Below are 121,896 nucleotides of genomic sequence, written 5' to 3' on the forward strand. Positions count from 1 at the left end.
GAATATATTTGTTTTGTCAAAACATTTCTTATTGGAACAAGACAGGATCGCTTAATTTCAAAATCAAGCCCACTTAACCTCAGTTCATACGGCAGTAGCATCCTCGTGACGTATTGTGTCGCTTTGATTGGCAAGAATAACATGTGTTGGCGGAGTATTTAACTCGCATCGCTGGTAACTGCTTCCAAACCATGAGCAAATACAGCTGTAATTAAATAAAACATAAGATAAAAACAAATAATACACATTTCTTTTCGGCATTTATAACTCGCCTTAAGTAAAGACATTTTAATGGTATTACTTTCAAATGACACTGTTTGAACCCGAAATAAGATCTTACAAATTATACGACCAATAATTTTTAAATGGCCTTTACGTAAAGAATATGCTGTACATCAAACATCAATGTCAATCCTGAAATCCATGTAATTAAAAAAAAGAAATATCTTCTCTCCAAAGTACAACATAAATCTTATTCATCAAAATTTAAGGCGATAAAACAAATACATTTTGATTACAACATTTGCCAATTTATTGGCGAGTTTCATTACATTTATTTTCTGTTCATATTGAAAGATTTTTTTTTTCCTTCGTTATCTTAAAGATGTATTTTCCCCAAAAAACATGGAAATGAAAATTAATTAAATCAGACTTTGAATATGTTATTTTGTAGTTTTAATATAGTTAATCACTTACGTAGAAAAAAAACAAAAGAAAATGTTTTCACTTATAAAATGACAAAATAAATGGTTAAATTCAACCAAGACCATTTTTTGCTTTAAATTACAGTTTTTTCAGGTAAATACATTTTTTACGATCCAAGTGGATAACTATTATGTTAGGCCTACATTAAAATGGCATATTCTACAAAGATTGTGTTAAGAATTATTTTTTCAGACAATACATCTTTAACTGAACATTAACGTATCTAATGATTGTAAATAATACACCAAACTATCTCTCACCCACTGCCTTCCCTGCTCAAGAATTCCTCTCCATCCTCCATCGTCTGTGGTAGATCTTTTCCGGTGGTCTCGGGTAAAGTACATAGAAACATAGCACCGCAACACAAGGCTGAACTAAACAGTACATAAGGTAACGGCCACCAATATATTTCACCCAATGCAAACAGCATAGGTGTCAGCGCGGCAGATATTCGTCCAAATGCACTGCACAAGCCTACGCCAACTTGCCTGAAAGATAGCATATTTACTTTCATTCATGGATAGTCACCAATAATCAGAGATTACTTGCTCTTCTATGATTTTACAATATAATAGACATTTTTATTTCTATACTACTACGTGAACAAAGTAGACAATTTTGTTATTGGTATGAAATTGATGGATACACAAACAACGTTTTCTACAGTACAATGGCATATTCAACAAAGATTTTTGGAAAACAAAATTATGACAAAATGGCATCATGCATTCATTGCTTCATGAAACAAACACAACGGAACTGCATCCTTAATGTAGTTCACAACTGTATGAGTAAAAGTGGCAGTATAGTTCCTTCGAAAATAGTCCTACAAACTAGAAAAGGAAAAAGTCATGCACAAAATGGTACGTATACAATCGTATCATAGACTATATCTAAAGCTCTGTCTCCACTGTCAAACTAGTGATATGATATGGTATTGACATGACATCATCATGTCCATATATGGACACATATTTTTCGTCACATAAAATTTGAGCTTTGAGAAACATTCTTACTCTCCTCCACAAGTTACACATCTTACAACACTGAATATGCATGGATATAAACGCATAATTTTACCCTTTTTACTGAAGATAACATATAAAAACAATCCTTTAAATAACAGTACCTTACTGGGGTTGGAATAAGCTCGGTTGTGTATAGACAAACAACTGCAAATACAACTGATATGCCGAATTTTCCAGTTACAGCGATGCCAACAACTAAATTATTGTTACCTGATTATTTTACAGAAGAAATAATATTGATAGAAATGTTAAGGAAAGCCTTAAAAAGCAACAGAAACATGCATACATGACACACTTAATGTATAGCAACCAAATCAATAAATATAACAATAATTATATATATAATTTTGAGATACAGTATACAGGATTTTTGCTAGATGCTACTAATAGGTACATATTCCGATCACGTAAAGATTTTTGCATTTTGATTAGAAACGAATTTGCCGATGTTCACCATAGTTTTAATCGCCTTGCTGCGTTAAAGATATATTGTCTCCCTGAAAGTAAAGTAATTTTTTAAAAATTTTTTTGAATATGCCATTTTAATGTTACATAATAGTTATTCACTTTGACCAAAAATCGATTCGAAAAATACTTAGCTGAAATTAAATTTTAAAATAGTCAACCGAAACAACGGGTGTTTTGACCGTATATTTTATCTTTTTATACGTGATATCATTATGTAATTTTCTTTTATGCGGAAGAAGTGAATAACTTTATCAAAACTTTAAAAAAAGGTATATTCAAAGTTTTATTTCATTCATGTTCATGTTTTGAGAGACAATACATCTTTCCATCTACATTTACACCTCTTCCGTGTCATAGATAGATCTTTTTCAGGGAAAAGGATCAGTTCGCTGAACCAATATTGATTATTATCAGTTCTACTTTTAACCAATCGTTAATCCTTCACGTAGTACATTAGGTCAAAGGTCCCAAATTCAAGGCGGAAATTGGCGATAGGTGTGCCGGCCTAACATGATAATTTAATAATTTAACCTTAGGCCTATACACTCTGAATTGATGTGAATGTAGATTGCAAGCTTAAGCACTAGGAATTGGAAATTATAGACATTTTTGCAGACTAAATTGTTAGTTGCAACTTTAAAGATTATTCCAACAATTGAAATAGCATTTTAAATTTCAAAAACTGTATACGTATTGTTATATATATATATAATTATTTCACCTTACTCTAACCTAAACTCTTCCTCATCAGATCTTTATCAATTTATCGCCACACACGAAATCGAAGTCTGACGAACGCTGATTACTCATATCGGCTTCGCCACACACGAAATCGTAAGTCTGACGACTGATCCACATCGGCCTACAGGTAGTAGAATCAATATGCCTTTATACCTTCCGGAATAATTGCCACCAAAGCCAAAGCAATTCCAGCAACGATGTAACCGCATAGAGATGTCGTTTTTCGTCCTATTTTGTCCAGAAACAACACAGTGAGTGTGAGGGCGGGTACTTCGGCTAAACCTGTCAAGAACATGTTTAGCAAATCATGACCAGCCAAAAAATCGGTATTGGTTGACAACCCAATGTAGACAGCATAAGTTACAGACCTAATTATCATGCACAGAATCGGACGAAGAAAAAAAATGATAAATTTTGATGGATGTCGCCAAACTTCGCAGAAGAGCGTAATATGCGTGCAGTTATGGGGTAACCCGTAGTCCTGATGGTTATGGGATAAGGTGAAGATTCAGTATCGGTGGATATGCCTATAACCATCTTAGTGTACAAGAGCCTTCCACTGCCAGGGGACTTACCATTGCAGACACATGTTAAGTACTGTTTTTTTAAGTACAGGTTTCTTGGCTATATCCATAAGCCCGTAAGTTTTTTGACTGTAGTTTTCTGAAGTCTGTGAAAAAAGAGAGGGTTTTTTTTTAATCAAATGCAGAATATACGATCAAATAAGATATCTATATACGCGCGAAGACCTTCCATTTACTCTGTACTGTGTTGGCAACAACTTGGCTCTGTGCGGTCTTCATTTTGCTGATCGTCTATCTACGATACCCAGTAACAAACATGTAAACTTTGGCCCTTCTTTTAATAATGACTTTGCCAGTATCATACCATAAACATTCACTAGGCCTATGATGCTTTGGAATATCAGTATAATGGTTTTAAACTTCATAAAATGAATATAAATATTGGTTTGTAACTTTTTTTGCAAATACCAAGTTTTCCATTTGGAGAAGATTGTGCTACTGGGGAGGCTGTCCATTTGAGGTTTATATAACTAAAGCCATTTGGTCATCAGCATCCAGTAACACAACCTTCTCCAGACAGTGGAAACATGTAACCCTATAAACAAAAAAATTAATGAGACTAGGCTATTGAAGTTAGGAAACTTACAATTGCTGTTTGCAAATACCAAGTTTGCCGTTTGGAGAAGATTGTGCTGCTACTGGGGAGGCTGTCCATTTTATATTACAGGTTTATATAGCTAAAGTAAGCCGTGTGGTCCTCAGCATCCAGTAACACAACCTTCCCCAGACAGTAGCAACCTCTGACCCTATAAACAAAAAGACTGGGCTATTGAAGTTAGGAAACTTACCGTTGCTGTTTGCAGCCTGTTAACTTCAGCTAATTTATCCACGCTCAGTGTTGCTTTGTTAACGACAGCAGCACGCAGTAAAATAGTCTTTGCTTCTTCTCCTCGATTATGAGCTAACAGCCATCTCACCGACTCCGGTATTATCCTGGAAAACACAGAAATTCTATATACAAGATGTTTGTTTTTATCTTTATTCTAGCGATGGGATACTTAACTGTCAAGAAAATAAGGTACATAATGGAATTGTAATTGTGAACCAAATATCTTTTTCCTGTTATTTTGTGGTGAATAATTGAATCAGTTTGATTACCACAAGGACTTCAACGAGTTTAAAGCTCTGTCTACACTATCAAACTAGTTCAAATATGGAAGTGATATAGTACCCAAATGTTTGTTCGTTCGTTTTTATTTCACATTGCATCACACTTGATAAGTTGTTACAGATTAATTCAAAGTATTAAATAAAAGATGCAAAGCCTGGAAAAGACCAAATAAGCTCAACATAGAGGTGGTGGTGATACGACATCATCATGTCCATATATGGGCACATCAGATTTTTTTGTCACATAAAGTTTGATAGTGTAGACAGAGCTTTACGTTTATTCTAGAAGAAAGCATGATGAACTCATATGAATTATCATTATATATTTTAATATTGTCAACATCTTACCACATATACGACAATGCAAAAGAATATATTACACAAAGTATTATGCCAAGCAATCTCCAATCTTTTACGAAGAATGCTACAGACGACAAGAACATGGCGGCTATTGGATATCCAAGATAGTACAGAAGTCCCACTGTGCCTCGCTTTGACGGTCCAACAAGTTCAGTTACTGAAAGAAACAGTAAAAAGTAAAAAGTAGAAATGTAAGATAACTCTCCGTTAAAGGTATTAGGTATCTTATAGTAAAGGTATTCTTGTGTCTTAAGCTCTGTCTACACTATCAAACTTTATATGACAATGTGATGTGCCCATAGACACGATGACGTCATATCACTACCATATTTGAGCACATCACACTTTTTTGTCAAACTAGTTTGATAGTGTATATTGAACTTTTATACTGTATTAAATTTAATAATTTTCTGAACTCTTTCTTTACTTGATGTCTTTTTTGCGTGACAAAAATTTGATTTAAATCGTGGGAAAACAAACATTGTGATAATATGCGAACATTCGGAATAAACAGGAATGCTTTGTATATGGAAGTATCAATCAATGTTCAATTTATACTTTAGAACAGAAATGGTTTGTACGGAAATATCAATCAGTTTGTAATTTAGACTGTACAACAATCAGAAAACAGAATAGTATAGAATGAACAAGCAATTACAGTCGTTTATTAAACCTCGACTTTCAAAAAAGACGAAGAAATTAAACGCGTGAATCAGAGGGAAAATATGGAACGATAGAAATGTCAGTGAATCGGATAGGTATCTTGTTGTGAATACATCTTGCATCAAAAGTGTATACGTGGTTTACAACTTCATTATTATGGGAATTATTATTATTGTTATTATTATGCTTTACTCCAAGTGCTTATAGACATCATTATAAAACGTAGCCCACAACTTATCCAAACATTAGAGATGTGGTATCAGCATTTAACACACCCACCTACCTTCACTGACCATAATTTTAAATTTTACAAATCCTAAGTAGGCCTAAGTCTAGTGCCGTATGGTTTGCTTTATACATGCCTCTGAATAAAGTACAATTGAAAATATATTATAATAACTAGTATTAACTAATCGAAAATGCATGCTTTTGATCGCAAGAGTCAGTGGTCTCAGAAATATTTGGTTTAATAATTAACCTTTGCATGCCGTTTGACGTAAGGTACCGGTATTGTACCAGCATTATTGATATTAAAAGCACCATGGGAGCATCCATTATTTATGTCAAATTTGCATATAAAATAAACAGTTTATTAATTTGTGTTTAATGCAAAATAATCAAAAACAATATTTTATGCAGACGGTTCTGTCGGTATTATAACCTTTTCCAGTAGTGACTTTAGGGACCTAATAAAAGCAATCTAAGGACTGAAGTTCTAACGTATAACGTAATCGTATATCATATTGTAGGCCGAATATGTTTAACGTGTACGTATAACGCATACGTATAAAGTGTACGTATAACGTTTACGTATAACTTATACCGCGTTAAGTAAATAACGTATACCATTATAAAGCTTGGTTTCCACTTGGGGACGCAACGCAATGACTTAAGCGCAACGCAATGACTTAAGCGCAACGCAATGACTTAAGCGCAACGCAAGCAATTTGACCAATGATAACGCGATGGATCAACCGAACTGCCGCTTGTGATTGGTCAACACACTTGCGTTGAGCTTACGTCCTTGCGTTGTTTCTGGGAACCAAGCTTACAGTAAAAGAAATTTACTCTCCCACTGTTACCGGAATATCGGAAGTAAAATGTTTATGGGATTAAAGTTGAGAGAGGAAATTCGGTTTACCTTCTACAATTATGTTTAGATAATGAATTTCACATACAGTATTTCAAATATGAACTATTTGGTATCCATTTATTCCTACCTTTTATATTTCCTACCTAATTATTAGAAAAATCCCATTATATAATTTAGATAAATGAATTGAATAAAATGAAACTCGAAAGTTACAAAACCGTCATAGTAATTTGTATGGTAGTCATTGAAGCCAAACCAAAAATTTGTGTGTATTATCTGCTACCATACAATACGCATTCTGGATTTATTATAATAATTATTGTTAATACTATAGGCCTACACTCCTAAAGGCTTCATCAGATTTACTGTAGTATAAAGCTCTTTGAATATTTTTACTGGTTTTAAATTCCTTACCATAGATTAGTCCAATATTCACTAAAGAACCCGTTGAACCGGTGACAAACTGTGCTGTGGCAAACACTGGAAAACTTTGAACCGTAACTGCCAATAGTCCAGCACAAACAAGTAGCAATACATTTACGAATAAAACAGGTTTACTGCCGTATTTGTTGGCCAATACACCGATGAGAAATGCCCCAATAGGCCGGCCTAGCATGTGAACTGTTTTAGATACTTGACGCTGCCATAGTTTATCGCAGACCAGATTCCACTACAAACATTAAAAAAATATTAACATTCATCATGATTTAATAACCTAAATCTGGTGAGAACACGACGTCATATGTTCATTAAGTTCTCAAATATGGATAATATAAACTGAGAGAGATAATATAAAATATATAATTTATTTGGAAGCTAGGCCTACACTTTTGAAACAGTGGCACATTTCTTGAATGAAGGCGCGTCCAGAGTAAAAAAAAAGGAAAAGTAGTTGTTATCGATTAATGAAATTAAACTTGTAAACAGTTCAAATAGGAACTCTAAAATATCAATATCAACTATATAAATGTGTTTAAATTTTGATTTTAAAGATGTATTGTCCCCCAAAAACATGAAAAATGAAGATTAATTAAATCAGACTTTGAATAGGTTATTTTGTAGTTTTAATATAGTGAATCATTTCCGTAGAAAAAAAAACGAAAAAAAACCAATGTTTTCACTTGTAAAATGACAAAATAAACGACTAAATTCAACCAAAAATCCATTAGCTGGCAGCCAATTTGAAAATATTTTGCTATAAATTCCATTTTTTTTCAGGTAAATACATTTTTTTTCGATCCAATTTTTGGTAGAAGTCAATAACTATTATGTGACATTAAGATGGCATATTCAACAACAAGAATTATTTTTCAGGGGGACAATACATCTTTAATGGTATGTAAATGTATTCAAGCAAAATAATTTGTTTTTATGAATACAGTTTTACTGAATACTGATCATCAGTAGGCTGACGTTCCTTATAATACCAGTGGTGAATATTAAGGCCAAGTCGTGAAACCATCATAAAGCGTGGTTCCCATTAGAACACAAAGCAACGTAACGCAGCGACGTATCGACGCAAAGTGCCGTATTGCGTAATCACAAGTGGGAACCGACGACGTAATAGTGCTGCAAACATTGTAGGTTTGATTTCACGCAGGCGGGGGAAGGGCATTTTTTTACGTCGCGTAGGTTGCGTTACGTTGCGTCGCTAGTGGAACCATGCTTTAAGTAGGCCTATGGGTGTGCACCAACCTCTGTGACTGGTGTTGAATGATATACCGATTGATCGTACACCCATCCGAGATCGCATTCCCCAATTGTTACGTTACCATCGCTGTCAACCAAGCGTTGGCACTGGCCTACTGTCTGACAGGTTTCATTTTCCTCGGTTGGTAGTGATTCACATAGTAAAGTGTTTGTTCTAGGATTGTAGGTCTCATTTTGGTAACTTCGACAATAATGATCAGGCGCTGTACTGGTTATCACAGTGAAAACGACGATAAACCCATCGATAACCGCTAAGAACACCAGTAGCACGAAAAATCTTTTTTGATAGCTTCCAAATTCTCCTATTGATTTCAAGTACCCGTCGATGTCGAATTGAGGCTTATTCCTGTCGTAATCCTTGACTTCACCTTAGAAATAAACGAAACACTTTAACATCCTATTTGAATCTTCTGAAAATGTACAAATATTATGCATTTAGGCCTATACACTAAGACCAATTTACACAGACGAGCGGTAACGTTAAGCGGAAAAATAGTCTGTGTCTATCCGTGAAATTCAAAACAGTTATATTATTTATAGCACATAGCGGGAATCATAGTATTTTATAAGACTAGAAACATTGTTTTGTTTTATGCAAATGTGGGGTTGTATTATTACTATTGGCAACATCCTTGAATAATCTTTCATTTGGACCACACTTCTGGAATGGCCTACGAATTAAAATTCAACAATCGTCAATTCTTTTAAGAAAAAAAACCTTCGTGTTTAAATGCCTGAATGAATCTGTGGAGTGTCAGGGTTGTTTATTGGTTTTTTTCGGTCTTTTTTTTCTGTGATTTTCTGTTTTTGATGTATATAACATTTGGTCAATTAGGCATATGGAGGTTTCCCTCCATGGTACCATTTTGCCAATATCAAAGCTCTATGTAAATTGCGCTTAATAACAGAAAAGCAAGTTTGTTTAAATGATTGATTTTTGTCTGTGATAACTTCCAGGCCGATATACAACGTATTTTTAGATCTACAGTATTCATTCCATTGTGTTTAATATAAAGCGGTAAAATATCACAGCTATTGTCTGAATACAGAGAATTAGAATATGAACAGTAGGTAGAGTTTATATAGCCCACATCGGCTTAGACATATATAAACCTTTATTCATAACAAAAATACAGTCGTAAAATAATAACCAGGTCAAGAGGTCGATATGCATGTTTGGTTATCTTTGTTAAAAGACCATGAGGCCTAGTGAAATAGGTGTAACACTCAGTAATTAACCTGACGAACAGTCTTCTTTTCTATAAATTGAATTTTCTAACACACTTAATATTCATAACATTTGTCACCTAACAGATAGAATACATAAGATACAAGATAATATTGGTAGACAATTAATTAAAAGATTTACCTGTTTTGATGAAAATATCACAAATATGCAACAATGACATGCTTATGTTTAATTCTATATAGGGCCTAATAATGTAATTTATTTAATGCATTTCACCCAGAATAATAGCGACAAATCCCTCACAATTTCCGTGAATACCTAATAAGTAATCGAACATTATATTTGATCAATCGATGGGGCCATATCACTATGAAAATATTCGAACAAGTGTGTAAGCAGTCAAAATAGTTGTAGGTAGGTCTATATATTTAATTCTATTCAAGTACATGTTTGTTATGCTTATATTTAGTAAAGATATTATTTAGAAACAGTGTTACAATCCTACTCGAATCTCTAGTTAAGCCGATTTTCCACTAGGCAAATATGTTCGCGCGAATCGAATCGAAAGCGCCAGCTTACGCATGCGCAGAGAGGGATTTGGAAGGTGTAAACATGAATCCGCGCCTAGTATTGTGCAAAATCGGCTATATACAACACCGTTTGGTTTAAACAGTTAGTATATTTTACGAGGATGCACCGTGGAATCAATCCATCCATGCATTTCACTAGCTAAACTAATATCTTTATGGATATTAATACTGAGGAGGTGAAAATGACTCGTAAAGGTCAACGGATTAATAAGAATATAGTACAGTTAGTTAATATTCCAAACGTAAAAAAGACTGTTAACACTCGTACTATAAGATGCGCCATGGAATCCCTCTGTAAATTTATCAATCTCGTTTTGGTCATTATTATAAATTGGGATGAAAAGATCAGTAAAGGGCAAATAGGGATTATAATATAGTAAAACGAAAAGGCCCTGTTCGAAATGTAAAAGATAGCACCGTAGTAGAAGTTGCGCCATAAGTTGCGCCATAAATATCTAAGCTTTTCTCTATTGTTATTATCACTGAGGGGGTGAAAATGACTACTAAATAGTATAAATATAGTAAAATAAAATGTATAACCAGTACCTATTGATTACTCGCTCACACCATAAGCATTGTGTTCATATCGATTTTATTCTAATTATGAAATAGAAAGTACACAATGCCTTGGGATTGTTTATAACATGAATAACACAATATTGGTCTAAAGACACCATCAATTTTCATAATCATATGTTGTATTTCAAATGGAAAGATAACAGTAGGCCTATTATTAATGATTGCATGTTAATGTTGAATAAAACATACAAATACAATTCTTGATGTATTTTGATACATTTTTTCGTTGAGTGAAAATTGATTTGAATAGTAACCCACACTCTAATAGTAACCCCCCCCCCCCCCCCTCCCCCTTCTAATAGTAACCCACCTTATAAGTCAATCTATAATAATAACCCACTACTCCTACCCCATGGGTTACTATTAGAGTCATAAAAACTATTTGACAAAATGACACTAAAATAAACGTTTTTAACACGATTTATTCCTTAAAATATGCATTTTTCACAATGTGATTATTATTATTATTATGAAGACTGGTCGTTTATGATGCAGCCGTATTTTGAAAATAAAGAGATAATGTATGTTGATCTCGGGAGTTGGGTAGGATTGAGTGTTTTTGAGTTCATAAAATAAATATTGTAAAAATGTATTCGTACACTAAGTTTATTATTTTGTTGCTGACCGGAAAAGTTGGGGGTTGGTTACTATTTTCAGGTGCCAAATTTAAGATTAGTAATAGTAACCCATCGATTACTCTAATAGTAACCCGCCTTCTATAGTAACCCACCCTAAAAAACAATCAAAGAATAATAACGCAGGGTTACAATTAGAAGATGTATGGTATTATACATAATGTACAAGGTTATTTGCCAATAGAAACAGGCCAGTCTTAATTTGCATGGTTTGAAAAAACCTAGCGCTTACGAACAATGTTAGGATAAACCTTGTTTTTTGGCCTAATCTGAGCATTAGGCCAAGAAATGTGAGATACGGTCTATACAGTTTTTTCAGCACAAATCTCCCCATTATTAATATTATTAATTATTATTTATCCGTTAATTAGTATATGGAAAGTAACAATAGCTGAGTACAGTATAAGTGAGTGCAGACACTGGTTGTTTTACACAAGAGAAGTAACATAAGCATATAACTCACCATATAATACTTCACCTAACGGCATTGCAAATGTTCTACTACCTGTATGAATAATATTATACTAGCTTAGATAAAGCTAAAGCATTTTATAGTTGAAATCACAATTATGGAGACAAAATACTTGCGGACAGAGGTAATACGCCAATTAAGTACGATTCTAGCATAGAGTGTGTTGATAATGAATTAGCTCAGCTGGAAAATTATTTTCGTCATGGATTACCTTATGTATCAGTCCAAAGGTACACAACAGAGGGCGTCAGTTATCTATGTATCAGACTTTTTATCCGTGATCAGACCATATTTCAAATATATGGCTCAACTATGTATAACTTTAGATAATTTAGTTATATTATAACAGAAGAGAGGAAAGGGATTATAGGTGGTAGAGTGTGGATTGAGTTCACCTCAGAACCAGTAACTGTACCACTGTGTACCTTTCTCAATGTTTATACTTTTAGGGGCGGATCGAAGGGGTAGTGTTAGATCATATCACTTTATTTTTATTCTTCTATAATGTAATTATGTACATAGATACATTTAATTTCAGTACATCAATTATATAGAAATCGCGGAAGGGTCTATCTACACCACACCACACAAATCTGCAGAAATTCTGCACGCTTCTGGATTAGAACTATCATGATTTGAAAGTATAGTGTGAACACGTGTATAGAGATAATTTGACTCAAACAATGTTTCATTTTAATGTATCCTCAATCCATTTCTAGAATGTAATATACCATATAACTGAATTAATTATTCTTTAAACGGGTTGTTCTATTTTAACACTATTATCCATGTGAGCACACAAATGGTTAGCATCAAACACAGAGGTCTGTTTTACGACATAGTAAAAGAGGTATAGCGTCATGAAAACGATGTCGCCATTAGCATCAAACACAATGAATACACAATAACACATGACAGAAAAAGCTGCACGATGAAAATTATTATGCGTATTTAGATGCATAATTATTTGTTCATAAAAAATTAGTGATCATCATTGCCTGCATAATAATTGAAGTAGGTCTATCATCAGAAGAAAATAATGCGAAGCCATTATAACACAAGCAGAAGATTCGATTCATTACTCGCTAATTTTCTATTGGTTTTTAGACAATATATCTTGCAATGCTAATGTGACAGAAGCCGTTTTAATTGTAGTTTTATATTCAATGTTATTGGCACACTTTCGTTTGCTTCGTCTTCATCATCATTATAACCAAAAACATGTATTATTCTTGCGATTCGCAACAATTACCATTATCCGTCATTTTTCGTATTAGCTTACTTATATTTAATAACACTACCTCTATTACCTTAATACCATCATTTCATCATCAGCCACATCATAACCATCATCACAATCATTTACATAATCATCGTCACCTTCATCATCGTCATTTTCATCGTTATCATCATCATCATCATCAGCATTATCATCATCATAATAATCATAATCTTCATCATCATAATCACCACCATCATCATCATCGCCATCATCATTGTCATCATCATCATCATCAACGCCATCATCATTGTCATCATCATTATCGTCATCATCATCATCATCTTCATCACCGCCATCATCATTGTCATCATCATCGCCATCATCATTGTCATCATCATTGTCATCATCATCATCGTCGTCATCATCATCGCCACCATCATTGTCATCATCATTGTCATCATCATTATCGTCATCATCATCATCATCATCTTCATCATCAGCGGCCATCATCATTGTCATCATCATCATTCTCATCAACAAGTTGTAGAACGTATCTACTATCTAAAGGATAGTTATGACGTCATGCTAGTCCACATGAGCATTCAATATAAATATTTTATTTTGTAAATTGTTTGTATTAGTATAGTGCTATTCAGCATTAATAATAATATTTCTGAGTAAGACAAAAGTAATCAGAGATGAGAAGAGAATTACGTGGAAACATCAAACTATGATATCGATACAAACCATTGATGGCGATGAAAATTGTACAATTGAGAATGATTAACAAATAATAATCAAAGAAGACATTCGAGATAGACAGATCGTACCATATTACGATTGAGATAACATTGCAATCTTCTTGCATAAAGAACAATGTCAAAGTCATGATATTTAAGCCTATGCAAAGTAGGCGATTGTCGAATCTTTATGCCTAAAGTTTCGATAGGCAAATTCCGTAATACAGCATCTCATGTGTATCACATATAGTGCCTGTATCACGTAATGTTAGGGTCTATACTAGGCGATATATGTTAAACACATGTGATGCTTTTAACAAATGAGAAGGGAGTGTGTGACACGCCACATAATCAGTATATCAACATATTCGTGTTTTTTTTTTTTTATTTGGGTGTGTTCAATTAATTGCCATTTTCATGAGCAACGTTTTAATTATTATCAGTAATGCGATATGGCAGTGAGCAAACAACAAAGATAGCAAAAAGCCCAGGCGTCTTCACCATAGTAACGGTGTGACGTTGTACACTGACAATCTAATAATTATGTAATATAATATTTGTGCATTCATTATACGCACTTATGTCCACAATTATTAAAAATGTACGTTGCGTAATGAATAATTATGATTATGCATTCGGGAATTGTAATCATGGAGAAATCAATTAAATAATACAGGATGGAAGAGTAATTGATTAACTACACAATACAGAATAATATTGTCGATTTTTAAAACAAACGGGAGAATATTATATCAAAAAATAATTAAGTTAGCAAATGTTGACATTTTTTAAACCAATCAATACCGATGGGTTTTATTTAAATATAGATTACAAAATTAGGTTTTGAAAGGCCATTTTGTAGTTTTTTCCGCAAAAAGAAAACGGGAAAAGTAATGTTTCCCTTATAAAAAGACAAAACAACCGGTTAAATTCAACCCAAAACCCATTGGCTGGTACACAATTTTTTTGCTTTAAATTACAGTTTTTTAGATAAATAGGCCTATATATATTTTTTTCGATCAAATTTTTGGTCAAATTGAATGACTATGGAACATTAAAATGACCTATTAAAAAAAACATTGAACAAATTATTTTTCAGGATAATATAATCTTTAAAAAACAGAACAAGAACTTTATCATTGTTTCAAAGTTAATACTTAGATTATGTGTTGGTTCTAAATATTCCAAAAAAAAGTATCCAATATCCAAATGTCCCCGCATACGTAAATCTTAAATTGAAAACTCCTCTTTTGAGGATATAACCATCTTTTGACAGTTCGTTAGAATAAAAAAATTTTTTATCGAAAATTAAGAAAATAATTTGAATGTATATGGCATACTGTATCATGTCATCGATTATACAACCATTAGTTCATTTTTGTTCTTAATAATCCATAATATACAATATCAGGGAAGGGTAAAGATTACTCACAACTTCCCTACAAATTGATGCTAACTCCTTATCAGCATTTTAAAATTCGGGGCTAAATTAAATTTGATTGTTCCTGGTACTGACCAGTCTCTTGGCAAAATTCGGGTTCTGACTCATGACTGTGAGAGACTCAATCTTTTAACATGGTAGAACAAATCTTGCATGGATTTTCTCAATGAGGTGTCGAAGAGCGCAAACTCAACTTCGTCAGTATTCCCTCGCACAACCCCCCTCCCGTCGGGGTTTGATGAATGGGTGAAAGTTTATAACTTCACATTTGTTATTAGTTTTTAAAAAACTTGCCCGGGAATTTTAGGAAAGCGAATGTGTGTATTTATTTAAAAAGTAACAATGTTTTAAGCTTACCATGGAGAAATAAGCTTATTTCTCCATGCAGCTTACCAACAAGTGGAACTAATAGTCCTACAAAAAATGTCTATACTTTAATACTTAGGAATTATACTATTCATAAGTGTTGAATAGTATGGTATTGTTGACTATTTATATTCTAATTTTGAGCACAACTAGGAGTGGGATGATCCATGAAAAGACAAAATGCGTGTTGAAACCTCGATATACTGAATAGCCGTTGTCCTATAAACAACAAAACACGCCTCTAGGCCTAAACTATCATCAATAGTTTAATTGTGATGCCTCGGGCTTATTCTGTTGTTTGCATTTCTACTGTAGGCCTACAATGCTTCGATGACTTTATTATTCATTCTTTGCAATGTATCCAATCCGTATTTATTTCATTTACCTTACACTGTCGAAAGAGCCTTATATGGTAGCTAAATTACCTGAATATTATTTTCAGTGGCAACATGAGATCTGTGCATGTGAACGATTACTAGCACCTGCTCTGTATTGATTTCTTTGAAGTAAAAACTCAAATTCGTGATTTTAATGTATCGAATGAATAAAATAAACCATTAGAATTGTCTTGTTGGATTACTTTCCGCGTGAGCATTCGCATATGAAGAACCAAATATTTTTGAGTAGAGATTATGTATATCTTAACTTTTGATCGCCACATCAATTGCAGAGGAGAAACAAGCATAATGCGCATGCTCACATACAATTTGACGTTGCGATCCCTCATCGCTTACGTTACGTTAAGTAATCACAGCATAAGATTGGGTGTATGTAAGTATGGATGTGTAGGTAGCTTTTGATTTCCGACGACCGACGTCCTATGGTCATATCAATGTTTTGTCATCCATCACCTGGATATAGAAAACAAAACTGTGTCGAGGATGGGAGCGCAAAACACGTTCCAGTGTCATTCCCCGCATGCGCAAAGTGGATTAACATGACGTACGGTACTTTAGTCTTCGGTGTCGGTCGTCAGTCATCGCAATCGAAAGCCTCCCTATATTTCGATGTGTCCCACTGTATCGGGCGTTTGGTAAAACTATACCACACGGTACCATGTCTATAGGAAAGCATGTCGCAAATTCTATTGAAAATGATAATATAATGATGAGCATAGCTCACTGTTTTTACTTTGCTTTACAAATTACACTGAAAGACATTTTAACATGATTTGCATTAAAAACAAATTACTGTATTCTTAACGAGACGTAGTTTCGTTATCATTTAATTTTGGTCATCTAAATAGCTCTAGGAAATTATATACGATATCAAAATTTCGTTTCTTGACTATAATTCATTTTCAGAACACTCCAATCTATCACTGTGTATACTGGAAAGTGTATACGTGCTTAGCTTGTTAAATTATATTAGGCTCAGTGCAGGAGTTACCAATCAGGGGATCATTTTTAAAAGGGTAATATTCGGAGGTGTGCAGCTGCCTCCTGCTCATAAGATCGTCTGCATGTGATTAAGCGCCCACCAGACGTTTGGAACGTTACTAATTTGAGAGACATGGCCTATTGTAATAAAGATAACGGTATAGTTAGACAGCCATAATGTGTGGTTCCCACTAGAGACGCAATGCAACGACGTAACGCAACGTAAGGGATTTGTCCAATCACAAGCGATGTCGCTTGTCATTGGTCAACTCGCTTGCGCTGCGTCTACGTCATTGCGTTGCGTCCTAGTGGCAACCAAGCATTACCGAATCGTCTCGTCATTTTCAATACATCATCACATAGTTAAAATCATCATTATCTATAATCATCATCATCATCGATGGTCAGTGACACCCTAAAACACCATAAAAAGACCATTTTACGATTTTATACGCGCTTGTTTAAAAACTGCGCGTTAAAAAATGGTTTGTGTGACGCGCTAGCACTGGTGTCTTTTGTGCGTCACTGACAAACATAACATGTGTGGTTGAAATAAAACGACAGGAGTATAGGAAACCATCCGTTTTAGTACAATTTATTACGTTTAAGTCTCGGTTTAAGCAGGTTATGCCTATCGAAAAACGTATATCACACGACACAAATGCCTTATTCAAATCTTATAATGGACTTGATTGTACCTGTATATCTGTCTTTACGTTTAAATCATTTATGAATACGTACGTGTACGATGTTTCGACTTGTTTCCAACAAGTCTCCATCTGGTAATGACTAGATGTTAGTGGTTGCTTGGAGTACTGTATTCATAAATGGTTTAACGTAAAGAATGTATATACAGATAGCCTAGTTAATATAAAAACTTTTTTTTCCTGACTGTTTGTATTCAAGACAGGACCACAATGCAAAACAGGTTTCCTTGTATCTGATTGTGTAATTCTGTATAAAGATGATGTTAAATAAATATAAAAACCAAAAAAAAAATGTACCTGTATAGTTAACCACAATTAACTTAATTATATATAGATACAACATATTAACAGGGTTCATCATGTGTTATTTTTAGCCAGTTTAACAGTTTCTTCTTTGTTATCATCATACTGTACTCATTTTGCGTTTTTCTTTTACAAATACATTTTTAATGTATATAGGCCTAAACCTTATTTTACGACCTAGCAAATTTAGGTGTGCTGTTTTGAAACGTAATTCTAAATAGGCCTATAGATGGTGGCCTAAATAGTTGAATTTCGTAACTGTGTGAAAATCCTACGCAAATGAGAGGCCCTTCATTACATTATTGGTCCTTACTTCCGTAAGGTTTTGAAAGCTGATAAACCACAGAAACTGACCACAAACTCTGTCTCTTAACCATAAAATATGCAATTTTCATAACGCACAAATGGCTTCAGGAAAGGCTTCTTTCTATTTAATTCTTGTAACACACTTCATTAGTCAAAATTACAAACAATGAATGCTAATTCCGATATCAATTAACAATATCGAAAAGCTTATTTCCTAATATCATTTATTCACGTTAACATATTTCTTTAAATATAATATTATAAGCTATCTGATAAAAATATATTTTTTTAAAACAAGACGTCATGTCGAGCTATTATAGCGCATCGAAAAATCTGTTTTTGTGTGAATACAGTAATAACTACTATAAGTATAAATCCACCTTAAGCTCGTTCACTACTTGAATCCCACTAGAACGCAACGCAAGGACGTAAGCGCAACGTAAATAAATGACCAATCACAAGCGACGGAATCTGAGGCTCAATGTGAACGTAGCTTAAAATAAAGCTTGGTTCCCACTAGGACGTAACGCAAGAACTTAAGTGCAACGTAAGTAATTTGAACAATCAAAAGCGACGGAATCCGAGGCTCAATGTGAACGTACCTTAAAATAAAGCCTGGTTCCCACTAGAACGCAACGCATAAACTAAAGCTTGGTTCCTACTAGCAACGCAACGTAACGCAATTTACGCAACATAAGCAAATGCTCTTCTAATAATTGTGTTTTCCCCCGCCTGCGTAAAATCAAACCGATATTTGCAGCACTATTACGTCGTCGGTTTCCACTTGTCATTAGGCAATACAACACGTTGCGTCGATACGTCGTTGCATTGCGTTCCAGTGGGAACCACGCTTTAAGCACAACGTACGTGATTTGGCCAATAACAAGCAATGGATTATTCGAACTGGCGTTTGACATTAGTCAACACGACTGTGAATGCGTTGCGCGTACTCCCTTGTGTTGCGTTTCTAGTGGGAACCAAGCTTAGCGATCGTAGACGGATAAAGCATATATCTGGTGTGAACAGTCAAAGAGGCTTATACAAAGATAAGACACTTCATGGATATGTTTTACATAGTATGTTCTATGTTTACATGATATGTATTTGTGTCTATAGGTTGCAGTACACACATCACGCACTACCTGAACTGTACTTCCGTATATGCCTATAAATTAAAGAACCGTATAATACTTTCCTTTGTATTGCAATGCTTAGAGGAAATACATTATATAAGATTGTACATATGCCTAAGGTTAAATTGGTCATCATAATTACATCCTTTGACAATAATTTTGTATTAGAATTCGTATAGAAAGCAATCCTTTAAAAACCTCCAGCACATTATATATTACAATTCTACAGTTTAAAATGAACAATCTAGGCCTATACAATTTGCTAAGTTTTCTCCGAACCATCGTTTTCAATTATGGCTCACATTAACATGAAAAATGTTAATAAAACGAAAAACCTTTACCTCAAAATATTCGATGACAGAAAATGCATAATGCATGTTTTCATGTATAGAATACCAAGTAGGCTACCTTAGATCAATAATAATATTATGCGTTATTTTGCAGCTGATCTGCTGTGTTACCTCACACCACTTACCGTTAGTTTCCACGAACTGATCCATTATTTAATGATGCACACGCGCAGTAAGGCCTTACCAACAGAGGCTAAGATATTCCGCCATGAGAAAACACTTCAACTACAATAGCTAGAGACTTGTTCTAATAATCATTTACACATTTTAGAAAAATACACAGTAATGTTTCAGACATACACTTAGCGTTCAGGAGCTTCGTCTCAACTGGAAATTTCTAGATCTACCAACATGGTTATATCCATTGAACTGAATGCTAGATGGCGTACTTTCGCTCGATAACCTTGCAGTAATCTATCGAATGTTTTCACCTGCTCGAGAAGCATTAAGCGCGTTACAATAGCAACGAATCGTTCCATAGATTATAATTATAGATACTATATTACGTTCGGTTGAATGAGGCGATTATTATCTTTGCCTGTTTCTCTATATTTTTGTTAATGAACTTCCACGTAGAAAATCTATAGATGTTGTCACACCAATAAAGTCTTTTTAATCGTTTTTTATATCGTCTCATTTCCCAAGATTATTTAAATGCACAATTCACTATCAAATCATTGAACATTATGGATACTAATGGAATAGGCCTAATCATTTTAATCATTAATGTGCCAATCACAACCAAGTTTGTTGTACGTCTGTATGTTGTAGGCCTCGCTCACATTAAGGCCCTTTGACTTGGTGTTTGCAGGACGCTCGCATGAATCAAACATAGGCCTACGATGATCAATAATACTACCAAAAAAGATTACATAATAATTTCCAATCTCCAAAAAGATCATAATATAAATTGATTTCTATGCTTACTCATTATAAAGATTACACAGGAACTATTTCCAATTTAACTTTCGTTTATATCATTTTGGAAGATCAGGAAATTCTAAATAGTCTGCATGTCCAAAAATAAAATTATTAGCGGTAAACAAAATGAATTTTTATTCTATTGGATCATTAATTTGTACATCTCTCGAGATTTAATTTCACCATGGAATAACCTGTCTGTCTCGTAAATATGTCTTAACGTTTTAATGATTTTCATGAAAAAATTATTTTTCGATTTGCCTGATGCACAAGCTCCAGATAATGGTCTCTTTACAGCCAGCATCATAAACCGACCTGCTTCAGTCTTTTCATCTGTTAAAAAGAAAATACAATTTAGAGTACCACGTGATCAAGTCCAACTTTAGTAGAATTGCGACAATTTGTGTAGAAGCGCTAAAATATAGTGTATACGTCACTACAGAATTAATTTCACAATGTGTGTAATAAATCATAAAAGTATGCCTATCTACGACTCATTTAATTTGTGAGTCTTAGTCAAATCTGCGCATGTCTAGAGTTATGCTGCTACTGCGCATGCCTAGTTATGATGACGATACGAGTTGATGGAAGAACATGGCATGAAATTCCTTGATTAGCTATAACAGAAGTATTCGTATTTATGTGTGTTGAGTTCAACGCTAATTAAATCAAGATAACATGTGCTCTTCTATCTCTATATCACTATTTATAATCTCCATAATAATTATCCAACACATCTCCATTGTTCAGTTTCATTATCAAGTGTACTAGGCCACTGGTTCAGTTAATTTGAACATAGTTGCCTACATCTATCTTATAAATAAAAGAAAATCTATAGAGCTTGCCTTATTTCGTTCATTTTAACCAATTAACTGATATTAATAGTTTTAAGATCAAAACAGATTACGACGATTCATCGAGTCTATTAGTGCATGTTTTAAGTCAGACATTACAACGGGTCTGTATCTAGCGTTGATTCCTGCCTGCAAATCTATGAACGAAAATAACATGTATGACCATATACTTGATTTGTTTATACATTATCTTGTAACTTCTCCAAATGCATTACAAAAATCTAAAGCATACTATTTTTCTATATTAAACAGGTACGGTAGTTTGTTTTATTATTTCTTTATTTTTCTTTATTTATTCATTTTTATTTTGTTTAGGCCCTATTTATTATTATTTTATTTACTTAAAATTTTATTTTATTTATGATTTTTACTTTTTTAATTAATTATCTATCTTCAATCCATTCTTTTATATTTTTTTACTTTCCCAACACAGGTCTGCATTTTGCCATAATTTGCTAAACTATTACTCCATTTATTTTCATTGTTTACGGATCAGAGTTTGAATCAGCGTTACGACGAATGAAAAACTGAAAAACCAAAAGACGAATAACATGTAAAACAATGTAGGCCTATGTGTTTGTTGCATACCGTTGCTAAACAGCTTGAACAAATAATGTACGTTTCCATTACCTGTAAGTATTGTCATTGTTCGTCTGTCTTTAACGTCTTTAACCGTAATATGAGATTGATTGCCATGACGGTTGATAGTGTCAATATTTGTTTAGGAATTGTCGAATAAAAGGAAACTTAGTTGTTTTTTATTAGATACTTTTGTCGGCGATATAATTGGATTTAAATAAGAGTGAACTTTGATATCAATCAATAAAAATATCTCGGTCACTTCGTAGCAAATGTCACTTACAAGAATCATTCTCACGAAACGTAGATACAGAAAGATCGGGAAATAAGAAAGACGAATATTGTACAGACTAATGTTTCTAGAGACTCTTTTCTATATGAGAGAAACACGTCGCAGAGGACAATTATTTATCGCTGTTACTGCATGTTACTTTTGCTTGAAAGAGACGTGACGCGATGAAATTACCAGAGACTATAAAGTATTGTCTCCAGGCTATCAGGTTATGCTTATAACTATGATAACTCATACTAATGGATTTCACTGACAAACAGCTGATTTCATAAGGAAAAAATAATAATTTTGGTGATAGGATTCTACGAAGGATTAACATAGAAAAAACAAACACGTGAGAGAATGTCAATCTTCAAACACTCGTTGGATGTACAGATTGTATATGGAGGTATAGATTGTTGGATGCGAATTGATATCTCTTGAACGAATTCATGGAAATGAGATACAAGTAACACTGGAACAAATGGTTTATATTTGTTATAGAAACATTTAAGCATTGAATCGAGCTATTCTCTAATCATTTTTAATAATTACTTGCTATAAACGTTTCGGTTTTATCCTTTTCTCAAGACCTAGAACAAATTATAGTTATTGGATAAAGGATATTTATTACCTAATAATAGTTGTATCAGAACAAATGTTATACGCATTGCAAAATTGAATACCATTTTTTTAAAATAGAGTTTAGTTCACTTTTTTGCTCTCGGTGTTTGTAATGAGATAGCTCATCCTTTAGAGCGTTTCAGAGCGTTACATTCTTCGTCAGAGCGTTTCAGACCGTTTCATTCGTTTCTGCAGGATATTAATATGTTTTGTGGATGAGCATATTGTAATTAGACCTATTTTATACTAAAACAATATCGATACCAAAATGACTAATATATAAAGTAGGAAATCTATACTTACTGCTAAAAAATGTATTATTGAAGATAAGTTAACAAAATCATACTGATAATACTTGATAATAGTAATAGTACCTGTCAGAAAAAAAAGATGGAAAATATGCCTAATGTTAGCAAAAAGAAGAAATCTCACAATCGAATGGAGAGAGTCCATTTTGAGAATTCCAAGCTTGCAGCAATGTATATTCATAATATTTTAAACATAGAAAAGCAGATGAAAATTAAAATGGCGATTCTTTTGCGGGAAAAACAGAAAGTTGAACTTGAATATAAAGCTCAGAAAAAGGAAAAACTTCGCATTCGAAGTGAACCACGGATAGCATTCGATGATATTAAAGAAAAAAGTCTGCCAAAGTCGGCTAGCAAGGTAAGACCAATTAAACCTGCCTTGCGAAGCCCTGCTGCGACGATAAAGTCCGAACGACGAGTAGCGTTTGCTAGTGTTGGCACAGACGATGACTCAGATGACCTAAGTGACGATGAAGATTCAACACAGGATCAGTCAGTACCAAATTTATTATTCAGTGGGTTAACACCTTCTCGACGAACTCAAATGTCAACAGTAGTAGAGGAACCATCTGACGAAGAAGACGACGATACCGACGCTGTCAAAACAGAGCGTCCTCCTTTATTGAACACATTCAGAAGTGCATTTTCTGGTAAACGTCAAAGTGTTTGTAAAAACGAAGCAGACTCGATTTCTTTAAAGTCCAATTTATTATCATCTTCAGCAGAATCTTACAATCAACTAGCACCGGTACCAATGCCTTCATTCCCGACTCATGATAACGGTATGACATCCCTTAAGGCGCTAGCATTCCAGACAGATATGCGGATGGTTAAACCCGAGGAAATTACTGTAGAACAAACAACAGAATTTTCTGGTCGATTTACGCGACGTCGAAGTAGAAGCGCCATCATGTCTGATGTCGCAAATATGAGGCGAAGGACTGTAATGGGTTATCGTCCGCCAAGCGCTCCGTCTAAGATGCAACCGTTTGCTGGGGTTTTAGGGCAGTCACAATTTGCATCAGCCGTACAAACGTCAAGCGATTGGAACAGGCAGTCGAGAGAAAAAATGAATGACCCATGGAAGGCGTATCGTCTTCCATCGTTAGTAGTTGACGAGTCACAATCACAGTCATTTTTTGTGCAATTAAACGATTTAGGACAAGAGAAAAAGAAAGTTCAAGAAAATGAAACTTTGCTCTTTTTGCGAAAAGTAGACCAAACACGCGAAAATGGAGAATTGAATAGGAGATTGAAATATTACTTTTCGAAAGGAGATCGTTCTGTTTCTCAAGACAATGAGAATGACATAATCGGAGAAGAAGAAGAAAAAATGATGTTTGAACGAATACGTGGACTTCGTAGTTGACCAATGAGAGGTTTAGCTGACGGTTTTTTAGTACTACAACACTAAAGTTTACCGTATCTTAGTAAAACCATCTAATAGTAATATTTTGTTTTAAATTATTATTTAAATATATATTTATGAGTTAGGCTACTCTGGTATCAAAGTCAGATAGAGTACTGTAGTATAATATTCTAGATAAACATAGTACGTTTATTACTTTAATAGTTTTTGCTACTTGACATAGTTGGAGAATTTTTTTTTCTTGATAACATTTTAATTTAAGCTGGTACAAGTTATTAACAGTTAATAAAACGCTTTGCCTTTTTATAATTATTACAGTATAAAATTGTTAATTTGTCTATAAATATTTTGTAAAGAGGTAGACTGGACATTGTAATAATTATTCTCTGATAAAACTTTGGCACAAATGGCGTGTCATGTGTATACTTTTGAGCTGAATATATTTTCAGGAATCAGAAAATGAGTATTCTTACAATACAGAAACTGGTTTGTTTAAAGCATTTCTAAAATGATAACACAGCCCCTTTAATGTTTGTTGGCTCTGGTGGGTTTTCAATATCAACTTTGCTACCAACAATTCGAAGTTCGCATTCAGCAGGTGGCGGCGTTCCTCCAGCACCAGCTGACACTGTAAGATGAAAAAAGAAATAACATTAAGAAAAACTGTCGAAAAATCCTTTAAAATCTAATTTAGCTTCTAAATTTCACTTACACTGCGCCTGACTGTAAGTTCTTTGCAAAATCCCTTGCATTGTTGATAATACCTTTTCACATGCAAGCTGAAAATAAATACAATATTATAAATAGCAAATCAAGAATAAAATAACTACTACTGATAAACATAATTTAAGTTAAGATTTACTTTTTTTTACTCCAATGGAATTTTCCACTGATTTTAGTTTATGAGTTTTCTTCTTTCATTTTGTATTTTATATAATTTCATTAAAAAATGTTTGATTGAAAGAAATTGAAAGGAATAAATGTTTATTTGATTTGAGGAAAATAAAAGAACTGTAAAACATATGTATTTATTCCATAAAAAAATAAAAGGGAAACAGATTGTAAAAAGAAAAATTGACTAACGAAGTTAAAGGTTTAAATCTGAATTATTACAAGGAAACTGAAAATAAGTTAATCAACTAAAATCAAAATAGCTGTAGGTCTATAAATTAATCAACCAATCAAAAGAGCTAGATGATATACACTTGTGAAGAAAGAGAAATAAGATCACGAATAGAATGGTTTGAAAAAATTCGGGGAAAAACAAACAAATATCTTCATCATTTTAAAATAAACAATGAAAAAAAAAACAATTTACAAAGAGAAAATATATAAAGAAGAATTATTATAGGTGCAATTAAGAAACAAACAAATAAATTATAATAAATATTTAATATAAGTCAGAGCATGTACTGTATGTAAAGTTAAACCAACCCGCAGATTGTCTGGATGTCTGTGTGTCCATACGAGTAGAAGAGCAGAGAAGACATCACCAGTTCCTTTAAATCTCATGTTTAACTTTGGATACTCAAATTTAAAACCAGTTTTCTTCCCGTCTGTAGGAAAAAGAACATTAAAATGTGTCTTTCTTTGTCAAGACAGTTTATCAAACCCCATTGCCATTCTTCACCACTCTCCGCTCTCCTTGGTGAAACCTCAACTGAAACAAATGTTTGTAATATAGTTTTTCACATTTATTTCTTAACACCCTATGAATTAATTAAGAAAAGGCGTGTTACCTTTGATCTGTGTGGCAATTAGTGTTAGTGTATCTTGCTTGTCTTCAGTTTCATAACTGGTGAGTACCACGGTCTTTACTCCTTTATCATGTAGAAATTGCATAGCTTTCAGTGCTTCTTCTTCATTGGTAATTTTTATTCCAGTTAAAAGTCTAAAGTCAACCAAACATATTATCTAGAAAGAGAACTAAAACGCCTAGGCTCATGTCAATTGTTTTTCATATAGATTTGCACCCACGACCTTGGGCATGGAAATCACAAACTACAGTTCCAACTATCATGCAAGTTACTTGTGGTTACATTATCAAAAAATATATATCAAGATATCTATCCAGACATAAGTGAAAGATGACAAATTTGGTGTAAATGGTAAATTATGTCTATTGGTTTTATAATTGTTAACATACGGTATTCAACAACGCTCGTTTGTAAATAGATTTTAAATCCCGAATGCTCCCTCTTGTCACTTTAAACTTACTCAGCCTCAAACTGGTTTGGTGTAACAATATCTGCCAGAGGGATAACTTCATCACGATAAATTGGTATCAGTTCTTCTAAAACATAGAAGATACCATGATCTCCTAAGAGTGGATCACACAGATATACCACTTTGGGGTTAGCCTCTTGTATATCTTTCACCAAACGTATAACCTCACAAAGGAAAGATACCGAATTTACACAGACTGTAATGTAATAAACTTTTATTATTATCCAGATCTATTTTGCTTAGACAATTTGATTCCATGATTTTACTAAAAGCAAGATTAATAATTCCTAAAGCAATCATCATCATCATTTTTAATTTTTAACCTCAATTATAATTCCTTAAAGCAATATGCCAGCTTATTAATGAAACAACTTGATAATTATTATACACATGCGCGCAAAACTTATCTGAAAAATTCTAACATTCTTAAACCAGGGCTTGAGTGATCTTCTTTGGGGATACATAATGTTTAGAGAGTATAATGAAGGATTTAGGCATGAGATCTTTTAAAAGAAATAAACAAGGCTCAGTATTTCTGAGGTTAGGATATTTCTTATAGGACATAAGAAGCTAAAACCTAGTTTATGTATGAGGCTATTCAACTACTGTAGGCTTCCTTACCAGTTAAAACGTGAGAATATCTATTTATGCCATTTTCCTTGATACCATCATATAGACATTTTAGATCGTCACCATTTAAAACCTGGCCGTTGCAAACTTTATAATGCTTTGGGTTGCATCGTTAAATTGAATTGATAATATCAACATCAAATCCAAGAAGCTGTTTGAATAATAAAAAAAATATAGGCCTACATTGTTCTCTAACCATATACAGTATCAGTCGTCTTATTCCTAGACTCCAGACAAGGCTATATTCTGATGAGTCTTACATTAAACGAATGCATTCCTTCGGTAGTAGGGAATTGGATTTATTACAGTTCTAACAGTGTCTTTTGAGGTACGTCATACATCATATGATGCGCACAATGAACGAATGGGCGACCACAATGGTAAAATCGCACCTGCACCATTTGTCTGCCTATTTTACCTAAATTAAATGTACTTATTTACCTGCATTGGAAACACGGCTGCCTTGTTTCCAATATATCCGGACACAACATGAATGTGTATTGACAAAACACGGGGTTGATGATGTAGGCCTGCTGACATTTCTTTTATTTAACTCGGCTAGAATCGATGACGTTTACGATCTGTATATAATCTGTATTAATTAAAAAATGAAAAAGGAGAAGGAATAATATGAATTACCCATTGTCAGACTCCAACCAACCGATTAACAAAACCATTCAATTGACCGTATAAAGACCAGTTTACACAGACGAGCGGTAACGGTAATATATATATATATATATACATATATGTTATCCGCGCTCAGTATAGATACCGATTCTACGTGGGACAAGCTACGCGGTTTTCTGCTTATCGTTACCGCTCGTCTGTGTAAATTTGCCTTTACACTCCAAAACAATAAACGCCTACCTCGAATAAATCTGTTCTTGTGTTTTGCTGATGAAAAATAAGTGGGTTAATATCAGTGCTGTTGCAAAGGTTTATATTTTGTAATAAACAATAGAAACTTTATACCCGGACCTACCCTTTAAAATACCAACTAAAATTATATTTAACGGTAATATAATTATAAGTGTTCATGTTGATATAAAGTTTGCGGTACACCACGTGTATTAGTTCTGAAAAGAACTGTTGAGTTTCTCGACGTTTCGATCAATATACTTTGATCGTCCTCAGGAGTGAGAATGCAGAAAGTCCAGGAAACTTGGAATATAAGTGGGAAGGGTGGGACTGGTGTGAAAGCCAGAAACAATGGCAAGTTCATTCATTCATAATAACATTTATTTCTTATCATTTCAAAGTAAACAAAATAACATTTTAAATATAAATAATTAAGAGGCAAAACCCAGAAAGTAATAACATTTGGAGGTTTCCCTCCAAAAAAACTTGTGACGGGTAGCCAGTTAAAAAGTTGTAATCATATTGGAGTTTAAACAAACAGAAACAAAACAAGAAACAAAACAAGACAACGACAAGTTAATAATAATAAAATACTATGGAAGCACAGAAAAACTAGAATAAACATGTTGTTTTATTATTATTAGTTATTTATGGAGTAGAATTTGTTTAAGTTTAAAAGAAAATTTATTTTTTGAAGGTGCCAATTTAATTTCGTCGGGGTTCACGACAGTGGGAGGGATTGAAACCCTTCCCACTTATATTCCAAGTTTCCTGGACTTTCTGCATTCTCACTCCTGAGGACGATCAAAGTATATTGATCGAAACGTCGAGAAACTCAACAGTTCTTTTCAGAACTAATACACGTGGTGTGCCGCAAACTTTATATCAACATTCGATTTCGCCATGCGAACCTTCAAACAATATATAAGTGTTCAGTTACCTATGTACATCTCCTTGTGTCTTTTAGTATTCGCAGTAAAGGGGATTGAAACATTATTAGCAAAAGTAAATATACATTTTAAATTGAAATTGTTTATGGCATGCTGATCTATGTTTATATATATTTATATCTGTATTTTATTGTTAACCGTTTTTGACTTTTTGTTTCAAACCTGTTAGTGGCGGTATTTATCGCTGTTGGTTTTGAATAAAATAAAAATAAATCGTTGTGATCCCAATACCAATAAAATTCAAATTACAATATTTCAATTCTTAAAAATATAGGCCTATTCTCCCAAAATATTTAATTTTTGGTTTTTTTTTTAATATGCCATTTTAATGTCACATAATACTTATTTACTTTGACAAAAAAATTAAATCGAAAAAAAAGTATTTACAGGCAAATTTAAAGTCTTTTTTTCTAAATGTAATCGTTTACTTTATGTTCGTCTTTTTCTACGAAAGTGAATATATTTAATTGCCTATTTAAAGTCTAATTTTATTAATCTTCAATTTCATATTTTTGGGGACAATACATCTTTATAGTAAACATAGCAAATACAAAATATTAACGACGGTATATGTGTTTTATATCTGGGAGTTTTATTCGTTTTTGGAATGATAAAGCAGTGCAAGTGAATTACGTAAATTACGTCAAATACCGTACATAGCACTACAGCAGTACATTAACGTAAATTACGTCAATTATATATAGAAACACCACATATTGTACTATAACCGTACTATACAGTACTGTAATAACAAAAATGTAAATGTGCAAAAATACTGGCCAATCAAATCGGGCAAGCAATGACGAAAATACGCTTAGATCGTCTGATTTCGAACTTAAAACAAAATTAACAGTAAATATTACCGTTAAATATATTTACTATGTGTGTCAATATCTCGTGTTGAAGCATAAGGTAAGCTACGCAAAACATTTATGAGCACCTCAGTATACAGTACGTTTATGAGGTACTTTGGTGTAAGCATTACATACAGTATAGTAGGCATCTTTAGTTTATGTATTTGTGCATTTATACAGAAGTATCTATACTACGATGAAACGCCATGTGTGCCAAAATATTTATCTTTTTGCCAATATAAAGTCGAAATACATTCTTGAACCTAGTAACATATTGTTTTTGTGAGAAATGTTTATTTTTGTTATGCTGGTTTCCTGGGATATTTTCCTCCAATAGTTCATTTATATGGTATATTATACCCGTTTCTGCTGCCACAATAAAACTGTATATAAAATATATCGTATATATACGGCATAGCAAGGCCCTTCTGCGACATTTACCCACTTGTGGGAAAATCCCGGGGTATTATTTTGCTCGAGAAGAGATGGAAACCAGCCTTCTCCCCTTCATTTTATTTTCTTCTCTACTATTAAAGCTAGATCCTTCATTATCTGTAATATACTTATTGCTATCTTAATTTATAACAGTTTTAATATGCCCTACAATTTAATACAGATCACAGTAAACCTTTGTATACATTCTATTCTATAGAAAATGTAACTGTGTTCTTAATTGATATTTAATACAAAATTGTAGTAATTCAATTATTATCCTAAACGAAATTAAAAGTAACTTTCCTATTATTAAAATGTCATCATAAACGACATGTCTAATCCATTATCAGTTCAAATTAGCATAAAAATAATTTATATTAAATATGAAAAATTGTCTTAGATTATGAAAGATCTTTATTCTACAAATTGAGACATCGTTCGCAGGATGCAAATTTAAATAAAAATAACACAAATAGGACAATTTATTTGCAGGATTTATCAAACTTAACATAAATGTCAAGGTATTAATTAGTAACACTTTATTTCATTTGTATATATAAATAGTTTGCAATGAGAGAGGACTAAAAAAAAGAACAATATGAATACTATATTTTGGAATGTTGTAGGATATGAACCAATGACCTTGGTAATGGAAGACAAGCACCACCAAGCAACAGCTCTCCAATTAAAAATAACCCGAACCTAATTAGTACACCTTTAACACCATCAATTGCAGTAATATAAATATTTTATATATTTTATCAGGAAAATAATATTCTTACAGTAGAGAGACTAGGGTAATATTTAAAGCTATATGGAAAAACATTATTGTCAAAAGGATAACGCAACCCCTTTAATGTTTGTTGGCTCTGGTGGCGTTTCAATATCAACTTTGCTATCGATAAGACGAAGCTCAGACTCAGCAGGCGAGGGAGTTCCTCCAGCGCCAGCTAACACTGTAAAATTAAAAAAAAGTTTAATTTTACCATTATATAATACAATTATTGTTTTTTTATCATTTGTATGTTGAAAACATTAAATAACATCTGAATTATATCTAAAGACCAGCTTCCGCTTGTCAAGATGATGTCATCATTGTAACTGATGTCATCATTGTATCTGATGACATCATAGACAACCTGTCTATAAAGGATGAATATAAAAGTAATGTAGTTTTTTTAAAAGTTTGAATATTTTTCAGCTTTCTTATAATCTAGTTTGACAGGGTTGACTGTTGTATATTTAAAAATTGCTTCAAAATTTCACTTACAATGGGCCTGCTTGTAAGTTCTTTGCAAAATCCCTTGCATTGTTGATAACACCTGTTCACACGCAAGCTGAATAAAAATACAAAATTATGAACATGTCACATTTGTAAATACTATATACAGTAAAACACCTCATTTAGGACACCTCCATTCAGTGGACAATCCTATTAAGGAACTTTCCCTAGAACGAGGGGAAATATATATTTAATACTACGGCCAATGTGCCCATATACATGAACATGATGATGTCATATTACTACCACATTTCGGTATATCACTACCATACAGTAATTGGGCGCATCAAACTTTTTTTTGTTAAACTAGTTTTGATAGTGTAGACCGAGCTTTAGATTTACCTTGTTTTATTATATTTTTCAAGTCAATATTAATATTATGTCCTGCTGATATAATGGATATCACAAAATATCCTGTAGGGCAAACAAATCCTTCTATATTTGACAACATAGTTTTATTTTATTTACTTAAGCTTAAGCTAAAAGGTTTTTTTTTTATTTATAAATTATGCATTATGCTTGATCAATGTATTACATCATTTTAATTATTTTTCAATCAAAAAAAAAGAGAGAAAACCATTCCACGAACCTGAAGATTGTCTGGATGTCTGTGTGTCCATACGAGTAGAAGAGCAGAGAAGACATCACCAGTTCCTGTAAATCTCATGTTTAACTTTGGATACTCAACTTTACAACCAGTCTTTTTCCCATCTGTAAGAAAAAACACAAGTCAAAATTAAATGGGCAACTAGTATGCATTAGGTAAAGCTCTGTCTACACTATCAAACTTCATGTGACAAAACAATGTGATGTGACAAAAAAATGTGATGTGCCCATATATGGACATGATGATGTCATATCACTAACATATTTGAGCATATCACTATCATATTTGGACACTTCACACTTTTTTTGTCAAATTAATTTGACAGTGCTCAAGTATTTAATCTTAACTGGTGACCCTTTAATAGGGGTTCTCCTGTATAGGGGTGTCTCAAAGGGCAGGTTATACTGCACTTACCTTTAATCTGTGTTCCAATTAGTGTTAGTGTATTTTCTTTCCCGGTTTCAATGCTACTAAGTACAACGGTCTTTACTCCTTTATCATGTAGAATTTGCATAGCTTTCAGTGCTTCTTCTTCATTGGTTATTTTTATTCCACTTAAAAGTCTAAAGTCAACCAAAAATATCACATGATTAGAATTAGAATTAGATGAATGGAGAAACACACACTATAAATCTCATGAAGATTTATAAGCAGCGGAGAAGCTATGGTAGTTTGAATGAGTCTGGATTCGAACCCATCACCCTGATGTACAGTACAAGCACACATGGTAACCATGACGTTCAAACCACTAGAAAACCAAGTTTGTGCTGATGGCATAGCATGGTTCGAGCCCCACCCAAGAAGTATTCTCAATTCATTACATATGGTAATAGGGCAAACTTCTGACCAATTACTCAACACCCTGACTCAAAGCTACTCCACAGTAGTTATTATAAACAGTTACAATCCAATAGAAATCATAATATAAACTGAACATTTCCCCTGTCACTTACTCAGCCTCAAACTGGTTTGGTGTAACTATATCAGCCAGAGGTAAAAGTTCATCACGATAAATTGGCATCAGTTCTTCTGGAACATAGAATCTACCATTATCGCCCATAACTGGATCGCACACATACACCATATTTGGGTTGGCCTGTTGTGCATCTTTCACCACTCGTATAACCTCACGAAGGAAAGACGTTGAGCCTACATAGCCTGTAAAGTAATATGTTATGTTATCCATAATACCCTTTGTCTTAATTAAATTAATGAGCCTATTCTCATTCCTTGTTATTTTTACATTGATGACCGAATAAATATTATTATTATTATAAATATTATTACTTTTTTAAAGTCAGATTTATTAATAATAAAATAATTATAAAACATAATTTAACTAGTACAAAGAATATGCACATTGTATTTTGTATGTGTTTATACGTATTTCAAATGTTTTATTTTATGTTCACATCCTTACCAGTTAAAACATGAGAATATCTATTTATGTCATTTTCCTTGATACCATCATATAGACATTTTAGTTCATCAGCATTTAAAACCTGCCCTTTGAAAACCTTATATTGTGTGTGGGTACATAGTTGTACTGAGTTGATAAAATCTACTTCATATCCAAGAACCTGTTTCAATGAAGAAAAAACAGTTTCAAATTTAAGTCATTTATTTATTTATAGGCCTAGGCCTAGGCTAGGCCTAGGCTAGAACTTCTTGAATTGAAAATGAGATAATCTAATTTTCACAAGTTTAGTTTAACAATAAACATTATTAAAAGAAAACAACGATGTTATTCATAATAATTATTAATCTCTAAGCTAGGCCTACCTTATCTATTTCTGTTCTATATATGTATAAAACGAAGTTAGGCTAAGCCTCCAAATCAAATCTATTCGCAAAGGGGGAGTGGCTCATTAACTCGTCTGGCGGGAGAATTTTAAATCCTTCCCCTGCTTGCACTCGAATGTTGGTGCTAGTCTAGCTAGGCCAGGCCTAGAGAGACCGAATATATATGCAATTCTCACCTGCATTGGGAAAACGGCTGCCTTATTTCCAACATATCCGGACACAACATGACTTTGAATTGACAAAACACGGCGATCATATATTGACATTTTGGTTTATTAAATATTTAGGAAAGACAAAGAAATCAAATAAAAACTTTAAAACAGAATTCTCTCACACATGCGACACCAAACCACCACCAGAGTTCAGAGGACCACCACCAGGCCATGCGCCAGAGGGCGATATTGATCAAAAGGTCAATAATAATAGTATTACGTAAATTTAGTCGGGGGTGGGAGAAATGGATTTTATCAATTAATTAAAAAACAAAATATCATATACCACTCAATTATATCATATAATGAAATGTCAATAACAAGTAGAGTAAAATGTATCTATAGATAAATATCTATAAATAAAAAATTATATTGACAAAGGAAAACACAGAACAAATACATATAAAATTGACGGATAAAGTAACATAAACATCTACGAAACTAAATAAGAGCCATAATAGTCCGTAGAAGAAGAAATTAAAAGATCAAATGGGGAGGAAATATAATTGGAATAGTAAATAGAACAATCTACAAAGAATTAAAAATATCGCATAGTAATTAGTATTACTACCCGATTTATCATTTATGTCATTGTCAGATGTGCGCTACTACCGTAATGTCTGAAACAAGACATTTTCTTACAAAAGCGCCACTCGACTTTTTGACGTAACCGTTTCAATTATTGTTCTTTCTTCATTAAATGATGCCTTTTTTAAATTGATATTCTACCGGTATTTAATAATTTAAGGAATAATGATTTATGTAAATTATTACAATCAGTATTAAACAGTTTGTGTAACGTAACATATTCTGAAATTCTCTGATTAATTGTAAAATTGGGCCTATATGGTATATATTAAATACATAAATGTTTTGAGGATGTATATTATTATGGTTGGATTCAGTTTCCTTCTGTAGTTGATACAGGTTTTTTTTGTAATTAATATTATTCAATCAATCAAATAATCACCTTTTATTTCAGAACAAAGTCCGTGGCCTACTGTACAGAACAAGAGTAACATATTCTGTGGTAGGGTCGCTCCCTAAGGTCGTGATTGACCGTACCCACATACCCACCGTACCCCAACATTCCAGTAAATTCAACAACATTTCTAATTTTCCAGCCTCCGACAACAAACGTACTCACTAATCAAACAATTCTTCATCTATACACACCATTTGCCAAACATGTTTTGACCATTATTCAGTGATAAATTTATGTTAATTATCCGGCCTACTTTGTTGACAGCCAAAACAAAAATAATGTTTATTGAACAGGTCTTACAGACTACTGTCTGCATACATCTCATAGACTCTCCCCCGAGACGTACTTTGGGGTTTGCGCATGTCCAGTCCGAGTTTACATAATTATTCTCATTTTTTCAGCCTTAGTAAACTAAAGCTTCCGCGTGATACAGTTTCCTAATGCTTCTGTCCTCTTGAATATAACTGCCTAAAGGCGCGGTGCGAAAAATGTTTTACAATGTTAAATTAAACCCGGAGTTACCCTTTAAAAGTTTTAATCGCTGGTTGTAATGAGTGGATGGCTTAAGCAACCAATCAAAATCATTGCTTTATGTCACGTGACTAAATGTCAGATTTTGAACCATGAAAAATATAGCGGATCCAGTGAAGTGTGCCAACTTATCATCGTCAAACAAACACAGAGTTAACGATAAATAACCGAAATATTTGTTTGAAATTTTACTGCTTAAAACTGGTAGAATACTGTAAGTTTTTGATGTGACATTTGTAGTAATTCAATCTATTAATATGTGTAGTTTTCATCAAATATAACTTAAGTTTTATTCTGTAATTAGTAGGCTAGTGTAGCCGCTAGGTCTGATGAAAATATTTTTTTTTTCTACCCGGCCTACTCTGAGCGCCAGGTAGACCTTGTAGTGTCGTATACTAAGAGGAGTAGTTTAGCCTAGAGTGAGGCCTAGAAGACGACTAAGAACAAAATAGCACAGAGGCGTAGGGCCCATGTTTATGGCCTATTGATTGTGATATTTCTGCTCATCACAGATTGATTGACTAGGACTATCAATTAATCAGCAAAATTTATTTGAACTTAAAGTTGATTTGTTTACACTTTTTTTTTGAATGGTAAAAAATTTCTTCTTGATTGAATTATGTCTAGCCTGGCCCCTGCCCTACCTAGGCCTAGTAGTAGGTAGGCTCTAGTGTGTTATGATGTAAAGCTAGACATTGATTGCTGTGTGGTAAAATATGGGGCCTAACAGTATAATACAGTATGTGTGTTTTGGACCCATACATGGCAAAACTCCAATTTAGACTCGTCTCCCGACCTAATTTTGTGGGCGTGCACCCGGTTTTCTAAATTTTTTCCCGGATTACAAAGATAACCAAATTTTTATGTGTTTTTTTTTTTTTTATGTTTTCTGCATTAAAATATAACAAAAAGACTTACACACAAGCAAAGTTACGATATTTAAGCCATTGTACGACCATCTACGTTCGTCATTTTAAAATGTTGTTCTCAATGGAAAGGGGGATTCCCCTCACATAATCACCACGCGATACCACTTGCGATGTCACACACTGTACTACTTTTCGCTCGATAACAGATAGAGGGTGCTGTTGACCTAAAAAAAAACACCACCTCCCGTTTTTTAAACTTCAGATGTTGGCATGTACTATATGTGGACCCTCTGCACGTTTTGAAATAGCACAAGGATTTTTTTTGAATTTGAAATTGTGCATGAAAATTCATAAATGAAAATTTGCCTATGAACAAAAAAGGTATTTCATGTCATGCATTATTGGTATGTATGATTTAAGCTCTGTTCTTTCCAAGATGTAGGTCAAGCACCACAGTGACACCACCCCCTTTCCTCCCCCTTCCTCACCCATCTTAGTTGTAATTTCTAGCCCAAATTCTCCCCTCCCCCCCTTCCTTTTCTCCTTGGATGTTATAAAAAAGGCCAAATATAGTGAGTATGACCACAGGTTCCTTCCATGTTTTTTTGTTACCAACGTCAAGAGAACTAAAATATTCTATTAATACTACTGCCATGAGTATTTTAATTTAGAAGTGTTGACGCTCCTTATGCTCCCATTAGGAATGTACACTGTTGAGCATTTTGTCTGAATGAAAACGCTGTTTTAATTACAATATTTGATGATTAGAGTGTGACATCGTAGCAATATGATTATTAGCATTGCTACTGCACAGCTTCATTGTGTTGTTGATGACTCATCAGTGCATGCGATTCTACATGAACTGCCAATTTAAACTGATTTATTTACAGGATAAGATTGTTGTGACTGTTGATCCAGACTATACATTGTATGTTGTACATTCTATACACTTTATACCTGCTAACTCTCACACATCATGCATGAGTCTCGTGCATGACGGCCGATTTGTTATGCCTCACGCATACGTGGCTATTTCTCACGCATTCATAAAAATATTCAGAAAAAAGATTATTTTGAGATTAAATTGCCTATTTTAGAGGGAAAATAGGCCTAGGAGGACTACACGTTATTTAATTAATTTGAGCATAATTAGCCTATATTTATTTGAATTTTATGGTTGTATTGATGTACTGTGTATGTATGTATGTACAGGAAAGCTGTAAATATAGAGGGCGTATTTCGCGATTATTTTGGGTTATAACAACATATAGGGTGCTATATACAATGTCTCGCGTATTGACCGCTGAAAAAGTTGGCAAGTGTACACTATGTTGTATACAGTATAATATACAAATTGTCATAGATTAAATTAGAATAAACTAAACTATGTGATATAATCTATGAAGATAGTGGTTATCTATAATAAATAAATAGATCTTGCATCTTGATTGAGATAATTGTAACTGCTTGGAACATGTTACAGTCAATAACTAAATAAAATACATTTGTTTGTTTAGCATGGTTAGTTGTTGCCATGTGCATGGTTTTGTGTATAACTATCCCATTGTTGTACATCGGCTTCCATTTGACGCACCAACGATCACATGGGGGTTTTTTTTCATATAATATAGAATTGGTTGCTAATGTTTCAATGAAAATCTTGATCATTTTCTATTTAAACTCTACCTGTATCAAGAATTTTGGAAAAAAGGCCAAGCACAAAATGTCTACATTATTTAGGAGATTCCAGAACTCTACTCTATGTTGCAACCATTCTCTTTATTTATTACAATTCAATTCATCATACACAATCATAAACATAATAGTACAAAAACAAACAAAAAGAATGGATGGGGGAAATTTTGAAAGAATAGCTTTTATACCTAGTAGAAACTCCCTGTTAGTGTTACAAAAAAATATATATAAATAGAATGAAAAAAGGCACAATTACTAGGAAAAAAATTTAACCACTGCTTCTGTGGTGGTCACATCCCTGCCATGTGCATGTTTTCATCATTATTGGTTTTCTATGGGTAATACCATGGGGGAAATATATATTTCCTCCATGGTAATACTAAGTAAATTGTATTATTAATGTTACAGAAACTGTTCATTTTGTGAAGGATGTTGGTTTTGGCACAATAAATTTCATTGATTAGTTGATGATTAAGTTATGACTGTACTGTACTTATCATACCAGTGTTGGTTTGTAATTAAATTCTGAATAAAGATTACACTGTACAGTAGTACTAGTACTCTAGTAGTGAATTAATTATCAAATTTTAAAGGATTATTAATTCATGTACACAGCTATGGTATGGTATAAACATTATACACAGAATAGTTAGAATGATTTATTATGTTTTACTTTTGTTTTACTTGTCGAGTCGTATACTATCTTCAGAAATAATGTTGTAGTCAGTAAGTGTACATGGTGTTGTTGACCTAACCAACCCACAATACTGTAATTATCTTATAATTGTAATTTTTTATTTTTTTTTTTTTAAATATTATATTTTTTACAAAATTATTCTTAATTATTTTGTTCACTGGTGTATAATAGACCCAATATCTTTATCTATTTTTTGTTGGGGCATTGGGGCCTTAATTTAAATTTTATAAAACATTGGGGTGGCTATTTCTAATTCTCACAGATTTCCTAATCTTTATCATTTCTTAATGAATTAATTTTTAGTAGGTCTATTACTGTATATTACAATCATACAGTTAACTCTCCCAATACTGGACACCCTTGGGCAGGCCTAATATGTCCATTTTTTTGGTCTGGTATTCAGAATGTGTTTTTAATGATAAAAATGAATTTGGAACATTTTGGACCTTTTAAGAAAAGTCTGGGGTTTGGAGAGTTTCTGGTTTTCAGTGAGTCTGGTATTGAGAGAGTTGAATGTATTTTTTTTAACAAGCAAGCCAAATTACGTAAACAAGACTGTTTGCTTCATTATGCTGTAAATTGTTTTGTACAACAGCTTTCACTGACAACTCTTGCGTGAAACTGCCTAGGACACAGTCGAGGCCCAGGGCAAGGTCATGTTCACTTCCATTGCCTTGATATCAATTGAAGTCAGTGTCAGCTAATTAATTAATGAGTTGCTTTACTAGTACTAATTACCTTAAAAAATAAAGGGTGTGGCCGTAATAATTGTGCCTCTTAAAAATTAATTTTAATAACTATTGGAATTTGAACAATTTTGAAGGTCGGTGATGATGTAAATTATGAAGTATTTATTGTCTTCAAATTATAAGCATCGATGATTGGTAAAAAAATAATAATTAAAAACCATGTTCATTTTAATTTTATATCATTTTATACCAATGTCTCTTGCTGTAAATAATTTGAATAACAATTACTGTGTGAAAAAAATGCGATAATATATATTTTATTGATATGAAGATATTGTGAGTATTATCCATATCTCTTTATACTATTGTGTCATGAATACTGACTAGACCTCTGTTGTTGAAATTTGTTTACATTTTAATGTCTTCAAAATGTGTTGTGTTTCATGAGTAGGTAGGTAGACATGTATTTGATATCATCATTCATATTTTACATTCAGATAGATGTAAACATGTAAATTTTTTTAAATCACATGTATTTTGTTTTGTAATCAATGTAGACATTTTTTTTTAAGATAAATGTCAAAGAATGAAGGTGTCCTTAGGCTTAACTCATTGTATTTGCAGTAATTTATTTTTACTGTTCTATGCATATGTAACTATTTTTATGAGCTCTGTATTTTAAGTATTTTAATGTGTCGTCAATACCAAAGGAAAGCCAATTTCCAAAATTGATTGTACGAATAAATCTATCTATCTATATCTATTTCTTCATACCGAAAATAGATTTTATAATTAGATATCTTCATACTGTATGATGACCTTATTTGGTCTTTTTAGTCAATTGATGTCATAATCATACAATTCAATGTTTTTTTGTCTTTTTCAGATAGTTATTTAATACTAATGAGCAAGCATCACTAAAAACATGGCAGATGAATCAGAATGGATTAAACTGCCACTTGATGACAGATGTATTCATAAAGTAAGTTTGATGTTTATTTAAATCATTTTTGAACACCTTTGTCATCAATATTAAATTTTTGGATTTTGTAATTATGTCGTCATCATTGACATCATAGTGTACTCTTTTGCATGACTGAGACTTTGTTGTCATTGATGTCACCCCAGTATCATTCTATCGTCATTGACTTCTACATGACTGAGTTATTATTATCATTGTCATCATCATCATTATAATTGTCATCATTACAATTGTCATCAGCATTGTCATCATTACAATTGTCATTATCATCTTTGTCATCATCATCATTATAATTGTCATCGTCATCCTTTATAATTGTCATCATTATTATCATTGTCATCATTACAATTGTCATTATCATCTTTGTCATCATTATTTTCATCATTATAATTGTCAGTCAGCATTACAAATTTGTCATCATCATTGTGATTACATTGTCATTGTTTTTCAAATTTATAATTTAATTTTTCTTAATCTTAGGTATGGAAGGCCAGGTTACATGGCTATACAGAAGCAATCAAGTACTTTGGCACATTGGACAGCAAGAGTCCAGAATTCAGCAAGTTCTTAGGCATCATCAAAAAGTTTGTTGTTGACACGAATGCTGTAGCCCAGGAGAAGGGCTTAGATGCTGTCTTGGCGTTCTTACCCAATGCAGCCTCAGCTCACAAGTAAGTAACTCTCATTATGCTCCAGATTCCCAGTGCTGTATCTCCACATATTATCTATCTCCAAAGTATCGTTTGTTGTATCATGTAATGTAGGTTAAGGATTAGGTTACTACTAGATACATGTGAAACACATGTGATGATACTTTGGAAATAGATACAGTACCGAGAATCAGCTGCATTATGAAAAGAATGTTCAAATTCTCTTAATATTATATCAAAAACACATTGTTTATTTAAAATGTTGTATATTTACAGTATATCTCAAACATTATATATTAATACTGTATTTGTAAATAAAAATCTCTTAAGAATTTCAATTGAATGAATAATATTAAAAGTAGAACCCTATTATGAGGACACGTGTGACCTTCAGGACCAAATAGAGGTGTCCCCTGAATAGGAGGTTGGCTGTAGTGTTAAAATAAATATTGAACTCTCCTTCATTTTACTGAAAAGTCTCCATTTCAAAATAATGTCCCAAATGAATGGTTCTACTCTCGCTTCATATTTTGAATGCAAAATAAATTTGATGTTAATTACCATTAACGACCACAGAGAAATGGATTATTTAAAATCTGAAATAAAATTACCTCCCGTTTCTATGTTCTACTTTTGTGTTGCAAACTGCTTGGCAGTTTGACAGGAAGACTAAACCTCTGCCTCATTAGTTGTACGAATTTAGAACGGGTCAATTAAGGCAGGTCGTGTGCATCTATGCTTGTGATTTCAAATTCCAACTTGCTATTGATGGTATACTTGTATAATAAAAGATTGAAACAATTTCAAATATGTATTATTTTGTTTAATTCATAATCTATAAAACTCATATTGTACTTATAAAATTATGTAAATTAAATAATAGATTAGCTTTATTAATTAAATATGTATTTAAAGAATATTTTGTTTTTAAAAGAGAAAAAAAAGGAGTGAGGGTAAATAAAACAAGCCTCCAGGATTAGCTCGCAGATGGCTACATTTTTACCTTTGAGCAAATACATTTTTTACTGCACTATGATTTTAAAATAAGCTTTAAATAATTTCATAAGAGTAAAGAAATGTAGTTTACTGCAGTAGAAAAATGTTGGTAAGGTCCTTAATTGATCATGTAGCAAATAAATTCAGTTTAAACATCCATACAGGAAATACAAAGCTTTTAAAAAAAAATCTACTGTACATTTTAACTATAGCCTTAAGTATTCTTTGAATCTATAGGCTGTAATGTTTAATGTTTTTTATTAGAAAAAGGTCAAATGTGAGCACACCTGATTAAATATTCGAAGATGTCACTAGAAATGTACCAGTTTACAGGTTGTTTACAGTATTAAATGTATACTTGTGTTTTATTAGTTAAAACACTGGTAAAAATGAAATACACTCACTAAAAGCCATTAATTCCTATTCATGAATAATTAATTAATTGGTAAAGTGCAAGCATAGCAGCAGGGATTTTCATACTTTTAATCTAAATAATACTGATCACACCTATGCTAGCTACTGGATAGGTATGGAGGGCCAAAGGAGGAAAAATGTAAGATGGTCTATACTTTAGATAATGATTTGTTTTGTGACAAGTAAAAAGATTACAAAGTATGTATGCAAGATATGTGTGTATTTTAAAACAATAAGTTTATATTATTGTCCATCTTTCCGTAGAACATGTGCCGAGGTGTCTTCAGGAGTGGTTTTAAAATGTCTGAATTCTTCAAGGACCAAAACCAAAGAAAAGGGAATAGAAATACTAATGGTTTGCATTGAATTAGAAAAACAGGAAGTCGTTGTTGTAAGTATTGTATAATTATCAATGTAATTTTGTATGCATCATGCATTCATTCTGTTTATATTAACAATACTTTTGTTTTTGGTTATAATTACCAACCTTTGCTTTTCATTGTATATATTAACAAAATGTTATTGTTTTAATATATATTTTAAATTTCATGAAATGAATCATAAAGTCACATTAAATCTGAATTATTCTTGTTGAAATTCATACACCGATTTTCATTTGGGTTGTGTTACCTTTAATAGAAACGCAATTATAATCAAAACAATTATACTAAATTTACTGTTTAGATAATATTTTTAAGTAAAGAAGCTAGAAGAACTAATTCTTTGTTTTGGTAACTGTACTATGCATACATTAATGTTACATGCAAATCTCTCATATTTAACAGTGTCTAACAGTAGGTATCCCAATGAAAGCGCACAGAGGGGTATCACTTTTGAAATATTAACAAAATTCGAATAAGTAGTATGACTTTGATGGTAAATAAATCTTATTCACTCTTAATTAATACTTACAAAATTTATATTGTTTGAAAGTACTTGTTTTAATCTATGTATAAGTGTGTTTACAATTAAAATTAATGAAGTAGTCGCCGAGAAAATGCGATTTTAAAACGGTTCTAAAATCCCGTCGAGCCGATTTCCGCGCGTTGAAAACCTCATCGGAAAATCCCCATCAGTTTTCAAAACACGATCGCACGATTACCATTGAAGCTAGCGGATTAATTTTTGTTGTATGTTATCAGGCTTTAAATGAGCTTTAATTTGATATGAAAATCGTCTTTTATAAATAGATTTTTAGTAACGAAAAGTCAATTTTTGTGACAAAAATCCAATTTTGAATCACCGTTTATGGAAAAATATTATGGATTTTGGTATTAAATTATAGCTAAATCTACATTGAAATCGATAAAACATAGATTACAAACGTATTGTGCATGGTAATTGTGCGAACTACATTTTAAAATGGTGCATGAGGCGTAAATCCCGTTCAGAATTTTAAAGATTCAACCATTATAATCCGGTGAATATTGTAGTGAGTAAAATATTGTACTGTGAAATACGCGCTAGTTTGTTGTGACGTTTTCCGTTTAATACATTATTGCACCCTATCAGCGAATGGTACGTTCCATATTTTGAACACGTTGTTTAGTTTTCCTCGCTCGAGTTCGGCCAGCTCGACGCGAGATGTGTGACAGCAGCGATGTCGGAGATTGACATGTCCTTTTCCGTTGTAGAATATCTGGTTTTACGCATTAATTTAACAACTTAAAATTGGTGTAATGTGCGGAAGATTTATTATGCAAGTATACAATGCAAATGCGTTAGGTTTAAATGTACCGAAGGAATTTATTAAGCTAATTTACCAACGTTACATTTGACTCTGTATACGGCGGCCGAAAGTCATTAACTGCGACCGAAATACTTTTACGGGAGCGACTGCTGATCGCGAGTAAGCCGTTACTTGGCCTAAACTTTAGCTCCGTATTTCAATTTAATAACGTACTTACGGTTAGAAATACGAAAAGAAAACCATTTTTATAATGTTATATATACTATTCATGTAAACAATTAATTGTTTTAATTAACATTGATTATTTTAAATGAGTTTATTTTGACCCATTGTGTGTTTGCCTATTAAAGAGAGCATCTTATCTTAGCCCGGCTTGGATTTGGTGTCATAATCATACGGCCCTAAAATTTTGTTTTACGTATTCAAAAGTTATATATAATTTAGTATTTATGATTGAAATTATGAATATAAAGTATATTAAAATAATATAATAATCATACTTACCTAAAATTAGTGTGAAAGAAAGGAAACAGTACACACAGTTTTTAACATACTTTTTCATTTTTTTTTTATAATTTTAAATTTCACCATTAAAAAAATATTTTTTTTTTCATATTACACATATCAAATATATTTATTAATGAAATATACACTACATTCTAACAAGTACAAAAAAAAATTAAATGAATTAGTACAGTAGTTCAAAAGTTACAGATCATTAAAAAATTGCAGTTTTTTCATTTTTTAGGGAATTCCAGCAAAAATGGGCGCAAAATGCTTTCGGACCAACTTTGCGGACCAATAATTTTAAAAATGGGTTTCGTTGAGACTCCAAAAAAAATAGAGTTGTACAACTCTGTGATATCTATAGGTTTAAAAAAAATCAAAACTTTTAACTGATTATTGTAAAAGTTATAACCTTTTAAAAATGCTTCCAATTTTAACTGCAAAAAACACCATTTTTAGGCAAAAAATCGAGTATTTTTTTACCACTTTAAATAACCATAACTTCAGAACGGGTAATCGGATTTCAATCATTTAAATTGCAAAATGCTAATTACATTAAGTTCTTTGTGGTTAACTGAAAGAAAAAGTAAACAAATTAATTTAAATTTTTTCATTGGGATACCTACTAACAGCACAGAAAACATGTTACACTAACTGTACATTATCTGTAGTAAATCTAGAAAATAGATGCATACAATTATGTGTATGTAAAGCAATCCCACCAGTGCAGATTAAAGGGCCAAGCCATCAGAATATTATATTTTCAAATTATTTGATTGGTGTTTGAGAGTTGCTGCTTTACCTTTAAAATATTATGACATGTTAAACTATAATCTGATGTTAAACCATAATCTGTTTAACATTTATGTTAAATTGAGTTTAAAGCCGCAATCTCAGTGGACTTTTCCCTAGTCAAATTAAGTTTAGTTTTATTTACTATCAGTACAGTAACTTGTGCAGATGATATATAGTAGTGATAAGGGATATCGGACTATTACATAATGAGAGGTATTGTTTGAAACCAGTCTATGCCATATTGCTTGTAGCCTTAGGCGTCAAAGCTGTTGGTCCAACTGTATAATGCACCAAGCATGCATTATCAAGAACTATGTACACTTTATAAAAGTGTAGGGGATCTTCTCACGGTATGCTGTTCATCAGTCCTCTTGAGAAAAAAATAGAAAAACTGAAGAGAGCACCCAGTATCAAGACTTTAAGAAAGCTAGACATGTTGTGGTAGTGGTTTTCTGAGAGAATAATAAATAATTAATTTAATGTTAATTAAATAATTAAACTTTTGATCACAACACAAAAAAAGAAGAAACTATTTACCTCCGATATTTTTGTCTAACAGATGTAGACTTCTTTGGCGGAATGACCCATTCTCCGCGGTGGAGAATTGACCCTAGCCAATGACATCAGAACTGGGTCATAAACATTTGGTAGTTTGAAATGGCCCCCATCCTTGCCATCCAATGCCCTATTATATATTGCTTCTTTTACCCCCTGTTCGAACCAGCATGGATCTCTGTCGAAGATTGTTCTGATCAAAGGTTTAACTATTTAATTGTGAATACATGCCAAAACAGATGAGTCTTCACACTAATTATTAATGTTTATTTGATGTCTTTTACCAACTTACAGGAAGAAGTTATGAAAGGTCTTACAAACAAACAGCCTAAAATTGTTGCAGCGTGCGTACTAGTGTTGCGTACTGCCATTGGTAACTTTGGTTCCAAGATAATCTCACTGAAACCAATCGTGAAGTCTTTACCAAAGCTGTTTGAACACAGTGATAAGAATGTGCGGGAGGAGGCTAAACTACTTGCTGTTGAGATTTACCGATGGATTGGAGCCGTGTTTAAGCCTAGCCTACAAAGCATCAAACCTGTGCAGGTGAAAATGAGTTGTTTGTCAGGCTTTTATCAAATGGAAATATTCTTCCCATTCAACAAATAAAAGACAGTTTTAATAATTTGTTCTCTTAATATTTAATAATAATATGCCAATCTTATATAGCGGTTAATGCACAAAGCCTCTAAGCGTTTAACATTATTACCCCGGTAATGCTATGAATCAAACACATCTGGAAACATACTCCCATAATGTTGCAGCCAGTAATCAGTGCAGTTGTGTTTTGACCTATACCAGGTACCCATTTATACACCTGGGTGGAGGGAGGCAAACGTAAGTGCTGTAAAGTGTCAAGTGTCTCAAGATCAGCACACACCTTTATTTATTTTATTTTGGGGTTTTTTTTGAAAGATGAAAGAACTAGAAGAAGAATTTGAAAAAATACCAAATAAAGCGCCTAAACAAATACGCTTCTTGAAATCGCAGCAAGCAGAAAAAGAGAAATTTGAAGAAGCAGCTGGAGACGATGGAGGTAAACAACATTAATTGACTAAAGCTCTGTCCTCACTATCAAACTAATTTGACAAAAAATGTGCCAAAAAAAAATCTTTTTTCTTTTCTTTAGGCAATGTGGCCAAGGATTACCAATAGTGAATTAATCACTGTCCTATCAGATAGGTGGTAATCCCCCTGATATGGTAGTGATATGACATCACCATGTCCATGGGCACATCACATAATGTTTGATAGTGTAGACAGAGCTTTAGACATTCATTCAATTTAAGGCAAATTAGACACATTACAATATATGTGTTATGTAGAAAAATGTTCAGCGCGATCCCATGGAAATCGGTCATCAGACTGTGATGTTTGTTCATACTAGGGGAAATTACACATTTATGTTAAGTGCACAATGTATATCTAAAGCTCTGTCTACACTATCAAACTAGTTCGGCAAAAAAAGTTTTATGTGCCCAAATATGCTAGTGATATGCTTAAATATGGTTGTGATATGACATCATCATGGCCATATTTGTCACATAAAGTTTGTATTTATACATCCTTTAGTGTTTATTCACACTACACCATGCTTTATACATCCTCATGGAGCATATCTTCGTCGACTGGAGCATTGGAAAATTTGTCTATGAAACTGAAAAAATATCTTGTTCATAGCAGTTTTTAAAACAACTATCTACATCAATTTTTTAACCTCGAAAGTCTTGATAAAATGATATTTTGAATTTGATAGAATCTGAAGAGGAGGAAGAAGAAGCTAGACCTGAAGTGGATCCTTTTGAACTGCTTCCTGCTGTTGATGTTCTGTCCAAGTTACCAAAAGACTTCTTTGAAAGCATAGTAAGTGTCTAATACATAAATGTAGTTGATGCATTCCTAGATTATAACATACTGGTGCAACAATAGAGGCTCTTGTTTCCCATCCCCAGGTTTTTCCGATGTCTTGGTCAATTTATTCGGTTTATTGGGCTTTTTCCTGGTTTATTTTCATCAACTTTTTCATTTTTACACTTGTGCTAAACAGCGCATAGATACTATTTGTATTTTACGCTATATAAATTTAAAACCATTAAAAAGTTTGTAGCATTTAATAATGTTAAATGCGGTTTTTTAAACGCTGCTTTTATTTGTTTTTACAGGAAGCTAAAAAATGGCAAACCAGAAAAGAGGTCCTTGACAATTTGTTGCCATTAGCAACAAGCCCTAAAATAGAGCCAGGTGATTTTGCGGAACTTGTGCGAGTTTTGAAAAAAGTAAGGAATAAATAAATGTGGTGTTCTGTGGCAGTAATTATAGCTGGACCTCTGGTGTTATGAAGACTGAAATCCTAATCACAAATATTTGGAAGAAAAACTTTATGAAAATAATATGCTATTTTTATTTTCAGGTGCTTAGTAAAGACTCTAATGTAATGATTGTAACCGTTGCAGCTAAATGCCTTTGCGGCCTGGCAATTGGACTTCGTAAGAAATTCAACCCATTTGCTGTTGCGGTAAGCCTTTCTGATACTGTTATAAAAAGTCATATCAATTTTTTGATAGATCGTGTACAAAATCATTGATTTTTAAGTTAATTTGGTCCTTGTCCCTTTTGCTTTTAGTTATATTACCATCAAGATGGTTAAATCAAATCGCGAAAATGAAAGGTTGCGAAATAGTTGGAAATGTAAAATCTCGAAAATTTAGGGCCACGAACATTTTGGGCTTTACAATATGTGTCTAGTAGTAACAATATGAACAAAATTTACTTACATTTTCAAGAGATGAATAATTTATTGTGTATCTATATTTAGTGTGTTGGTGCAATATTAGAAAAATTTAAGGAGAAGAAACTCATGGTAGTAGCTGCATTGAGAGATGCTATAGATGCCATATTTTTAACCGTAAGTAATATTTTTTTAACGTCTCAAAATGTTTTTTAAAAAAACAATAGTTTGAGTGGAGTGGAGTTGTGGCTTGATGATTATGATTCTTGGCTAATAATCGAAGGGTCCTGAGTTCATATGTAATTTTTCTAATGATAAGGACAATTTACAACTCCACTCCCAATGACTTTGTTTATGTAGAGCATCTTATGTGTATATGTTTTTCTTGTGAATAGGATTGCCACCTTTCAGAACGATAGTGAATGAATGGTTATCCTTGGCAATTTTTCTAAATTTAAAAAAAACTAAAATTGTGTTTTGGTTCAGATTGTAATTTTAAAATTTCAGATTATATTTTAAATTGTAAACAGCTTAAAAAAACATTTTTCTTTAACAGACTACTTTGCAAAGCATAATTGAAGACGTCCTAGCAGCTCTGGACAGCAAAAACCCATCTGTAAGGTCTGAGACAGCCTCATTCCTTGCACGTGCTATAAGGCATTGCACTCAAGCCACTTTGCCTAAGAGTGTTCTCAAGCCCCTCTCTGTAGCACTTGTCAAGGTAGGTACAATTTATCACATGGTATAAAAATGTTCTTGTGTAATTGTCATACCTGTTTTCTACCCAGTGCCTGTGTGATGTTTATCACATTTGCCGTAATGTAAAAGACCCTGTTACGTGTTGAGGAGTTAGTCTGTGGAGAATGATTATTGTAGACCCTGGCCATCTTTTTATAGTTTATATTAGTGTTAAAGTGTGAATAAAGCTCTGTCTATAGTATCAAACTAGTTTGACAAAAAAAGTGTGATGTGCCCAAATATGGTAGTGATATACCCAACTATGGTAGTGATGACATCATCATGTCCATATATGGGCAAATCATATTTTGTCACATAGTTTGATAGTGTAGACAGTGCTTGAGAATGAGCCAATGGTAATTATGTCCCTTCATCTTTATTAGTTCCAATGCCGCCAGTCAAGTATAATAATGTAAAGTGTAGGCAATATACTACTTCTCTTTAGTCAGTATACTTATGTTTTTTGGTTTTTTCTTAAGAAAATTGGTGATACATCACCAGAGGTACGTGATGCTGTCGCCCTCTCTCTTGGAACCGCTATGAAGGTTGTTAGCGAGAAACATCTGATGCCGTTTATTTCTGATCTAGACAAGATAAAGCAGGATAAAGTATGTTTATTGAAACCAGCTATAAATATATATAGTTTAACATTCACTTTAAAATTGTATAAGTATTGTACTCATTTTTCATTTTGTAGATAAAAGAATGTTGTGACAATGTTGAGCTCGCTACAGGAGGTGGCAAAAAGAAAAAAGAGAAACCGGCAGCAAAAGAACCAGCCAAGCCAGCTGCTGCTGCAGCACCAACAAAGTCTGCCGGACCTTCTAAAGCTAAAGCAGCTAAGGTATTGCAATACTAAATAGTTGTATAGTACCCATTGCAGAGGTCTCAACTAAAATGAAATATTGAGAGGCTTTATAAAAGCCGATCAAACACCTAGATTGGTTCCTCAACAGGTTTATGACAGCCACTGGGAGTATTTCCAAACATTATGATTAGTTCACCTGGGGAAAAACTTAAGCTCTGCCTGCACCATCAAACTTTATGTGACAAAACAATGTTCACAGGTCTATTCTTCAACAGAATCACCTTATTCTTTTTAGGCCAAGACCAGACCAGCATCAGCTTCTTCAGCAGGAAAAGCAACTAAATCAAAGAAGAAAACGAAAGCCAGTGAGGAATCTGAAAAGAAAACAGAAGCAGCCTACTCGGTAACATTTTTGATTTGTTCTTTGATGTTCATTTAGCACCATCACATACTAGTTGATAGGAGCATTCAATTCTTTAAAATACTCTTGATCTTGAATTCAGTGATGTCACAAATAGTTCTAGTGCTCATGAAAGAATTTTGGATTGATGTTTTTGTCGCAGGTTCTGCTCATGATATCCAAAGCTTTGTTTAAAGTTGTCTACACTATCAGACTAGTTTTCACAAAACAAAAGTGTGATGTGCCCAAAATACATGGTAGTGATATGATGTCATTGTGTCCATATATGGGCACATTTTTTTGTCACATAAAGTTTGATAGTGTGGACAGAGCTTTACAAATGTATTTTTGTTTTTACTAGCCTGAAGATGTTGATGAGAAGGCAGCAGATGCCTTACCTGCATCAATGCTTCAGCAACTGGCACATGCCAACTGGAAAGAGAGACTAGCAGGGATGGAAGAACTAACAACGGTATGTACTACAGTAGAACCCCTCTTTTGGGACACCCCTATTAAGGGACACATTCTTCTGAAACAAGGGGTTATATATGTTTAAATACTATGGCTAAACACCTATCAGGGAAATCATGATAATGATATTTAAACTACATTGAAGAATACATGTATACCAACCAGTTTTATGGAATGTTGTACTGATATATGGTTATTCTTTGTCACAATTCTCTTCACCTGATGATGGGCTATGCTCGAAACTGTTGTATTAATAAATTTATATTGAGGCAGTTTTAACTTGTTTTGATTTTGAAGAATACAGATGTCTGCACAATGCAATAATCTATAAAACTACAATTCAATTTGAAATGGTATCTTTTAATTGTAGAAAATTCACAATATGGAAAAAAAAGATATTGATTGTCAGTTGTACGTGAGACTAACGGCAAAGAAACCAGGCTATAAAGATGCCAACTTTCAGGTAAAATAATAGTAATTTATACATATTTGTATATAAGTTACAAACATGTGTTGTGACCTCTGTCAATAAGAAAAATGCATAGTTACATACATACATATATCCTACTTATTTTCAACATTTTTCAAAACCAATGTTTGTACCATGGTTACAATGTTCCAAAAGTAGTAGAGCCATAGCTTTGTTGTTTAAATCCCAAGGTCCAGGGATCAATATTGACCTAGTGTCAGGGTTGTAACTTTTTCTCTTTCTACTACACTTCCTAAGCCTCTAAAGATTCTTAGTTTGTAAGCACAATATATTATTTATACATTGCTGTAGGATGCATATAAAAAGAGAATAAAAATATTCACCTTTTATGAAATGGTACCATCTTCTTTCAGGTTTTGAAAGCCAAATTTGCATTGATTGGAATTCTAGCCGAAAAAGGGAAGTTCAGTCGTACATCTGCAGGTGTGTGTATTGGAGGAATTGTAGAGAAGATAGGTGACATCAAACAGTCTGCAACTGCCAAGGAAACAATGACCTCAATGGCAGAAGCATGTGGTCTACAATTTGTTGCACTTGAGGTTAGTTTGATCAAGGCAATCTAACAACACTGAGCTCGCCTTGCCGAGATAGGAACTTGTAACAGTCCTTTGATCTTATGTCTGGCCGCGACAAATACCAACAGTACTGTACTATTTACATATTCTCAATGGTGCGGTGTCTGTTAAGGGCATGGACATTTTTGTGTTACAGCCACAGATAAACCTTTTGATCTCCGAAGCTGGATCAGTACAGCATTAGCACAATACAAGCCAATCAGAGCAAAATCAGGGATGTCAAACTCATGCATTCTCGGTCTAATGCAGTCAGCTAGCCCAAGGGTGTCTGACTTTGAGTTGGTTGTACAATAGCAACCCCTCCTTTGGAACACCACTATTAAAGTGACACATACTCATGAAACAAGGTTTTACCACTACTTCCAACCTCTATTCAGGGGTTACCCATATTAAAAAGACAACATAAATCACATGCGGGGAAATATATGTTTTAATACAACTAACTCCTATTTAACGCTTTATTTTGTCCATAAGGTGTCCCCTTAATAGATGTTCTATGGTTAAATAATAATTTACAGTTGATTTTCATTGTGTTTTTTTCTAGGCTATATCATATGCTTTTGACAGTCAGAAAAACCCAAAGAACCAATCAGAGACTATTAACTGGTTTACACAGGCAATACAAGAATTCGGATTTGCGGCGTAAGTTTTCTTTAAATTGTCATTTCATACTAGTGTCCATTTAGCAAGTTTGTTTACACTCTGAGACAGGTGTCATTTAGCAAGGCACATGGTCAAAGGATAAGGCAGGGTTTACCGTACCTACAGAGCCAATAATATCGACATGGGTTCGAGACCGACTCACTTCAGTTCTGGTGTAGAACAAGTCTTCTTGGATAAGGACTATGGGACTATTACCACCTATCTGATAGGACAGTGATGAATTTGCTATTGGTAATCCTTGGCCACATGTGCCTAAATACATAAAATAATTTTTTTTTTTTGATAATGTGATGACTATATTACTATTTCAGAATAAAAGTTAAGAATTTCATATCATACATCAAGAAGGCTTTGGTAGCGACAAACCCAGCAATAAGAACATCTGCTATATCTACAGTAGGTGTGATGTTTATGTACATGGGTGCACCACTTAGAATGCTGTTTGAAGATGAGAAACCAGCCCTGTTGGCTCAAATAGATGCTGAGTTCCAAAAGGTAAATTTGCTGTATAAGAATATATATCTCTATAAGATTCAGATTGAATTGGTTATCATATGTACATGTAAAAACAATGAAACCGTATAGACTTGAAGAATTATATAAATAATGCAGAACACATTATACATAAAAACATTAACTTCTTGATACCAACTACACATCAGTACTGTAGGCTACTATTAGTACACTACATCTCACGCTGTACGAATATAAATCTTTTTTCCAAACAACTAAACCACTGTCTACACTATCAGACAAGTTTGACAAAAAAAGTGTGATGTTCCCAAATATGGTAGTGAAATGACATCATCATGTCACATTTTTTTTTTCACATAAAGTTTGAAAGTTTAGACAGAGCCTTACTGGCCTTGTAGAGTAATATCAATGATAACTATATTTTAATTTGTATGTTCGTCAAACCAGGTTACAGGCACCAGCCCACCAGCACCTTTCAGAGGAGTCAAGAAGGAAGAGAAAACTGATGATGTGGATGGTGATGACGGTGAAGAGGATAGAGATGAGGACGATGCTGATGTTGGGGGCGGTGCTGCTCCTAGTATTCAAGATCTTGTTCCACGAGTCGACATCTCCGATCAGATTACATCTGCTTTGATAGAGGAATTAGGAGATTCGAAATGGAAGGTCAGAGGTCAAGGATTAGAGAGAGTAAGATCATTTCAGAATATTAAAATTCATTGGTTTTGAAACAATATACAATTGTTGAGATTTTTGTAGTACTTGATTGAGTTTTTTTTTTTTTCAGGTTCAAACTATATTAAACGGTAATAAGTTTATTACACCAAACCTTGGAGAGTTGCCAACAGCGTTAAAACCCAGACTCAGTGACACAAACAAAATTCTTGTGAGAATTTCCATTTTTTATAGTTTTATTTTCCAAGTTTATTTGTGGATATAAAGTATACATGGTTTTGTACAGTGGATATTAAGGGGATCAAAAAAGCAAATTAATCTATAAAGCTTTTGAAGCTAAATATTGTACTGCTTTTTTTTTTTGTCAGTCTACCAACACTGCCAATATATGTACGCAACTAGCCCAGGCTATCGGTCCAGCCATCAAGGTACATGTCCGGACACTGGTTCCTGGTCTACTTATGCTCAACTGTGACAGTAAAGTAAGTGACCTCTCAATCTATGATTATATTTTGATATGATCTTATTTTTCTATGGCATATAGGATAAGATTTATACATATATATATATATGTACTTTTTTCTAGGCCTCTGTTAGAGCAGCAAGTATCACAGCAGTGTCTGCATGGGAGGAGCAGGTTGGCTTGGCTCCCTTTATTGAAGATGAACTGCTAAATACAGTCTTAGCTAAAGAGAGTCCATTTCTACGTATGGAGGTAAGTTGTTTGTTAAATTTCTTTTGGTCTCAATTGTTAAGTTGCAATGAACTGCACGTTGTTATAATGGATGCAGAGTTACAGTGTATTCTTTATTAAAGGTGGCAATGTACATGTCTAATATTCCAGACCTCCATCTCCCTTGAGACTCATTTGTTTTGTTGTGTGTTTAGGTGTTTGGCTGGTTAGAAGAGAAGCTTGCCAAGTACCACACGTTACCATCAGACCTAGCCCTCTCTGTGCCAATACTGTATGCTGCATTGGAAGATCGTAATCCAGATGTACGCAAAAAAGCCCAGGGCGTACTGCCGCTGTTCATGATGCATATATCATATGAGAAATGCGTCAAAATGACCAATAAATTAAAGGTAAATTATGTTTTAATTACTATCAGTTTATTTCACTAAATAATTGTACGGTACTTTGTGGTTGTCCTCTTAAATACCTCACTAGGAAGTTTAACAAAGAGGGGTAGTCTTATTAATTAGGATATTATGATTGTGATTATTATTTTTATTATTATTATTTACTAACAATTTTGATTTTCTTTATTTTAGCCATCCTCAAAAACACAAGTAATGCAAATTTTAGAAAAACAGCGACCAAACATACCAGCCAAACCTGAGAAACCAGGAAAAGCCAAGAAAACCAAGGCAGCAGAGGAAAAGAAAAGACCCAAAACGGCTCCACCTAAGGTAAGATTAGATTCAGTATAGTACATTTTTATTATATTTTTGTTATCGATATCAAAAATCCTTTAATTGTTCCAACTATTAAAGTTTTGCTCCAAATTAACTCTTTGCCAAGCGGTATTGCTAAATTCCAAATTAATTATTTTATTTTCATGATTATATGGGAATTGTCCATCCTTCAATTTTACTCAGAACTCTAAATAACTAATCTCCAGAATTTCGGGCAGTCAATGGTGACCATAATGCATACTCCTGAATTCGCTAGTTACACCCAAAATATATTTTATATCTGATTTTTATATTTAAAATACAATATATTTCACATTTATTTTTTTTAATTTTTATTTTATTATTTTCGGCAAACACATTAAAAAAACATAGAAACAAAAACAATTAGCTTGATTTATATATTTTTAAATTATTTTTAAGTTTTATATTTGCACTGATTTTTCACCCATTCCTTTTAATGGTATTCTTTCCCCCATTTGCTGTTTCGTTGATGTGTATACCTTTTTCTCTATCTATCTGTCCATCACTTAAGACTGAATCCTCCTCCACCGACACTTCACCAGTTGAGACAACCACCGCACCAACAACAACCACAAAGAAGAAGTCTGCTAGCAAACCTAAGGTAAGAGCATGGCACGTCTTTCACAGATAAACAAATTATTAATTTTAAAAATTTCAATTAATGGGTAGTAGTACACAAAAAATTGTAATACCTAATTCATCCTGGTGACCATTATAATTTAGGTTTTTAATAACTTTTAGTAACTCAAAATTTATAGTAGGTGTATTTTTTTAATAATACCTGTAGGCTAGACAATCTAGCTAAAAAACAGCCCAAAGTAAAACAAATTGCAAACACAGATTTTTCTTTTTTTAAATGGTCATATATGATGAGATCAAAATTTGAGCATCTCACCTCTGTCACACATCCTGATGATATGCAAATTAGCTTAAATATTCAAATTAGAGTGACATTACAGGGTTACCAATAGTGATTATTACTCATTATTATTTATATTACTATACTGTATGTAAGCATGTGTCTTGTTCTGAAGATAAAAATTACCTTAAGAGAGTCTAATTTGCATATTATTACAAGTGACTTTTTCAGTATTTAAAGTTTAATGCTAATTTTAAATCATGTAACATTTATTTTTGTTAGTATAAAAGTATTTATAGTAGGTTGCCAAGGTAAAAATATATTCTAAAAACATCATAGATGTGTTATTATTTAATTTGCCTCAAATATCTGTCTTTCTTTTCATTTATTTCTTTGATCTACTATTCTTTTAATTTGACTCTACTTTTCTTTTACATTCTTTTTGGTTTATTATCTTTTGTTTTTCGACTGTATTTGGTCAGTCTGGGAAATTTGGACTTAAGTCATCGTCAAAGAAACTGAGGTCAAAGGTAATATCTGGTCTCTAAATGGAAGTACTGTAAAGTGAATATGTAGATCTGTGATGTTAGTATTTTATAGGAAATCAAGTTCTGTCTTCAATATCTTTTAAATGTAGTATACTGTTAAAATAAATTACCGTAAATCTTAATGTAATAGTTTAAAGCAGAGGTAATTGTTTAATGAGTGTTTAACATTGTAATTCTTTAGGATCACTAATTTTTGGAACATAAAACTTTGTTTAAATATAATGTCTAAAATTCTAGTATTTATTTATTAATTTAATATAAACAATTACATCGTAAAGGAAAGGTTACAGTTTGAGGTCACACCATTTCTTCTCAACGTTCCAAACTACTGTATGTTGTCACAAATACTTATTATTACTAGGCTGAAGTAACCAGTAACCAGCCGGATCCCCCTCCTGCATCAGCTGCCCCACCCCCTGCATCAGCTGCCCCACCCCCTGCTGCTGCTACTACTACCAACAAGAAATCTAAACTGACAAAGGGAAAGGTAGGATGGTATTGACATTAGCACTATATAGTCACAGCCATTCACCCATTTATGATATTAATTATTAGTATTAATACCATATTTTTATTTACTAATCCTTTTTAAATTTCTAATATGGAATATTTCATTATACATGTAATAGTGCATATGGTTATTATATTTTATAAACAATTTTAGAAAATATTTAAAGTGAGGTATTAGATCATTTCAAACTATAACATTTAGGCTTCAAAACTAATCCGGTACATCATTGCACCCCAATAGTTGGTCTTTTTCAACTCTAAAATGTAGCTTTTTAATCCCAAGTCGTAATAATGATGTATTACTATTAGATCATTTCAAACTATAACATTTAGGCTTCAAAACTAATCCGGTACATCATTATTGCACCCCCATAGTAGGTCTTTTTCAATTCTAAAATTGTGACGCATTTTAATTTATAATTCCAGGTAATAAACTGCATTCATAAATAGTATATTTTGATAATTATTTTATTATATCTAACCTTTCCATTCATACTAACACATTAATTTGCTGGTACATAAGTCAATTACTGCTTGTTATTACGGTGTCAGGTGTTCTGGTATATTTTGACTCCATTTTGAAGTAAGCATTTTTCAAATAAGTGCACATTAATAGGCAATTTCTAAACAGCAAAGTTGTGAACTGTTCAAACAAGTACTCAGTACAACAACCATGCCATAAATGGAAGTTTAACCAAACGGTTGTTTATATTTATTATGCTATATCATCGTTATCTCTTTTGTATTTATTAATAACATTATGTAGTAATACTAATATTGATATATTTGTATTTTCAGTATCGTTTCATAGAGCATTATAGTACTTTGTATTGATATTGTTAGAGATGCATACTAACTTTTATTTTTTTCTAAAATACACAGTGCAGTAAGATTTTAGTAGAGCAAAAATAATTGAAATCTATTAACAAGTATTTGCATATAGTACAGTTTCTTTCTTTTGAGTATTTATTTTAAAAAGTGGAGAAGCTGTGTAGCGATTGAAAATAGATGAGGAATCCTATATTTTACTCATCTTCATCATTCATACAAATTTACATAATTACAATAAAACCTCTTTCACACCTGGTCCAGCGCGGGCAAATTGAATTGAAAGTCAATGTTTAGTTTTCATGCAGCTATGCGCATATCGATTGGCACATAACCGATTGGAGTGTCGTGAAAACGAAACATTGACGTTCAATTTGCCAGACCAGAACCGTGTCTGAACAAGTGTGAAAGACCCTTTAAGAAAACGAAAGGATAAACCTGTATGAATCCAGATTATATGGCATTTATTTTTAGGCAACATTTCTGGTTATTTATTTTGTAGGCAACAAAATCTAGCAAAAAACAGGAAGAAGAAGATGTTGGACCACCTGTTATCCTCAACAACTTAAAAGATAAAAGATTCAGAGATGAGGATAATCTAAAGGTACATCTGATGTCATTTTATTTTAACTATCAACATCATGTAATTCATGGCACACATTAAAGATTATAATATTATTACTACCATTATCAAATTTACTTCAATAATATATAATTTTTGTTTAAAGATATACAGTATTGTCCTCCAAGAACATGAAAAATTAATAAAATCAGACTTTGGGGCATTTTGTAGTTTTAATAAAGACAATTTTTTTTCGATCCAATTTCTGGTCAAATAGAATAGCTAAAATGTGACATAAAATGGCATATAAATAAATAAATAAAAAATTATTTTTTCAGGAGGACAATACAATCTTTAATACAGAAAAAATATTTTCTTTTTATTTATCTATGATAGGTGTTAAAATGGAATTTCAACGTACCACGTGATGAGATCATAGACCAGCTCAGAGAGCAGATGCAACCATGTGTTAACTCATCCCTGTATACTTCTCTCTTTCATGCTGACTTCAAGCACCACATTACAGCTATTGCTACTCTCAAAGAGGTACTTGCCACGTAGCTACAACTTTACATTAATTATTATTATTGTATTAATATTAGCTCTCTAAGTTTGAAGTATCTCAAACCATAGACATCTTCAGGATAGGCAGTTTATTGGACATTATATCTATATATTATTATCTTTATAGTATCAGGTCATATAACATGGTCACACTTTTCACTGGGTTCCGATAGAAATGCTGAGAGGGGATTCCATTGTGTGCAACTTAGGTGTTACTTTGCCTAGACATGCTTATACCAAGACAATCTAACAACAGGATGCAGAGCTCTGTAGATCAAATGATTTATCTGTGGCTGCGACACGATCAATTCCAAGCCCCTTGACATACACTGCACGCCGCGGAGAATTGTACATAGTACAGTACTGTTGGTATTTGTCGCAGCCAGACATAAGGTCAAAGAGTTTATGAGTAATGAGTTCCTATCTTAGCAAGGCGAGCTCAGTGTCCTGTGATTAGATTGCCTTGCTTATACAGTCCACTTCATTATATCATTATAATTCCGTCTTTCAAACATGCCTGAATGAATGACGTGTATTGTATATATCATATCAAACATAACAAATTAAAGCCAAATATTTGTAAGTTGTTTGAAATTTTATGGAAGATATCCACATTTACCGACAATTTTAAGCAGAAATGATTGCATTAGAGTTTGGCAACTCTAGTCAGTATTCTTAAATAGGTAATAATTTATCTAACCATTATTATTATTTTATTTTCTAGGCTGTTTCATCTTGTAAAGAAGCCAGTATTGGGGCATTAGACATCATCCTGAAGTGGGTAACACTGCGTTTCTTTGACACAAACACCAGTGTAAACATAAAGGCATTGGAGTTCTTGCAAGTTTTGTTCAACATGCTTGCAGAGGAAGACTATAGTATGCATGATTATGAGGCTTATGCATTCTTACCCTACCTTATTTTGAAGGTGAGTATAGAGAATTTGAGTGTGAGAAAAATGTTAGTATGACTTAAATCAATTCAAGCTCTGTCTACACTATCAAACTTTATGTGACAACAAAATTTGATGCACATCAATCTTTTTTGATCAAACTAGTTTGATAGTGTAGACAGGGCTTAAAAATGACTTATTGCTGTTTTAATGTGAATATAAAATTTGATGTCATGTAGCACTTTTAAATATGTACTTTTATTCATTGTTAACACAGTGTTTGATTTTAAAATTGTTTATTCAATGAGATTGATACTTTTTATCTAGATTGGAGAAAATAAAGAAAATCTCCGTAAGATGGTTCGAAACTGTATCAAAACGATTACAAAGATCTACCCAGCCAGTAAAGTCTTCCAATTCATTATAGACGGCCTTAAGTCCAAGAATGCTAGACAACGAACAGAGTGTCTCGACGAATTAGGCACCTTGATTGACCTGTATGGAATTAACGTATGTCAGCCAAGTCCTCCGAAGGCGCTAAAGGATATTGCCGCGCAGATCAGTGATAGAGACAACAGCGTACGCTCTGCAGCGCTTAATACGCTGGTTCAAGCGTATGCTATTGTCGGTGAGGGTATCTACAAAATGGTTGGCAGAGTAAGTTACTATTGACGTACAGTACACCTTGTTAGGTCCTGGTAATGTCTTCTTAAGAGAGGTGTCCCCTGAATAGAGGTTGGCCGTAGTGGTAAACACTTTTCACTAAGACAGTGTCGCCTCAATAGAGCTTTCTCCTGAAGAGGGGTGTCCCAAAGAAGGGAGTTCAAGTGTATTTCAAGTTGGTAATATTCACCCTGTTTGACAATTTTACATCATCAATGAACAGTTGCATTGTGGAAGGATTACAATTCAAATGGAACCTATGCTTCAATGGTTATTTATAATGATTTTCAAATTAAATACAGTATATTCAATTTAAATGAAAAGGATATGTTACATGAAAGGGCTTTTGATTTGCGATGACCTAGTTGCGTCATATCAATAGGGACATTGGGGTGTGCTTTCTAGCTTGATTCTAGGTCCAGACCAGGACCGACGTCACAACACAAACAAAAACCTCCTAATGTGAAATGTGCCATTTATTAAATATATGTCTGTTTTCTAGTTGAATGAAAAGGACGTAAGCTTATTGGAAGAAAGGATCAAACGATCAAGCAAGAAAGTGAAGTCTGCAGCGCCACCTAAAACAGCACCAGCACAGGAATCAAAGCTAACTAAACAGGATGTTAAAAAATCTTCTGTCCCGTAAGTATACACTACATTGTCCTATTACTGAAGTTGTGACTGTTCTACTGGTCAATATAAAGTTAGACAAAATTTATAAAATATAGTTTCAGGTGCACTCTATTGAACAATTCTGTTTTAGTACAATATATGAACTGTATTATAAATGCGTTAAGTTATATATAATTGTTTATATGTAATTGTTAAAGATATTCAGTATTTTGGTTTAGTAGTTTATTTTTAATTTATTATTTACATCAACATCTCCTTTAAATAATAGAATAGTCTATTTTCTCCATTATGGGACAGAGTGTTCATTCATTTGCATGTCAGTGTTTCATTATGTATCATCATTTTTTTAATCATTTATTTCATAGGTATAAAGCTATGTCTGTGTATCCATATATCATATTCATTGTCACACTAACTCTTTCCTTAGCTTATCTTAAAAGATTCTGAAGATTTTCTAACATATATACACCCTTCATTTAAGACACCCATATTAAGGGGAAACTTTCCAGTGAAACAAATAAGCCAAATTTAAAATGTAATAACTACTATTAAGGGGACACCTTCAAGACCCAAGCAAACTGTCCCAGATTTACTGTATTATGTGTTCTTATAGTTTTGTATAATACATATGCATGACGGTATACACTCTACATTGTGTAGTGACTTTTTGATTGCAAGAAAATAGTAAGAAAACGGGTGTATTCGACTGGTCTGTTTGAGCAAATAGGCAGCAGACCTAGCTTCTTAAACAGAGAAACTGCGAGGTATTTTTGTGCGAGTGACCAGTCGAACACTCCTAGTGTAATCAGTTGCACATGCTTTACACTCTATGTTGTTATAGCTTCCCACCCAAGGGATGAACATTTCTAACGATATAGATTAGATTGAAAGCAGATACTCTTTGTTAATTAATGTCAAGATATGATGAACCTATTAACAATTAAATAGCAAAAGGTTTCCTATTTTCTAGAAGTTTTATCAGATAATCTATATTTTTTTTGCACTTGTAACATGATCACAGTGCTGATTTTGCCATGTTTGTTTCCTACATACCATACTTAACGTCATCGTCATTTCAATCATTTTAATTTTTGTAGTCATGGAAGGAGGCGTAGCAGTAACAGGTGTGTCTGCTTTATCATGGTTCATGATAACTGCATCATCTCTCAGTTGTCATGGCAACTTTATCAGTTGTCATGACAATTGATAACGGCTACTTCACTGAGATCGTCACACCATTAAAATAGCATACTGTGTACTGACACTTTGCCAAGGCAAAAACAAAAATCTGGTTTTTATCATAAACCTACTTATAGAAAATCTCAGTGAAGTTGCTTTTTAACCAGATTGCATACTTGAGTGATGATAAATGCAAGGTTTTATTTCACAGGGTTGAATGAAGTGCAGTCTGTTTGGGAGTCTAGGGTATAATGGTTTAAACATAATGAATGCTCTATTATTCATTTGAATAATTCTAGCTGCATTAGCATGATACACTAGTGTTCTGGCAATGGTTATGGTTTTGCTTGATATCTTTTCTTTTTCGAGGTTATGAATGTGTTTTTCTAAGATCAGTTTAGTAGCTTAATAAAGGTACACTTATATAAATGTTTAGACCTCTTGTGTGGATGTTGTGCTAGATTTGGTGGAGGATTTGAGTCTGACCTGCCCACAATCAACCTGCACATATTGCATGCATACCCCTGAGTATTGTATTCTTTAAATTTAATGATTAAAAGCAAAGTATGATACTGTATCTATATACATTATCATGCATGTTTTAGGTTTCAGCTTTGACGTCCATATGAAACAGTACTATGATAAATAATGTTGGCTACTTCCATGGTATCAAGTTAAAAATAAATTATGAAATAAAGTATAGTAATAATTAAATTGATATTAATTTAAAGTTAAAAGTGAAAGTAAAGGTAAGTAATTAACTTATTTGTATAATTTGTTTGTTTCAATAATAGGTATTTTGTAATGCAAGAAATGTGCATGTTAAAAAAATATATATAAAAAAGAATTACTATAATATATAAATTTTATAAAAAACCATGCATTTTCAGAGCACCATCTAATGGCAGCGACCGGCCTTCTACAGCACCTTCACAGACATCTAGCAACATCCGCAACTCCAATGTCCCACAGGTGTTCAAACTTGATCTTGATGGTCTAGGCCTAAATGATGGAGATTCCAATGATAACATTCCCCAGCTTGAAGACATGGACCACGTACAGGATCTGTTGACTGATGCTGTTAAACTACCGGAACGAAGGTATGTTCTGAAATCTAGCGATTTATAATATAATAAACATCATTTAAGGGATTTGTATTAATCAACTCAGGATCAGTTATAATTATAACAATCAGAAAATTATCAACAACTTCAGTCAATTAATAATTTTTATTTTTTTTTCGCAGGTTGCAGAAACCTAATTTAACTGTCGCTCAACTTGACTTCATTATATCACAAATTGCCAGCAATGATATAGCAATCAGTTTGCAGTCTTTGAAACAGGTAAATGTTTTTAATTTAGTGGTTAAGGGTCTATGTCTACCAGTATGGTTGGTAAGGTTTCAACCTAACCACTTTTTCACAGAGACCTTTGACAACCCTGGCCTTTTCCTGCAACCACCACACCATTTTATTCCTCATGGCTACAGCCATTATATAGAAAAAACTGGGTTCAAATTCCTAAGAACAACTCCCAGTCCACTCGGCTGTAAATGAGTACCTGGTTGAAAATTACTAGGAAACAAAAAGGTGATGTGGAAAGGAACTGGCCACCCTAACACATAATGTCGAGGCCTAATACATTGATCTCCCAACAGATCATTCTCCACAATCACAGGGCTCACATTTACCTTTATATATCTTTTGTTAAGTGACATTCATTTTACTTTTTTTTTTGTCTCATAACAGCTAGATGAGGCATTACAAGATTCAGATCGTTGTAAAGTACTCACTGATCACGTTGACCAGTTAGTAGTTACAACATCACTACAGCTGCGAATGGCATTTAGCAAGTACATGTCAGATGAAAACACATCAAAAGATGTTATTAGAATGTATAGGTGTTTAGTGGCACTCCTTATGTCGGTGAGGATAATATATTGTTTTTTAATCATGTCTATTACTAATTGATTTGTCTTTCGTCTCTATTTGTGTTTTCAGTAGTTTTAACTACTGTATGTAAAGTTACTATAACTTGATTTCTGTATAAACCGTTTATTAAACCTCAATTAATACTAAAAACTGTAAAAATCATCTAACTTCCTATGTGTTCAATGGACTAGTATATTTAAATTTAACACCAAGTTCTGTTTTTGTTGTAAGGGCTAGCAAATTGTCATTGTGCTACTAAAATCTACACCTAATTAGCTAGTGAGATTGTGAAAACTATTTTATGGCCAACTGACCGATTTTTCAAAATGTATTTTATACTTAAACTCTGTCTACACTATCAAACTAGTTTGACAAAAAGTGTGTGATGTGCCCAAATATGGCAGTGATATGCCCAAATATGGTAGTGGTATGACATTGTGCCCATATATGGGCACATCACATTTCGTTATCACATAAAGTTTGATAGTGTGGACAGAGCTTTACAGCTATAACTAATTATCAAATCTTTGTTCTCAGCTGTTCCAAAATAGAATGCTTGCAACCAAGGCATCAAAGGACGTGCTCTGTGACCTGGTCAATGGTCTTATCACCGTCCTCATAGACAACCGATTAGAGTCGTTTGAGGAAGGTCCACAAGTGATTCGGTCAATTAACATGTTGATGGTCAAAGTACTTGATCAGAGTGACCCAACCAATAGCATGTGGTACAGTATTTTTTATTTCAATTATTTTAAAAATTAATATTTGACGGCTGTACACATCTTTTTGAGTGTAAGCCAATGTAGCATTGCTTTCAGTACATTATGTATTGCATTTATTATATTTTGTTGAAAGATCTACATTTATCAAGGCAATCTAACAACAGGATGCTGAGCTCCAGAGATCAAAGGGTTTATCTGTGGCTGCGACACAATCAGTTCCATGCCCCTTAATATACACCACGTGCTGCGGAGGATATGTATATAGTACAGTACTGTTGGTATTTGTCACAGCCAGACATAAGATCAAAGAACTGTTACGAGTTCCTATCTTGGCAAGGCGAGCTTAGTGTCGTGTTGTTAGATTGCCTTGCTTTTATACATACTTTATTTAAAAGATTTTTTTATTTCTAATTTCAGCGCATTATTAAAACTTCTTCAAGAATATGTTGCTCAAGAAAGTAGTTCACAAAAATTTGTGCAACTTATTATGAAAGTGAGTAACCTGTGCTATAAATAAACTAAACTTAGCCTATCTATACTCAAAGCTCTGTCTACACTATCAAACTTGATTTGATGTACCCATATTTGGACATGATGATGTCATATTACTACCATATTTGGGCACATCACACTTTTTTGTCGAACTAGTTTGATAGTGTAGATAATAGAGCTAAATCTCTATTTATATACATGTTTGTTATATATAGTGGTAGCTATGGTGGGCATGAAGAGAAATAAATATAACAAAGTTGAACTCACTGGCAAAATATGTATAATGTCAACGTGCCCTTTGAACATACAGATTTCATTTTAAGCTTTCAATATCTAATTTTGTGATGAATTCATTTTTTTATTTAGTGTTTATGGAGAATGGTTAGATCAATGCCGGAGATTATCCATGATATCAACGTAGAGCGGCTGTTACTGTCACTGCATGTATTCCTGAAGGCTTTCCCAAGTGCCGTCTGGAAGGAGAGGACCAACGACACTCCACTTAGAACCATTAAAACTATTCTACACTCCTTAGCCAAGATTCTTGGTGCTAAGGTATGATGGTGGTTGTGGTTCTGATGTTGGTGGTAATAATAACTATGGTGATGTGGTTATTATGTTGTTGGTAGTGGTGGTGATGTGGTTGTTATGGTGTTGGTGATGGTATGGCAATGATGATGGTAATGGTGGTGATGTGGTTATTATATGGTGATGGTAGTGGTGGTGTGGTTATTATGGTGTTGGTGATGGTAGGATGGTAATTGTGGTGATGTGGTTATTATATGGTGGGGGTGGTGATTATATGGTGGGGGTGGTGATTATATGGTGGGGGTGGTGATGTGGTTATTGTGGTGTTGGTGATGGTATGATGATGGTAGTGGTTGTGATGTGGTTATTTTGGTGATGGTATGATGATGATGGTAGTGGTGGTGTGGTTATTATGGTGTTGGTGATGTAGGATGGTAGTGGTGGTGATGTGGTTATTATAATATGGTGGTGGTGATGTGGTTATTGTGGTGTTGGTGATGGTATGATGATGATGGTAGTGGTTGTGATGTGGTTATTATATGGTGGTGGTGGTGATGTGGTTATTGTGGTGTTGGTGATGGTATGATGATGATGGTAGTGGTGGTGATGTGGTTATTATTGTGTTGGTGATGAAGGTGATAGGGAATGGTAGAGGTGATGGTGACAATGGTCCTGGTTGTGGAGAGGATACATTTATGATTTTGTATTCATTTATCATTTTTGTATTTTTACACAGGTTTTGAATAATCTTGTGTTGATTAATGATAAAAATTCAGAAGTCGAACTCTACTTAAAGAAGATTGTGAAGAACAATCGTAAATCAGTTGGAGGCGATCACATTAATGGTTCAGTCCAAGAAACACGTAGTCATGTGAGCATTAAGTCCATTCACAGTAAAATTATAACATTATTAATACCTAATATTTTGTGATCATCTCTTGATCTTGAGGACCAATAATAATACATACATATCTTTAAAAAATTATTAATATTGTAAACTTAATTTTAGTTTAGTTGAAAGCCTAAATATTCAGTTCATTCAATATTAAATGAAATAGGCGCTCAGGAAGTGAGAGAAATACATAGCAAAACACAGAGAGCAACAGAAGACATGCTATTTAGTATTTGGCCCATTGAAGTTGGAAAACTTGAGATTTCATTAAAATTTTGCAACATCTGCTGATCAATGTATCGATTTTCTTGATTAAAAATCAATAGGCATAGTGTGTTGGTATATATAAACTTGAAAATCGTGTACGAACAAAGTATTTTTAATTGCATATTTCCAAATCAGGTATAAATATGATGTACAATTAAGTTGTTCATTGAACCATGGCATTTGACAAATATATATTTTTTTATTTCTTAGTCTTCATCGTCCAGTAAATTAGCATCTCCCAGAAGAGCATCAGCTCGAACCAATGATATACTTGCAGAAATATTCAAAAGAATTGGTTCCAAGGAGAACACAAGAGAGGTATGATTTAAATAATGCTTTATTTTATTTATCTTTTATGTGTCCTTTCAAAATAAAGGTATGTTTAAATATACATAATCAGTTTCAATGAAAGAACAAATCTCTTCTTTCATTTTTTTATATATTTCGTCTATTTTAACCATAATTTATTAGTTCCGGACTTCTAAAAGCATAGCATACTTCGACAGACCTCAAAATATACTGAACCTAATCTTCTAAATAGTCTTTTCCAAAAAAAAATGCCTTAAAAACTGTGCCTGGTCTTCGGTCCAGTTGTAATAGTTTTAATAGAAAAAGTTTTTATCTTGTTTGTATTTTTTGTTAAAGAATGCAAATTATATTGAACAAAGTGATGACTTACAAAAGGTAAAACAAAGCGGTTAATATTTTTACTAGTGCATCTTTGTATGTGTCAAGTGTTAGTATTATATAGTGTCTGCTATGAACTGTTTACCTACTACTATTCTTGGGTGAAAGCCAGGGGTGTGCAGATTAAAGGGGTGCCCATTTAAGTCACCAATTTATTTATTTATTCGACATTGTTTTACAAGAGTAGGTCTAACAGCTGACTTAAAGAGGCCCTCTTAAAAACAATACAAAATTATACAAACGACATTCAAACATAAACTTACAAGAGGATTCATAAAAGTTTAAAATGTTCAATAATTTATAAGGAAAAAAATCAATATCTACATCGACATACAGTTTATTCTCCGTGAAATGTATTTACTGTAGTAGTGAAATTCATTTCATGACTAGTTCGTCTCTCCACATCTATTATAGTAAAGTACCCCTTAATGATAGGAGTGAAAGATAATAGATTGATCTGTTATGAAATTCAATTTCTAACACCTTTTGTTGGTGTGTGGGTTTAGCAAGGAGAAGAAATACCATAGTGTACTGTAGTATCAGATTTAGAAAGAAACAGGACAGAACATAAAGTCTCTCCCAAACAGTTTGCTTATGTCGTTTTTGCCTATCATGTCAGCTACATTGATTTGCATTACATGCTTCATATTTTTGTAAGATAAGACAGTCTGCCATTTAAACATTCCTTATTCAGTCATTTTTTCATAACTTATCACACAGCTTGCGATTGCTTGATAGGTGATTTTTTTGTGTGCTTTTTATCTATGATGAAACAAAATTATAAATAGTTGATGATGAAGTTGTTTTTACTTTAAATATCACTGATTATTATCTTATCAGTTTGTCTGATTAACATTGAAAAATACATGAATACAAAGATATCTTTTATTTATTTAATATTTGTTTGAATTATTGTAATATTGTGTTTATTGCTCTTAGCTTTTAAAATGTATTTACATTGCAGTTTATTTTTCACACCATTGTAGTTGTATTCTGCAGTCTTTTGTTGACAAATTCTTTGATATTAAATTCTCCGAATTTGTCTTTAAATTCAAGTCCAAGAGAACACATGTTACCTAAGAATATTATAGTGACCAATCATCTATAATACAAGCAGAAGTCTTCATTTTGTGATTCCAAAGTAACCATGGACAAAAATAAATCTTGCTCTAGAAACTATCATAGAAATAAAAAATCTAGGAGTCTTTAAAAAGTGTCACTCTTACCTGTGAAAAAAAGTATATTTTGTTTATCTTATATTTTATACAGGGCTTAGCTGAGCTCTTTGATTTCAAGTGCAAATACCCAGATGTAGATATTGAACCCTTCCTCAAGAAGACGTCCCCCTTCTTCCAAAGCTACATTGAAAGAGGTTTGAAGAATATCGCTACAGAGCGCGAGAAAGCCCAGTCAGAGAAACAAAGGAGTAAAGAAAACAGTGTCACAAGTGTGGATAGTATAAGTATGACTACTGTTTATTGATTATGCATACTGATTGATTTATTGATAATCAGTTTTTTTATATTGTTTGATTATATCGATTGATTATATTAATTGATTAGATTGATTGATTATATCGATTGATTACAGTATATTGATTGATTATATTAATTGATTATACTGATTGATTAAATAATTATGTAAAGAGATTGATTTATTGATTATCAGTCAATTATATTGATGTATTGATTATATAAACTGATTATGAATTTATTCATAATCATAAATATTTTGATGGCTGGTTCCTTAACCACTTGGCCTTTTTTTTAAGGCTCATCAGAAGGAGGAACACCAGCAAGCCAAGATGTGTCCACGTCACAGCTACGTGATCGTCTCAAAGTCCTACGTGCTAGATGTGGGCTAGACAATGGTAGCGAGGCAGTGCAAGAATCCGCACCAGTTAAACAAGGCAAACCGGAGTTAGTTAGTTCATCATCAATAGAATCAGATACACCTGTAAGTATTTATTTATTTACTTGTCACCTCTAAAATAAATTGATCGCTTTTAAATTCTGCTGAAATGAATGTTTTGTTTTTAATTTAAAACTCAACTATTAACTATAAAATAGAAAAGTTTGTTCTTTATTTGTTTTATTTCTGTGTTTAAATATTTGTTTTCACAGCCCATCGTAGTAGTAAACTATTTACTAATGTAATCTAAATTTCATTTAGCATTTTCTTTAATTGGTAAATGTATAATTTATATTAAAGAGTGGAGCTAGTAGTCATCAGAGTGAAGAAGTCATAGACCAGGTAATACTATAGATGTGTTTTTTTACATCTATGACTAGTGCATCCTATTAACAGTGTGTGAATTAAAAGTGTGAAACTATGGGGATGAGGTATATACAGTGTTGAATCTCAATTGAGGCATTGTTTCATGACTGAATTTAGAGTTATCAACATTTTTTGGCTGTGCAATTAGCAAAATTCAAAATCAATATTTTATTTGTTTTTTTTTTCCTTTTGGTAAACCATGAACAATATACTTACTATTTTGCTACATTTCTGCTACTAGCAAAATAGTGAGTCTAGTTTTTATGTTTTACCAAAGGAACAAAATACAAACATAAATCTTTTGAAACCGGATGATTTTTTTTGTTAACATTTTAAATACCTTCTTTGACATGTGAGCTATTACATTGTGCAGAAAATCCTGTTTTTTTAATTAATATATTTTTTATATATATATATATATATATATAAACAAATCAGGCAAATACATTTATATATTCTTATTATATCTATTATATTCATATTCTGTATAGATGATATGCAGAGAATGCTTTGAATAGATATATTGTTAGCAGGTTTAATATCATTTCCTTTCCTGTCCACTATGCTATAATATATGCATAAGTAGCTATTGTTCTTTATAAGTACTTAGTATGGTTGACCTCTGACCTGATGTCCACTGTGATAATATATTGAGAATCATTTAATGAATATTCAAGTATGTTATACTACTGTAATTGCATTTATTTTTGTTTTCAATTTCATCAAGGCTCTGTTTCATTTTATATACTATGAATAAATTGAATTATAGTGAGCCTTGAACGTAACAAATGAAATTACAAAATAAATATGTATCATTTTCCAGTTGAGTACCCTCATAATTAACTTATTCCTGGATTGTTTTGACATTACTACTTATTAATTTAATTATGCATTCTAATATTTTTATAATTATTACTGTACTAACAATGATATAAATTGTAGGTCATTTGCTATGTTGCTGTAATATGTTATACTGATGAACTTGAAAAATAACATGTGTAGCAAAACCTAGACCATTTTATTATACGGCCAGTAAAGTATTTTTATTTTATTTCAAATTTATTTATCGAGAGTAACCCTTCCAGATAGACAAATTAATGCCAGTTGATATTCATTGATATTCTGTTTGTTGGCTAATAATATATGACAACCCTTTCAAATGTTCAAGCCCCTCAGAGAAGACGTTGGTACATATACCTACTCAAAATTTGTGTAAAAAGCAAGGCCGTATCGAGAGGTTAAAAACAGATGAGGCAAAGATGCTTTAATTTTAATAATTAATATAAAATATGATTTTTGCTGGGGAATTTGGGTGGGTAGTGAACATTTCAGATGACAATGCAAGGAGTTGACCAATGACAAGCGACAGTTTGAATAATTCATCGCCTGTGATTGGTCAAATCACTATGTTGCGTCTCTAATGGGAACCATGCTTTGAGACTACATGTATTTAGTGCTATGAATTTTTCGTTGATAAAGTCAGTTATGCATGATAAATTCTATTTTTAGATATCAAGCAAACTTTTTTTTTTTTTCTCCAAGTGTTTCACAATGCAAGCTTTTCACTGCACTTTATTTTAGCATCTTTTTTTTTTTATATATTATCTTTTATTTTAAAATTTATGATTTTGTTTATTTGAAAGCGTAATCTTATGCCACACTTGTATCAGCCACAAAGGGTAAGAAAATTCTGTCCAAAAACTTTTTTCTTTTTGCATCAAGCTTTGCAAGAACTTTTATTTTACATTGTTACAACCTTTTGCTATGAACTTCTGTTGCCTGTGTTATGTAATGAATGAATCTCTTAAGAAGCTCTGTCTACATGATCAAATTAGTTTTACAAAAAAATGTATGATGTGCCCAAGTATGGTAGTGATATCATGTCATCATCATGAGCACATCACATTTTTTTTCACATAAAGTTTGATAGTGAAGACAGAGCTTTAATAACATACACTGTAAACATTATATTTCAAGTTCAGAGATTTCAAGTTAGGGTACCTTGTTAAGCTGTATGTGATGTGCCCATATATAGACATATTTGGGTATATCACTACCATATTTGGGCACATCACACTTTTTTTTGTCAAACTACTTGATAGTGTTTCGGGTGTCTTCCCTTAAATGCTACTACATTTTAGATATTACAGTGAATGACTTTGCCTAAATCACTCAGGGTTCATACCGGTCATTGACGAACGAATAAATCAAGGAATGTTACAAAAATATTTATCCAGGCCGGGTAATCTGGCTTTCAGTAAAAAGTTGTGGAAATTCTTTTGCGATCCAACAAATTGTCTCCTTAAGGCAGTCCCCTGAATAAGGATTGGCTGTTGACATATTGACATCACTCTTAATAAAGGTGTTGAAGTGGAGTCCACTGTAATATAATAACAGAATATTTCCGTTTTTGCTTGGCTATGACATAAACATTTTAACCTTTAACCTGTCATTTAAAAATGTTCTAAGCGAAAAGTCATGACATTTTGATTACAAATGTCATAGAAATTAACTCTTTGAGAACGTGCATGAACTCTGAATCAGGTGGAGGTATTTTTAAAGTGAATTATAAAGTTGGGAATCCTTTATTTTTTAGATAATGTTCTAGATAATGTTCCATTATATATAGAACAAAATTTTTTCTTTTTTGTTTTATAGAATAGTACTCATCTTATTTTAATAGTAAAACATAGTTATACGCTTAAAAATGCCTATTACGTCAAATACTATAGTTTAGCCAACTCCTTCTAGGTAGAAACTAGTATGGCCTAATGAAAAGGGTTATCAGACTAGCAATAGAAGAGGCATGGGTTCGAGATGTGTCTTTGCCATATTGCTTGTATCCTTAGACAAGATACCCTGCAGTATAGAGAAGAAGTAAATAACACATTTGATTTGACTACTACTACTATAATAACTGTACGTTTCTGATAAACCAATTATTATGTATATTATTACAAGACTTCTAAGGGAATGCACTATTAATTTTTGCATTTGAAGATTTTTTTTTTTTTGCATTACATTTTTAATTGCTTTTTCAAACATTTTATTCTTTTTTTTATACTTTGCTTTGCGCTGTAATTATTTTTTACAATTTTTTTTTTTTTATATTTTTATTTTCTTTTATTCTTCCTCTTCTAGGTGCATTTTAAATGTTCACTTCCTATTTACATATTTAATTTATGTTATGTATATATATTATTATTTTCTTCTTTTATTTTATGTTAATTCAATTTCCTTTAACTGTCTTGCACATTTTGAATGAAACCTATTAATAAGGGGACACCTTTTGTACCCAGCAAAGTTTCCTCTTAATTGGGATTTCCCTTGAATAGGGTTTGGACACAGTGTTAAAACATATATTGGCCCTTGTTGGTTTCATGGTAAAGTGTCCCCTTAATAAGGGTGTCCCGAATTTCCTGTTCACTTGTGATACATTTTGAAAAATCGTTTTAGTTTTGGAATAATTTACGATGACAATGAAAGCATATATACACTTTGAAGCCTCTAAATGATTATATGATATGATTATATTATAAAATCAGACATGAATAAAACATTATTTTACTTCTGTTTCCATTTAACAAGTAGTATAACTTATAAAATAAAATAATAGTTTTAAAATGCCTCAATGGAATAGTGTATGTTTTTTTTTAATATGTCTCGTATTCTGTATTTGAATATTGCAGTTAGAAATGTGAGAGTTAATGACAAAACATAATAAAGAATACCTACTGCAAAATTACCTTTTATTAAAGCCACATGCCCATTGTATCTAACAAAAGAAAGTTCACAATAGGAATCCATAGACCAACTACAGCATTTTTCCTTTATCCTAGTAAAACAATATGTGAATATATTAAAGCAGAAGTGATAAGGTTTTGTGTATACAGAATTCAATTTTAAACCATATTTAGGAATTGAATGTTGTATACAATATCAATTAGTTATTATTTATTCATTGAGATGAGCAGGATCAGTGAGATGTAATTTACATCTTTCCTGATATAATTGAGCAAAGTTTGTTTGACTGTCGCAAAATTGGTTGTTTTGGGGCAATAATTGAAAGAGACAGTAACATAACAAATAACATGAATGAAATCTCTCTAATAACAAGTTTATTCCAGATTTATGTGAAATGAATGAAACAAGGTTTTCTTGCCGTTTTTTGTGTTTTCTTTTTGTTTTGTTTTTTGAGTGATAAATTGTATTACTAAATTTCTGATTTTGCGGGTTTTTATTTGTTTTAGATTACCCTTGGATCGAGCAGTTCAACGTCGTCAACACAAGCGCAAGTACCGAACACGAACGTTGACGATCTTAGGAAACGTCTGGAACGAATAAAGAAAGGAGGCAGTATGAATTGAGAATATAAATCCTGATATGATTGCTTGGCTGATTATTAAGTTGTTTATGCCACCAACAGCAAAAGAAAGAGAATTTAATTATCTTTGAATAAAAGATTTTAAAATGGGAATGGTACCCATATATGGACATGATGATGTCAGTCACTACCATATTCGAACATATCACTACCATATTTGGGCAAATCACACTTTTTTTGTCAAACTAGTTTGATAGTGTAACAGAGCTTTATAAAAGTACAAAAGTTAGAATATGCAGTTTCTTCTTGGCCATAAATCTCAAGAAAACACAGAAAAATAGATTATACTGTAACTTCTCGGAATGTTTAATTCTAACACAAAAAAATATTTACAAATTTATAAATAAGTGGCAAATAAAAAACAATTTTGGGTATTTTCTCCATACAGGCTGGAGCAATGGTTTTTCTATTTTCGACTGGTTTGTTTCCAAAATTCAAAGTTAGCAACTTATATTATTCAATTCAAACTACTTTAAAATCGATGACTACTTTGTACAGAATGAAGAAGATACAGTATATTTTATGCATGTACGAGCATTTCCGCTGTTATAAGAGAAAAGGCAAATATTTTTCAACAAATGCACACTACCCAAATACTTTCATATTTCCATTTTTCCTAAATAAATTGTGGATATTTTGATATATTTTCTGCTTAAATGGGTTATCTTATTTCGGTTGCCTATATTGGCAAGTAATTAATATTCGCTTTGCAAATCTAGTCTATGAATATTCATAGTTTTGGTTTATTTTGGTTCAAAGTTTAGAAAATATACAGAGGAGAAAAAAAAGAGTTGAGCAAAAAAGATATTTTGATGTAGAAATGTACTTACTGTTTTGTGTGAATTATTAAATGGTTGTGTTTTCTAGCAATATTGATAAAAATATAAATACTGTAATTATCTCGTACAATGTCACACTATAAATTTACAATCAGGTTTATGAATATTCATATTGTTTCATAAATAAATATTGATTATTCATAGATCTGATTTGCATGTGTTATTGTATAAATCAATGCTATGCATTTTAATAACAATATGACAACTTCATCCTGAAGATAGCTTTTGAATATTCATATGCAGTGGATTATTTATCTATAATTTACATAATATTCATAGAATTGCGTTGAATATTCATAGTATAATAGGTGAATATTTATAATTAATATTCACAAATCACATTGAAAATGTTAAACAATGTTCATGAATATTAAATTTATGTTTATTCATAGGTTAATAAGTGAATATTTATAATGAAATTAATATTCATAGAATTGCATTGAATATTAAATAAATGTTTTCATGAATATTAATATTATGTTTATTCATAGATTAATAGGTGGGTATGTATAATAATATTCAATATTAACATATGTTAATAGATAATGTTTATTGAATGAATATTCATTTCATTGTTTTTTATATGGCCTAGAAAAACAAAATATGCAAAAAGCTTTTCTTATTTTTAAAATACTTTGTGTGTAGACTATTGTTGTTGTTTGACGCTTATATTTGCCAATTATTTTTCAGCTGAATGTATTTTAAATTCTTTTGGTTTCAAGATTGTTCAGTTGTTTTTGAAAATATGTCACAGAAAAGTATTGATACAGGATAAGATAATGACTTATTGATATAAAGTTGCTTCCTAAATCTGAAATATAGAAATTAGAGAGAAGAATTTTAGTAAATGAATGAAGTATAATGCAATTAATTTTTAACTAAATGCATTACACTAATACAATTATTAGAGTACAAAAGATGCTTGCTACAAGCCCATAGCCAGTGGGGTTCAAATGAAACCCCCTTTTTCCCTTTCAATCTAGGGACCAGCGTAGAAATAAATAGGCCAAACTAGCCTAGCTCATGAAAAAATCGGTCCCATTTTGTGAATAAAGGCACCCTATATCCTGGCTATGGACTTGTACTATCCAATCTATATTTTAGAGAGCACATTGCGAATTAAATTAATTGTACAGAGTTTATTGATGCTGTATGTTGTGCTATTGAATGTCAAAAACATAAACATTTCATGCAAACAAATAGCATATTCTAATGAAAAATATGAGTGTTAATTCATACAGTATATCATATAGAGAATAGTATGACAGATTTTTTTAATGGTGAGTCGAAAATACAAACGAAAATAAAATTCATGTTCATATGGGTTCGACAAAAAACAAAATTTTTGTATAAGAGTATTAGCATACATCATTATTAAATTCATAGATTATTATTAGTCCTACAGCATTTAATGTTACAGTATTACATCATTGTAAACTAAATCATGTAATGGTAGAATGGTAACCCAACCACAATCAACTTAAAATCAAATAATATGTTATTGTGTTATACAGTATTTAAAAAGGCGGATGAATGCTATTTGCATGCGGATGCGATGAAAAAATAAAATAACTAAAAGTTATGTATTGTATCTTGTATGTCTGTTGTTCTGTTATAAATTGGTGATGCTTATAGGAATTAGTTAATTTTTTTTTGATTGAAAGCTTCAATTGCGATTACGTCATCACTAACTGATTCCGTGTGAACGATCATCATTACACGCTTCAATGAACAACCACGTGCATATCCTACGCGTGACGTGTCTCAGCTCCTCTACTAAGACCGCAAACAAACAAAACAGGTCACGCTTCACATATCGAATCGAAGTGTGTGTATTATAATTTGTGTATATTTATCATAATACTGTTGTGTGTTCCTTCCTCGTTTGTTAATATTATTAACGAATGTTTCTGGCAACTAAACTAACAAATTACACGTTTTTGCGATCTGTACGTCTCACGGCCAACAGTGTTTTAAGAAATCCCATTCTTTCTTATTATCACAACATGGAGGTTGAGCCGGAGTTCAAAGTGAAGGCTTTTAACTTGTGCCGTGAATACATCGGAGGAACGTGGTCCAGGCAAAGTGTTAACGATTTCAAGATAATTCCTTTACGGTAAGATAAATGGTGGTATCATCAAATACGTTATATTCACTCTGGCTACTTTGTTTAGGAACAATCTATATAACCTCTAGTAGGCTAGGCCTAGAGTATTACGTAGTAGCTAGGCTAGAATCAACAACGTTTTGGCTCAGCCAGGTTGCCTAGGACGTTTCGTCCCACTTTTTATGGTGAACATAATAATTCATTTTTTGATACAGTATTTAACACGTTTTTCTTTAAAGGGTAAATGTTTTTCAATGCATATAACACATTTTTAGATTAACATTTAAAAAATGAGTTGAAGAAACTCATGAATATTAATAATACTGTAAATATGCCAACAGTAAATAAAGTATTAATTATTAATATTAATAAGTAAAAGAATAATAATATTAATATACATGAGAAGGCCTTTCATTGGAAATGTTATTGTTAACAACATATATGTACTTTCATCATTGCAGCCCAAGTCATCTAACCTAATTCTACATTGGTGTGCAGTGAATCGATCTCAATCATTTCTAATCAGTCAGTCACATGAAGCGAAAGGATACACACATCAATCATCTATTATTAACCTTTTACATTCTCATTTCAGATTATGTTAATCATCTCGTCTTCATTTCTGCAGATTTTGAGAGTTACTTGGACTTTGAAAAAGTAAATTTTGTATTACCCAATAAGGCCCCATCCCTTATAAACCAGTTCTCGCATCTTCTCTTTTTCAGTGGTGGTATTAGCAACGAAATGTATCTTTGTTATCTTCCAGTTGAGAAATCACCAGACAGCTTCCAATTAACATCAACAGTGAATCAAGATGGAGGAATCACACAGTTTAAGGTTGTCTATGTTCCACAGGAATCATTTCAAGATGTATTTTATGTCATGTTGAATGTTTTTCCTTACTGTATATGTCTTCATCTGCGAATCTGCGCTCATCCATGCGGTGTGTTAGCATCTACTATTATAGGCAGCGCACCAGTGTTTTTGTGTTGTTTTTTTTTAGAAAGAATGATGATGAAATTTAGCTCGCTGATTCGGTGTACGGTAATTAGTGTTCTAATCTGTATATCACTGCTCTCTATTTAGGCTGCGCAAGGCTCCATATTTTTCAAGATCGCATACTCTACGTTATGTGTTATACTGTAGAGTATGCCACCTCCGGTTCGATGGATTACAACATATGGCAACATTTATACTTCACTTTTTTTTTCAAACTTCCAATTGCATATAAATTTATACTCTAGTATTCATTGATATTAAGATACATTTTTTTTTCATTATTAATATTCAACGTACATTGTATATGACCTAAACATTTATTATGTTGTAAATTTTTTTTTAATAGCTTCTTTCTGATTGATTGCCAAACAGTTTTTTTTTTAAGTACAGAAAAGGTTTCTGGATGTGAATTCTTTTTCAGACTCATGAAATTGTACTGTATTAGGCAATCTTTAGTGGATGCAAGATTTGTTTTCCTCTGAAAACGAAGAGAATATTCTAAGACACTGGATGTTCTCTTTCCCTCACAAAATTTCTCTTTTGCCTGTTTTTTTTGCAGTTTTTTATCCTTTTTTTAAATATTTAATCTTAAGAGCTAAACAACAAGCATGCAGCGCATGCATTCATTCTTGTGAATTCATTAGATCTTGTGGCATATAATTGGTACTCAAGGATTTTTGTTTAACCAAATAAGTTTATAATTTTCTCATATGAGAAGCAGATGTCACAATAACCAGAGTGTTGAATTAGTAATATTGTTTACAGAGAAGGAGTAAGAAGGTCATATATTCACTATACATTGTAATAAGAAGCTTGTTTTATTTGCCAACCATTTTTCCTGACCTTTTTTTTTTTTTTTTTGCAGAATTTTTACTCCACAGACATTAACTTCCTTGGCGTAATTTTTTCCATATTAATAAGTGGTATTTTTTCTCATAATTCCTGCTTCTTTATATTATAGTTTATTTTAAAATGCTACTTATTTGTAGAAGACAAATTTTACCATTTTTATTTGGTTTTAATATTTATAAGAAATGAACTTTCTTTCCCCACATAAATTCACATATATATTATATATAAATTTTCTAATAAATAATACTGTGTATATTAACTGTAACATTCACGCCAAATTTAACTTTGAACTGTTTTTCATCTATAGTAACCTCTGATGCTATTATCTCAATCTAAACACTACAAATCTTATCTGTGTGTATTTAATTTGTAACACCTAAAACATTGTCAGAAAATTGAAATTATTTATGCTAAACAATTCTGCAAATAAAACGATTTAATATTTGCTTGTAAAATGGTTACACCAAGTGTAAATAGATTGATTATTATTATTATTATTACTTTATTATTATAATTTATTAATAAATTTAGATAAGTGTTTTATAGTCTTCTTCAGCGTTTGAAGGGCTTGTTATCAGCAGTTTGAATGAAACATATAATACATTTATTTATTTTATTAAAGTACTTTAAAAGCATCATAAATTTTTTTAACCAAATTTTTTTTTTTTTTTTTTTGGTGACATGAAAATAAGTTGTTTGTGAAAGTCACCTTCAAGGGACAAAGCTGTGTTTGATATCAAATGACCTTGAATATTAGTTTTGACTTTGACCAAAATAATATCACATGATCAGCATTGTTCTGTCAAATGTATTTTGTGTTTCTTGCCAACCAATAATTGGTTACATGTTCATTCTATGTCTCAACACCCTAGCTTGCTCAATTTGTATTTTTTGAATAGTGGTTTTGACAGAGGTTAGGGAGTCTGGTGTTGAGAGTTTACTACACAAGTCTAAACTCTATTCCTTGTATGTATGGCAGGGGACTAAATGCAGTATACATTACATATCATCACCATGTTACTGTTGAATATCAACCATTACAAATGCCTTTTTTTCCTCTATAAAATAATGTTCTACACAGCTTTGTGTGGTTGTGTTTCAGAACTGGTCTTAGTAATTACATTTACCTCTGTTCTCTGACACATAAACAGAAACTGCCTAAAGATGAGCCACGAAAAGTGCTACTACGTATCTTCGGCACTATAATTCGAGAAGATGGTGATGCCTCCCTCACCGATAGTATAATTTTCTCGTTGCTGTCTGAAAGGAAGCAAGCACCAAAGTTGTATGGGGTTTTTCAAGAAGGAAGGCTTGAGGAATACATTCCAGTGAGTAAAGTTCTGTTTACACTATCAAACTTTATGCGACAAACAAATGTGATGTGTCCATATATGGACATGATGATCTCATTATTACAACTATATTTGGGAATATCATTACCATATTTAGGCACATCACACTTTTTTTGTCAGACTAGTTTGATCGTGTAGACAGAGCTTAAGATCATTCAATGTTTAATTTAATACGGTCTTGTTGACTGCATTTCACTTTTTCATTTAATAGTCAAGAGCATTACACACAGATGAACTAAGTAATCCTGAAATATCAAAGGAAATTGCCAGAAAGTTAGCAGAATTTCACCAATTAAATCTACCATTGAGAAAAAATGCTAGTAAGCTCAATGAACAGATAGATAGGTATGTTTGATATTTAAATTATCCTATTATTAACTACTTGATGTTTGCATAACATGTACTGTTACTTACAGCACTACTTACTGTATTGAAAAATATAAATAATAATATAATGATAAATATAATACAATAAAAATATCCAGTGTAATGCATCTCTGTGATTGGCTACTACATTTCTGTTTCACTTTAGTATATAACCATATATCTTATTCTTGATTTGTGTTATTTTAATTTGTATTATGAAGCCTCGATATGAAACGCATATAGATATATATAATAATTTGTGTAACATGTACTATATTAGGAGAATTTTTCATTCATTTTCAGGTGGATGAAACAGTATACTGGATTTATGGCCAAGGCATCTGGAAAGAAACGTGACGAATTTGCAAGATTTGCATCATATAACTTGGAGAAAGAGGCAGAATATGTGAAGTAGGTATTATAAGATGACGACATGGTAACATTAAGGATCTGACCGCCTCTGGGTTTTTAATTTTTCAATCAAGATTTGTATCTGGAAGCTTTGGCTTGATAATTTTATTCTTAACCTCATTTATAGAGGATGACCTTAAACAGCGTATACTGACAATCAAGGTGCCCTCATGAGTTAAGTGTCTGTGTATGATAGTGGATGTTTATATACTAGTACACTGGGTCTTAACGTAAACGTATTGGAAAGATTTTTATATGTCAATTCATCTTTATATATCTGGAAATTATAATCTATTAATTATACTTCACCTATGATGTGTGGTCACATTTTTATCCGGTTAATATCAACCAGTACATAGATAATCAATACATGATAAATCATAGATAATCAATACATGATAAATCATAGATAATCAATACATGATAAATCATAGATAATCAATACATGATAAATCATAGATAATCAATACATGATAAATCATAGATAATCAATACATGATAAATTTGAATATACAAATTGTCTTCAAACTTTTAATTTTCATTTCTTTAGGAAACTAGTAAATGCTTCTGAGAGTCCAGTTTTATTTTGTCACAATGATGCGCAGGAAGGCAATGTTTTGTATTGCGAAAATGATTCAAGTTTTTCACTAGTGTTAATTGATTATGAATATGCTGGCTACAGCTATAGGTAAGACAAATTTTAAGCTATTATATGAAATATAAATAATATTTAAATATGTTTAAATAAATTTGTCTAGTTTGTAATGATAATTTTGAGAATTTTTTTACGTCATTTTCATTTTTACCTGGTTTAACACCAAAGAAAAATTCTCCCAAAAAATTTAAATATTTTTTACATTGTACATCCTTATAAGGCAATGACATCTAATAGATTTCAAATTCTTTATTGCAACAAAGTAAACATTATTGAATTTACAATATTAAAATAGCAATAATAAATAATTAAAATTATAAGTACAGTACAACATATAAAAATGAAAATTGAATTGAAATTAAACTTTTAAAGCATAAATGATAAAATATTAATCAAATGTTATAAAATAAGCGCTGTGAAAAATGAGTTTATAGGCCTATATAATAACATTTATATAATGAGATTTGCTTTTATGTAAGTTTATGGATAAACTGATTTTCCATTGACAGACATAGGAAAATAAATACATTTTTTTTTTTTACAATTACAGGGAACACGATTTCGGAAATCATTTTTGCGAATGGGCCATCAATAACAACACGGATGAATATCCATACTACTCAATAGACATGAGCAAGTACCCATCGGATGAGCAGCAGTTGTTTTTCTTTAGAGCTTACATGAAAAGTGCCGGAAAACCTTGCAGTAAAGAAGATGAAGAATTATTCCTTAGAGAATCTTTTAGGTAATTCACTTTCTTAAATTGCGTTTATTGCAGAAATATTTAGTTAATCTCCCATTTGCAATGTTATTTTCAATTTGTAAACTCATAATTTGAATTTAAAAAATGATCATATCAATCGGACGTATCCTTATATGAGAAGACTTGTTCTACCACCAGAACTAAGAAGTGCCTTGAATATTAGTTTGCCAATAATTATTAGCTGGCAAAATGTAGTGTAAAATATAAGGTCAAACTCTGAAACTACTGACCCATGACCGTGCTTCAACAGTGTTCCACATAATGTTTTGACACACATAACCAGTGGCACAGGGAAAAGGCCCCTGGTTTAGCCCTCCTTTAGCTACTCAACCTTTCAGGTATCTTGACCTCTGGGACATCTTGACCTATGGGGTCCTTGACCTTTGTGACCCCTGGGTTTAGCCGTTACGCCACTGCACATAACGTGCAAGCTCTTAATCATACAGTACGTGTACGTGTTTTTATTTTGTTCACTGTCTATCTAGGTTTGCACTAGCAAGTCACTTTCGATGGTCTATCTGGTCAGTAGTACAAGAAAATTTATCAAATACAGCGTTCGGTTTCTTAGTAAGTATCTTTTTTACGTTTAAAACTATGGTTATAATTTACTACTCACATAATTTTTTTAAATCCTATTAAACCGCCCCTAATATTTCAGTGATTACACAGTAGAATCACATTTTAATTAGACACCTTTGAGGGCTCAACAAAGTGTCCTCTTAATAGGGTGTCCCCTGAATAGGAGTGTCCTCTAAATAGAGATGTCCCCTGAATAGGAGTGTCCTCTAAATAGAGATGTCCCCTGAATAGGAGTGTCCTCTAAATAGAGATGTTCCCTGAATAGAATATTACATGACTGACTTGACTCGCTGCCAAATATCCAATACCTGCAACTAAATGCTAAAACAATTAACTTTCAAGTGTCAATATTGAAAAGATACTTAATACATACAAAAGGGAAGTTCATTACTTGTACACAAGATAAAGCTCTGTCTACAAATTAGTTGTGATGTTTATTATTATTATAAATCTACTTTATCTAAATTGAATTTTGTCTTTAATATGTAGAGTAAACTGTAGACCCCTTGCATTAAATGATAGAATTTACTGCTTGTATTTAAGGAAATTAAATTTTATTTATTTAAATCACACCCTTTATTACTACTAGACCAGCCAAAAAAACATAGATAAAAACATCAGACGATATAACCAGCATTTACAATCTTAAACCATCAATTAAATATCAACCAAACAAGCACTGTACTCAAATTTTACATGTACTTCAAACTTTACGTTACATTACATACATACGCCAAGAAATGCATGAGAAATCTTTATTATTGTTATTTTTGTTTTATTTAGGAATATGCAGAGGACCGTCTAAAAATATATACAGAATTAAAGAAACAAATTCCAGAAAGACTGAATTTTCCAGCTGAATAAATTGTCGAAATATTTGCAATATTGTATAATTATGAATACCTTCAACTCAAAATAGCATTTTTTTCTATGCATGGATTAACAAATTGTTAAGCTGATACAGCTCACAGATTTTAACCAAACTTTTAACAACAAAAAACCCTGAAATAATTGTATAAATGTAAGCATAGCTTAACGTGAAAGTATTAAATGTGTCAACTTGATTTAAAGCTTGCCCACTTCCCCATAGCAAGCAGTGATGGACCAAGAGTGTTATCATTTGTAATTAATGTGAAAAAAGTCATGTAAAAAATGACAATGTTTTTGTCAGTCACAGAGATAACATAATAGCATAGAGGGCAGCATAGTAAGCAACAGTTGGGATGATTTGAAGATGGAAACAAGATGTATATACAAACATAATAATTACAATAATACAATATTCATAAATTCTGTTCAATGCTGAACAGATTTGATCATTTCGCGATGAAACAGATACAGTATTTCTTTGTAATAGTTTTGTAGTTTGAACATGTCAATTATTTGTAATATTTGACAATAATAAGCTCAAATTTGCTGGGAACAGACGTAGTGGTGCATGACCATGCATAGTAACATATGATCAGTAGCATAACGCATGTGACACAGGCCCCTGGTTTAGCACTCCTAATGGGCCCACCGATACTGGGTTAGGGCTGCTCATGCTCTGGTGCCCCTTAAGCTCTGGGCCCTTGGATTTAGCCAGGGAGCACTCATAGCCATTATGCCATTGCATATGATCTGCAGAAGCCATATCATAACGAGACATTCCATTCATTGCTAATGTCTATTCAAAATATAAATATATATATTACTGCTAACAATACATAATTAAAGAAGTCTCCATTGAGTAGGGACTCATACTTGAGGGTGAACTCTGCTTACACTTGATATTTGAGTTGTCTTTTTTAATGCTTGTACAGCAGTGACTTATTGAGTAAAATGGGGAAATATTGTAGGTTTATGAATATATAGTACAGTATCTATATACTCGCAAATGTATTCCTAGTGCATAGCATAGTGTACAATATAATCGGTAAGTAAATATACACTGCATATATATGTGTGTATTTTGTTGAGAGAACCACTCTTATAAGGAGGTGGTCTTGGGTTCAAATCCAACCAATGGTCATTTAATTATTTTATAAATGTTCGTTAAGATAAGATTTAATTTAGATTGTATTGTAGATTTCAACACAGTTTTTTTAACAATTTGCTTTATGAATATACTTTATGCTTATAAACAATGGTACTATAGAAAACAGTATTGTATTATTGTTATGTTTTGTTTCTATTTATCATTGTTTTTTCTCACTAAATGGAGAATTTTAATTCACATATTTTTATCAAAGGTGAATATACTGTATGTTTAGTATATTATTGCTTTTATTTGGTGCTGATTGGGGTAGTTAAATTGTGCTTTGAAATAAGTAATATGATTGTGCTAAACTCAACAGTATTCAAAGTTTTAACTATTTACTTGTGTAAATATATAACTTCAATAATAATATACAAATAAATTTGAACTGCATTATTCAGATATGAGTAATGTAACTGAATCTTACCACTTATTATTATATAAGTGTTATTACTAAAATACAATAGAATGTTATTAATACAGTATATATAAGATGTTTTTCTTTTGGTTCATGTTAACCATTTCCTTAAAGCAGTATATTTTCCACCTTGGGTAGGCAACATTTGATCTGCGAAGAACTTATGTAAATTATGAAGTTCATCATTTGTTCATTTCGTCATCCAGCTTTGTAAAATTTTAATTTTTTCATGCCAATAATGGTCAATAATGACATACAAAGGTATGCGGTATTGTCAAAATTTGACTAAACAATCTGAGCATGTGCAGAACATAATTTCTGCATGAGAGACATGTCATGAAATTCAGATGTAACTACACTAAATTGAAACGTAAATTATTCTGTTTTTAATTTACTATGCTGTAACCTTCCCATCAGTGGCTATGAATGCTCAGTGGTTATGAGTGCTCACTGGCTAAACCCAGTGGTCCCAGAGCTTGTGGAGGCCCAGAGGAAAAAAGTGGGTATTAAAATATAACGAGAGGCTAAACCGTCCGAGGCTTCCAGTATTGAAGGACCACTTGGGAAATCCCTAACCAAGGGCCTCACAGTCCTCTGTGTTACGCTCTTGTCTCGTTTACATTTTACTCCACCTTCACTCACTGCCATATTTTTTCAGAGAGTACAAACACAAGTGCATTGTAGCCCATTGTAGATATTGGTGATGCTGTATACATATGCAACTATCTAGTGATTCCATATGGTGTGTTGGCTATTTGTAGGTTTAAAGTTCACATTTGTTTTTGTTGCAGTCAAACATTGTATTGTTAATATATAACTATGTAATGCTCATATAAATTTGTAAATATGATAGAATTTGAAAAAGTTATAATTTCTTACAAATTACATAAACAATCTGAATATATAATTTGTGTTTTTACATGATTTGTTTTAATAGGAATTAATTCTTATATATAATTAATTCTAATAAATAATGAATATAACATGCTGGTAACTGTATTATTTTAAATGTTTGAATACCAGATATTGGTCATGTTTATACAGTCTTGATAATGCAAATTTGTTAATTGCTTATAAACAATGGTACTATAGAATACAGTATTCTTGTATATATCATACATTTATTAATTGTTTTCTTTCTATTTATCATTGTTTTTTCTCACTAAATGGAGAATTTTAATTCACATATTTTTAACAAAGGTGGTCAATGTGAGCAAAACCTTTTTTGTTTATAATAGTTTTAATTAAAACAATTTTCCTTGATTATATTTATTTTGTATGCACAATTATCAACGGTGATAATGCATTTTTCTTAAATATTTCAATCAAAATAGATTGATGATATAGTTTCATTTTTCATATTTTCATTCAATTTTTAAAAACCAGTTTTTATTGGTTTAAATACTGTGTACATATTTCTAGCGTAGTTACAGTGTTTAACCTACAGTATAGTATATTTAGTGTGATTTTGTTTAAACAGAACGCTTTTATTGTGCAGTTTAAATTGTAGACATAATGTGTATTCAGCTCTATCTACACTAGCAAACTAATTTGACAACAAAAGTGTGATATGCTCAAATATGGTAGTGATATGACATTATCATGTCTATATATAGGCACATCACATTTTGTTGTCGCATAAAGTTTGATAGTGGAGACGCACCTTTACATACATACATACATACATACATTGAGATATGGTTTTTAGTACGTACTTGCCTCTTGTTCACACAACACATTTATAAATCCTACAAAAGTATGTTATAACATGTTGTACTGTTGACATTACAAAAGTGTATGGTAGTCAAAAACAATAGGGGTGGGGGTGGGAGGGGGCTTAAATTGAACTACTGTAGTAGTTTTACCAAATAAATAGTAATCATGTTTCACAATGCTTGCATAATAAGTATGTTCAGAGTTTACGTTACTGAATTTGTTTGTTTTTGTCCTTGTTTTTACATGGATAGCCTTACAGTATAAATATACAGTATTACATTGATAGTAATTATTTAGTTAATGTGTATATTATGCCTATTGTATAAAAATACGTGATTCTATCCAAGCTGTATAATATTGGAAAACATTTATATACATACAGTATGCTTTTATGATTACTGTATATATTTCGCTGAAAATGGTAGCTACCTGTAGATTGATTCAATGGGACCATCAAAATGTAACTATAGATATGTGATAAAATGTTAATGACATTGTATTTTTTACATTTATTGTCAAAAAAGTATTAAATAAATATAATAAAGTTTGTTTATAAGGTTTTTGTATAATTATGAATCCGACCAATCTGTATCAAAGATAGCATACTATCGTGTCTCGTCTTCAACACACCGTGGTCGTAGCAGCGTTTCGTCAACACATCGTGGTCGTATCCGTGTTTCGTCAACACATCGCGGTCGTAGCAGCGTTTCGTCAACACATCGCGGTCGTATCAGCGTTTCGTCAACACATCGTGGTCGTATCAGCGTTTCGGCAACGCATTGCGGTCGTCAACATGCATGATGTCAGCGTGTTCTCAACACATGTCGTCAGAGTGTCAACACACATGGCGTCGTCACCATATCGTTTGTTAAAGGCCAATTCAGACAGCGTCGTACTGCGACGAGGCCCAACTTGACTTGACTCATCGGTGCTGTTTGAGTTGAATTCCGACGCGACGAGTCGTCTTGAGATATCGTCGGGCGTGGTTTATAGGTCGTCGCGAGAACGACATGTTTAATTTTCTCCCGACAAGACCTTAACACATGAACTTTTGAATAGTTATAATAACAATGTTACTTAATTCACTATAGATTCTTTATTTTGTCCAACTCTTATTCATTAAACAGTAATCAATCTTTGTTTAAAGTTTAAGAAGAGAAGCCACTTCGTATACCCACCATCGATCTCTGCAAAAGAATAATAAATTAATGTTATAGAGTATTGTATGTTGTAATGGATACAGATTGCAAATTCGGCTAAAAGTCGTGGTTTTTTAATAAGTTTTTGTTCACATTTTAGTTTTAATTAAATATTATCTCATTATGTTATATAGCGATTATTCACAAAGAGCCTGTAATCGCTTCACATTACTGTAGTACCCCGGTAATGTTTTGGATCAAACACGTCTGGAAACATACTTCCATAATGTTGCACCCAGTAATCAGTGTTTTGACCTAATACCAAGTAACCATTTGTACACCTGGGTGGCGAGGTAAAGTGTCTCACCTGTGATAGTCGTCATACTGGGAGAATGCACCGTGGTACCAATGACTGTCATCGAGTTGGTGCGAGTTACCAACGTTTATGGTTGATGGTATTTCTTCTATGTAAGGGTTGATCACTCGGTATTCGCTGCTACCACAGCAAAAGAATCTCCAACTTAACGGTGAAAAAAGACATTTTTATTAGAATACTCGACAAATTACGAACAGAAAAAATGTATATTTGTATACTATAATATTTATCAAATAATCATTACGATAGCGATCTTTCTTTTATTTCAATGACCAAAATGGCCTCCGGATATAATTTTCAGACATTTTACTTTTTCTTTTCTTTTTTCTTACATAATTGTTTATGGCGCGTATAATTTAATAAGACATATCTTCTTTTTTTAATGTACCGTTTTTTTTAAATGGTTATCAACTTATAAGATTAATTGGTTGAAAAATGGTCTATACTTTCGGTCCGTGGAACATTTTTATATAATAATCTAAAGGGTGCCATAACACTAACTACTAATGACCATACAAAGTTTGTAAACATAATCGGCACAAAATTTTGTGTAAACATTTTTATTTTGTTTTCATTCTGTGCTATTTGTTATTTGTTTTCTATGACAATACTAAATAAATCAATGTTAACTTTTTGGTTAAACCAGTTGACAAGTACTTACTTGCTACGTTTCAGCTACTTTCAGTAGCCTTGATCACGCAAATGACGTTGACATGATGTTCTGTCATGACAATACTGTAACGTATGGTGAGAGTCAATAAGGAATTGAATTGTAAAACTCACCCACGATCATGTTCTTTATGGTCGTATATGCCTTGAATACCGGCTACCACCGAATTGTCACCACACGAAAACAGCATATCGGTGGTAAACCAGTTTATGAAACCCGTCCATTGACAGTGATCGAAATATGTTGGGTAATCTCTGTAACACAAACATTAATGAACTACAATTTATTTCTAAAATCAATTCTACCACGTAAATTGATGGAAGAACATGTGCTGCTGTTGATACTTAAGCTTGGTTCACACTAGGAAGCAACGTAACGGCGTAGACGCAACGCAAGCGAGTTGACCAATGACAAGCTTCAGTTCGAATAGTCCATCGCATGTGATTGGTCAAATCCATGACGTTGCGTTACGTCGTTGTGTTGCGTCTCTAGTGGGAACCAAGCATTACTGTCTTAAGTGCATGGTGCATGATAGGCCTATTAGAGTATTTCATAAACTGTAGCCATAATGACATTAAATAATGTGATACAATTTGGCGTACATTTGGAAAGCAACACTAAGAGTGAAATGTGCCAGTCTTGTGTTCGTTCTAAATTAGGATCAGGACTGTTGCTATCGCATATGACCCACGGTTCCCACAGGGGTCTGGTTTTTTAAAAGTTTAAAGGCCAATTTACACAGACGAGTGGTAACGGTAAGCGGAAAACCGCGTCTCCTGAGCAGAAACCACCTGTCCGCTCCGCGTTGTGTGTAAATGGTCATAAGAAATAACATAGATTCTATATTTTTATTACCGTTACCGCTCTTCTGTGTAAATTGGCCTTAATCCTCCTTTCCTATATCGTTATAAATATGCATTTATAATAGTTAATGTTCAGTCACATGCATCTAATATCAGCCCCCAAATCCCGGCACATCCTTTCCCTTCTCCCTCTTCATACCAACGAGTAGGCCTAGATGAACTAATATAAATCATTAATCAATATACTGTATATATCACCAGTATGAACCCACCTGCAGTAGAATGCGAAATATCGGTCGTCGGGATCTGAGTTGATATGTTCTGAATCGATTCTATAGAAAGCCTGGTGAGTCGGACAAGTAAAGTATACGTCTTGGGTCAACTGGGTGTCCCACGCGTTACTTGCTCCAATCAGAGAAAGCGTTAGAAATATGAGAAAATGCATTTTGATTACAACCACTGAAAAAGATTGAATTTGATTTAAATTTTCAATTACTAGATATAATTATATTAAATATGTGAAGAGAACATTAACTTTAAAGATGTATGCATATATAATAAGATATATAAACATGAAAAATGAAGATTATTAAATCAAGACTTTGAATAGGCCATTTTGCAGTTTTAATAAATTTTATAAGTTTTAAATAATCACTTCTGTATAAAAAAAAACTTACAAAAATAATGTTTCACTTATAAAAAGACAAAATAGTCTGTTAAATTCAACCAAAATCCCATTGACTTCTGGTCAATTTGACCATATTTTGCTTTGAATTACAGTTTGTTTAACTGAATAACTTTAATGTGACATTAAAATGGCTGCATATTAAACAAAAAACAAGGGGGGACAATACATTTTTAATTGGGAAAAATAAACGGCACGATAAATCGGAACAAATGAGAACAGGTATTAAGACAGTGAACAGGCTTACCTTCAAGTGGTCTTCCTCTGAAATGAATTATTTTAATGTTTCATTTTAGATATTTCAAACAATTCGTCTACATCTGGTCGTTCACATCTGGTCGTTCACATAGACATTGGACAGCTTTATTAGATATTGCATATCTTCCATGCGATAAGAAGGAGGCTCTAAGTTTAAAATATTAAAATTATGACGTTAATACCCAAAGTATAAGATAAACTACGACAGATTATTTAAGATTGTCTATTTACTGGTACTGTTTATTTGCATTAACGTGATCGCTTGTTTAAAAACAAGGCCATATACATGGCTGCAGTCGCGTGCTCAAGTTAGTGTTTACCGACCGACCGACCGACCGACCGACCAACCGACTGGCATAGTGAGCTGTGGAGTCGCGTTGCACGCGACTAAAAACGAACATAAGCCTAATTAATTTACAAGCTAGACTTAATTATTATCTAAATTAAATAAAGTCTTATCAGTCAGTGAGATACGATATGCTGACGAAATTTAATTAACCATTCATAACATTTCAACAGGTGGTTGAATCGATTCTATAGAAAGCTTGGTGAGTCGACAAGTAAAGTGTGACGTCTTTGGTCAATTGGGTATCCCATGCGTTACTCGCTCCAATCATCATATGGGCTAGGCCTATGCCTAGGCTAGTCTGGTTTGAAAGGGCACTTCAGGAAAAGGGGGGTTCGTTCGAACCCTACGAACCCCCTGGCTACGGGCTTGCCAATCAGGGTTGACGTTATAAATTTCAATTTACTAAAACTTTGCTGGTAACACTGTCGTTTTAGCTGTGTGCTAGATATAATTAGGCCCAAGTACGTTGGTCATAAAGGTGTAAATTAGAAAAAAAAATATTCGTCTTTTTAATTAACTTGTTTTATATATATTATTGTTTTTGTTATATTTACGTGTTTAATGCAATACTTTATATATTTTATTTTAGATTGTAAAAGGATCCCAATGGAAATAAGCTAATAAGCTTTTTGGGCTATCCTGGAAAATCTTTTATAATGTATTATTTGTAATGTCAGTAATTTATGTTATCACTTTGTATGTATTTTGTATGATGATTTTCCTAATAATTCGAATCAAATCAAATCACGACAAATCAAGAAACTAAACATACTATTTAAAATTGACAAAACCCGTTTAAATGAGATTCATGAGATAATTTATTATTTATTAATTTACAAAGAGTTACGACCCTAATTATTCTAGATTAAGTAAAGTCCTTATCAGTAAGACACGAGTGTCTGTTATTATGCCTACGTATGTAGAGGAGGATTTAATTTCTGTTCATATTAATATTTCAGACAGATTGCGGTTGGTTACGCGACCAGCGCTGTGAAGATGAATAATGAAGAATGTAGGACTACTTAGCTTCATCCAGAAAACCGAAGTAGGGTGAATACGCCGGCCGTTTATGTTTTAGTTAGAAATATTGACCAGAGGAAAGTGGTTTAACATTTCTGATTAAACTGTAATTAATTGCCTGGATTGGTTCTTAAATGTGGTCTCAGATTATTTAATAATAAAAGAGTAGATCAAAAAATTAAATCGAACGCGACAAAAAAGAAATGACCATGACAAGTGACCTACTTATTGGCATGTCGGATGAAACTTTCAATACCGGAAGAATAAAAGTTTTGAGCCTGTTATGTCATGTGTGTGATGACGCATGACAAATCATTGCTACACACGATCGAACAATCAATACGTTCATGTTAAACCGTGCACTAAAAAGAATGTTAAACAAAGTTTAGGAGAATCAACAAGTGCTTATGTGTGGTATAAGCTCTTGAGACACCGCTAGTGAAGTAAAGTATTGTAATTGATTAGAAATCCTCTTTGGTTTTAGACAGCACTAAGCTAAGCAGCAAATGGTCATGTTTTCAACCGAACTGATGGGGCTCACGCCTGGCCCGGAAACAGGTAATCTCAGATAAACATTTTGGTTGGGGAGGCCTACAGATTAGTTATTTCTGGCTCTTGAGAAATGGGTTATTACTAGGCCTATATTTAGATAACCGTGTTAATAATGTTGAAATGTGTGTAGTTGTTTGAATTTAATTTATTTTTTGTGTTAAATCATGGAGGTAAAATAATTTATTTTCTACCTCCATGGTTTAGTGAACATACAGGTACTTAAATGTTGTCCTCACTAAAAACATGGGTAAGCCTACTATATGTTTATTAGTACTGAATTAGTCTGAACTAAACAGTATACCTGTACTAGACTATACTACATATTTTAATTTATAATTTTTTTTCCTCTGGGCACTGCTCAAGCACGCCCCGGTTTTAGCCAGTGAGGTGAGCACTCACAGACGTTGTGCCACTGTGTGTATTTTTATTTTGATGTCTAGTCTGATTTGATTTAAATTTATTAGGAAAATCATCATAATAAATACATACAAAGTGATAACATATATTACTGACATTACAAATAATACATTTATAGTCATTATATTAAATTATTTACACAGTACTTCCTGCAGTACTATATTTTCAAGCTTTTTTTAAAATATATTATGCATACGCTAAAGTATGTAGATAAAATTCAAGTATTTTTAAGGGTCTACAGTAAATAATAATAATAATAATAATTTCACAATAATTAACAATGAACAGAGGATTGTTTGGGACCATGAATGATTGCCCCACAGACGATTATGCCTGAGTTGAGGTGATCTCAGTGACAATCGTTGCTTTGCGATCGCCTCACAAACACTGACATTTGAAACTGGCATATGAATTAACTACATTAAATGAGATAGAAAGGAGTGTTACTACATATTTCAGAATTTGACCTACTGTGTGGGTGCAATTGATCACAATGGAGCTACCCTTAAATAAAAGTACAATTGTATTGCATAAGTTGACTATAAAATGAATGGAAATAAAACATAATAAATGCCGTTTAAATATTTATTCAATATCTTATATCTATATTATCAGGATATACATAGGTATTGCTGTTAAAACCACATATTAAGGACATGAAAAATAAAACTGTGTGTTTTAAAACCATAAATTATTATTTATTAGTAATATTATACTGAAGTAAACCTTTTATAGTGTATTTTATCTATTTTTATATCTATTTTTTAGTATTATGAATTTGTTTCCTTTTGTTATTTAAATCGACCAGCAAAACATAATGAAAAATACCAGGCAGGGCAGAATGATACTGTAACTTTATAGGCAAAATAAAGCGCTGTTAAACTCAATTGTCCCAGCTACCTATCATTTGTTTGTTTTTTTTACTATAAGTTTGTTCAAAAAGTCTTTATGTCTCGTCTACATATTACCAATTTTATTTTTAGAATTGCAAGTAAAAATCAGTCTTAAGCTCTGTCTACACTATCAAATTTTTTTTGACAAAAAAAAATGTGTGATGTGTCCATATATGGACTTGATGATGTCAAATCACTACCATATTTGGGCACATCACACTTTTTAGTCAAACTAGTTTGATAGTGTAGACAGAGCTTTAGTATTGGTAGGCATTCAATCGACTTTGCACCCCTCGTGTAAATACGGGTAGTAGTACACCCCACATACACACAAAATATTCAATACTGCCCACACTTGCGTGATAGCTTTTTTTATGACTCATTTGTTAAATGGCAAAATTTCTTGTTCCTTCGAGTTAATTCTCAGTATAATTCTGTATCGTGGAACCCATAGTTTTTTTTAAACAGGTTTAACAACGTGTCATTTCTTTTCATTGTTTTATATGGTAAGTGTAAGGCTCTTTATGTTAATTCTTTATGTTTGGTTGTTTTATTATATCTTTGTGCTAAGTTAGGATTTGATTTAACTGCATTAATCATGACAAATTAAATCTGGTGTCTTGTTCAGTACCTCGTCGTTGGTGAATCATTTTGGCAGTGTATTTTGTAGTTTTTACATTATTCCAAATATGGTATTGTTGACAATCTTGGTTTCATTTCTGTATGAAGAATTAACCAAGTGTTGACAGCTAAAAGCAGTTCAGAACGTATTTCACAATAATCTGTTTTGTATTGAGTTTTTCTTTGAACTTCTGCTATTTATAATATGCTACGTTTTGTAAAAATTTATAAAGTATATCAAATCTGATTTTAACAGATATAATTGTGTTTTCTTTTGTAGTCTAGTTTTATTTCAATTTTAACTGTAACTGACTGTGAAAAGACCTTTATTTATTCGAACTTTGAGTTTCAGGTAGTGTGAATAAATCAATGAAATTGTCTGATTTGGGAACCATGACTTGTTGCATAATGTATGAATAGTTCAAAGTTCAAAGTGGAAGTAGTCCTATCTGATTATATATAATTTTTTTTTTTATTTCACAGGCATGACTTGCAACTGTTTAACCAAACATGAGTAGAACTGGAACTACTGTACCTCTAACAATAAATCCTTTACATAGAAAGATCAAACAAAGTAGTAAAAGCGGGAGTGAATTCTCGAAAGTGCGACGCTCGGCTAAAAGCATAAAGCCAGATATTTTTGCGCAACGTTGGTCACAAAATGATACTGAACTAAATGGTAGTTGTAGTAACAATGTAAGACAAGGTAGTAATGGGAATATTAAACGGTCAAATGGAGTAAGAGTGACGGATCAAAACTCAACGCAATGTAAATCAGACTTACTGCAAGTACCACGATATGAACGCCGATTGCCTAGTAAAAATGATGGATTACATTCTAGACATATAGGCCAAGAATTACCCAGAAGGCCAGAAACAAGATCTGTCATTGAAAAACAAAGCCCAAGATTAAGCAACAATTTACTGCATCCTCATTGGTCAGTTGCTGGTCTGCCTAGCGAATCATATAACGGCATGGAGCAAAAACCACGTCCTGTTAAAAGCCGACCTCAAGCACGAAATGTTGTCACAAAAGTTTTAAAAAAGGGTGCAACATCAGGCAAGGAAGAACAAAGCCGTAGTAACGGTAACGTACATATGCGACAAAATAACGGGAGTCTGTCTCCTGAGTCGGACAGGAATTCAGTATTTGACCGTGTGAAAGAATTTGAAGGCATCGATAAATGTCCAAATACTAATTCGAATCGTACTGTAAAAGACGAACAATCATATGGTGACCTAAACCCATGCGTCGTAAAAAATGAATCGCAAAATCTGCATCATACTTATGAAAATCAAGACGTTAAGGAAAAGGAAGAGAAGAGTCCTCGGATTAGACAAAAACCAATGATAAAACCTAAAACGAAACGAGTTCAGAATGTTTTTGAAAAGAAAAAGAAAAGTATGTCAACAGCAATAGTTCATACTTACGAGGAGGTGGCAGAGGATGAAATTGAGCACGACGAATCAAATGTTGGAAACATGCACAGGAATAAAAATGTTGACGCATCAAAACAATCTAGGAATATACGCGATGGTGCAAAATCTCCGACTGGTGGTAGGAAAGGGCATCGCGAAAGATCCATTGTTGTAGGTGATAAAAAAGATGGTAGACCAATTGGCAGCTCTGATTCGCCACGATATGAAGATGTTTACGAGGGTGATGATACCGAATTTGATAGAAAACCGAGTTTAAAATTTAGCGTGTACGATGAAGTATTTGAAGGAAACGTTGATGATAAGTTTCAAATCGTGTCGCCTGTTTCACCATCCCATAACTCAAAACCTTTGCCTCCACCAAAACCTAAAAGTAAACTTCCCCCTCCGTATTTTGTTCTGGAAAGAAACAGTGCTGACAGCGATACACTAAACTCCCCGGACAACCAGTCTAATGGAGATTTTCGACAATCTTTATTTCATTTTCAAGCGTACAAAACGCCATACGTTTTAGCAGACACAAATGGGATGATCGACCAGCCCGTGTCGCCGACTGGTGAGCGTTCAAGACGCAATCTGTACGACAAACCTCTGCTTTTATCACAGCGTTCAGCAAGTGCTGAGGATATTTTTGATCAACAGAAAACGACGATTCAGGACGGGAGTGGGTATTCCATACCAGGTAGTCATTTATGGAGGGCGCGTTCATTTACAGAACATGTAAGTACGATTATGATGTTAAAGGTAAATATTTGGGACATTTAAGAAAAAAAAACTTCATTTGATTATTCATTTAAGGGAACAGTTTATTTTTTAATTGAAATTGTTGAATATTTGAAAATGGCACACTTAAGAGTTTGAACCCATCTCATTGAGTATCACACTTATGCGTTTATGTGCCATTCTTTTAAAGCTCTGTCTACACTATCAAACTTTATGTGGCAACAAAATGTGATGTGCCCATATATAAACCTGATGATGTCATATCACTACCATGTTTGGGCATATCACCACCATATGTGGGCATATCATTTTTTTGTCGTCAAACTAGTTTGATAGAGTAGACAGAGCTTTACACTCTACAGTGTGTGCTGGGTGTCCACTGCTGGTCCTATTATGCAATTACTGTAGTATTTACCATCACTTCTGTTGCTATAGTCTTTAGTTTGAAAAGGCCATTTCAGCAAGAAACTTAGTTCTTTCTTCCCTTGGCAGAAGGCTTGCTATTGGCCAATACAGTATCTCCCAATTTATAGATGATTCTGTGGCTAGAACACAGCGAAATTTCCATCTTCAGGACAGAATAATCAGTATCTTCACATTTTAACAGGGCGAAGAGAAATCCCCCATTAAAGAAGAGGTAAGACTTATTCCATTAAAAGATGGAGACTCGGGCTTCACAGCGAAGAAAGGAAAAAAGGGCCGTTTACAGACAGTAAGTTTTATTGTTATATCTTAATACAAAAAAATATATATTATAGCAAATTAGATTAAATAGTGTATTTGTTTTTGTGCAATATTATTTTTTTTAATTGTTGTATTCTAGTGCATTTACTAATATTGTCTACTTTGTATTTTGATCATTTCAAATTTAAAAAGAATTGGGCAGATATGCCAAGTCTTTCACTCTCGCTCACCCATCAAGGCTTGTCGAACACCTCCATCCCAGCGACCAAGCCTTTAATGCATCGAACTTGCAAAGTTTGGGGAGTTAGTATTTTTATTATTATTTATTATCAGTGCATGGTTAAATTGCATTAACCTTGAATTTCAAGGCAAGGAATGGGAACTCATCTGGCTGTCAAAACGTCCCTCTACGATAACTTGTTAACCATGATTGTATATTATTAAGAATAAAACATTATATAGATTATAAATGATCAAAATTTTATTTTATGCTTGATTACATATAATTTTTTCAGCATATTGTTCAAATGATACTAACACTAAAGTTCCAAGTTTTCAATTTCCTTCCAAGTACTAATTACTGTAGGGTACGTTTTCTATTAATAGTCTAAAAGATTGACTATCCAGTAATTGCATTGCTTTTTATTACTACAGCCTAGGGATCTCATGAACCTCAAACTCCTTTTAATAAGGACATAGGGAGTGTTAAGGAGCTAGAAACTCTTTGCTAAGAACAGCTCTTAAGAACATTTCCTCTCAAATTATCATTTTCAAAAACACTTCAAAAATTGTTGCAAAGGTTTATTAACTCAATGTAGTCTGACTTGTGATATGTTTTAAAGGCTATGATTGGTTTCATGATTTGCCTAGGTCACTATGGGAAATAATATGTTGGTTCGTGTCGTTTTCATAGCTAAATTTATACAAAACTGCTTCAAAATAATTATTTAGAAAAACTTACAGTATAATATCAAAAATTATTATTCAACGTAAAAGCATATGAGCTGGGCAGTGGATTCAAGAAATACCTCAAATGGTTTTACATTTATGTTTCTTTTTGTATTCCTATCGCATTAGTGGTTCAATTGAATAGATTCTTTCAGTTCACACAAACCCAACCAACTACAATGCTATTCTGTTTACTAAACCATTTATATAATATAGTACTGATATACCTTGGAAAGTTCCACTGTACTTAATGTACTGCAAAAAAAATTAAACAATGTAAGGAGGAAATGATAGATAATTAGAATAATATAATATAATAAAAATAATTGATCAAAAGCAGTCATTAACTGGTCTTGTTTTGGACTTGAAAGATGGCAGCACATGGACAGGTTTGATTCTACTTGATTATCCTTTGATTATAGTTAGATCTAAGTATATATTGTTCTTTTCTTTTAATTTCGATTATTGGTCTAGATTTTAAAATATATATATATTTTCTTAGATATTAACTAAACTAAAAAGACATTCTGTATTATACTATTACTAGACTCACATTTCCTGGTTTGTTTGCAGAGCATAATCTGATATTTCAGAAAATGGGAATGTTAATCTTTCTACATTGGTGATTTTAGGCCTAAAATCCTAAATCTACAACAGGCTATTGATGAACTAAATGTTATTATAGATTTTAAAGTGAATGACTAGTAATGTATGACAACATTTGATACCAACTTGTTTAACCAAACCTTTTTCTAAAAGACCCTTTATATTACACTGTATACTAGTGCATTATTAAGAGTCAATGCTGTTGATGCCATTGCATAAATATAATAGAGTCTTTCACAGTTAAGTGATGCGTTGGTTCCTACGTCATTTTATTCTATCCTTTTACATAATACAGAATAAGAGTATATTGTCATGTAATGTAAAAAAATAGTGTAATCACAACCTCAAATTTAGGCACACATTTTAAACAAAAACAGAAATAGATTTTATTTTCTAAAAGTTGTTAGATAGGCAGATTAAAAAATTATTGATTTATTTACTTATTTAAATACAGGTACCATTAAATCAAGTTAGTATATTTTAAGCTTATGATTTTTCTTTTGGGAATAGCTTTTCAATTGGGTATTTCCTTTTTTCATACTTATATTACTGGTTTAAAAAAGGCATAATAATTAAAATTTCTTTAACTTCAATTTAAAGATAAAAGCATAAAAAATACAGCCAACTCTCATTAAATTGATGCAACTAGACTGACCCAGTTTTCTACATACAGTAGAACCTCTATTAAGGGTACACCTCCTGGACCCAACACAGTGTCCCTGTCATATGGGCTGCTACCTGAATAAGGAACCTTAAAACACATATTGTCCCTTGTTCGTTAAACAGTAAAGTGTCCCCTTAATAGAGGTGCTCTTATGTATTTCTTTGAATAGAAATAATCTCATCCTTTTCGTTTTCAGTTATTATTTTAGATAATAATTATGACACAAATTTGTTCTGTTGATCTTATTGATAGAGTTGGCTGTATTTTACTAAAATAAAAATCTAACATCTTTTTTTCTGAATTCTTCAATTTGCAGGATATTCACTATAGCAAGTATAATACACTGCCAAATGACTCTTACTCAAAAGTTTGTAGCTTGTGGTTTACCAGCTGACCACTTTACTTCCTGCATGCTCGCTTTAAATCTTAACAGAACTAGAATTCAATTACGAAGTACTAGCGTGACATACAAAAAACCATTTTGGATTTCCACCGCTATCTTTAAAATATTCCATTTCAGAATACAGTATGACCCCTATTAAGATCAGTGGCGTAGCGGCTATGAGCGTTCACTGGCTAAACCCAGAGGCCTGGGGGTTATGGGGGCCTCTGAGCAGTGCCCAGAGGAAAAACAGGCATTAAAATATGTCGAAAACAGCTTATAAAATGCCTGAAGCCTCCAGCCTAGGAGGGCCACTTAGGGTTCCTAAACCAAGGGCCTCAGGTCTCTACATTACGCCACTGATTAAGAGGACAATGTTTTGACCATACAAAGTGTCCCCTTAATAGGGTTGTCCTCTGGTTCTACCGTATTTAGTTTTTAATTAGTCGAGGCTAGCAAAATATTGGCTTGTAAAATTTACACCCATAGTTGCCAAGGGCTATTCGAAAGTATAAATAAATAAGACTTTTATTAATAAATAAATAAGCCAATAAGGGCTTTCCAAAAAGGGTAACGCAAATTTACATTGTGTGTCAGACTAGTACTAAAGTGTGAACTGATAATAACAATGCATATTTGCATAGAGACTTCACTATAATTTCTCTATGATATATGCCGTAGGTATACAGTATATACTGTATATATAATACTCATGGTAATAGCAATGCCTTTAATTATCTATATAGGTATAGAATATTATTATTACTACTACTATTATATTTATTTATTATTTAGTTTGTCACTTATAAACTGTCATATAGCAGTCCTATTTGTTTCACTATGACCTACTATTGTTGACACAATATCCAACATGTCCACTTTTATTGATACTATTCACAATAACCCCTAAATGACTAATGCTTTAGCTTTGCTATGAACCTTTGTACTAATATTGATTTAATAGTTTTAAAGAAAAACATGTTGAATCACAATACAAGGTCGTCAGTCTTGAGTGTTGGAATGACATTTTTTATTTTGATTTCCTTATCTATATTATTGATTTTAATTTTTGTGTTTTTTGTTATATTCTTTTTATCATCACATTCATCATCATCAACAACAAAAATCCAATGATTCTAATTTTTTAGTTATATAATATTAACTTGTATGTTTATTATTATAAGAAATACAGAATTTATGTTAAATACTTTATATCACATAGACTATAATATTAATGTATTAATTATATAATGTATTTAAAGACACTTTTAATTTATATATTATTCACTGTGCACAGATGTTTATATCATATATTTATAATGTACTGTAACAAAACATATAAGATTAAAAAAAATGATGACAACTTTGATTTGAACTTCTTCTGCGTATCAGGCAAACGCCCTACCATTTCAACCACTGAGGTTTTCAGAGATTTCTATCCAAGAATTTTATAATAATATAGAAACAAAAATTATGTGAGATTTTAACTTAGATTTGAACATTAGACTCTTTTGTATATCAGGCAAACACTCTACCATTAGACCACTTTTAAAAATCATTTTTCAAAGATTTCTTGGTGGTTATACCTTTTCTAGGAAATTCAACAAATGATTTATATACAAGTTTGCAGTCCATAAGTACTTTATTGATAGATTTATAAGTACCTGTACAAATTGACAAAGTCGTTTATTTCATAAGGTCATTTAATAATGAGTAAATACAAAAGTGAAAGTATAATTTTGTTTTAATTTCCTGACTGCTATTATTATAATGATACAGTACTTTCTTAAGCTCCGTATACACTATCAAACTAGTTTTTTTGTCACATAAAGTTTGATAGTGTAAACAGAGCTTTATTCATACCGTAGTAGTATAAATAGGAAAAAGAAGCAAAATTATTATTTATTCATTTTAAAAGATACATTTTTACAATTAAATTTTAATTGGATGCATATTTATTGCATCAAACCTCATCCCTCTTCCAAATTCTACCCTCTCTTCGATCCCCATCCTTCACCCAACATTTCAAAAGTTTTGTACAGTTGGAAAAATATGTAGAACTTTCTTTATTCTTTATTCTAGTACTTTAAAAAAAATTAATTCCCAGAAAGATGAGATTGAGAGTATATTAATAAAAACTTCTTCCTTATCTAATAAAAGTTGTAATTGTGTGGTCCATATCCATAAATACAGTCAACTCTCCCAATACCGAACACCTTTGGGCTGGCCTAATATGTCTGATTTGCCAGAAAGTCTGGTATCCGGAATGTGTTTTTAATTGTAAAAAAGAATTTGGGAATGTTTGGTATTGGGAAAGTTGACTGTATGCAAATTTAACTTTTACCCACAAATCAGTAATATAATAGAAATGTTATGAATGTTTTAATATATCTATTGAATACACTTAATTAATATAATAATTTTGATATTTTGTTAAATTATTTTTTAACACTATTTCTGCATGTCGTCAGATATTTGGTCACAAACTATTTAAAATGGAAAGTTACTTCCATCAATATGATGCACTAACTGTATAATGTTGATTATAATCTTTAGATACAAAGAAAAATTAACAATGCATTCCGTAGAAAAGAGAACAAGCCAGCAAGGGAGAGTACAGCGAGTGAAGACAGATCGTCGGTGGCGTCGGAGGACAGCGATGGCGAAATAAATGAAGCAGGTAAGCTTGTAGAATCATACTGCTGAATTTGTTGAAATTAACATAGTTTTCTGGAGATAGTTTAGTTATAAGAAAATGTAAAAGTATTACCATTTGTTTCTGGTAGAGTTTATTTTTAATCTATACAGATTTAGTTTCTCTCAACTTAACAGGGAAGTATCTTGGCTTCCACCATATATTTTGAGCGAGAAGTTTCCAACATGGAACATTAAGCACTGTTGTAAATTAGGCCCTACTTCACCAACTATTTTGGTCACAGCCAAGTCATGTTGAGGTCATAACAAAAGGTTGCATGCACTTTTCTATATTGGACCCACTTTAGTGTTATGGAAATCACACACATTTACTGTACACAAACGACCCTATGGTTAGCCTACTTCCAAATATTGAAGAGAAAATTTTCTACAATACGATAATATACTGACCCTGAAGATCATATCCCCCGGTTAGGTATAAACTTCAGAAAGATGGATTTAAGCTTGAGTTTAAAGATGTTATGCTTGAGGCGATATACACCCTGTATTAAAAAAAAAAAAAAGTAAATAACAAAAATAATATACGTATTTTCTCACAGGTTAAGTTCAAATTTTCTAGGCGCTCCTCTTCATTCTTCACACATGACCAATTATCTAATTTTAGACTTGACAAAATCATATTTAAATCCAAACAATACAAAATTAAGTTATAGTAGGTATTAGTGTGTTATTGTTTTTCTAATGTAAACAATGAATTGTTTCCGAAAAAATAGCCATAGAGATTCTTTTATGTAGCCAAAAAAGTTATTTTTTGATACCTTGTATTACTAACTGTGGTTGAAATCTCCATGGCAACTGTCAACGGTCACAGGAAGTCTGAGAGGAAGGGGAGAATCTAATTGTCCTAAGCTGTGTCGTAACGGTACAGCGTGGTATGTTTGAAACTGTTAAGAGGTTAATCAACCAACCGCCTGTTCGAAAAAAAACCTGAGAGGCCAAAGTCAAACAGCTTTAAATGATTAATTTAATTCATTAGGACAAAAAAAAACACCCTGTATATAAATTGCATTTCCTAGTTCTGTTGTTATTTCTCAGTATAGAGTTGGCAGCTTTTGATGATGATAAATTAATTTGGTGAACTGTTCGCCGACTTCTGTAAAGCTAGGCTATCATTTGTGATTTCTGTTTAAGCCTTTCGAGACAGCCTTGAAGCATCCTGTGTCAGGAAGCTTAGCGCCGTTTACTGGTCAGATTCTCTGCGCACTTGGCTTTCGCATCTCAGATCATTGATACTTTATTTCATTGTCATGGTTTTTTCAATAGGAAGTTTTTAAATGTTGTTTTCAAGTAAGTGAATATTAATTTTATGCCTTATAAGGACTTGTTTACTAAATATTGTTAGATAGTGTTGATAGGTGCTGATACCATGGATAAATAAAGTTTATTCAGGGAGATTTCAAAACAACAAAGTGCATGTACTGTTATGTATCATCCATACATTTGGTTTGTATTTCCAAGGTTGTTAGGTCAGTTCTTTTATACAAAATTATACTTTATACTTTATACATTTATACTTGTAATCAACTAATATTGTTTGTTCTAGTGTAGAGTTCTGTATCTTTTAGTGGAATTATTTAGAGTTTCAAAATAATAAAATCTGATCAACACCTTTTGTTACTATACCTGGATGAATGATAATATTCAGCGTTTCAAAATAGATTACTTTGGTTTAGTTTCTTATATTGGCAACGTTTGTTTATTTCGTATTCTATTTCCTTATATTTGTCAATTCTATTCACTTTACCATGATTTTATTGGAGTTGTGTAGCCGATATATCATTTCGACAGTCTACTCAGCTGTAAATTAGTACCTGGTTGAAATACCAGGAAGGAAAAGGTGGCATGGAAAGGAACTGGCCACCTCACCACATAATGCTAAGGCTAAGTAAAATGAGCTCCTAATAACAGCTCATTCCCTTATGGGACTTACCTTTACCATTATTTGTTATGTTTATTATAATATAGTATGCAATTTTGTATTATTTCATTTTCAAAGAACTTATAAATATACCTCAAAAGAGGAAGTATTTAGTGTTTAGTTGAAGGTGTGATTTTTGAAATGCATTCACCAACCAAGCTAATTAGAGTTTGTAAACATTATATCCTCATTCCAAGCATTTTGGATACAAAATACACATATAAGACAATTTTATTTCACCCTTCAACATCTTGTAAATTCATTTTTTCTAAAACTAGTATATATCAGAGTAAGCGAGAACGTTTGCGAAAAGGTGAAGTTGGTTTTTTTTTTTTTTTCAACTAGAGCAAATGAATCTCCCTTTTTGAAATCTGAAGTCGGTTTGTTGAATAAAGGATGTTTCATATTTTTGCTATGTTAACTTTCAATATGTTTGATTTAAAGTTTAAGAAATAGTTGATTGTGAAAGTAGAATTGAAACTACAGCACAAAACAAAATTTTTATTAGATTCTCACAATCTTCAATCAGAGTTGAAACAGTGCATTTTTGTAGACAAACACTAGTTGCATAAGGTATAATTCTTTAGGAAACAATTGAATTTATTAGATTATGGCGATGTATTCCGCTTTTCATGCTTTGTCACAAGAAATTTAAATTGATAAATAAAACTGAGGTCGTCTATGTTTTCTAATCACAAATATATGTTGGAGCAAAAGCAGTAAAATTGGTTCAAACTTATTGCTTGTTCCTGCTTAAATATCGAATACTGTATTTATTTGAATAAATGCCACTTTGCATAAACGCCTCCCGCAAATAAACGCCCCCGTAGAACATCGTTTTGAATAAACACCTCCTTGAATAAATGCCCAGGGCCTTTATTTATTTCCTCAAATAAATGCCCTGCCACATATATACAAAATATTGTATTACAAAACATTTCTTGTAATAGATTTCATTGTTTAACATAATCTACAATTTACCAAGCATTTTGAGGCAATTTTTACTGTATCGCTTATCGATATTAATTGTGTTGTATTTTTTCATATCTAGTGGATATATATTTGATTATACATGTTACCATGATATGACACCCACAAAAATAAATTCCTCCTTTGAATACTGTAAACCCCCCTAAATACCCTCCTGAACAATAAATGCAGCGGGCCGTTTATTCGTATAAATACAGTTAATATTATTAAAAATATAAAATGTGGCTCCCAATAAACTTAAAAGAAAAATATTATTGTAAAAGTTGCATAAAAAGCTGTGTGGAAATGAGGTCGTCTATATTACCTAGTCACAATGATAATATCGCTATGATTTTATAGCATATCCGTTGATGTTCATTGTAATGCTTGATAATTCCAAGCCCATTTGCGTACTAGGATCGTGATAGAGTTTATTTGTCTCATGGGAGAAAATGTATAATGGTCAGAGTTGTAGAAAGGAAATGAAAATAAGTAGATTGAGTACTGATTTTGTGCATAATCATATAACAAAGAATTTACATAATTCTTCATGCTTCAATGAACTCAATTTCGCAATATTCACACAATCCAATGAATTTTTATAAATAAATAAACCAGAAATAAGGCATTATTTCTTTCTTTATTTCTTAATAATATATAAGGTATATTCTTGCACCAGATATGTGATATGTGTTTATTTTTAAATCATTTATATTAGATAAAAAAAAAAAGTTAATATTCTTATTCAACTTTTTTTTATAGAACATAAAAAGAGGCTAACAGAAATAAGACGTAAACGAAGTCGTTCCCAGTATTGCAGGGTAGAACGTATCCGCCAGTACGCACGTTATGAAAAGTTATTTGATTATGTCGTAGTTGTGTCATTACGCAATAATCCAGAGAAACGATGCTTTGAGCCATATGAAGTGAGGAGATTCCCACAAGAGGTAAGAATGTTTACATGTATCAATTGCATTTATGTATTGTGTATCCAGTATGACTACAACATTGGGTATGAAAATAGTTACCATCCAATAAAATAATACATTTTAATCTTCACGTTGTTTTAAATGTTGTAATTTTATTGTTGGATGATTATGTTTTGCTTTGGAGACCCACTTGATAGTTTGATTTAGTTCGCTTTTGGGAATCCTGTCTCTCTCTATTGTTTGTTATTTTTTGTTATAATTATGTGAGACGAAATAAATGAAATGAAATGAAATGAAATACATATGTCATTAGAGAGTGAAATGGCATAAGAGATTCCTAATTATATTAGAGAACATTCTTTATTTAGTTTTAACACTTATGTCAGGCAACTTAAAATTTTTTTTTTCTCTTCAAACAAACCTTTTTATCTGTGAATAATGTATATATTTTTTTTATATTCAATTTTAATGAATGTTAATGTTCAATTTGATGCTACGCAATTTTTCAATTTTTTATATCTTTGTAAAATAAAAATAAAATAATGAAGGGATATAGGACTAGCGTGTGAAAGACATGTGTTTGACCTTTCTCTACCATATTTCATGTATAATTAGGCAAGATACTCTGCTCTCATTACCTGTCCTTTGGATGGGACATAAAGTCGTTGAACCTGTGTACATACATGCATGTTCCTGATAAAAGACTTTTAGAAAAGAGAATGTTCATACACATTTAACAAATTATTAAAATTCAAGTGTCATACTTTATATTTGTAGTAAATACAAATAGTTTTTTATTATATACATTTCAAAATATTTCATTCATTTTATGTCTTTCAATTTGTTTTTAAAGTACATTGAAAATGAAATCAGTAAAATAAATTTTTTTCTAGGAAAAAAATTTCGTTCGGTTGTGTTGATTAAATTTCCGAATGACATGTGTCAAAGACTGATAAAAATACTAAGTATATGCTCTTAATCTGACACAGCATGTTCATTGAAATTATGAGCTATTTTAAATAAACTGTGGTTTATTTAATTTATTAAATTTAAAGTTGTTTTGCAAATTCTGTAAAATCTTAAAGCTATTTATATTGTGGACAGCAATTTTACCTCCAATCACAAAAACATTGCTTGCTTCTATGGTATGTACATGGGATACAAAAAATAGATATTTTTGATCAAATGTCGAAATATTAATACCAAATACTACAATATATACTACTAAATACCAGTTGACTATCCCAATACTAGAATATCTGAAAAATCTTGAAAACTCAGAGGAGACCAGACCAGACTTTTCTTGTGGTCCATTTTATCATTAAAAATACATTGGGAAAACCAGAATATCTTGAAAATCAGACCAGTTCAGTTTAGTACAAGTAAGTCTTGTAGAGTTGTCTGTACTCTAAAATCATTGATTACATGATTCTTTTTATACTTATAGGTTGGTGGTCCAGATAAGTTACGAGCAATACCGCAATTCTGCTTTCCAGATGCATTTAAGTGGGCACCAGTTGAGCAATACCGTAGGTATGGCCTTACAATTTTTAGCTAAGCAGCTGCTCAACATGAAGGGACGTTATAGAGGAGATAAAAGTTGTTGTGTGTGTGTGTGTCATCCACACCTGTTCAGGCTGCAAAACACAGATTATTTCGCCCTTTTAATTAATAAACCACTGGTATAGCATATTTTTAAACCTTCTGACATATTAACTGTGCATCATCATTGCTGCGTAGCAGCTATTAAATTCTTGACAGCAATTTGACCTCCCATAACACGAACATTGGTTGTCAGATCCGAAAGGTCATGGTTTGTCTAAAAAAATTCACCTAAAACGACCTAGGCCAAGTTTACGGCTTTCACTCTCTGGAAGTGAAATCAATTATTGCAGGCGATGATTGCTGCTTAGTCCATAGGAGGTCGTTTGTTATCCTAATGAGAAGCGTTGCAACCCCCTCCCCCTCTATCTTAAAGTAGGCTAGATCCGCCGCTTAAAATATTTGCTTGAGCATATTTGTAGGCCTATGTCCACAGCACTTTACCATTTCTAATTTATTTATATAATTCAATAAACATTCTTTTCTTTTATGTTGTATTTAGTGAAACATTCTCGTTTGTTCTAACAAGTGAAGATGGATCCAGGTTGTATGGTTATTGCAGAAGACTTCTGGTGTGTAACAATACTTTCACTTTCGCATAAATCTTTTGTCTGCCGTTTCTTTGTTTTTATCAATTTTAGATACAAAGTCTGTTATTTCCCTAAATTTTCATATTACAATTAACAGATTTATCTACTTTAAAAGGTAGCTCCGGGTTTTGCTTAAAGGTTTTTACTTTAATTTGTTTTTATGTAATAGAAAATTCACCAAAATTTATTCTCATTTATGTACATTTTAGGAGAAAAAAGTATGTTTAATAAAAAGACTAATCAATTTTACATACAATAATATTTTTATTAGAAAAAGTTACTAAAGATTGAAATTAGTCGAAAATCGGTAAAATCACTTTTTAAAAGAGAGATTTATTTCATGACGTTTGTTCTGCTCCAAAGCTGTTAAAAAATAAGTGTGGTTATATTAACGCTATTTTGAAATAACCAGTAGCCACAAATCCTTGGTTTTTTAATATAAGTAATAATCTATTTATACCTGCATGATGTTTTGTCAAAGTTGCTAGTTACTACTTTATTAATAACTTCTTATCTATTGAGGAAATGCCTCAAATTAAGGCAGCCAATATATCAAAGTATAAAGCTCCGTCTACACTAACTAGTTTGACAAAAAACTGTGATGTGCCCAAATATGGTAGTGATATGCTTAAATATGGTAATGATATGACATCATCACGTCCATATATGGGCACAATAATAGTAATAGTGTAGTTTAATAGTGTAGACAGAGCTTAAAACTCAAATATTTAGGCTATTGAACACGTGTCAAGCATGCACGCTTATACCAGAGGAGTACCTCCTCTTTGTATGATGACTAATGAAACAAGCACATTGTGTCACTCTGTGCAGTACACTAACGATCGTGTCCTAGGAAACTGATCATGTTCACGCTTTCTTCTCTGAGTTTAGTAATTTCCTACGATAATTTACATCCAATAACCTAATGTAAATAATTGTTTAATTGTTACGGTTAATGGTTACTTTTGGTATATCTTATTTTTTATGCCAACAAATTTAGATTTACATATTTAGTTTCAACTCTGCTATGTTTGAACATTTTTAGGAAAATGCCCATGTTCGCACTTCTTCTCCGAGTAGTAATTTTCTACGATAATATAAATCCAATATATACCTAATGTAATTATTAATTGTTTAATAGTTACGGTTAATGGTTACTTTTGGTATATCTTATTTTTATGCCTACAAATTTAGATTTACATATTTTTTATGCCAACAAATTTAGCTTTTACATATTTTGTTTCAGCTCTGCTATGTTTGCCTATAATTATATTATAAACTATTTAAATTCAGTCTTTAAAGGAAGTCGTGTATAATAGGATAAAATTGAAATAATATTGACAATTTCCATATTCTGAAGTTTATAATTATTTTTTTTAAATATAAAATAAGTTTTAAATTTGTATGTGTAATGAATATTTTGAAATAATTGTAAAATGTAAATTTAAATCTTTAATAAATATTTTACCATAATTTATTTGAAAAATTAATCATTTGATTGACATATTTTTGTAATATTTTCAAAATGTATTATACAATGTTTTTTTTTTCCTTTTTGTTAAACTACAAAGAAAAAAACCATTTTCAAGTCTTTAGTTCCTACTTTTAATTTCTTGTGATAATCAACAAAACTCTTCTGAAATTCTGTTTTTATTTATAAAGACTATTATACCCAGTATATTCAATGTTTCTATTTTACTATCAAGATAAAAGGCATTAAATTAAGTGTTGTAGTTTCTGTTTCTTCCAAAAACCTTTTTTTTTTGCAGAATATAAATGATAAGAAGCATATATTTTCTTTATAGTGCATAATTTTATTTTTAAAGTAACAACATAATAACAACAAAATTGTCCTGTTTTCACAGCCACCGGGAGATGGACCTAGGCTGCCAGAGGTACATTGCATCATCAGCCCAATCGGATGCTTTCCACTGTATGAAAAATTATTAGACCTAATGGAGGACAGAAGGAAAATCACACCTGTACACGTTGACGTCCTATTAAAAGCAGCAATTGCGAGGAAGTTTCCGTCACCGGTAAATCCATTTTCGTAAATTCTTAAATGATTACAGATAAAGGTCAAATTACGTCTAAAAAAATAATGTTTATAGATATGGTGGAAGTTGACCGGTTACTAAATGACGTAAATTGAGACGTGATATTCAGCCATAATTTGTACAGTCACTTTTTCAATTAGGAAATATTTTATTTAGCAACTTTTTTATTTATAGATAACTAAAAACTAATAGAAAATGTGTATAATACGCTCATTCGTATGTTTTTTATAACATTCTCTTAATTTTCCTTTTTAATCGAGTTGTGTACCGAGATTCAGCAATTAAAAACAATTATTGTAAACGGAGATAGCCCTCAGCAATGCATGCTCGTATTATTGGGTATTATTATTTTACGGGTATGTTTCAGCGTCAACTACCACAGACAGTGTGTACCACATTTGAAAAACACCCAATCATCAATATCATTGAGTAAAAATTCAAAAACTTAGGCACCATTTACCAAAATTTACCCTTACGTAAATTATATATAGATTATGAAATTGAAAAGATTAAGAGAGTTTAAAGACTATACTATGTATTATATTATTAAGTTATTTCAGTTGAAATACATTACATCATTATTTGTTTTCAGTCGAAATGCTAAAAGCAATATATAAAGACATTTGTAACTTTATAATGCGTATCACATGCACATGCTATATTCATAATAACCGGAAGTTTGACAATTTACCAGAAACCTTTAGGGCAGTGTGCGTGCAAATCTGGTTAAATTAATATAATTTGTTTTAACTTTAATTGAATTATAAGTACAAGTAGTCGAGTATTAAAAACAGATGAGTTTAAACAGTGACTACATTTAGCATACAGTACATACATCTGCTTGGAAAGAAAGTACCCAGTTTAATTCTCTTGGTAGATGGGACTTATCGATAGGACAAAATTTGGACAGTATGTTTTGTGCAGGTGTATTTAATTGGTGACATTGTTTACCAGGATGACATTATTTACCAGGGTCGCATTGTTTACCACACAGTGACATTGTTCACCAATAGGATGTACAGCCAATACACTTACGTCCTTCCCCTTCCTATGATTGTCCCCTACCCTAAATTAATAGCCTCTATATGTCCCTGTTGACTACCAATTTCTTTTATTTGAAGTTTGAATACACCCATTGGGACACCCCTATAAGGCGACACAAGGGGCAATATATGTTTTAACACTATGGCCAACTTCTATTCAGTTGACATACTAAAGGAACACATAATTATGGTAACTTATTATTTGCAGGGTATGGCAGTTGAACTAAGAGTTCCAACATATACAGGTACAGAAGAACACAGTCTAAGACGCCCTCTAGACTCCAGGCTAGAGCAGGTACAGTAATATAAATGCTTTGTTGAAAATATTTCTTCTGAAAAGCTGTCTAAAAAGAACATTTATTCATAGAATTTGATTGGCTAATTTAACATGATAGGTGTGTCTATATGTTTCTTTGGATGGCAAGTTCAATTCAATCATTATTTTACACAGTACGTTAAAAATTAAAAGCGAGTCAAGGTCACATTTCATAAATTTTGAGACACGACTATACCAAGTTGTCTGTTTCCCGAGGCAAGATGCTTTTTTAACTCGGCTTTCGCATACGCTGTCAGGCTTCCGGCATTCATGCAAATAATGCATGTAAAGAATCTCTTTCAAAAAAAGTAACCATTTCCTAGTTCTAAGAATCAGCAGATATATCAATAATTTGTATTTTTCTGTTGGATCATATATAAATCCAAAAACGAAATGTCAACTCTGTGGATGAAAATGTCTCTGTACAATTTGATGAAATAAGCCAAAAGATAAAGAAAAACAGACACAGACTTTATATTGACACACCTTTAAAGTGTATCGTTGCCATTTGATTGGTTGGTTTATGTATCACGTGCCATGCATTATTTGGACCCATCTCACGATTTTGTGTACGTATACACTACTTTGTAAAAATGTGTGCTTGTGAGGTTTGAAAATCAATCTGTAATGTGGGCCATCTGTAACGGCTGATAGGCCTTAGACATTCACAGTAGCTAACTGTAAAACCTCGAAAAGAAGCCCATTTTTTAGGACTCTTAAGTGAGCTTCTTTTCAAGATTACTTTTGTAAACTGAAGAGAGGGGGCTACTTTTCGAAATGAATGCTGTAAATTTTTTGAACTTCTACTACAATAATATTATTTTTGAGACATTCTGTCCATTCAACATTAATTATTAATTGAAATATATTGAATATCTTTTCAGGTTGATTTTGATTTCCTCAGTTCAAATCTTGACAACCACATGTTCATACAGTTGTTTGCATCCCTCCTCATGGAACGCAGAATTATTATGTGTTCTAACAATCTTGAGTATGTACAAGTTTTGATTACTTCATCTTATGCTTATTTATTGATTAGGTTTTATAAATTAATATATTCATAGAAAAATTAAATATTTTATTTATTATTCATACTGTTACATAATTTACTGGATATTTGTGTATGTGTATTAATGATATTATAAAAAATAATACCTTTTTTAATTTATTCACTAATCTTTATTTCATACGCATCCAACAGTGAGAATTATTTTATCATGCTTATAAAATAAAGCCTCGATCTTACTGGGCTTAATTTGGTCAAATTAACTGATTCACCAGCTAAATTGACCAGAAAAAGTCCAAGCACTGGCTACAATTCCCTCCAGTCCAATGGTTACTTTTACAGACTACTACCTGCCCAGTAGAACTTGCCATGGTCTCTGTAAAAGTACCCAGCACGCTAAAAAATCCAATCTGAATGCGCGTCTTAGGTAAACACATGACTTTAAGTTTTTAACATCATGGTTAAATTTTGGTAAAACCATGGTAAAACTTACTGAGTGAAATTAAATAAGTGTGACCAATGGTCAAATTTACCTTGGTTGAGTTGTGAGTTACAACCCTGGCACTTGGTAGTGGAAGGCAAGCATGTTAACCACCAAGCTACAGCTCCACTACAACTAATAATTTATTTTTATAATAATAATTATACAGACATTAATTTATTGTTTATTTTTTCAGCACCAATACTGGTTCTCATTGCTACTGATGTACTGTATTCCCTTTAGATGTGAACATTTTTTGCTTTTTTTTTCAGAATTCTTTCCCAGTGTTCACAAGCAGCGGCAGCCTTACTTTATCCATTCTCATGGCAACATGTGTACATCCCAATCCTTCCAGAGAAACTGATTGATATGGTGTGTTCTCCGACGCCTTACATTGTAGGAATGCTTTCCATTGGTATTCCGAAACTTGATGAACTTCCTTTAGATGAGGTAAGGATGTAGAACCAAACCTTCTTTGCTGTGTGTGTGTGTGTGTGTGTAGATTGATTCCTGACCACTATAAATTCTTAAATTAGTTAACACTTGAATACAATTCTAAACACTAAACACTACATAACACTAGCATACAAAACCTGAACACTATAAGTACAATACCTAAACACTATGAATACAATACCTAAACACTATGAATACAATACATAAACACTATGAATACAATACCTAAACACTATGAATACATACCTAAACACTACGAATACATACTTAAACACTACGAATACAATACCTAAACACTATGAATACAATGCCTAAACACTATGAATACAATACTTAAACACTATGAATACAATACCTAAACACTATGAATACAATACCTAAACACTATGAATACATTACCTAAACACTATGAATATAATACCTGTTTAATAATAATTGTAATTGTTTCTTTGTTCACATAGGCTCTTGTCATTGACTTGGATGCGAGGGATTTCCATTACGTTGTTGGTGATGAATCAAGTATTATTCCAAAGAAACTTTACCAAGCCTTACTTCGTGCCTTGACGATTGTCAAATCGTCTACATGTAGTCAGGAAAATCTGGACTCATTTGATGCACTCGAGGGTAATTATTTTACTCCTTGCCATTTATAGTATTTTATTCGTTTTTATGAATTTTAACTAATTGTACTGTATAATTTTAATGATGTAAGCTGGGACTGCACGCTCGAAAGCTTTATTGACTCTTCAGACGTTTTTGTCGAACAAATAAATGAAATGATTATTTGTTGGAGGTTATAATTATGGATAATTTTTGTCCATTTTGGATGATGTGTGCAGAATATTTTTTTTTCCAGTATCTTGGAAATAACTAAAATGATAATAATATTTGATTTAAACTTATGCAAAAGCACATTTATGCTAGTCTGTAAATTAACCTATACTGCCTGTTTTTAGTTTAATGATTTTCTCTTTTTTTTTGTCTTTTTGATCAAAATGCTTTATAACCTTGCCTACTTGTTGTTAAAGCTGTGCTTTGCGAGGTGTCTCTCATTTTCATTTTTTTAAATTGAAAAAGTAATACATTTATTGTTGGTTATCTATTTAATCGATTTGATTTCAGATCCAGAGACTGTGAACGCAGCAATTTCAGAAGTATTCATTCGGTTCTTTGTTGAAACATGTGGACATTACTTAAACTACATGGTACACAAGCCAGACGGATCGTACAAGTTTGACCGCGAAGGATTCTTAAAAGCAATGCCCTCTAAAAGTATTCGCAAGTTCCTTGAGGTGTTCACTGAATCTCAAATGTTCTCGCTGTTTATCCAAGAGAAAGAGATGAGTGATGAGGGTCTTCCTCAAGGTAACCTTTGACATATTAATTTGATCTTTAAACCGTTTTTTTAATGCCTGGCTATCTACTACAGTTGGGGAGTACATGTTTAGTATATTGCACCGTTTGAGTTTTGAGCCAGGAGTACACAAGCAGTGGCGTAATGCATGGGAAAAAGGCCCCTGGTTTAGCACTCTTAAGGGTCCTTCAATACTGGGTGGTTGCATTGGGACTGCTCATGCTCTGGGGCCCCTTAAACTCTAGAGCCCCTGAGTTTAGCAAGTGAGCGCTCATAGCCATTACGCCACTGTACACAAGATTTTTAATATATTTGACATACTATTCATGTATCAAACAAATGATTTCAGTTTTTAATATAAAAGTAGTAATCACGCCAAAAGTTTACCATTTCTGTTTACAAGATCAATTTCCATCCATTTTGTCTCAGTTATTTCATAATTCAGTTTAGCTTTAATATCTCTACCTCCGGTATTTCTTGCATAATCAATGCTAGCATGTTCTGCCGATGAAAGCTTCAATTTCTTTACACAGGATTTTAATATTATATTTAACATACTATTGATTGATATTTTAAACAAATGTTTTCAGTTTTTATTACCAAAGTAGCAATCTTGACAAAACAGTTTCAGTTTAGTTTACATATATCAAATTGCTATTCATTTAGTCTAATTTTAGCGTGTATTTTCTTAAAACATAGCCCATTTTTCACCAACTAAACCTTTCTCTACACAGGATTTTTAATATATCTGACATACCATTGATTGATGTTCCAAGCAAATGTTTTCATGGCGGTAGTAATCATGCCAAAACACTTATTTTAATTTAACATTTCTGTTTCGTTTACATTATCAATTGCTATCCTCATTATTTCGTAATTATCTTTACCTGGCATTTCTTAGAACATACAGTAGCTCATTTTTCAACTATGAATGCACTTTTTTTGGCTGTTTAAAGTTTAAGTTAGTTTATTCACCAGTTAAATATATTGGATGTTTTCCAAAAAGCTGAACTTTTCCTTACAATTACTGCTGTAATCTTGCTGTACAAAGACTACATACATTGTATATTGGACAATTAGATTTCAATATCTTTTCAAAGGTTATCAAGTTAAAGTAGGGTTTGTTATGGCCCTAGAATAATGACTGTCATTTTCTTTGAAATCACGTTTCCTGCTCATTCAATGGTTGAATGAGCAGGATTGTCCGCTGAAATGTGCAATATTTGTATATTACAGGCGATTGGTGGCAGCCTTATTGCATTTGATAAGCTTTAGGCTTTGATTTGATTCAAATTCACCATATCTCATTTCATTCCTGTTGTTGATCGGATGTGTAATAATTGAGCCTTGTTGTTTTTTATTTATTTTTTTTTATATTATGTCTTTAGCGACATGTGAAAAAGGACTACCAATAGTAAATTAATCACTGTCATATCAGATAGGTGGTATCCCCCTGATACAGGAGCTATTTCGTGAACCAGTTCACTGGGGTAACCCCTACTCGTCTCGAATGATGAACTGGGTTATAACTGTGCACACTGGACCTACAGTTTATATTCCTTATCCGAGAAGACTTGTTTCACCACCAGAGCTAGGAGCGAGTCGGTCTCGAACCCATGCCGATATCATTGCTCTTTAGGTACCGTAAACCGCAACCCTGCCTTAACCGCTCGACCATTCGACTTGTTTATTTTCCCAAAAATGCTGTGATAATCATCAACTATCCAAAACAATCTGTGAATTTTTATTTGTTGTCAGGTCTGTTTGAAAAAAACATACGAGAATATGAAGCAGAATCTAAAAACCATGCAAGGTTTGGAAATAAAGTGAAAAACTTTGGAAAGTTTATCAAAGATTCAGGTAAGCAATGCAACTTCTGTAGAACCCATGAGGACACCGTGTAGGGCCAATAAATTGGACTCTTAAGGGTTGTCACTGAAATGGGGTTGGCTGTAGTGTTAAAACATATTTCCTTCATTTGTTTCACAGGAAAGTGTCCCTTTAATAAGAGTGTCCACTAGAAAGGGATGTTCTAAAGCTGAGGTTGTAGAGCATATTCAATTCAGTTCAACCCTCTTGGGGTAGGGGGTGTCCGGGGATCTCTGGTCCATAGAAAATACTTGTTTATATATAATATTGTTTGATAGGATAATATTAAAGTGGGTTCTATTTACTTTGTCTGGTTGTAGTATATTCCTAATAAATGTATAGTATTGTATAACGGTTTTGTTTTAAAAGGGAGAGTTAAATTTAAATGGGAAAAAAGATTTCCTATTTCCATTTAATAAGTTATTGTTGTGTTGATGGCAATAGAATTGAATGAAAAAATAAAATGTTGCATTATTTGTTTATCTTGTAGGTCAAAGATGGAATGGAATGAAGATTGGATTAGCTGCTAGTCTTAAAGACAGAGTGTAAAACATTTGTCGTTCCGATACTAGTTAGAGTTTGACGCTTGCAAAGATAGAGTTTAAAGCATTTGATATGGTTCCGGTATTTGCTAGAGTTGCACGCTTTCAAAGGCAGAGTGTAAATCATTTGATGTGGTTTCGGTATTTGCTAGAGTTGGCACTTGCAAAGACAAGAGTGTAAATCATTTGATGTGGTTCAGTTATTTGCTAGAGTTGCACGCTTTCAAAGACAGAGTGTAAAGCATTTGTTCTGGTTCCGGTATTTGCTACAGTTGGACGCTTGCAAAGACAGAGTGAAGCATACAGAAATGTACAAAAGTACTTTTATAGACGTTAATTTTCACAAGATGAATTATTGGATATTTTGTGCATTATATAAACCTGTTTCTGTGTTTAGTGATCCACCGCATATCTAGAAAAATTCTTAAAGTCTTGGTATTTTTGTTTATTAACTCAGGTATTACAAAATATTAATATTTTATTTTCATGATAATGCAAAGGATGTGTATATTGTTTGGTTTTTGTTTAAAATAATTAATTTTGTTAAATAAAAAATGTAAAATATGTATTATTGTACATCAAGGCATGTTTATACAAATCATATATTACATAAGGTCTGTTTCTGCTGCATATCGCCGAATAAACCCTTTATTTCAAAATAGATTTAAAATATAATTTTAATATCGACTGCATTTCTACTCAATTTTTGCTCCTAAATAACCATTTAAATCAGTGGGTGGTTGTTGAGGGAAGTCGTTAACAATGCAATGGGCACTGGCGGTAAATTCAAACGTTACTGCAGTGAAGTTGACTCGAGGTCAGCGGCTGTCAATAAGAAACATACATTTTGTAATTCCATGTTAGTCTGTTACACAATGTTAAAATGTATAGAGCCTGAGAATATTGTTTTCTGTGTTGATTTTTATGTATTCATTTCCCAAAATGTGGTAGGACTGTAACGATATATTGTCCCCCTTAACAAATAAGTTTTATAACATATTTTTTTTAATAGGCCATTTTAATGTCACAATAATTATTCACTTTCACCAAAAATTGGGTCGAAAACAATTATTTACCCAATAAACTGTAATTTAAAGGAAAAAAATAACCCAATGTCTATAAACAACAGGATTCTGGTTCAATTGATTCCGTCTTCTTTATAAGCAAAATTATTTTTTGTGGGGAGGGGGTTCGGGGACTGAGAAATTGCAACTACAAAATAGCCTATTCCAAGTTTTATTTTATTTATTCATCAGTTTTAGGGGACAATAAATCTTTAAAAGGTTGCTTGTAAAGTAGAATATATTGATTCAGAAATTTAAAAACTGATAAAGATAGAGTTAGAAAGATAAAACGCATTTTGCTACTATGCTTGCTATTTCAGTTTAGACGTTTTGCAGTGTAACTGATATTTGTATGGTTTTTTAAAAGAATTGCATGTTTTGCTATTATACTAAAGGTAGTTCTACCTTGCATGAATGAATACATACCGTCGTAATTTGTTGTTCCGATTTTTGGAATATGAAAAAATTTTATTATAATATATAAAGCATCTGAGATGTTGTAAAGTAAATTCGTTTTATACAATAATATGTATATGAATATGTAAATAGCCTTCAAAAAGTAACTTTTGGAAAGAATTGTATTAAAAGAAAGAAGAGATAATAAAGTGAAACGTGATTACAAATCAAATATTAATATTGTATAATAATTTAGTTTTAGTTATTTTTGCTATTCATTTATAATATGATTTCAGCCTTTCTTATGATGCCATAATCCATGTAGGCCTATTATAGATTTTTTAGATTAAATTAAGCGATTATATTTCCCATTGCATTACTGTCATCTTCTAGTGCCATAACCAATTATGTCTAAACAAGGCCATATACATGGCTGCAGTCGCGTGCTCAAGTTAGTGTTTACCATTCGACTGACCGACATAGTGAGCTGTATACAAGAGTCGAAAATTTGCCATTTTTTCAAAACATCATTCCTTTTTTTTTAATTGCCAAAATATGCGATACAATATGCATTGAGGTAACTACTGTACTGTACTATAGTACAGGGATTTTTTTCGAAAAATGACCAAATTTTGACCTTTTTATTTTTCGACATAACTAGTTACTATGGCTCTATAAGATGATGATAACACAATA

The 121,896-nt window shown here is 32.4% G+C and overlaps 7 protein-coding genes across 16 annotated transcripts in view; 3 read left to right on the forward strand and 4 right to left on the reverse strand.

Annotated features, from left to right (window-relative positions):
• LOC144848063 (organic cation transporter protein-like) overlaps window positions 1-12,067 on the reverse strand; it is a 12,832-nt gene extending 765 nt beyond the window's left edge. The window contains exons 1-10 of the mRNA XM_078704733.1: window positions 11,919-12,067; window positions 8,448-8,830; window positions 7,167-7,422; window positions 4,985-5,153; window positions 4,315-4,459; window positions 3,518-3,612; window positions 3,096-3,310; window positions 1,835-1,943; window positions 966-1,193; window positions 1-205 (exon numbers count right to left, since the gene is read on the reverse strand). The exon at window positions 1-205 is cut by the window's left edge and continues 765 nt beyond it. Coding sequence (XP_078560859.1) covers window positions 85-205; window positions 966-1,193; window positions 1,835-1,943; window positions 3,096-3,310; window positions 3,518-3,612; window positions 4,315-4,459; window positions 4,985-5,153; window positions 7,167-7,422; window positions 8,448-8,830; window positions 11,919-11,943 — 1,746 coding nt within the window. The 5' untranslated portion in view covers window positions 11,944-12,067 and the 3' untranslated portion in view covers window positions 1-84. The remainder of the gene's footprint in view (window positions 206-965; window positions 1,194-1,834; window positions 1,944-3,095; window positions 3,311-3,517; window positions 3,613-4,314; window positions 4,460-4,984; window positions 5,154-7,166; window positions 7,423-8,447; window positions 8,831-11,918) is intronic.
• Window positions 12,068-25,016: 12,949 nt separating this feature from the next.
• LOC144848338 (pyridoxal kinase-like) lies at window positions 25,017-28,196 on the reverse strand. The gene is made up of 7 exons (XM_078705057.1): window positions 28,098-28,196; window positions 27,648-27,753; window positions 27,018-27,222; window positions 26,540-26,691; window positions 26,235-26,356; window positions 25,513-25,579; window positions 25,017-25,428 (listed from the first exon to the last, which is right to left on the reverse strand). Exons 1-7 carry the CDS (start codon window positions 28,194-28,196, stop codon window positions 25,304-25,306), a joined length of 876 nt encoding a protein of 291 aa, XP_078561183.1. The 3' UTR covers window positions 25,017-25,303.
• A 3,076-nt stretch (window positions 28,197-31,272) lies between these two features.
• On the reverse strand, window positions 31,273-34,803 carry LOC144849252 (pyridoxal kinase-like). The gene is made up of 7 exons (XM_078706325.1): window positions 34,625-34,803; window positions 34,066-34,225; window positions 33,599-33,803; window positions 33,060-33,208; window positions 32,628-32,749; window positions 32,027-32,093; window positions 31,273-31,712 (listed from the first exon to the last, which is right to left on the reverse strand). The coding sequence occupies exons 1-7, from the start codon at window positions 34,712-34,714 to the stop codon at window positions 31,588-31,590; spliced, it is 918 nt and encodes a 305-aa protein (XP_078562451.1). The 5' UTR covers window positions 34,715-34,803; the 3' UTR covers window positions 31,273-31,587.
• A 1,476-nt stretch (window positions 34,804-36,279) lies between these two features.
• LOC144848870 (cytoskeleton-associated protein 5-like) lies at window positions 36,280-78,013 on the forward strand. 6 transcript variants are annotated; one of them, XM_078705812.1, is made up of 46 exons: window positions 36,280-36,390; window positions 41,013-41,108; window positions 41,589-41,779; window positions 43,433-43,559; window positions 47,010-47,261; window positions 47,631-47,751; window positions 48,472-48,578; window positions 48,878-48,991; window positions 49,126-49,230; window positions 49,531-49,620; window positions 50,000-50,164; window positions 50,661-50,789; window positions 50,879-51,025; window positions 51,285-51,392; window positions 51,751-51,861; window positions 52,231-52,323; window positions 52,704-52,889; window positions 53,470-53,567; window positions 53,900-54,083; window positions 54,510-54,752; window positions 54,850-54,948; window positions 55,106-55,219; window positions 55,324-55,452; window positions 55,626-55,820; window positions 56,010-56,147; window positions 56,686-56,775; window positions 57,943-58,068; window positions 59,422-59,523; window positions 59,878-60,027; window positions 60,770-60,973; window positions 61,265-61,594; window positions 62,103-62,242; window positions 63,331-63,357; window positions 64,303-64,512; window positions 64,659-64,755; window positions 65,161-65,337; window positions 65,881-66,068; window positions 66,483-66,558; window positions 66,924-67,112; window positions 67,822-67,956; window positions 68,455-68,562; window positions 70,201-70,393; window positions 70,703-70,887; window positions 71,143-71,184; window positions 72,852-72,887; window positions 75,459-78,013. In XM_078705812.1, exons 2-46 carry the CDS (start codon window positions 41,052-41,054, stop codon window positions 75,573-75,575), a joined length of 6,225 nt encoding a protein of 2,074 aa, XP_078561938.1. In that variant the 5' UTR covers window positions 36,280-36,390; window positions 41,013-41,051; the 3' UTR covers window positions 75,576-78,013. The 6 variants fall into 6 exon arrangements, with proteins under 6 accessions (XP_078561938.1, XP_078561940.1, XP_078561941.1 ...); XM_078705814.1 differs by lacking the exon at window positions 72,852-72,887; XM_078705815.1 differs by lacking the exon at window positions 71,143-71,184.
• A 305-nt stretch (window positions 78,014-78,318) lies between these two features.
• Window positions 78,319-86,625, forward strand: LOC144848085 (choline/ethanolamine kinase-like). Of its 2 annotated transcripts, XM_078704763.1 has the most exons (9): window positions 78,319-78,547; window positions 79,264-79,375; window positions 81,541-81,717; window positions 81,953-82,086; window positions 82,411-82,518; window positions 83,069-83,206; window positions 83,724-83,918; window positions 84,422-84,503; window positions 85,299-86,625. In XM_078704763.1, exons 1-9 carry the CDS (start codon window positions 78,336-78,338, stop codon window positions 85,377-85,379), a joined length of 1,239 nt encoding a protein of 412 aa, XP_078560889.1. In that variant the 5' UTR covers window positions 78,319-78,335; the 3' UTR covers window positions 85,380-86,625. The 2 variants fall into 2 exon arrangements, with proteins under 2 accessions (XP_078560889.1, XP_078560890.1); XM_078704764.1 differs by lacking the exon at window positions 79,264-79,375 and having other exon boundaries at window positions 81,492-81,717.
• Window positions 86,626-89,733: 3,108 nt separating this feature from the next.
• On the reverse strand, window positions 89,734-92,664 carry LOC144847557 (hemagglutinin/amebocyte aggregation factor-like). Its single transcript, XM_078703979.1, has 5 exons — window positions 92,587-92,664; window positions 91,927-92,113; window positions 90,965-91,105; window positions 90,173-90,325; window positions 89,734-89,853 (listed from the first exon to the last, which is right to left on the reverse strand). Exons 2-5 carry the CDS (start codon window positions 92,097-92,099, stop codon window positions 89,808-89,810), a joined length of 513 nt encoding a protein of 170 aa, XP_078560105.1. The 5' UTR covers window positions 92,100-92,113; window positions 92,587-92,664; the 3' UTR covers window positions 89,734-89,807.
• A 1,637-nt stretch (window positions 92,665-94,301) lies between these two features.
• On the forward strand, window positions 94,302-121,421 carry LOC144847537 (uncharacterized). Of its 4 annotated transcripts, XM_078703944.1 has the most exons (17): window positions 94,302-94,524; window positions 96,933-98,606; window positions 99,217-99,321; window positions 99,486-99,596; window positions 101,828-101,878; window positions 104,450-104,573; window positions 108,258-108,442; window positions 109,872-109,957; window positions 110,529-110,598; window positions 112,482-112,652; window positions 113,925-114,011; window positions 114,917-115,023; window positions 115,792-115,969; window positions 116,437-116,599; window positions 117,098-117,340; window positions 119,088-119,189; window positions 119,689-121,421. In XM_078703944.1, exons 2-17 carry the CDS (start codon window positions 96,960-96,962, stop codon window positions 119,745-119,747), a joined length of 3,489 nt encoding a protein of 1,162 aa, XP_078560070.1. In that variant the 5' UTR covers window positions 94,302-94,524; window positions 96,933-96,959; the 3' UTR covers window positions 119,748-121,421. The 4 variants fall into 4 exon arrangements, with proteins under 4 accessions (XP_078560070.1, XP_078560071.1, XP_078560072.1 ...); XM_078703945.1 differs by lacking the exon at window positions 101,828-101,878; XM_078703946.1 differs by lacking the exon at window positions 99,486-99,596.
• Window positions 121,422-121,896: the final 475 nt, after the last annotated feature.

This window comes from Antedon bifida, chromosome 7 (assembly GCF_963402885.1).
Source record: "Antedon bifida chromosome 7, ecAntBifi1.1, whole genome shotgun sequence".
NCBI lineage: Eukaryota > Metazoa > Echinodermata > Crinoidea > Comatulida > Antedonidae > Antedon > Antedon bifida.

Bases quoted from the DNA above. Each gene is read 5' to 3' on its own strand.
- LOC144848338 (XM_078705057.1), bottom strand. From the start codon at position 28,196: ATGTCAGCAGGCCTACATCATCAACCCCGTGTTTTGTCAATACACATT. The intron at 27,223-27,647 runs GTAAGGAAGCCT...ATTACATTACAG, and splicing joins ATATTCTCACGTTTTAACTG to TCTGTGTAAATTCGGTATCT. The intron at 25,580-26,234 runs GTTGGTTTAACT...ATTTATTTTCAG, and splicing joins GACATCCAGACAATCTGCGG to CTTGCATGTGAAAAGGTATT.
- LOC144849252 (XM_078706325.1), bottom strand. From the start codon at position 34,714: ATGTCAATATATGATCGCCGTGTTTTGTCAATTCAAAGTCATGTTGTG. The intron at 33,804-34,065 runs GTAAGGATGTGA...ATTACTTTACAG, and splicing joins ATATTCTCATGTTTTAACTG to GCTATGTAGGCTCAACGTCT. The intron at 33,209-33,598 runs GTAAGTGACAGG...GGTTGACTTTAG, and splicing joins CCAAACCAGTTTGAGGCTGA to ACTTTTAAGTGGAATAAAAA.
- LOC144848870 (XM_078705812.1), top strand. From the start codon at position 41,052: ATGGCAGATGAATCAGAATGGATTAAACTGCCACTTGATGACAGATGT. The intron at 64,513-64,658 runs GTATGTTCTGAA...TTTTTTTCGCAG, and splicing joins GTTAAACTACCGGAACGAAG to GTTGCAGAAACCTAATTTAA. The intron at 71,185-72,851 runs GTAATACTATAG...TTTATTTGAAAG, and splicing joins GTGAAGAAGTCATAGACCAG to CGTAATCTTATGCCACACTT.
- LOC144848085 (XM_078704763.1), top strand. From the start codon at position 78,336: ATGTTTCTGGCAACTAAACTAACAAATTACACGTTTTTGCGATCTGTA. The intron at 82,519-83,068 runs GTAGGTATTATA...TCATTTCTTTAG, and splicing joins AAAGAGGCAGAATATGTGAA to GAAACTAGTAAATGCTTCTG. The intron at 83,207-83,723 runs GTAAGACAAATT...TTACAATTACAG, and splicing joins TATGCTGGCTACAGCTATAG to GGAACACGATTTCGGAAATC.
- LOC144847557 (XM_078703979.1), bottom strand. From the start codon at position 92,099: ATGCATTTTCTCATATTTCTAACGCTTTCTCTGATTGGAGCAAGTAAC. The intron at 91,106-91,926 runs GTGGGTTCATAC...TTTGTGTTACAG, and splicing joins TATTTCGCATTCTACTGCAG to AGATTACCCAACATATTTCG. The intron at 89,854-90,172 runs GTGAGACACTTT...ATTCTTTTGCAG, and splicing joins CAGTATGACGACTATCACAG to AGATCGATGGTGGGTATACG.
- LOC144847537 (XM_078703944.1), top strand. From the start codon at position 96,960: ATGAGTAGAACTGGAACTACTGTACCTCTAACAATAAATCCTTTACAT. The intron at 101,879-104,449 runs GTTTGTAGCTTG...TATAATCTTTAG, and splicing joins CAAATGACTCTTACTCAAAA to ATACAAAGAAAAATTAACAA. The intron at 115,970-116,436 runs GTAAGGATGTAG...TTGTTCACATAG, and splicing joins ATGAACTTCCTTTAGATGAG to GCTCTTGTCATTGACTTGGA.